The sequence below is a fragment of the Pyrus communis genome, chromosome 15 (assembly GCF_041283825.1).
Source record: "Pyrus communis isolate YQ-2024b chromosome 15, ASM4128382v1, whole genome shotgun sequence".
NCBI classification, from domain to species: domain Eukaryota; kingdom Viridiplantae; phylum Streptophyta; class Magnoliopsida; order Rosales; family Rosaceae; genus Pyrus; species Pyrus communis.
In genome coordinates this window covers 755,379-882,254 of record NC_142579.1, presented here as the reverse complement: position 1 = coordinate 882,254, position 126,876 = coordinate 755,379, and the positions used below count along the sequence as shown (strand labels likewise).

Here is a 126,876-nt window from a genome sequence, read left to right as displayed (position 1 = left end):
TTTTGTTAGTGAAGATCAATTTGGGATGTCTTATTATTGAATAGTTTTGGTTGGACTTTTAGCCCCATTTTTCCCCCAAAAAAAAAAAAAAAACTAGTATTTTCAATAAAAATTTCAGTGTGCTTTTAATAGAAGCGCTTATGAGTAGAAGTTTTTTTATTTTTGTTTTTTTGAATTTTAAAAGCACAAGTTCTGAACGAGTGTACACTAGAACTTTGTTAACAATTACAGTCCAAATAGAAATTATGTTAGTCTTCCTTAAAAGAAAGGAGTTAATTTCATCATTTAAAGTACTTGAAGCCAAGAACATGTTCCATACGGGTTGGGTCTTGGTCAGTCTCTACTCGAGTACTCTTAATTCTCATCTTCTTAAATTTAGCAAATCTTTGTATTCATACATGAACAGTGTTGCTCATGGACGCCTTCAATCAATTTCCATTGCGTCTATACATTTGTTGTCGTCTTCCTCACCACCAGGAGCTTCAGGCTCATGCCAACTTCCTCCTCGACGAATCTTTAGTTGAACCCTTGGGTGTGTCGAAGCTACCAATCTTGACGTTTGCATTGGCTCGACGAGGGAACAGTAGTGGTGTTGGTGGGTGCAACCGTAGCGCTTCTTTTGCTACACATTGTAAATAAGGCAGGCTTGAGAAATCGACTTCGGTCGTGACCCGTTCGAATTCGATGACCCGATCTAACTCCTCTCGTGTCTTTTGTTGCACCCTTGGGTACTTGATGAACTCAGCCATGGCACATCCAATTGAAAATGGATGTGGTGTCCATACCCGTTGTAATCATGTCATGCAAAAAAAAAAAAAACAATTAGGTCATTCTATACTTTTTACTCTCATTTTCTCTTTCCTCACTTCTCAGTTTGTTTTTTGTTCCTTGATTCATCGTTGATTTATTCAATCATGTGAATGGATGTGGTGTCCATACCCGTTGTAATCATGTCATGCAAAAAAAGAAACAATTAGGTCATTCTATACTTTTGACTCTCATTTTCTCCTTCCTCACTTCTCAGTTTTTTTTTTTTGTTCCTTGTTTCATCGTTGATTTATTCAATCATGTGACCAAATATAAGAGGAAGACTAGCCACAAGCGGATAAAAGAGTGTGGAAATCATTTACTGATACCAAATATTACCACTCACCCAAAGAAGTCCAATAATAGTGTCCTCACTAAGGTCATACTTGTCTTGCAATACAAGTGACGCATCCACAAAGTTTTGCTTGGCACCACTGCTCTTGTTGTGTGCTTGTGTGTGCTCTTCCATGATTGCCCTAGTGAGCCGGTCTCGTCCTGCCCTATGCTTAGCAAAGGCCTCTTCCTCTGGGGGGGAACATCCACCACAGCCATGGAATCTGTTCCGCCACCGTGGCAAGCAATGCGCCGAGCTTTAGTCTGTTGGCTACAGTGGGCTTGAATCCTAGCCCTTGCTCATTTGTTACTTCCTATGAGTTAACGTTTCCCAAATGCTAGCAGCTTGTTATGTTGTTGAAAGCCACTGTTCCCCAATACTAGCCGTGGCATGTGTAGTTTTGGTGGCTGAATCAGGAGACCAACTTGTGTGACACGAATACATTGCCATGATGGTATTTATGCCGATGGACCCGTGTTTCCACTTCGGCTTCCGGAATTGGTGAGTTTTTTAGTATGCCGGAACATCACCTACTCACAAACAAGAAAGGTGATGATCTTTAGCTTTACTTGTGCAGGTCCGTACGCCATGTCATTATATAAGTGGAAGGATACTTGAAAAAAAAACTTCTCCACTTGTATAATGACCTATGACGTATCATTCTGTGTTTCCGGCACATTAAAAAAATCTCTGCCGGACTTGCTTCATGTGCACACTCCTTGGGCCAATTGGGCTTTCATTCTTTTTAGCCAGATTCTATTCAGCCTGCCATTTGGAGAATACGATTTTTGACAAAAATACCCCTAACCATTTCATCATCTCAGTGACAGTCGTCGTCGGAGGCCATTTCGCTGGAAAAAAAAAAAGCAGAGAGAAAGCGAGGGAGATCAGATGGCGACGACGGCGTGTTTCATCATCGTCAGCAGAAACGACATCCCTATTTACGAAGCTGAAGTCGGATCCGCCGCCAAAGTATCGTTCTTTCTCTCTTTCCCTTTCAATTTCTGATTTCCATTGCTTGATTCCTCGTGACAATCAATCAAATTATTTCTCTCGAAATCTCATCAACTTAAATCGAATTTTCAATTAATTAAAGTGGGTTTCTTCATTTCTTGGCAATCTCTGCATCGACAATGCTTGCTTCAATTTCTGTTATTTTTGGTTAATGATTCAATTTCTGTTATTTTTGTTTAATGATTCAATTTCTGTTATGTTTGTTTAATGATTATTTAAGTAATCTAAACTGCGGGGAGGGGGATTCAAACTCGGGTGTACAGCGGAACACATTCGCGCTAGGCAATGTAGTTAATGATTTGTAAATTCATCAGAATATTTGTGTTTGTATGGCTAAGTACTCAGATGGGTAATGGGTGTTGGTTTGACACAGAGAGAAGATGCTGCTCAGTTGCATCAGTTCATATTACATGCTGCTCTCGATATTGTGCAGGACCTTGCCTGGACTACCAGTGCCATGTGAGCCAGCCACTTTTTTCTGTACCCTCTATGCTCCTCTCCTTGACTCGTTTACGCATATTATTGACCTTTGTGACATTTTCGGTGCAGGTACTTGAAGGCAATCGATCGCTTTAATGATCTGGTGGTTTCCGTCTATGTTACGGCTGGTCATATCCTTCATATTTTCAGTTCAAATATTTGTGTCAACTCCATCTATCTTAGAATTGTATGTTTATTGATGATGTGTTATTTTCTGTGCCGGTTCTTGGGCATCTCCTTCGTTTTTTTAAATCGAGAAAGTATCTTTAACTTATAACAGTGATAATGTCAGCAGATGTCATAACTACGATGCCAAATATATATACTTATGTTGTCTTCAATTTCCAAATTCATTGCTGTTGCCATAGTTGTCAAGGCTGAGTGAAGGGTCTCCTCGTTTTGTGCCTATTTGTACTTTGTTAGGTAGCTTACAGTTTCCAGTTTGACATTTTCTTTAACTATGCATACATACACGACTTATGCTACTTCATGACTCTCGTAACGATGATGGAATCAAGAGCTTCTTCCAAGAGGTTCATGAGCTTTATATCAAAGTAAGTCACTACATACCATCAACCCTTTATTTAAAGTTCATTTTTACAATTCCGCAGGTTCTTAATGTTTGATGTGTTCTTTGTGGAATCCCTATGTCATCTACACTCTATACTTCTGATCTTGTAGCCTTGGGATGGCATGAGATGAATAGAGGTGAACTATGTATTTTCTGCTATGCGTTTTGTAATTAGGAAAAGTAGAAGTTGGATAGCTAAATTTTAATTATTGTTGCTTAGTAAAAGGGCTAGCTCTCATTAGAAAGCACGTAGTTACAGTGCCTAGGCACCCAAATCAATTTGATTCATATAGAATGCATAGTTCAGAATCTCTGTTTTTTGAAGACTATTTATAGTTCAGTGTTTCTCTGGAACTATAAATGCATTGGGAACCAAAACAAAGCAAGGGATTGAAATATGAATAGGTGAATAGTCTTAGAAGTTAGAGAGTAGAGATTCACTGGCAATATCACTGAAAGGCAAATATATAGACAAAATATACACGTGTGTCATTCTAAATCCTGCATCATGGAGGTACACGTTTGGCAACCTTGTATTAAGTCCAAATATGAATAACTTCGTTTTCATTTGTGTATTACCATTAACAGTGTTTGCAATCTCGTTTTTCTCGTTGCGTTTTCTTGTGAATACCTATTTGTAACTGACGGGATTGACATCAGGCAGGGTTTGGATTGCCGGTCCAAAAACACTTCGCCTTTCTAAGGAATTTAATTCTGCCTGAATTGCATCTTTCCACTTAGGTCAATCTTGTTTCTGTTTGCATTCATCAATAGAGCAGGGCTCAATATCATCGTTTAATATGATTTCAGTCGCTACTGCGAATGCAAACATGTTGTCGATGGTTATTTTATTTCGATCCCACAATTCGTTAGTACATGCATAATTTATGGAGATTTCTTTGCTTTCATGTACTTCCGTCTCTTCAGGGACATGTGTCTCATCAAGGACATTTTTTTTTTCTGAAAGTTCAAAGGAAATTGAAATGCCACTTTTATTGAATTGAAATGCGAACTTTAAACTACAAGTTCATAATAATAAGAGTACATCAAACATAAATGATTCAATTGGACCGATACACTTCATTCCCTCTTTCCACAATGAAGTCTGAGACATCCAGGTGTGTTGTGTTCAATTACCCTGATAAATCAAACATTGGATCAAGTATATCTATCAGTTTAGTCTGGTCGATGAAATTGGTTTCAACAACTTTCTCCTTGAGGGAGGCTTGATATAGGTCCACCAGATATTTTGGGGTATGACAGTTACGCACTCAGTGTTCATTGCCACCGCACTTATGGCAAATTCCTTCAGGATTTCTAGGAGAGCTTTTGTGGCGCTTTGCATTCTTGAAGTTCGGGCCTGAATTATGCCTTGGAATCTGGTTGTGAAACTGGACATCATAATTCTTGCCTTTCTCATTCCACTGACCTTGCTTGTAGCCACGTCTTTGTTTGTAATTATTGCCATGAGAGGATGTGGTATTTACTTCAAGAGAAACAACATTCATTTTTGGGAATGGTGCTGATAGATCGGGACTAATGATTCTTCATTAGAAGGTCATTGTTTTCTTCAGCCACAAGAAGCACATATATCAGCTGGTTGTACTCAGTAAAGTTTCGTTCTCTATATTGCTGTTGCAGGAGCACGTTGGAGGCATGAAAGGTGCTGAAAGTCTTTTCCAACATATCTTCCTCAACGATGGTTTCCCATATAAGCTTCATTTAGGAGCTAATTCTGAACATTGCAGAACTGTACTTAGCCACCAACTTGAAATTTTAGATCTTTAGGTGAGTCCTCTCATAACGAGCCATTGGAAGAATCATCGTTTTCCGGTGATTGTATCTATTTCTTAGTGCCTTCCAAAGGGCTCATGGATCTTCAATCCTTCATCAAGGTGGCGATATATAAAGATCATGACCTTCGTCCGATCTTGAAAAGATACAATGTTCTCCTTCTTGATGGTTTATCCAATATTCTCTACCTCCAGATGAATCTTGGTATCCACTACCTAGGTAAGGTAGTTCTTTTCGATAATGTTCAAGACAACAAAATGAAGCTTTGATAAGTTCGTCATTTAAAAAAAAAAAAAATGAGATGTGTAAGAATTTGCAATAATATGTATTATAGAGGAATATAGTGTTAGAACTTCTGATTCTTACAAAATTTTTACGTTTGAAATTTTAAGCTCGAGATTTATATGATTAATGAGGATGATTGTACCGCACCTTTCATTGAAACAATATAGCATGAGATGAGCGATTGTACCGCACCACCTAAAATTACAGTAAACTTAAATCTGCTGTTCAAGATGGGCAATGATACCGCACCATCTTTGATCACAGTAAAATTAACATAAATAAACATTAGGTTAATAATCAGGAGTTACACCAACATGAAATCAAAGATATAAGTAATTGTTATATTGAGAACTAGAAGCAGGCATGATGCTAGTAGTTCTTCGTGATGATACATTCATTCAGCAGGTGAGGCAGAAGAGGAACAAGAACAGGAAAATCCTTGGAGGAAGCATTTTTCAGCGAATGGAGATGAGAACTCTTTAGGATTAGAGAGTCGTGCTGATAACGTGTTATAAATAAGTAAAAGTTAGAGAGATAACCTTTGCTAAAGACAGGGACGAAGCGAGTACAAAATATTATACTGTTTTGTTTCGTAACTATAACAGAAATGGATTGTAGATAAAAAGAGGAAATGAGGGATACTGATATTATTACTTTCAGTTTTTTTCTCTTTCGATTACTGTGTATTGATCACCCACAGAGTGCTCTATTTATAGAGTCATATCTGTGAAGATTTACATAAAATGAAAAGTCACACTCGTGACAAACCAAACAACACCCGTGACATTGCACTTTCAGAAAAAGTACCACACAACAAACTATTTCCTACTATTTCCAAGTTTACCTTACTATGTGGGCATTCATTTATCCACCGATTTTACAACATAATTCATATTATAATATGTTGGTACGAGAATTCACGTTAAACTGTGAAGTGGCAGAAAGAACATAGAGTCTCATTTTTTTGTCTCCTAAGCATTTCTGTACCAATAAAATGGAAAATTTTGCTAGTCATAGAGGGACTTGGAACACATATTAGACGAAAAACAATACTCAGGATTGTGCAAATATTGCTTAGAAAGAACATGCAAATTTGTATACATGTGTCAAAAGATTAACAGCACAAGTGTGTACATTATCAAACAAAATTATTTCCAAGGTGTAGTAAAATTGGTGGATGAATAAATGCCCACAAAGTAAGGTAGATTTGGAAATAGTAGGGAATAATTTGCTGTGTGATGCTTTTTGTAATGTCACGGGTTTGTCTTTTCATTTTATGTAAACCTTCACGGATGTGGCTCTATAAATAGAGCAATTTGTGAGTGATCAATACACATCAATTGAAAGAGAAAATAATTGAAAGTAATAATATCAGTCCCTCATTTCCTTTTTTTATCTGCAATTATTTTGTATTATAGTTACGAAACAAAAAAATGTGATATTTTGCATCTGATTCGTCCCTATCCTTAGCAAAGGTTCTCTCTAACTTTTGTCAATTTATAACACGTTATCAGCATGACTCTCTAACCCTGAAAAGTTCTCCACTTCATTCGTTGAAAAATGCTTCCTTCAAGGATTTTCCTATTCTTCTTCCTTTTCTGCCTCACTTGTTGAATGTACCCTCGCGGAAAACTACTAACACCATGCATGCTTCTGGTGCTCAATATAACAAGTGCTTATATCTTTGGTTTCTTGTTTGATGTAGCTCCTGATTACTAACTCAATGTTTATTTATGTTAATTTTACTGCGATTGAAGATGGTGCAGTATCATCATCCATCTTGAACTGCAGATTTAATTTTACTACAATTTTAGGTGGTGCAACATAATCGCTCACCTTACTCTACATATTTAAATTTTCCTGCTGCTTGAGTGGTGCGGTACAATCACCTATCTTATGCTATATTGTTTCAATGAGAGGTGCGGTACAATCGCCCTCCTCATTAATCATATAAATCTCGAGTATGAAGTTTCATTTTGACATGAAAATCAAAATGAAAAATTTATAAGAACCAGAAGTTCTAACACTATATTCCTCCAAAATACATATTATTCCAAATTCTTGCACATCTCATTTTTCTTTTAGAAAAGAAAATGGTGAACTTGGCAAAACTTGATTTTGTTGCCCTGTACATTACCGGGAAGAACTATCTTACCTGAGTAGTAGATATCAAGATCCATCTAGAGGTCGGAAATCTTGAAGAAACCATCAAGGAGAACAGTGCATCTTCTCAAGATCGGGCGAATGCCATGATCTTTATCCATCATCACCTTGATGAAAGACTGAAGAGCGAGTACCTAACGGTTGAAAATCCATTAGCCCTCTAGAAGGCACTGAGAAATAGATACAATCACCAAAAAACGATTCTTCCAAGGGCTTGTTATGAGTGGACTCACCTAAGAATCCAAGATTTCAAGTTGGTGACTGAGTATAATTCTGCAATATTCAGAATTAGCTCCATATGAAGCTTTGTGGGGAAATCATCACTGAGGAAAATATGATGGAAAAAACATTCAGCACCTTTCATGACTTCAACGTGTTTATGCAGCAACAGTATAGAGAGCGAGGTTTTACCAAGTACAACCAGCTGATATATGTGCTCCTTGTGGCTAAACAAAACAATGAGCTTCTGATGAAGAATCATCAGTCCTAACCTACTGGATCGACATCATTTCCAGAAATGAATGTTGTTTCCCTTGAAGTGAATACCACATCCTTTCGTGGCGATAATTACAAGCGAGGATGTGTCCATAAGCGAGGCCGGTGGAATGAGAAAAACAAGAATCATGGTGTTCAATTTCACAATCAGGTTCCAAGACATAATTCAGGCCTTAGCTTCAAGCATGTAAATCACCACAAAGGCAAAATTCATATGAATAAGACTTCTGAAAATCTTGAAGGAGTTTGCCATAAGTGTGGTAGCAATGGACACTGGACACACGTAACTGTCGTACTCCAAAATATTTGGTGGACCTATATCAAGCATGAGAAGGGTGTCAAAACCAATTTCCTCGACCAGGCTAAACCAATGGATATACGTGATCCAGTGTTCGATTTATCAAGGTAATTGAACACAACCTACTTGGATGTTTTAGACTTCATTGTGGAAAGAAGGAATGAAGTGTATCGGTCCGATTGAATCATTTATGTTTGATATACTTTTATTAATATGAACTTGCAGTTTAAAGCTCACATTTCAATTCAATAAAAGTGACATTTCAATTTCCTTTAAACTGTTTTTAACTGTGATTCCCTTACTCAGAAAGCATGGATAAAAACGATCGTTATTCTCAAAACAAGAGCAATGGCGGATGTGTTTGTCTTGCAGATATCGTAATCATGCATACAATACTTCGAGATTGAAAATATATCTCAAGTTTGATGCTAACAACAATATTACGTCAATCAGATGTAATTGAAGACTTAGGAAAAGCTCAGATCATGTTACCAAATGGAACAATATTATCCATACAAAATGCATTGTATGCTACTTGATCTACTCGAGATTTGTTGAGTTTTAAAGACATACATTTAAATGGATACCACACTGAAACGAAAAGTGCAGAAAATATGGAATATCTATGCATTACCTCCAATGATACCCAGAAGTGTATATTAGAGAAGTTGAATGGTTTATCGAGTGGATTGTATTATACATACATAAAGATAATTGAAGTACATACTGTTGGGGATCAGAAGTTCATTGATTCAAAAATTTATATGCTTTGACATGACTGTCTGGGTCATTTAGGATCCACTATGATTTGTAGAATCATTACCAACTCTAATGGACATCTATTATTGAGCATACACATTGCTATTTCAAATGATAACCCCTTGCAGGCTTGTTTTGAAGGGAAGTTGATAATTAGACAATCTCCTGTAATGGACGCAATTACATTCCGTTACTTAATAAGTTTGGTGGTTTCAGAAAAACTTGACATGTGACCTATGGATGTCGTCACTGTTTAACTATATGGAGAATTAGATACTGACATAGATATGAAAGTCCCACAAGGACTTAAGTTGCCTGAAACGACTAACAAACCACGAGGTGTGCTCTCAATCAAATTAAGACGATCGTTATATGAAAGTACCAAAGAGCGATCGCTTTTGCTATCTATGATCTATTTTGCAAAAGAACGGAGAATTAGGTGAAGATCTCAATCATAGAATACAAGCTAGATGGATGAAGTAGAAGAGTGAATCCGGCGTGTTGTGTGACCGTCGTATGCCACTGAAGCTCAAAGAAATTTTTTATAAGAAGGTAATAAGGCAGATGATGCTGTATGACACGAAATGTTGGACATTGAAGCATCAACACATACATAAAATGAGTGTAACGGAGATGATGATGCTCCGTTAGATGTGTAGGCACACAAGAAATGATAAGATCAGGAATGAGGATATCCGAAGTAAAGTAGGAGTAGCCGAAAGTAAAGGAAAGATGAGAGAAAATCAGTTACGGTAGTTTGGACATGTGCAAAGGAGGCCTACATACGCTCCGGTTAGAAGATGTGACTACGAGACAGAGGTCCAAGATCGAAGGGGTAGAGGAAGACCTAGGAAAATTTTGGAAGAGACTCTAAAAAAATTTAGAGTACTTGGATCTAACGGAGGACATGACACAGAACCGAGTGCAATGGCGTTTTAGGATTCATATAGCCGACCCTACTTAGTGAGAAAATGCTTTGTTACTGTTGTATGGTTTTTTCCCATTAGCTTTTTCCAAGTAAGATTTTAATAAGGCAACTGATGTTGATATGTGGGCATCCAAGGAGGAATGTTGTAAAATTGGTGGACGAATAAGGTAGACTTGGGAATAGTAGTGAATAGTAGAGAATAGTTTGTTGTGTGATGCTTTTTCTAAAAGTGTAATGTCACGGGTGTGATTTTTTATTTTTTGTAAATCTTCACAGATGTGGTTCTATAAATAGAGCATTCCATTGGTGATCAATACACAACAATTGAAAGAGAAAAAAAAACTGAAAGCAATAATATCAGTATCTATTTTTTCCTTTTTTATCTGCAATTCTTTTGTGTTATAGTTATAGTTACGAACTAAAACAGTGTGATATTTTGCACCCGCTTCGTCCTTATTCTTAGCAAAGGTTATCTATCTAACTTTTGCCTATTTATAACAAATTGAATGCAATTTGGGGTGGTATCCAGTATCCTATCTTCAAACCTAAGAGCCTTCCAGCACAAGTCTCGTCTTTTAATAAAACTTTTAAGATTTCTGTCAATGTGACTTGGTGGAGAAGCTTAAGCATGGGTTCTGTGGGTAAATAGTTTTCCCAAGCCTTAACTCTTATAGTGCATTTGGTTGTGGGAGTTTAAGAGTGCTAAAATTTCAAATCGATGACATTTAAAAACACGGGATAAGTTATAGCATTTGTAACATTTCTTGTTTGGCTCACCTACATGATGAGATTTAACTACGAAATTCAAAGTTGTGTATGGAGGTATCAATTATTTGTAAATGGACGGTGGTGACGGCGGTTGCATAAAGTTTATGTTAGTAGTGGTGATGGTGCTAGTGGTAAAGTGGTGGCATGGTGGTATAAATGGTGGGGGCAATGACGGTGGGTGGTGGTGTTAATGGTGGTTATGGTGATGGTTATGCCTTTTTTTCTCTGTCTCCCTCATCTTCAGATGTTGGGATTGAGGTAGATTTTAAAGTTAGGATTCATGAAATCTAAATACCGAGTTTTTGTCTTTCCTTTTCTGGTGAATCCAAATAAGGAAATTAGTTTGTCATTTCACAGAATCTTGAGATGTGTCTAAACACTGTTAATTATTTCATTAAACAGTTTCCATTTCCATTTCACACTATGTTCCACTAGAAATATTCTTGTTATTGCTTCGACTCATATTCCCCAAAAAGTGGATCCCGCTCTAATAGCTCCGAATAAATTAAATACATGCATTAAGATACGAAGGCTTCTCATTACACAATTTCCATTTCATAACACAAACACATGAACCGATCATTGACTCATAAGATGTTTGTGAATTTGCAGACTCTTCTGAATCCCCTGTACCTGCCTGGTTCGCGAATTGCGTCATCACATTTTGATACAAAAGTTCGTGCTCTTGCACGAAAATACCTCTAGGGGGAAATGTATCTTGTGGGTGGATAAACTCGTGATTCTTTCGGAATGAGGTGCACAGCTTCCATGACTAGATGATTTTGAAACCTTTCCTTTTTGTTTCCTTTTCTGTGATTCGAGTTCAAGATTGTGACCTATAAAACACCATATTAAGCGTATCTTCATGCATTACAAGCATTTGGTATCGCATTTATATATATGTCATCACCAACAGTTGTATCATAACACATGTTATTCATACTAACATCTTATAGTAGCCTTTGCGAGAAATTGTTATTCTTTTGCTTCCCATATTCGTTAGAGTGACGAAGGACGTAACTATTATTCCTCTGGTATTTCATTTGAGGTCAAAACTTTAGGATTTAGTCGATCAACATTTGATTTTTTAGGGAGAAGTGAACGAAAGAGAGAAGTTTGTCATAAAAGATCCAAGGTAATATGCGTGGAATTCGCGTGCACAACACACACAAAAGATAAAATTTAGCGATCCATGACGCGTCTATCTTCTGTTGTCATCCTCATCGTCGTGCCATTGGTATCTCTCTGTTGCCTCTTGTTAATTTGGTGTCTATAATGATGGTGTAAACAAGAGAAAGGGGGACTCCACTGGGAGGCCGGAGGCCATTTCCGTGGCCTTCCGTGGAAACATACTACAAAACTTCACACGCACATTCAATTCGATTTGGTTCATGCATGATCTTTGGGGGAGTGCTTGATCGGTTCGATCATTTGGCCATAAGGCCGTAAGTAGGATGTGTCACGACACTAGCGTGCGAGTATGCCGATTATCCGTTCCTATGATACCAAATGAGTGACCGAAAACCACGTCTGACCACGTAATGCTGAACGACAGTAAAACACTTGTCAATATACAATGCACGATTACATTACATGAAGAGTGATGAAAAAGGTCGTAAAAAAAAAAAACTACAAGAGGTTATATTTGTTAGGTAAGATTCAAAACTCAAGCCCAAATTCTCCAGAAATCCATAACTGCCTTGTTCCCAGCGGAAGGGGTGGACAGAGACGAGCGTGAGCGCTTCATCATTTCGAAACAACCTGCCATAGAAGAGATGAGATGAGAAGAGATGACTACATATGTTTTATCTTCCAGAAAATGGTACAAACAAGAACATGACATACCTTCTTCCGGTCGGTCTTCCTTTTCTTTGGAGCAGGTTCTTCACTACCACCCACCTGCCAAGAACCAAATACATGTACAATTTAACTACTAAATCAACCTTGAAAAATGGATGTACGAAGAAATGTTTAAGTAACATCGCTTCAATATAAAACCAAAAAAAAAAATAAAAACCAATTAAGAACAAGCTTCTAATAGTGAAAAGAATATATACAACCGTAAACAGGACCAGATTCTTACAATTTCTGGGCATTTATAATCAATACCAGCGGCCTCAATTTTCTTTTGACGCTTCAGATCTCTCTTCATAATCTTCTCCATTAACTTCTTGAGCTCTTCCACCGTTCTTTCCTGAAAAATGACCACCCAAAGAGGAAAAAGTTAAAGACTGAAAGTCCTTGCAGGTCTTTTGGGTATCGTCAAATGAGAAAACTTGCTAGAGGTTGCTTTCACGTCCGCAATGACTACCTTGTCATGCCTCTTCCGCTCAATTTGAACCCAGTTCTCGGGTCTGACTCGGTAGTTGAAACCCTTCCATCTAAAAGTAAGCAAAACACAAATGATGAGCATTTATAGCTATAAAATTGATTAGTAAGGGGAAAACCAACCCGTTTTTCCAAAGTTAGAATTGTATTTTGGTAGGAGTACCAATAATATTTAACTCTACAATATTTTAAAGAGACCAACTACCAATTGAACAACTTCTAGTACCATCACTCCATGGCTTTATCATCACCAAACACCCACTAGAAAAATTGGCATGGTTGTTGATAGATACGTTCAAATTATTGAGACCATTACAAAAGACATCCACTTTTAGTTTTGGCAATGACAAGCCAACTCGAATTTCATACATGTCACAGTCACTCTAATCCAGTAGTACTAGAGTTCGTATATGTCATATTGGATTTATTATCTATGTACTTGTTAAGTCAATCTACCAATGCAAACACCGTACAATTCAACCACTGATACCTGGCCCTACCTTTTCCCTCCTCTAGCTTGATGACTGATCTATTTTTCAATTATCGAATTTAAACCATGAGAACTTTACCTACAATAAAAGTTCCCCTTAACTCTTTCATCCTTTCCCTCCATTCCTATCTATAGTTTTCCACTGTTCTCAATTTTAAGTGACACAGAAATGAACGCGAAATTATTACCACTCGGGACTCAAAGCACACAGATGAACGAGTTGTATGATAGCAATTTTAAGCAACCATTGAACAGCTTAACCACAAAATACATATTTGGATTTACTATGAGAAAAATATCTTGGATGCCAAACTCTCATATCATAAAAGATAAACAAATAATTACTTACAATTTCGGGTGAACTTTCTGTGGAGGAATAAGATGGACTTGCAACACGTGTTCGAACAACAAATAGTTATGCATAGTGTCAGCTACAACTTTTGCCACCTGCAAACAAGGAAGGTAGTGTTAGCACCACAAAAAAGGAAACATTGTAGAGAAGAACAGGATTTTAGATAATAAATTCTAAGAAAATGAATACAACCTCAGGGTCTTCAAACTCAATGAAGCCAAAATGCTTCGATTTTCCTGTCTATTTAACATAAGATGAAAGGGAAAAACGAGTTAAAATCTGTGAAAAACATAATAATTCCTGTAACTATGATACTGCATACTAAATGAACAAGAGGATCTTTAATCTGCAAATAATCACAAGTCCGGAAGGAAAGAAGGTGTTGCGGTATAATTCCTGTAACTATGATACTGCATACTAAATGAACAAGAGGATCTTTAATCTGCAAATAATCACAAGTCCGGAAGGAAAGAAGGTGTTGCGGAGTTACGTTCAAGAGTGATAAATACTATATTTATCTTCAGTTGCAGGGAACAAAATACGTCGTCAAGTCATCAGTCAATGCATATTTTTTTCACTCCTTCCAAATGAGACGCCATCGATGAGCAAGGTATGATAATTGTAATGATTTGGAGTATAGATTAAATATATATACAGAGAGATTATTTTCTATGTAAATATAACATCTTGATACACTTTATCCTCTAGGGGATTAATTTCTTAAAACACTTGATCTTCCTAATCTTAAACTATCTTAAAGGTTTTAACCCTATGTATCTTTATTTTTTATAAGATACCGTTGGAATTTGTAAGGTGAAAAACAAATTTTTTTACAAACTCTCTTCAAACTTTATCCCTCTTGGAGCACTACCTTGATTTTCATCAAGGCTGATCACCCTAGGAGTACTACTTTCACTCCAAAATATCTAATTCTTTTTTCCATGATTATTTTTCAGCCTAGGTCCCTAATATCAAACTGAAGATTTCCACAGTGGCGAACCTCATTTGAGTTTCAACCTGCCCAATAATTAGTACACTTGCCAGATCAAGATTTGAAAGCTACATGCCCAATTTAATTCCATTTAAAAAAAACTTTATCCAGTTCATGGCTCATCAACCAAACTTTTAGAAAGACTGCAATTTCACTTGTTAGAAATAGTTGTGTAGTTGATCTGGCATGTGGTACCAGTCAAAGTTCTTGTGGCAGACTACAGATGCTAGTTAACCGCTAATCAGATAAGAAAATGCTATGAAAGACACAAATTAGAATCATCACAGAAAACATATATATAGTGATCTGGTTGTGGTACAGCCTAACCTTTTTGTTACGCGCAATTCTTAATCTCTTAATCGAACCAAATTGCCCAAAAAATCCTGTGAAAAACATCTAATCAGCGGTTTTCACAGGCGTAAAATTACAAACATAGCAATAACCTTGAGCACAAATTATAAACATTGTTCATTCAAGTACATCAAATTTGACAATCTCTATCGCACACCTTCCATTTCCTTCTCATAGAAGCCGTGAGGTATCCGACCAATGTATAAAACTGTACAAATATCCTCCTTGGGCTTTTCCTCGGGGAGCTTACGAGCTGGACCACCTTCTAATGGCTTTCGACATAAAATCACCACCAAAACAATAAATAACACAACCAGACGAGAAAGGAAAAATAAATAAATAACTAGGATTACATTAAGCATTACCAAGAAATCAGCAGCGGTAGAAGCAGTAACAGTTACAGTAGCAGTAGCAGCAGCTTCTTTATTTTTGTGAGAAGAAGCTGATAATTGAGCAGAGGCTTTGCTCAATTGCTTTTTCATCGCCTTTTTCGCCTTCGCCCCCATTTCGCTGCTGCGAATTCAATAATATGTTACTAATCACAATTGAAATGAAATTGAAGGATTTAATTTTGGGAAAAATGTATATACCAATTGCAAGAAATTGACTTTATAACAAAATTACAAGAAATTGACAACATTTACAGGAGTGCAGACTGCAGAGAACGAAAGTATTCCCAAATAAACTCACGGGTGCAAAATCCAAGTCTAATGGAGCTATAGTTTCTTTTAAATTCAGTATTTTCCCAGCAAACAAACAGAAATTTAGGGTTCACGAGAGAGCAAGCAAAAGGCATAACTTGAAGGCAGCCGACATTGTCATGCCATGATAACAATTAAAGCAGAAAAAGTAACAAAAATCACCACTAATTACAGGAGAGAGAGAGAGAGTATGGTTTACCTTTACCTGGAGAAGTGTAAAGATGCAGACTGGGAGTCTGAAAGTGGAGGAGGAGGAGGAAGAAGGAGGCGGGCTTTAGGTTAAAGGTTTTTCTGTTTTATTTTTGGGTACTTTAAGAAAAAGTTTCTAACAAAAAAAATCAAATTTTAACATTAAAAAATTTTAATACTATTTACTTTAAAATTTAAAATTTTCAAATTATTTTTATTAATTTTCGTTTTAGTTTTTTGGTTGATGTTTGTTGTTTTAAAGGCGTTGGGCTTGGGTTTACATTCTGTACAAGCAAAAGCTGAAAAAATCACTTAGAAAGAGAAAAAACAACGAATTACTTATAACCAGTTGATTAAGAATATTGGCAGCTATGAGCAATTTTTTGGTGATATTTTTTATTTTAAAATATTCACAGACACATGACAACTTTTAATTGGAAAAATGTCAATTGAACTTGTAGACATGAAAATGCATTTTTATCCTGTATTTTAGCGGACATTTTGACGAAAATGTAATTTTCATTTTGTGCTACAGTAAAACCTCTATGAATGAATGTTTTATTACATAATAACTTCGATTAAATAATAAATTTTTCCGGTCCCAACTCTTACTAGTGTAGTAAGATAATAACTTCACTAAATGCAGAAGATAATAATTTTTCTTAAAATCCTTTAAGGCCCAATTAATATATAAAATAATAATTGATGAAATACATGAAGGGAATAACACATAAAACTCATAGTAAATATAAAAAAAAAACTTGACAACTTCTATTTTCTAAAATTCAGCTTTTTTTTCTTCAGAATATACTCCCTCTTTCTTTTTATTTTTTATTTTTTCAGTTTTACTCCTTTTTAACGAATTGTCTCCGAGGAAAAGGAAGGGCTCTCCAGCCAATATACCACGGCGGTACAACCCTCCTGGCTACTTAATTTAGATTGATTTTACTTTACAACATCATCATCACTATCAATCTCACTTCTATATTATGATAATATCAAATTAAATGAATCTTAACGAGTACCCATTAATAACCCAAAGAATTGATTTGTCACCACTAGGTGATGGGCACCACCTCAACTTAAGGGTGGTAAAAAATATTTTGTGTTCTTGGAGTGATGGTGATGGTGAGATTAGTAGTGGTGATAATGGTATAAGATGAAATAAAACTAAATGAGTCTTAGACTTTTAATGAGTATCTATTAACAACCCAATATATTGATTTGCCACCTCTAAGATATCCCCTTGATTATGGTAAATGATTAAATTTCTAGACTAGGGTGGTGAGCAAAACATGAATGAAATTGGTCATATTTAACCCTAGAAACGTTGCATGTGGTCCAATATCCTAGGATAGAGTGTTGGGTTTCTACTCATGGTTTTTGCGTTTGAAACCCCCTCATTCTAGTGGCAAAGGTACATGAGGGCGAGGAGTGGCGGCCGCCCCTCCTCTCGCGGGAAATCAAGCCCAGGAGCAGTGGTTCCGTCCCTTTGATCTCATCAGAAGTGATGAAATTCCATCTGATTTTTTGGCCTTTTGGGTTTCCCTGCTCTATTGCAGCACAGGCTGATCGCGGGCTCTCTTTTTTTCCAAAAAAAAAAAAAACCTAGGCCAAAGAAAGGAGGAACGAAGATCTGCATTTTGCAGCTTCTGGAAACTGGAAATGAAGTTCTGGTTTGGTTCTAACGAAGAAGAAGAGAAAGGAAGAAGAGAGACTTTCTCTTTCCCATCCCACCCCGCGTGACCTTTCAGAGTACAATTTGTTTTTTTTTAATATTGGCCAATCAATTTGCGCCACCTAACCTACTATTGCTGATCTATATTGGAATTTGTTTTATTTTTTAATTATTGTTCAATTAATTTGACCACTCTTTTAATATTTTTTAAGCCACTTGTTTAACACTTTTATTTATCTTAAAATTCATTATAAATTTATACGAGCTTCAAAAAATAATTTGTAAAATATTACAAACTCGTAATTATTTGTTTTTTTTTCCTCTTACCATCAAATTCAACAAAATAATAAAGAAAATTTGTCAATGTTTTTATATATTTTATGTTTTATAATCAATGTTTTATGGATATTATAAGCTATATAATAAATAGACAATTATTTATAAGGTATATAATAAATTTATTCAAATTTGCCTAGATCCTCGCCTAAGTGTAAAGTCATGTCCATTGCCCGACTAGAGCTTAACATCTTTTAAAATTTTGCTAATTATATAGTTAAGTAATAGGACAATACAACAAGAAACGGTGCTAAATCATCCTTCAAATAATATTGTTGTTCAAACCCTCCTTCAACTATTTTGAGTAGTCCAAATCCTCTTTTGAATATTTCAATTAGTGCAAATTCTCCTATGAATGTTACAGGTAATTCAAATAATCTTCTTGCAAATCTTGGACTTAGACCTTGAATGAATGTTCACATTTTTTCGAGACCACAAATTTTTTAAATTTCGCCCCTCCTCCTGAAAATTTTTGGCTTTGCCACTAACTCGCTGTGGTTTGGTTGGAAAACACCTCGAAAGCCGCGGAGGTCGTCTGAAACTAGGTAAGATTCAAATGAATATAACTTCTTCAATACTTAACGAATTTGAGTGAAAAGAAAATGAAAGTTACAGTACTCAGTGAGACGAAGAGGTTGATACCTTGCACGTTGGCTAACTCATCATGGTTTGGTTGGAAATTGCCTCAAAAGGGGCCGTGCTCGCCAGAAAACTGGGGAAGTTTTCCCCCGTGAGGTTCCTACATCCAAACATCGATAAAACTTCTTAAAACCACTTCCAAACATACACTAAGACATGATCTACAACTTTTGGACAAGGTTCAAGGCTTACCATCGTCGTCGGAGGAGAAAACTGGCCGGAGAACTTCGGTGAACAGTGTAGGCCGAGAGGAAGAAAGGGATTCAAGGTGTTCTCCTTCGATTCAAAGCTCACTAGGGTGTTAATGGAGATGTTGATGCTGTTGTTGGGTTGTTTGTTGGTGAGAAAAGCCCTCGGAGAAGGCTGAGAGATAGAGAGAGTCGAGATGGAGTTTAGAGAGAGAGAGCTTTTTCAGAAAAATAGAAGGGAAGAGGAGTGAGGACTCATGGGTCCAAAAAGAGAAGAGGGAAGAGGGGCCGGGGGGAGTATTTATCAATAGTAACCAAAATTTAACATCAAATTTCATATATGTCACATTTTATAAAAACTTTCAAATATAGCAAAAAATTCATGTGAATAGACCTAAATACCCATGAAATCCAAAGCACTTGAATAGATCTACTCTACACTGTTGTACAAAGTGCGAGGTGGCGATGGGAGTTGGTAAATGTCGTGGAGCAATTGCGGGTGTTGTTCAACAATCAACTAATTGAGTACGCACTTGAAAATTTGCCGCCCATGTCTGCAACTGAATCGCTACCGTTGATACAATATCGTCTCGGTAGAATATGCTTTGTACAAACATCTTAGTAAACATGATATTATTTGAGGTTTCTAACTCATTGAAATCAAATTTCAATTATATTATGCTTACGAATTTCTCTTAAATTTGTTGGAGAATAGAGATTTAAAACAATAACAGTTTTCACAATAGGATCGTTCCAATTTAATTCTTGCTTCTATTACCCACAAATCTAAATAATCTGTAATTCCGATTAGCAAGTTCTGAATTATTCCAGACCTCCCAAACCAATCAAAACTAAACAATAGGGTGAGTGTGCGAAAATGCTGCTCTCAACAATGGGAGTGAGGGTTTTGCCCCTATATTTATTTGGTTTTTATTTTGAGGATATTTACGTCTATTTAAGTGAGTTTTTTGATATATTTGAAAGATTTTATTAAAAAATGACATTTATGAAATTAAGTGTTAAATTTTGGTAACACCCAAAAACAATTTTAAAAGAAAAAGATTTAATCCAAGGTGCAATTTCACGAAAATACTCCTTTCGTTCCGATAAAATCAGGACGGGTTGTTGCACTTATATATCCCACATTACTTTTACATGTATTTCCTTTTCAAACACAAAAATAAAAACTAAAAATAGAAAACGAAATGGTTATCAAATAGACGAGTAATGTTAAGGAGAGCACAATTGTGTGCCACATTTGAATACATAATCTGACAAGTGATTAATACAACTGGCAGTATATATGGCACATCTTCCATACGTTAGTTTCTGGAAAGTGTGAATTTTTTTTAAAAGACAGCACGGACATTCATTCATACACACATACAAATGGCAATTTTATAACGAAAGTGATAAGCTTGCCTTGCCAAAATTAGTTCATGTGTTCTGCGTCATTGGCCAAAATTACGTGCCATTCAGGAGGATCAAGTGTCCAAAGCAGTACAACCCTCTGATTAAGAAAACTTCAGAAACCGAATACGTCAGTCATTCCAACCACGCAATTGCTTCCTCCCAAAAGATAATTAGCCAAAGATTAAGCGTGCCTTGGTTGAACCATTTTACCAGTTTATGAAAAGCATTCAGTCAAAGTATGCAAAAAGAAAGAGCATTCCTAAACTTACCTCAAAGTTACTGGTAATATTTTCGGATAATATTCTCCATAGGCATGCATCAGCATAAGTTTTTCGGATCGCCTTTCTTTGAGCAGCATTTATGTGCCCCAACACGAATTATAATTACTAGAGATATTATTTCAGGTGAATTGAATTAAACAAGGAACAATGAATGTCCCTAAGCAAATTCATCCTTTTGAACGTTAACTTACGATGTACAATGGACAAGTGCATGAAAGTATATAGAGTCATAGCAAAAAAGTGCATGAAATAAATCACAGTAAGGGAAACATCTATAAACAAACTTTCTTCTAAAAAGAAGACTCGACAGAGGGCAACTTATTTATAGGAATTACCCACTCTCTGATTCTCAGCCAGTCAAAGGATCGAGAGTAAGCAATTCACTGCAGGTTATCATATGCAATGGCTTCGACAAATGCAACTTCTTCGTTGAGAGGAGTTGAGAAACTTGTTTCATTGTTGGACGAGATTGCGGACTGGGATGCAAGCAGGAAAACGCAATCCTCACAAGAGAGAGAACTTCCCCTGCTTCTTGATGCGTTGGAGGCGATATGCGTTGGTCCAGAACATCCACGATCGGCATTTGATGGGCTGGTAATGCAGATGACGATGACGACGAGGACGAAGAAAAAATTGATGAGAATGATGAGAACATATCTCTGGGATGCCTCCCCATGACTATGCGACCACTCGAAAGCTATAAACATCACATTTTTCGTTCAATTCCACTGTATATGCAAGCTCTGCTTAGAATAAGCTCATAGCAATGGGATTATTAGTATGTGGATGTTATAATGACTTGATGAAGAGAAGTGTGATGTGAAAGCTAGAAGTTTATTAGTTTAGCATGAGAGAGAGAGAGAGAGAGAGAGAGAGAGAGAGAGAGAGAGTTTGCAAGGATGCATGATGATCTAGGTTGGATAATCTAAGTTTTCTGGGGTGGTAACAAGGCTCCTAATGGCTGGGATATTCAGAGGAAAAGCTATAGAAAACACTAAGCTTGCAGGGGTGATGATTCTTGAGGTTTCAAGGATGTTTCCACTTAGGGAGTGATTTCCTTAGTTTGGTGCAGCACCTTCTAACGTTCTTTCTCTCTCTGGCATGTATTGTGTTCTTGGACCCCCTCCTCTAGCCCTTTGATCTCTCTTTTGCACTTAGGGAGCCCTTTGATCCCTCCTCGCGCCTTCTTCCCCATGCGCTGTTTTCCCGGGTCAATCTTCCACAAGTGTTACTTTTAGTAACGCATTTCCTGTCTTTGAGGCATTGATCTTATGCGCAAGTTAGGAAGGCAAAGTTAGCCTCCCTCCTCATTACATGCTTGCTCTGCTAGCCTTTTACGTGATCTTAGGTCTTAGAGTTTGGTTCCTTCCTAACTAGATTGGTTGGCTTGCTAGGGAAATAGGTAAACTAAGTATGTTCTCTTTCGAGCTTGCCCATGTGGACTTCAAAGGTTATGGGCTTGGATCTTTGGGCTCCTAAGCAGTTGAAAGTCTTCCACAATCTTGACTCTACACAGGCTCTATAAACTTCAGTAACTATCCACACCACAATTCACTTGACAAGCCCCAGACATGTGACTTGGGCTTATTTTAGCGTGAATAGTGGTTACCATGATAAAGCTTGGCATGACGAATATGCATGGGCATGGCATGATTTATATAAATGTCTAGTTTAATTACCGTAGCATGGCATGATTGTGAATATATTCCTTTCTCGATTTCGCACCTTTACATGTATTTGGGCTTGACTTGAAGCTTGTATAACAATTGGGCCTTGCGACTTGATTGGGCTTGCATGTGACATTTTTTGGGATGAGAAACCTTGAATAGGCTGAATAATCAAACTCAAGCCCAAGACATTTTTAAATGTGGCCTTCTAGATGGGACTTTTCCCATTCCCGTGTTGCAACAACTAGCGTCGTGATGATGTGCGCCCTTGTTTCCCCTTCATGTCTCATCACAAGAAGGAAACGCTGGGTATTCCCCCATTCCTTCACGGCAACTGCTTTAAACCCCTTTCCTTCCTAGGATAAGCATTTAATTTGTCTTTCCTTCTTCCTCTTTTCTCTAACTCCATTTGTTTCTCACACTCTTCTTTCTGCTTCATCCTCCATCTTCCATCGCGTGTCCTGGGTTTTCAATGCTAGTTGTGCTATTCATCGATAGCAAAACCATGTTTTGCACATGAACATGGAAAACAATGTATCTATACTACTAATTAATTTTTGTATTGACTTAGGAGCGTGCTTATGATTATTCACTGCTCTGTGATTTGGCTTTTTCACCTTTTCTGTTGTGCATTAGAGAAACTGTGCAAACACGAATCTTTACCTCCGGCCTTGATTTTGCATTTGAAGGAATCTGAATGTGAAACTATAGGGAACACTTCACTTACTATTTTTCTTTTGTTAAGAGAAACATGATTTTGAGGGAAATTGAGGCCCATTAATTCCCTGATGTGATATCTTAGAGAAAAGGATAAAACTCACACTGGTCTTCTTCTACATTTGCAAAACCGAAAAAGGGTTTATTAGTGTACTGACTAATATTTCATTTTGTTTCCTTCAGCATACTTCTCCAGATTTTTTACTTGCCTTAACTTTACATATCGCCATGTCTTCGAAATTGCAGCGCACAACTCAATCAGGCTAACTCAAATCATCCGATATTGAGATTCATTCATCATATGATGACAACATGTTCAATTAAATTGGCAATGCAATTTGGGTACTCTTTGTCAGAACATGTACAGAGTATCTAAAATTTCAAACCATGCAAACAAGTACGTGAAAGTACAAAGAGTCATAGCAAACAAGTGCATGAAATAAATTACAATAACGGAAACATCTACAAAGAAACTTTCTTCCAAAGGGAAGACTCGACGTAGGGAGAACTTATTTATAGGAACTACCCACGTTCTCTGATTCTCATGCAGTTAAAGGATCCAGTGTAAGCAACTCACCGTAGGTTATCATACGTAATGGCTTTGACAAATGTAGCTTCTGAGTTGAGAGGAGTTGAGAAACTTGTTTCATTGTTGGACGAGATTGCGGACTAGGATGCAAGCATGAAAGCGCAATCTTCACAAGAGAGAGAACTTCCCCTGCTTCTTGATGCGTTGGAGGCAAAATGCGTTGGTCCAAAACATCCACAATTGGCATTTGATGGGCTAGTAACGCAGATGATAATGATGAGAACGAATAAGGCATTGTTGAGAATGATGAGAAAAAATCTTCAGGATGCCTCCCCATAATTATTTCCAATGCGACCACTCCAAAGCTATAAACATCGCATTTATCATTCACTTCCATTGTATATGCAAGCTCTGCTCAAAATAAGCTCATAGCAGTGGGATAATTAGTATGGGTATAATAAACTATATAAGACTTCAATGTTAAGAACATTTTGTCATCATGAAGAAAAATGGACGAGAAATTTTTTTGGATCACCAATTAATCTTAATATAAAGCAAGCAAATTCTGGATCACTAGTAACAACCAAATGATCTTGTACATAATATCAGAGTTCTATTCCAAATCAAAATGTAACTCCTGCCTATTGACGAAAAGGAATAGTGTTTAGAACAAAGTTATCCCAGAATAAACTAAGAAATTTATGCAAGATGTCAGAATCATTGGTCTAAAAGAAAAAAACAAAAGAATATATAGAACAGAGAACAATTATACCTGGTGCAATATATCCATATGTGCCTGCAACAGCAGTCCAATTAGTTGAGTCTCGATTCAAAAACTTAGCAGTGCCAAAGTCTGAAACCAAGGCCTCATATTCAAAATTCAGTAAAATGTTCTTGCTTGATATATCCCGGTGAACAATTGGTGGCACAACGTCGTGGTGCATATATGCTAAGGCATAAGCTACACCATTAACAATATTCACCCTTTTTCTCCATCCCACTTCTTTAGCTTTTTCATCTTCGCTCAAAATTTTAGCCAGGCTACCTCTTTCAAGAAACTCGCACACCAAGAACGAGTGTCGGTGGTGCAAACAGAAACCATAAAGCTTCACGATGTTCCGGTGTCTTACCTCTGTCAGTGCTCTTATTTCATTCAAGAATCCCTCTTCCAAGTTCTTCTCGCCATCCCTCAACTGATGGAGTTTCTTCACAGCCACTGTGATGGTAGATGACAAGTTTGCTTTATAGACGCTTCCTTGTCCTCCCCTCCCGATGCAATATGTGGAATCAAAGTCTTCGGTCGCCCTTATGATTTCCTCATACATTGATATTCCATCAAAATTCAAAACTGAAAACGATACTTCTTCATGCATGTTTTTTTCTCCTTTATACCGATGCTTCTTCTTTCTTTCCACTACGAAGACAATTGTAAAGAAAGCACAAAGAAGGAAGACTGCTGATAGAAGGGTGAATGAGATTACAAATACCCACTTGTGGTTCTTTCTTGAGCCATGCGTACAGGGTTGCAAAGATGTAATATTGCCGCACAATCCTTTGTTCCCTTGTACAACTTCTGGGGGAGCTTCTTGAAATGCTTTGTTGTTGGGAAGAGGACCTTCCAATTCATTGTAAGATATGTCAACATACGATAAGCCGAGCATACCTTCAATACTTGATGGTACGAAACCTGAAAGATTGTTGTGGGAAAGATTAAGCGTCTCCAAACTCTCCATATTGGCGATTTCTGGTGGTATACTACCTTCAAGTGAGTTGTAACTTAAATCAAGGTCGTTCAACTGAACTAACTTCCCCAATTCAGGTGGAATTTGTTCAGAAAAGTTGTTGTTGCTTAAATTCAGATGGTGTAGTCTGAGAAAGGCACCTAGATTGCTAGGAACTAACCCGTTGAATTTGTTTGATGACAAGTCAAGATATTCAAGATCAATTAGTGATCCAAATTCCAATGATATAGGGCCTGAAAGTTGATTTCCATTCAACATCAACTTCAACAAAGAAGTCATTCTCCTGAATCCATTCGGAATCGCCCCAACTAAGCGATTTGAAGAAAGATCTAGCTCATGAAGTTTTTGTGCATTGGCAATATCAGGAGGTATGCTACCAGTAAGGTTGTTTCCCGCAATTAGTAGGGTTTCCAATTGTGGGCATTGTCCCCAAGTTTGTGAGATTTCCCCATAGAAGTTATTGTGGCTCATATCCATAAAATAAAGATTTGGATAAACCCCAAAGTCTTCAGATATGTTTCCTGTCAACTTGTTTCCTTCAAGATGGACTCTCACTAAGCTGGTGCAGATTTTCAAGCTTTTGGGGATTGGACCAGTCAAATGGTTATTGGATATTGAAAAGTTTCTGAGGAGTCCACTGCTGCAAATATTTTGGGGTACATAACCAGAAAAATGGTTATTATACAACATTAGAACAATCAAATTCTTCAAGTTCACTATCTCTTGCGGGATGGGGCCAGAGAGTTGGTTCACACTTAGGAATAAGGACTCCAAGTTTGTCAGGTTACCAATTGAAGCAGGAATTGAACCAGAAAGATTATTTTCGAAGAGACGGAGATCAGTAAGGTTTGTGAGATCTCCTATGAATGTTGGGATTGAACCAGAAAGATTATTTCTGAAGATATTGAGAATGGTAAGGCTTGTTAGATCTCTTAAGGATGTTGGGATTGAAGCATTGAGCTGATTTTCACTCAGATCAAGGTGTGCAAGAGATTTTAAGTTACCTATCTCTTTAGGAATAAAACCAGAAAAATTGTTTTTGAAGAGAAGGAGATGGGTAAGGTTTGTGAGATCACCTATGGATGTTGGGATTGAACCACTGAGCTGATTCTTATGCAAGTAGAGCCACACAACAGATTTCAAGTTACCTATCTCTTTAGGAATAGAACCAGAAAGATTATTTTCAAAGAGAGTGAGATAGATAAGGTTTGTGAGATTTCCTACGAATGTTGGGATTGAACCACTGAGCTGATTTTCACTCATATCAAGGGTTGCAAGAGATTTTAAATTACCTATCTCCTTAGGAATAGAACCAGAAAGATTATTTGCAAAGAGATGGAGAAAGGTAAGGTTTGTGAGATCTCCAACAGATGTTGGGATTGAACCATTGATCTGATTTTCACTCAGATCAAGGTTTGCAAGAGATTTTAAGTTACCTATCTCTTCAGGAATAGAACCAGAAAGATTATTTTTGGAGAGAGAGAGCTGGGTAAGGTTTGTGAGATCACCTATGGATGTTGGGATTGAACCACTAAGTTGATTCTTAGACAAATCTCGGTCCATAAGAGACTTCAAGTTCCCTATCTCTTTTGGAATACTTCCAAAAAACCGATTGTTACAGAGATTGAGATTGTTGAGTTTCGAAAGGGAACTGATATGACGTGGAATGGTATCAAAGAAATTATTGACACCGAGGTTGAGGTATTCAAGATTGGGGAAGGACATGAATGAAAAATCATGTAGCGTACCTTGTATATTGGAATTGGTAAGGTTTATCGAAATGACACTTCCTGCAACATTGCATGAAATACCCGTCCAGAAGCATGGAGGTACTTGCGATTTGGAATTTCTTGAAGAATTGGTGGTGCCATTATTACTGGGAGAGTAAGTCCAAGAGGCGAGATTTTGGAGATGGGTTTGGTTTTGAAAGGTGGCTTTCCATTTGAGAAGTGCTTCTGCTTCAGTAGTAGCAAAAGCAACGTGACTTGGCAATGAAAGAAGAGGTATGAATAAGATAAGGCAGTAAGCCAGAGAACATACTTTGTGAAAAGATAAAGATATCATGGCCTCTGTCAATTTTGTGTACATATTATAGTCTAGTTCTAGGGTTTATTTATAATGCCATTCACTAGCTATTCAAATTAATTCGACCTGCGCAAAGAAAAAAGGGTGGGAGAGAAGAACAAAAATACAGGACTTGCAGAATGTTCTGTTTTCCACAATAAATTGACATCTTCATGGTTCAGATCATGGAAAAGTCTTTCCAACTAATGTTTTGTTTCATGACTTTGGAGTACTCCATAAATTAACTTACTCCAAGTCAATGTCTCTGTCTTTTATAATACACACGTTAAATGCAATTTGGAAATTTGTCTTCAAATTTTTTTTCTTCAAAGTCTAAGAGCTTAATGACCTGCTAGCTGAATGATGCTCAATTGACACTTTCTTTTTTATTTTTAGTATTCCCCTGTATTTCATATGACTATGATCAAAGATTCTCTTTAAATCTCGACATAGACATGTATTGGCCTTGTTTGCCAACTACCTTCAGTGAAAGGGAAGGGAAGGAACTTTTTGCAAAAGTTTGCAGTTTTTTATTTACTTATTTTTACGAGTCAAAGTCTTTGTTTCTTATCTTTGAAGATGAAATTCCAACTTATGCATTTTGTTACTGTATTGGATGAACTAGATAGTAATATCCGCGCATTGCTGCGCGATTATAAATAAACTTTCTAGCAGTATATAAATTTGAGCTAATAAATACATCTTGGTATAACATTGATTAATCTAAACAAAACTACCACGGCAAAGGAAAGAAATTTATTTGCTACAGAAATTGACGTATTCATGGCTCAGACCATGGAAAGGTTTTTCCAATAAATATTTTTTTTATGACGTTTAAGTCTGCCATAAATTAACTACTCGAAGTCAAAATCTTTGTCTCTTATATATATAAGTTAAATGCAATTTGGCAATTTGTCTTCAATTTTTTTTCTTCAAAGACTAGGAGCTTACAGAACTGCTAGCTGAATGATGCTAATTAACACTTTCTTTTTCTATTTTCAGTACTCTCCTGTATTTCATGACTATGATCAAGGGTTCTCTTTAAAGTCAGTGTCTTTCTTTCATATGACCATAGAGAATGGCACTCTAAGTGCCACCTTTCAATACAACTTCCTAAGCCCTAATATACTAGTCTGCCAAAACATTTTCATCAATCTTAATACAACTTTTTAAGCCACTACTTAGTAGTACGGTCTAGTGGTATTCATCTTCACTTGTAAGTGAGAGGTCTAGGTTCGGTTTTCGCTAAAGGAGAGTTTGAACCACATTATTGGTAGCTTATTATGAGGCTAAGTCCACCCCTTCTCCTAGTGTAGATAATATTGTTTTAAAAAAAATAATAAAAATTTATAATTTATAAAATAAATACAACTTTCTAAGCCACTAAAGCATATTTAATAAAAATTACCAATACCCCACCCAGCCGGCTAATTAAAACACAACTTACAAGATGCCAAATTACTACAAAAACATTAAACCATAGCCTAATATGCATAAATTCAATTAATTATTGACGGAATGGTTAAACACCATAATATCAAAAACCTTGTTGAATAAACCCTCTTTTGCACTGCATCAATGCTGATATGACTGATGAGGCAACCATTAATTTATTTGAAACACAGTTTATATATGTACGTCTTATAATTTCGGTGGAATATAGTACGACCACATGGTCATATTCCAAGTACACTAAAAAATTGTTGGTCGATCAGTAGTTTTAGACATTCAATTTGTGTGCGAGCTTCGCAAACATGGTGGTTAATTAACTAAACGTGTCTGGAGGGACAGAAGCTATTGCAAACGCCATTTATGGTCTTAAAGCCTATGTAGGTAGGACTAGCAACTGAGGCTGATGGACAACAGTTGGCTTGCTTTTAATTTTGTGTCTTTTTTTGCGTGTTTAGTGGTTTTTCTCATGACTTGCCATTAATTTGTCAATTCACTTCGTTTACTACTCAAAGTCTCAAAGTTTGATTGGCCTTCTAATGGGCGTGTGCCCGTTGGGTTAATTGATTGAAGAATCATTTAATTCTGAAATGGACTTGTTCGTAGTATGCAAAGCGTGTTATAGGGATTGAGGGGAAACAACTTTGTAATCATTCTCATGGTTTGGGGAGGACTTTGGAGTTTTTCATACGTACGCTTGATCAAGTCGGTTTTCATGCATTTTATACGCTTGTTGAATTTAATGAAATAAAATTAAATTTATGAAACAAAATGAATTTTGATGAATTTTTTTTTTGCACTTAGGGAGCCCTTTGATTCCTCATCGCGCCTTCTTCCCCATGTGTTGTTTTCCCAGGTCAGCATTCCACAAGTGTTACTTCTAGTAACGCATCTCTTGCCTTTGAGGCGTCGATCTTATGCGCGTGTTAGGAAGGCAAAGTCAGCCTCCCTCCTCATTAAATGCTTGCTCTGCTGGCCTTTTAAATGATCTTAGGTCTTAGAGTTTGGTTCCTTCCTAACTAGATTGGTTGGCTTGTTAGGGAAAGAGGTAAACTAAGTCTGTTCTCTTTTGAGCTTGCCCATGTGGACTTTAAAGGTTATGGGCTTGGATCTTTGGGCTCGTAAGTAGTTGAAAGTCTTCCACAATCTTGACTTTACACATGCCCGATAAACTTTAGTAACTATCCACACCAATTCACTTGACAAGCCTTAGACATGTGACTTGGGCTTATTTTAGCGTGAATAGTGGTTACCATGATAAAGCTTGGCATGACGAATATGCATGGACATGGCATGATTTATATAAATGTTTGGTTTAATTACCATAGCATGACATGATTGTGAATATATTCCTTTCTCGATTTCGCACCTTTACATGTATTTGGGCTTGACTTGAAGCTTGTATAACAATTGAGCCTGGAGACTTGATTGGACTTGCATGTGACATTTTTTGGGCCTCAACAGTAGCCCTCTCGATTATCCGGGCGATGAGAAACCTTGAATAGGCTGAATAATCAAACTCAAGCCCAAGACATTTTCAAATGTGGCCTTCCAGATGGGACTTTTCCCATTCCCATGTGGCAGCAACTAGAGTCATGATGATGTGTGCCCTTGTTTCCCCTGCACGTCTCATCACCAGAAGGAAACGCTGAGTATTCCCCTATTCCTTCACGGCAACTGCTTTAAACCCCTTTCCTCCCTAGGATAAGCATTTAATTTATCTTTCCTTCTTCCTCTTTTCTCGAACTCCATTTGTTTCTCTCACTCTTCTTTCTGCTTCATCCTCCATCTTCCATCGCTTGGTATCTTTATGTGTCATGGGTTTTCAGTGCTAGTTGTGCTATTCATCGATAGCAAAACCATGTTTTGCACATGAACATAGTACTACTAATCAATTTTTGTATTGACTTAGGAGCGTGCTTGTGATAGTTCATTGTTCTGTGATTTGGCTTTTTTACCTTTTCTGTTGTGCATTAGAGAAATCGTACAAACACGAATCTTTACCTCCGGCCTTGATTTTTCATTTGAAGGAATCTGAATGTGAAACTATAGGCTACCATACTTGTGAGAACACTTCACTTACTATTTTTCTTTTGTTAAGAGAAACATGATTTTGAGGGAAATTAAGGCCCCTTAATTCCCTGATGTGATATCTCAGAGAAAAGGATAAAACTCACATCGGTCTTATTCTACATTTGCAAAACCGAAAAAGGGTTTATTAATGTACTGACTAATATTTCTCTTTGTTTCCTTCAGCATACTTCTCCAGATTTTTTACTTGCTTTAACTTTACATATCGCCATGTCTTCGAAATTGCAGCGCATAGCTCAATCAGGCTAACTCTAATCATCCGATGTTGAGATTCATTCATCATATGATGACAACAGGTTCAATTAAATTGGCAATGCAATTTGGGTACTCTTTGTCAGAACATGTACAGAGTATCTGAAATTTCAAACCATGCAAACAAGTGCATGAAATAAATTACAATAACGGAAACATCTACAAAGAAACTTTCTTCTAAAGGGAAGACTCAAGGTAGGGAGAACTTATTTATAGGAAATACCCACTTTCTCTGATTCTCATGCAGTTAAAGGATCAAGTGTAAGCAATTCACCGTAGGTTATCATATGTAATGGCTTCGACAAATGCAGCTTCTGTGTTGAGAGGAGTTGAGAAGCTTGTTTCATTGTTGGACGAGATTGCGGACTGGGATGCAAGCATGAAAACGCAATCTTCACAAGAGAGAGAACTTCCCCTGCTTCTTGATGCGTTGGAGGCAAAATGCGTTGGTCCAGAACATCCACAATTGTTATTTGATGGGCTAGTAACGCAGATGATGATGACGAGAATGAATAAGGCATTGTTGAGAGTGAAGAGAAAATATCTTCGGGATGCCTCCCCATAATTATTTCCAATGCGACCACTCCAAAGCTATAAACATCGCATTTATCATTCACTTCCATTGTATATGCAAGCTCTGCTCAGAATAATCTCATAGCAGTGGGATCATTAGTATGGGTATAATAAAATATATAAGACTTCAATGTTTAGAACATTTTGTCATCATGAAGAAAAATGGACAAGAAATTTTTTTGGATCACCAATTAATTTTAATATAAAGCAAGCAGATTCTGGATCACTAGTAACAACCAAATTATCTTGTACACAATCTCAGAGTTCAATTCCAAATCAAAATGTAACTCCTGCCTATAGACGAAAAGGAATAATATTCAGAACAAAGTTATCCTAGAATAAATTAAGAAATTTATGCAAGATGTCAGAATCATTGGTCTAAAAGAAAAAAACAAAAGAATATATAGAACAGAGAACAATTATACCTGGTGCAATATATCCACATGTGCCTGCAACAGCAGTCCAATTAGTTGAGTCTCGATTCAGAAACTTAGCAGTGCCAAAGTCTGAAACCAAGGCCTCATATTCAAAATCCAGCAAAATGTTCTTGCTTGATATATCCCGGTGAACAATTGGTGGCACAACGTCGTGGTGCATATATGCTAAGGCATTAGCTACACCGTTAACAATATTCACCCTTTTTCTCCATCCCACTTCTTTAGCTTTTTCATCTTCGCTCAAAATTTTAGCCAGGCTACCTCTTTCAAGAAACTCGCACACCAAGAAAGAGTGTCTGTGGTGCAAACAGAAACCATAAAACTTCACAATGTTCCGGTGTCTTACCTCTGTCATTGCTTTTATTTCATTCAAGAATCCTGCCTCCAAGTTCTTCTCGCCATCCCACAAGTGATGGAGTTTCTTCACAGCCACTATGATGGTTGATGACAAGTTTGCTTTGTAGACACTTCCTTGTCCTCCGCTCCCGATGCAATATATGGAATCAAAGTTTTCGGTCGCCCTTATGATTTCCTCATACATTGACATTCCATCAAAATTCAAAATTGAAAACGATACTTCTTCATGCATATTTTTTTCTCCTTTATCCCGATGTTTCTTCTTTCTTTCCACTACGAAGACAATTGTAAAGGAAGCACAAAGAAGGAAAACTGCTGATAGAAGGGTGAATGAGATTACAAATACCCACTTGTGGTTCTTTCTTGAGCCATGCGTACAGGGTTGCAAAGATGTAATATTGCCGCACAATCCTTTGTTCCCTTGTACAGCTTGTGGGGGAGCTTCTTGAAACGCTTTGTTGTTGGGAAGAGGACCTTCCAATTCATTGTAAGATATGTCAACATACAATAAGCTGAGCATGCCTTCGATACTTGATGGTATGAAACCCGAAAGATTGTTGTGGGAAAGATTGAGCATCTCCAAACTCTCCATATTGGTGATTTCTGGTGGTATACTACCTTCAAGTGAGTTGTAACTTAAATCAAGTTCGTTCAACTGAACTAACTTCCCCAATTCAGGTGGAATTCCTTGAGAAAAGTTGTTGTTGCTTAAATTCAGATGGTGCAGTCTGAGAAAGGCACCTAGATTGGTAGGAACTAACCCGTTGAATTTGTTTGATGACAAGTCAAGATATTCAAGATTAATTAGTGATCCAAATTCCGATGATATAGGGCCTGAAAGTTGATTTCCATTCAACGTCAACTTCAGCAAAGAAGTCATTCTCCTGAATCCCTTCGGAATCGCCCCAACTAAGTGATTTGAAGAAAGATCTAGCTCATGAAGTTTTTGTGCATTGACAATATCAGGAGGTATGTTACCAGTAAGGTTGTTTCCCGCAATTAGTAGGGTTTCTAATTGCGGGCATTGTCCCCAAGTTTGTAAGATTTCCCCGTAGAAGTTATTGTGGCTTATATCCATAAAATAAAGATTTGGATAGACCCCAAAGTCTTCAGACATATTTCCTGTCAACTTGTTTCCATCAAGACGAACTCTGAATAAGCTTGTGCAGATTTTCAAGCTTTTGGGGATTTGACCAGTCAAATGGTTATTGGATATTGAAAAGTTTTTGAGGAGTCCACTGCTGCAAATATTTTGGGGTACATAACCAGAAAAATGGTTATCATGCAATATTAGAGCAGTCAAATTCTTTAAGTTCTCTATCTCTTGTGGGATGGGGCCAAAGAGTTGGTTCACATTTAGGTATAAAGATTCCAAGTTGGTCATGTTACCAATTGAAGCAGGAATTGAACCAGAAAGATTATTTTTAAAGAGATTGAGAAAGGTAAGGTTTGTGAGATCTCCAACGGATGTTGGGATTGAATCATTGAGCTGATTTTCACTCAGATCAAGTTTTGCAAGAGATTTTAAGTTACCTATCTCTTTAGGAATAGAACCAGAAAGATTATTTTTGTAGAGATAGAGCAGGGTAAGGTTTGTGAGATCTCCAACGGATGTTGGGATTGAACCATTGAGCTGATTTTCACACAGACCAAGTTTTGCAAGAGATTTTAAGTTACCTATCTCTTTAGGAATAGAGCCAGAAAGATTATTTTTGTAGAGATAGAGCCGGGTAAGGTTTGCAAGATCACCTACGGATGTTGGAATTGAACCACGGAGCTGATTCTTATACAAGTAGAGACACACAAGAGATTTCAAGTTACCTATCTCTTTAGGAATAGAACCAGAAATATTATTTTTGCAAAGATGAAGGTAGGTAAGGTTTGTGAGATCACCTACAGATATTGGGATTGAACCGCTAAGTTGATTCTCAGACAAATCTAGGTCCGTAAGAGACTTCAAGTTCCCTATCTCTTGTGGAATACTCCCAAAAAACCGATTGTTAGAGAGATTGAGATTGTTGAGTTTCGAAAGGGAACTGATCTGAGGTGGAATGGTATCAAAGAAATTATTGACGCCAAGGTTGAGGTATTCAAGATTGGGGAAGGACATGAATGAAAAATCATGTAGCGTACCTTGTATATTGGAATTGGTAAGGTTTATTGCAATGACACTTCCTGCAGCATTGCATGAAATACCTGTCCAGAAGCATGGAGGTACTTGCGTTTTGGAATTGCTTGAAGAATTGGTGGTGCCATTATCATTGGGAGAGTAAGTCCAAGAGGTGAGATTTTGGAGATGGGTTTGGTTTTGAAAGGTGGCTTTCCATTTGAGAAGTGCTTTTGCTTCAGTAGTAGCAAAAGCAACGTGACTTGGCGATGAAAGAAGAGGTATGAATAAGATAAGGCAGTAAGCCAGAGAGCATACTTTGTGAAAAGATAAAGATATCATGGCCTCTGTTCAATTTTGTGTACATATTATAGTCTAGTTCTAGGGTTTATTTATAATGCCATTCACTAGCTATTCAAATTAATTCGACCTGCAGAAAGAAAAAAGGGTGGGAGAGAAGAACAAAAATACAGGACTTGCAGAATGTTCTGTTTTCCACAATAAATTGACATCTTCATGGTTCAGACCATGGAAAAGTCTTTCCAACTAATGTTTTGTTTGATGACTTTGGAGTCCTCCAGAAATTAACTTACTCCAAGTCAATGTCTCTGTCTTTTATAATACACACATTAAATGCAATTTGGAAATTTGTCTTCAAATTTTTTTCTTCAAAGTCTAAGAGCTTAATGACCTGCTAGCTGAATGATGCTCAATTGACACTTTCTTTTTTATTTTTAGTATTCCCCTGTATTTCATATGACTATGATCAAAGATTCTCTTTAAATCTCGACATAGACATGTATTGGCCTTGTTTGCCAATTGCCTTCAATGAAAGGGAAAGAACTTTTTGCAAAAGTCTGCAGTTTTTTATTTACTTATTTTTATGTGTCAAAGTCTTTGTTTCTTATCTTTGAAGATGAAATTCCAACTTATGCATTCTGTTACTGTATTGGATGAATTAGATAGTAATGTTCGCGCGTTACTGGGGGATTACAAATTAACTTTCTAGCGGTGTATAAATTTGAGCTAATAAATGCATCTTGGTATAACATTGATTAATCTAAACAAAACTACCATGGCAAAGGAAAGAAATTTATTTGCTACAGAAATTGACATATTCATAGCTCAGACCATGGAAAGGTTTTTCCAATAAATATATATATATATATTTTTTTTATGACTTTGAAGTCTTCCATAAATTAACTACTCGAAGTCAAAATCTTTGTCTCTTATATATATATATATATATATATATATAAAAGTTAATTGCAATTTGGCAATTTGTCTTCAATTTTTTTTTTTTTTTTTTTTCTGCAAAGACTAGGAGCTTGCAGAACTGCTAGCTGAATGATGCTAATTGACACTCTCTTTTTTTATTTTCAGTACTCTCCTGTATTTCATGACTATGATCAAGGGTTTTCTTTAAAGTCGGTGTCTTTCTTTCATATGACCATAGAGAACGGCACTCTTAAGTGCCACCTTTCAATACAACTTCCTAAGCCCTAATATACTAGTCTGCCAAAACATTTTCATCAATCTTAATACAACTTTCTAAGCCACTATTTAGTAGTACGGTCTAGTAGTATTCATCTTCACTTGTAATTGAGAGGTCTAGGTTCGGTTTTCGCTAAAGGAGAGTTTGAACCACATTATTGCTAGCCTATTATGAGACTAATCCATCCATTCTCTTAGTATAGATAATGTCGTTTTAAAAAATAATAATAATAATTTAAAATTTAAAAAATAAATACAACTTTCTAAGCCACTAAAGCATATTTAATAAAAATGACCAATACCCCACCCAGCCACCTAATTAAAACACAACTTACAAGATGCCAAATTACCACAAAAACATTAAACCATAGCCTAATATGCATAAATTCAATTAGTTATTGATGGAATGGTTAAACAACATAATATCAAAAACCTTGTTGAATAAACCCTCTTATGCACTGCATCAATGCTGATATGACTGATGAGGCAACCATTAATTTATTTGAAACACAGTTTATATATGTACGTCTTATAATTTCGGTGGAATATAGTACGACCATGTGGTCGTATTCCAAGTACACTAAAAAATTGTTGGTCGGTCAGTAGTTTTAGACATTCAATTTGTGTGCGAGCTTCGCAAACATGGTGGTTAATTAACTAAACGTGTCTGGAGGGACAGAAGCTATTGCAAATGCCATTTATGGTCTTAAAGCCTATGTAGGTAGGACTAGCAACTGAGGCTGATGGACAACAGTTGGCTTGCTTTTAATTTTGTGTCTTTTTTTGCGTGTTTAGTGGTTTTTTTCATGACTTGCCATTAATTTGTCAATTCACTTCGTTTACTAGTCAAAGTCTCAAAGTTTGATTGGCCTTCTAATGGGCGTGTGCCGTTTGGGTTAATTGATTGAAGAATCATTTAATTTTGAAATGGACTTGTTCATAGTATGCAAAGCGTGTTATAGGGATTGAGGGGAAACAACTTTGTAATCATTCTCATGGTTTGGGGAGGACTTTGGAGTTTTTCATACGTACGCTTGATCAAGTCGGTTTTCATGCATTTTATACGCTTGTTGAATTTAATGAAATAAAATTAAATTTATGAAACAAAATGAATTTTGATGAATTTTTTTTTTTGGTCAGGAAAAATGAACTTGATGATGAAAGTGAGTTTATTCTTAAAGCACAACAAAAACAGTTTTTATTTATTTATTTATTTATTTATTTATTTTTAATGTACAATAATCCCAAACCGGCCCTCATACAAATGACAGTAAGGCACATCTTCGACTTGTTCGTCTCTACAATGTCATACAAAATCCTAGAACATGTGGAAACCACAAGGAAAAAAAAAGGAGAAGTCTTTGAAATACATGTTACACTATAACGAATCATGTAATTGTACAAACAAACGAACAGAAACTAGATTACAATAAGCACACTTATTATAGTTTTAACCGAAACACAGCGCAAAACACAGAAAAGAAGCATATATCTCATAGTCTCAGGTGACCAAAATATCAAGAGCAAGCAATTCACCACATGTTATCATATGTAAAGGCCTTGAATCTCTTGTGATAAAGTTTTGTATCTTTTGTTTTGATGCACGATGAAGTCTATTGTAGTAATTCGGCGCTCTCCATCAAATGTTGTGTTATTGCCAGGGATTGTCCTGTTATGAAATAGAATGCAAGAAGCATCGCATGCCCGTTGGACGACAGAATAATCGATATTGTTATACGGTTAAGCTGCTGGATTCAATCGAGCACGTACTTTATGAAAAGATAAAGATCTCATGGCCTCTGTACAATTTTGTGTACATATTATAGTCTACTTCTAGGGCTTATTTACAATCCCTTCACTAGCTATTCAAAATTAATTCGACCTGCACAAATAAAAAGGGGTGGGAGAGAAGAACACAAATACAGGACTTGCAGAATGTTCTGTTTTCCACAAGAAATTGACATCTCCATGGTTCAGACCATGGAAAAGTCTTTCCAGCTGTTTCATGACTTTGGAGTCCTCAATAAATAAACTTACTCCAAGTCAATGTCTTTGTCTCTTATAAACATACTTTAAATGCAATTTGGCAATTTGTCTTCAAATTTTTTCTTCAAAGACTAAAGAGCTTATATATCTGCTAGCTGAATGATGCTTAATTGACACTTCCTTTTTTTATTTTCAGTATTCTCCTGTACTTCATGACTATGATCAAAGATTCTCTTTAAATTCAAAGTCTTTCCTTTGTTGGAACCAAACCAACCTTTCTTTTTCCCTTTTCTTTTCCTTGCCGGCCACCATTTCTCTTTTCCTTGTTTCACACCAACTTTCTTCCTTGTTTCAAGGCTTTCTCTTTTCCTTATTTCACACCAACTTTCTCTTTTCCTTGCCGGCCATCATTTCTTTTCTTTTTCTTGATTCATGTAAAGATGGTTGCCTGTAACCATTTACGTTTTTTGGTCTACATATATTGACTTGTACATTCAGAACTTCTATGAAATAGAAATACTTTGAAACTAAAAATCTACATTCTTTCATATGACCATAGAGAATGGCAGTCTAAGTGCCAGCTATAATGAAGTTACTAAATTACCCTTCCACGTCAGCATACTTGGTGGAATGGATGTAATACGACCAAAGTATTTGAGTGGCCTTAAAAATGAGCGTGTGCGTAGGGTTAATTGTTTGAAGAATTGCACATGATTGATTGAAACATCACTCAATTCTGAAATGGACTTGTTTCGTAGTATGCAATGCGTGTTGAATAATTAATAATACAATTCTGAAATGGATCGAGGGGATATGACTTTGTAATCATTATAATATACATGAATTTCAATTAATTATTGATGGAATGGCCAAATACCAAAATATTTAAAACCTTGTTGAATAAAACCCCCCTTATGCACTGCATCAATGCCTATATGACTGATGAGGCAACCGTTAATTTATCTGAAACACAGTTCATATACGAACATCTTGTAATTTGGGTGAAATATGAATGGTCACATGGTCATATTCCAAGTACATTGAAAAATTGTTAGTCGATTAGTAGTTTTAAACATTCGATTTGTGTGCGTGCTTTGCTTTGCAAACATGGTTAGAGCAGTTCCACCGTGGTGATTTGCTTGATGGACTGGCTCTCAAACAGGGCCAGAGAGCCCGAGTGGGGAGGTCCGGCGTGTGCTGCCGATGAAATCCAAGTGGACCCGAGGGAGAGGCCCGGTAGGAGTTGCCAGCCCGAGAGCCCGAGGCCACGTGACATAAGGCTGACGTCTGGGCGACGTCAGCCATTTTCTCCTCTACATTTCTGGGTACTATTCGATTCAAGGAAGGAGAGAAAGAGAGTCAAACCTCGTCTGGGTACTATTCGATTTGAGGAGGGAGAGAAAGAGAGTCAAACCTCATCCTTCAGCATGTGGAGAATGGTCGAGTCGTCTTGCCAGCATTGTCGAGGCCCAAAAACAGAATCTTGGCCTCCTTCTGCCACAACCCGAGGGAGGCGAGGATGCCGTAGAACCAGTCGAATAGAAACATAGGGGCGGTGACGTCTTGCCAGCATTGTCGAGGCCCAAAAACAGAATCTTGGCCTCCTTCTGCCACAACCCGAGGGAGGCGAGGATGCCGTAGAACCAGTCGAATAGAAACATGGGGGCGGTGACGGTTGATTCTTCTCCGGGAGCAGATCGATTGACAGGGTTATGAGGGAAGTAGGAAAAAACCCACAAGGAATCGGAGTGGGAGAGATAAATTAATAATATAATATTAATTTATACAAAGTAAATAATATAATATTAATTATAAATAAAAAAATTACTAATATTTTATTACCTATTGTCAGGGTTATTCAATGTAGGGGTGGAGATGCAAAAGACATTTACTGTTCATTAAAGGCAGTTACTGTTCATTGAGTGGATTAAATAGTGAATAGCCCTGGGGAAGAGGGGTGCCTTTGCAACGGTGGAGTTGCTCTTAATTAAGTAGACTTGTCTGGAGAGACGGAAGCTATTTCAAAAGCCATTTCTGCTGTTAAAGCCTATGTATGTAGGATCAGCAACTCAGGCTGATGGACAACGGTTGCTTGTTTTTAATTTTGAGTCTTTCTTTGCATGTTTAGTGGTTTTAATTTGAGTGGCCTTATAATGGAAAACAACTTTGTAATCATTCTCATAGACAGTTCCTGTGCTCGGACATCAATCCAAATCAACAGTAGCTACTTTAACATGGTTTGGGGAAGACTCGTACGTTTATTTTAATTTCTTTTAAAATGAACTTGATGAAAGTGAGTTTATTCTTAAAGCACGATAAAAATCAGTTTTTTTTTTTTTTTTTTTTTAAACACAACAATTCTAAACTTGTCTTAACATAAATGACATTATGGCACTTCTTCGACTTGTTCGTTTTGCAATGTCTTAAAAAAACCTAGAACATCTGGAAAACATAAGGAAAAAGAAAAAAGAAAAAAGAGAAGCCTTTGTAATACATGCTTCACTACAACATTAACACACTTTATACAATGCTGAACCATGTTTTTGTATAAACAAATGGACAGAAAATGGATAACAAAAGCACCCTTAATATAGTTTTAGCCGAAACACAGCGTGAAACGAAAAGAAGCATATATCTCGTAGTCTTAGGTGACCAAAGTATCAAGAGCAAGCAATTCAACACATGTTATGTATCAAATGTAAAGGCTTTGAATCTTTGTGATGAAGTTTGTATCTCTTGTTTTCATGTACTATGATGTCTATTGTGGTAATTCGGCGCCCTCCATCAAATGTCGTGTTATTGCCAAGCATGTATTGTATTAAATGTGGACCGACCGACCACGAGGAAATAAAATGCAAGCATCCCATGCCCGTTGGACGACAGAATAATCGATATTATTATAGGGTTATACCGCTGGATTCAATCGAGCACGTACTTATTTAGGTTTGAGACTTGTATAATGTTCAATGGATATTATTATGTAATAATAACTGAAAATATGACTTTATCCCTTAAAAATGATTTTTCTTTACTTCAAACTTGACATAGTTTTTTCTTTGAATAAAATCCACTGACTGGGCTCCACATAAGCAAAATCATTAATTTATTTTGACTTCCCACATTTTAAAATTGTGTTGGTGTCATGAGTATATTGAAGTCCATAATCAGTGGTGTCACATACTTAATAACCCTCTTGACTGCTAGTAAATGAGACTTCTTATGACAACTTTGAAAGCGAGCACACACCCGAACTGCAAGGGCAATATCCGGTCTACTTGCAGTCAAATAGAGTAGGCTTCTAATCATGCTTGTATACAAGGTTTGGTCAACATCCTTGTCACTCAAGTCCTTGTGAATTTTGGCACACATACTCATTGGTGATCTTGCAACCCTTGATCCTTCAAGACCAAATTTCTTCACCAGATTCTTGGCATACTTGGCTTGAGAGACGAAAATGTCATCATTTTCTTGTTCAAGAAAGTAGTATAGTTCACCAACAAGGCTCATTTCAAACTCACTGGTCATCATATCAATGAACTGCTTCACAAGAGAATCAAAGGTGGATCTTACAACAATATCATCCACATATACTTGAGCAATCACAACATGAGATTTCACATGCTTCACAAAAAGTGTATTGTCAACTGAGCCACGTGTGTAACCATGACCAAGAAGATGATAAGATAATCTGTCATACCATGCATGTGGGGCTTGTTTAAGACCATAAGGCCTTCCTCAATTTGTACACCTCATTTGGCCTATGAGAATCTTTAAAGCCCTTTGGTTATTCCACATAGACCTCTTCATTAAGATATCCATTAAGGAATACGATTTTGACATCCATTTGAAATAGTTTGAACTTTAAATGGCATGCAATAGCACAAAAAAGTTTGACATATTCAAGATGAGCAACAGAAGCGAATGTTTCATCAAAATCAACACCTTCAGTTGAGAGTATCCTTAAGCAATAAGTCTGCCCTTATTTTTTTATCACATTTCCTGACTCATTAGACTTGTTCTTGTAAATCCATTTGGTGTCAATGACATTAGTACTCAATGAACGATCAACAAGTAACCAGACTTTATTCCTTTCAAATTGATTCTGCTCTTCTTGCATGGCCAAAATTCATTCCTCATCAGCTAAAACATCTTTAATATATTTAGGCTCAATTTGTGACACATAGCATATTGGCAACTTCATCAGCAATTTGCCTTCGAGTTCTAACAACCTTGTCAACAGGACCCACTATTTCATCATCTCGATGACTTCTAGCCCACTTTGGCTTGTCCTTGAACATGATATGGGAATCTTGCTCAGAACTAGATTCACTCTCTATGTCACTTTCTGATAACTCATCTGACTCAACAGAAACATCACCGTTATCCTTCAAGAGAGGAGAAAACAAATCATCATTTTCAACATCAAGAGCAGGATGAACAATGGAGTTATCAACTTTGACATTTATGGATTCCATGATGGTATTTGTTCGAAGATTGTAAACTCTATAAGCTCGGCTTGTGTTGGAGTATCCCAGAAAGATTCTTTCATCACTCTTTGTGGTAAAATTGACTAGATGTTTCTGATCTCTCAGAATGTAGCAAATACTACCAAAAACTCTAAAGTGCTTCTTTATTGGCTTTTTACCTCTCCAAAATTCATCAAGAGTCACATCAATTCATGGCCTAAGAAACACACGATTTGAGATGTAACATGTAATGCCCATAGCTTCAGGCTTTAGCCCAAAAGTGCTTTGCTAGATTCTTGTTATTCAACATAACCCTAGTCATCTCAATTAGAACACGATTTTTCCTTTCAACAATTTTGTTGAGGAGTGATAAGAGCAGAAAATTCATGTTTGATGCTATGAGTAGAACAAAATTCATCAAATGGAGTATTCTCAAATTCAGTATCATGATCAGTTCTAATTCTAACAAGAGAGGGACGACTGGATAGAGATTCATTCATCATTACTTAATACACGGTGAAGAACTTTGAAAAGTATCTAATTTTTCCTCAAGAAACACACCCAAGTATACCTAGAGAAGTCATCCACGATTACAAGACTATACTTTTTCCCTCCAATAGATAGTGTCTAGATTAGGTCAACAAAGTCCATATGCACCAATTATAGAGTCTTGGAGGTTGCAATATCATTTAACCTTTTGTGAGCTACTTTGGTCTGCTTTCTCAACTAACAAGGTCCACAAACATAGGAATTAGACACTGACACTGAAAGATGAGGTAAACCCCTTACAACTTCACGAATAGACAACTTATGAAAATCTTTGAAGTTAACATGCCCAAGTCTTCTATGCCACAACACAATAGCATCATCAATTGCATTGTTGCACTTTGAGGAATCACCAACCATTGAAGCATCAAGAATGTAACAACTGACACCAAATCTTAGAATAACCATAATATTCTTTCCATGATTCATCCATAATTCAACAGCCTTTCTTGGAGAAGCAAACTTCATCTGCCACTTCATCACATAGTTGGCTAATGCTAAAAGAGACTTGATTTCAAACCTTCCACACAACTAACATTCTTAAGCTGAGGTAGACCAGAAATATTGGTAGACCAGAAATATTTACAAACCCCTTTGTAGTGATTTGGGACTTATCTCCACTACCAAAAACAACACCAATACCTCCACCATTGAAAGGTGAAATAGATAGGAAGGCATCCTTGTCCCCCAAACATGTGACGAGAACACCCACTATCGAGATACCACACATTTGGTTTGGTGGTAGATAGTGCGTTGAGGACAACCAAACATCGATTGGAGACTTTCTGAGTCCATTTGGACCAAGGCTTCATACTTCCCAAACTGGATGACTGCACAAGTTGTGCAATTCTGTTCACTTCAGTGACTAGTTGGTCTACTTGATTCTTCAATGTATCATTCTTCACAGAGTAGAGTTTATTGCACTTCAATCGAATGTGGTCCAATTCACCACAGTGATGACATGTGGCAATAAATCTAGTTTTTGAACTTGAATTGACTTTAGATATTATAGGAATAGATTCTTTCACAAACTTTGATTTTGTGGTCATTGAGCTTAAGCACCTTCTACATATCCAAGACCACGTTTGTCACCATGTGGTTTCTCAACACTGAGCATCTTGTCAATTTTTTCAGCCCTAATGGTAAGACGAATAACTTTATCATTTGCCTCATTCAATTCAATTAGTTGGTCTGGTTAGCCTCATGATACAACACATTATTTGTCTTCAACACATGAATTTGATTCATCAAGTTTTCATGAGCTACCATCAAGCTTTGAACTTGAACTTCAAGACCAGAAATTATCATCATCTTTCTCATCTTTATCATTGAAATTAGACTCCTTCCTATTTAGTTCCCTGACACGGATCTTAAGATAACCAATTTTTTCATCCAATTCAAATCTGACTAGACGAAGAGACTTGTTTTCCTTTTGCAACTTAACAATCTTCTTAGTCAGCTCCATCTTCTCCACTTTTGTAGTATAGATCTCATCAAAGAGAGTATCTTACTTAATGCATAATTCATCATAAGTCATCTCCTCACTGTCATTTAGTACAATATCATCATCACTTGGAGACACTTCTTGTATTGGAGCAACAAAAGCAACAATATTTTCTTCATCTTTTGATGACTTGTAAGACAAGACAGACTCTTGATCATCATTATCACTCCAGATAGCCATCATTGCTTTTTCACGCTTTTGTCTAAGGAATTTGGTGCTAGCACATTTAGCAGCATGGTGCCCACTTCCCTCACATGCAAAACAGGGACTAGGTACCTTCGACAAACCTTTGTCAACTTTTCTAGCGACCTTTGTGCTTCACTCCAGCATATTGTTTCTCCCAACTGTTGGATGACTCACCAACCCATTTAGAATCTTTTCCTTTGTTTTTTAGAATTCTTCTAAATTGTTTGTCGAATAAGGCAAGCTCATCTTCTAAGGCTTGTCTACACACATCACCAACAACCTCACAGCTCTTAACACCTTGAAGGGCCACTTCTTTTCTCTTCTTGGAGTCACTTTCATCTATGTCAAGCTCCATTTCGTAGGTGATGAGTTTCCCCACCAATTTTCCAAGCTTGATCTCATTTAAGTCCTGAAACTCTTCAATGGTAGCCTTCTTTACTTGAAATCTCTTGGGCAAGCATCTCAAGATCTTTTGAACAACTGTTGTTTCATCAATAGGCTTCCCTAACCCCAAGGCTTCATTTGTTAACATTTCAACTTTCTCATAGAAATCCGAGAAAGTCTCATACTCGAGCAATGTCAAATCCTCAAATTTTGAAAGGGTCATCTGGAACTTTAGAACTCTTACTTGTTTGTCACCTTCATGAAGTATTATGAGCATGTCTCAAGCTTGTTTGGAAGTTAAACAATAATGAACATGAGCAAACTGATTAGACGAAATGGCAGAAACAATAGCATTTCTTGCTTTCCTATTTGCCATGGCAGAAGAAATTTCTCCTTGAACCCATTCATCCTTGGGCTTAATCACTGATTCACCATTAACATTTCTTGACGATGCCCTCCATTCTAAGGTAAGATAGTTAACTGCAACTAAGTCTTGAGCTTCCAAAAAGATTTGAAATTTTTCACTCCATGCAGCATAATTAGTTCCATCAAAGTATGGAGGAAAATTGCAAAAGGCAGCAACATGTTCACGATCCATGGTGAGATTCCACCCAATATCAGTCACTCCCAAAAATTACTATATGTATATCTAAAACAACGCCCTGATATCAATTGAAATTGGTACCATTCGGAATATCTTGCAATTTAAAATTTATGCTTAACTGACTAGTCAGCATCACCAATCAACTAAGATCAAATTTTTTAGTTTACCAAAATAGAGAATAAACAACTATACCTGTTTTACCAACTTAACTCTAGTTAACAAAGGTCTAGTTCAGTGTACAACTAAACTTAGTTAACAGCACATATCTCTTTGCAAACCTAAAGTCAATGTGTAACATGCAAAATAACAAGATATGTTAGCAAGAATAACAATAAACAACACAAGGAGTTTTTGGCTGGAAAAATCCACCTCTAGGTTAAAAAACCAAGGACTCACTAGTGAGTCCAATCCACTAGTGTAAACAAAGATTCATATAAAGATCCACACAAAGCTCAATTCCTAGAACCCTATCTATGGAGCAGCTTTACCTTTATGCAACCTTACCTTACACGAGATGGACTCCCACGATCTTCACGAACTGGCAGCTCCTCCTAAGCTTATCACCTTGTGGCATTGAGAACCAACACAACTAATGCAAATGATATGAAAATGATGGTTCTGTAAAATCTGAATTCAATGACCAGTTAGTTTCTCCAGTCAAATATTTGAAACAGGTCTATATTTGAAGGAGGAAACTGATGTGAATCCTAAAACAGGTCTATATAAGGATTTGAAACTTAATGTAAGACCATGAAAACAATGCAAACCTACTTCCTAATGATTGGTGTTTAATGCATGAAGAAGGTTTGGCAGTTAGGGTTTCATAAATAGAGAAGAGGCAAGCTTAAAGCCTTTAAGGCAACTCTCTCACTTTAAAATAAATTCTAAACCCTTAAAAAACAAACTGAAACCCTAGGGAATAAATCTACCCAAGGAAATTTGATTTTCCATCAGCCAATTTGTCCCAAGGACAATTATCAGCTGCAAAAGAAATCTAAGCAGATCAATGGCCTGAAATTGACCACCAGCAGAAAGGTGTCAGTCGGCCCATGTAGCCTGTCTTAATTTGTGTGCCTAGAGAGCTGGAAGTGAGCGCACAAAACTGACTAGACAATCAAACTAGACAAAATGCAACACAAATATAGATATGAAATGCACATGCATGAACAAACCTTTTAAGGTGAAATTTGCCACATGTTGAACATTTACTCCAACAACAGAAGCCCATAAACAGAGTATATCCTAAAGCTATATTGAGCATGTATGAGTTTCAATTACAATATTTGACAAGGAAAGCCAAACCTAAAAGTCTTGACTTCACACACATGAACAAACATGTGAAATTGAAGAATGGAAGTCAAAGAAAGTTTTGTTATTTACTATTTTGGTGTATAGAATTTCAACATTCAACATTTGGGATTGTGGACTTTTACATGGTAAGTGTTCTATATAAAGAGCATATGCAATGTATGAAAACAATATAAGAGAGAAAGATACGGAGGAAAGGAAAGAAAAGAAGAAAGGAAGAGAGAAAAGAAAAAAAAGCTATGCATGAGAAAATACCAGTGAGCTAGGTTAGAGAGAATAGAGAAAATAAGGAGAGTTATTTTGTACTCCTTTTATTTCAGATAATGAAAGAAAGTACTACTATTGTCCTGAGAACGTAGGCACACTTACCAAACCTCATAAATATTGTGTCTTATTTACTTTATGTTCCACTGTACACATATCCTCAATTTTACAACAATGGTATTATAGCTTAATGATATTTTTTTCACTCAAGATTTCTAAGGTTTGATTCTTGTATATAATAAGTATGATACCACATTATTATGTCTAACTCATAGTGTGACTTAGCCACTTAGTACTACAGTTTGGTGTTATTCTTCTTCACTTGTAAGTGAGAGGTCTTAGGGTTGAATCTCGTGGATGGCAAATTTGATACCAAATTAAGTTGTCCATTGTGTGGCTTAGCCGAACTCCCCCTCCCCTTAGTGTAATATATCATTGTATTAAAAAAAAATAAAAAATAAAAACTATCATAGTGTGACTTAACTCAAATCCTTCTAGCTCGTTAAAATATCATTTGCATATCCCAAACCTAACGGATCATTCCTTTTTCAGATATACGAAGTATGGAATTTCACTAAGTTGATTCTTTAGGAAATCTTGAATCAGACCATTTGCACGTACTTCAATAAAGGAAGAGGAGAAGAATTTTTTTTATCTTGGTAGTAAATAGGTCCGAACTAATTGAATACTTGTGCCAGAAATTCCCATAATTGGTTTACCATTTTCATAAAGTATATAATTTATAACCCTAAGTTCTAGATTATCCCTTTCTCGCAATGGATCATGGGGGAAAACAGTTGCTAAATTTATACCATCCATTATTTCATATATGATTACGGGTCGAACCAAAATAAATACTTTTTCTTGGTGGGATGCTATTTCATATATGATTACAGGTCGAACCAAAACAAATAATTTTTCTTGGTGGGTGTAAGCCAAACAAGCACCAAAAAGTGTTGTTGACATGTTATTCAACACCAACATGGTTTGAATTATTGGCGTGAGTCAATATTTAGGAGAAAATGAATGAAATATTGTGTAAATATTAGGGTCATGTTTTAGGAAGGATATATTTCTGTCCTTTATTGTTTCCTTATGGAACAAGGATTGTATGTACTTATGTTCAAAATTATGAAATACATGAAAATTAAGTCGTATATTTCTATTTGGCGTCCTAGCTGAGTAGTAACCCTAGAAGAAAATCCCACCATGCTGCTGCTGTCGTGCTAAAAAAAAAAAAAATCTACATTTTTTTTGTTCTTCGATGCATCCATGCAGGGAGCCGAGATTGATGTGGTATTTATTGCTGCTTATGTGTGTTGTCGCAATGGCTAGTGTCGAAGAAAACTCATGGCTGAAGTTGGAGGGTGGTTCAACCACCAACAATTCCTTTATGAGCCATGTAGTTATACATAATGATGCTTCAAACGTACCAAATACCATAAAACTCAATGGATCAAATTATCCTCTTTGGTCCAAAGTATTGGAGATGCATATTACTGAACATGGTAAGAAAAGGTTCGTGACAGCGAGTATCAAGGAACTCAAGGAAGAAAGAGCTGAATATGAAACATGAGAAACTGGGACTGCAATTGTGAAATGATGGTTGATTAATTCCATGGATCCTACCATCATGGGGTTTTTCCTCCATCTTTGTACCGCTAAAGAAGTATGGTAAGAAGTTGCTTGGACATATTATGATGGTTATGATATTTCTCAGATTTATGAGTTAAAGGTAAAGTCATTTCGACTTCGTTAGGAAGAGCATCCTATTGGTGTGTACTATGTCGATCTTAAGGCGGTATGGCAAGAAAAAGTTACGTGCAAATAAGGGAGCTGATAAAAGAGCAAGTGGGAGCCATGCATCCATTGCCTCAGCCGCACCTAGTACCAAGGAAGCCAAGCCTACCCCTGGAGATCTGAGTCAAAGCTTGTTGACTAAGACTAATCCCGGTGAATCATCATCTAATACAAGTATTATAGGGTGTGTTTTTTTAACCTCCGACACTGAACATTATACAGGTTGGCTTCTGGACTCTGGTGTAACGACCATATGACCTTTGATAAAAATTTGTTTACTTGTATGACAACGACTCATTGGAAGTGTGTAGCAACGATAAATGGCACCACTGCACCGGTTTTGGGGCTGATATCGTGGATCTCACACCGGCCCTCTCCCTTCATCATTGCTTACTTGTTCTATCGTTGTCTCATAATTTGTTATTTATTCCTCAAGTTATTGAGCAACTAGATTGTGTTGTACTCATGTATCCACTCTTTTATTTTCTTTAGGATATTCAGACCAAGGAGATAATTAGGCATGGTAGTAAGAGAGAGGGTTTGTATTATGTGGATGACGTCATTCCTGGCAGAGCTAATGCATTTCGAGCATCCCGTACCAATAATTTGCAAGAAGTTTGGTTACTGCATCGTCAGTTAGGACATGCTTCATTTGGTTATTTAAGGCGTATGTTACCTAATTTATTTCATGAAATAAAACGATCAAACTTACATTGTGAAGTATGTATTCTCGTGAAGAGCCATCATGCTTCATTTTCTCCTAGTATGAATAAAAGATTGTTTCCGTTTGATTTTTTGCACTATGATGTTTGGGGACCTTCTCCCATTAGTACTCTTTCCGAAATTAAATGGTTTGTTACCTTTGTTGATGACTACACCCGTATGACTTAGATATATGTGATGAAAAATAAAATCGATGTTAGTATGGTGTTTTGGTCATTCTCTCAAAAGATTACAACACAATATTCCTCTATTATTAAAGTTCTCCGATTTGATAATGGAGGGGAATATATTAGTTCTGAATTGGCTGGCTTTCTTCGGGATCAAGGAATTCTCCATGAAACTACTTGTCCTCGTACTCCACAATAAAATGGGGTTGCTGAAAGAAAAAATCATCATATCTTGAAAACTGCTTGTGCCTTGCTCATTGGTGCGTCCATGCCTAAACGGTTTTGGCCTGAAGCCATTACCTATGTTGTGTGTGTGATTAATCGTATGCCATCTTGGGTTGTGGAATTTCATACATCTCTTCAAGTGTTGACGGAACATGTTCCCGTAGTATCCACCAATAATCTTACTCCTTGTGTTTTTGGATGTGTAGCAAATGTTCATATTCATAAGATTCATCGTAGCAAATTGGATCCATGTGCCCTTCATTGTGTCTTTGTTGGTTTTGCCTCCCAACAGAAAAGGTATAAGTGCTACCATCTTGAAACTCGACAAATGTATGTGATAATGGATGTTACTTTTTTTTAATCTGAGTATTTTTATTCTCTGATCTCATCACCTTCAAATCATCACGGTGAGAACGCCAGTGGTGATTAAGGTGACTTTGGGTGGTTATAGGTACCAGAAAATGTGATATGTACTTTAGGGGGAGCCTGTGTTGAAGAAAATAATAAAAATGGGGCAATAGTGTCTCGGCAAGAAAATGCCGAGAATGATATTAGCCTTTAGCTGCTCCCTGCCGAGACTGATGCAGACCGTCGACAAGTTTTTACGTAGGAAACTATAACAGTATTGTAAACACGAAAAGTTCTTGAAACAAGAAACAAGAATAACGCGTACAAAATATATTTTTGTGTTTAATGATTTTGGGGTTACAATCTCTTTGTAATTTGATCCTCTGATTCTATCTTCGTAGGGTGTAGGTTTGTGGATGAGCTGTTGATCCAAAGGGCCGTCGGGGCTTGATCTAGGGATGAACAGTTGATGAACGGATCTTCAAGGGCTTTTGGGCTTGATCTTGAAGGTTGATGGATGAGCGGATCTTCAAGGGCTTTTGGGCCTAATCTTGAAGACTGATTGGATGTGTGGATTTGTTGAGGTTGTTGATCCAAAGGGCCGTTGGGGCTTGATCTTAGGATGAACGGATGATGAACGATGAACACTTCTCTTCAAGGGCCGTCGGGGCTTGATCTTGAAGACTGAACAGATGTCTTGAGGTTGTTGATGGATGAGCGGATCTTCAAGGGCTTTTGGGCCTAATCTTGAAGACTGAGTGTATGTGTGGATTTGTTGAGGTTGTTGATCCAAAGGGCCGTTGGGGCTTGATCTTAGGATGAATGGATGATGAACGATGAACACTTTCCTCAAGGGCCGTTGGGGCTTGATCTTGAGTTGGTGGAAGTTCTTCAAGGGCCGTTGGGGCTTGATCTTGAAGGAGGATTTGACGAAGAACGAAGAGTGTTTTCTTGATCCTTCGGGATTTTGCTTGAGAGCTTTAGAGTTTCAAGGCTTCAAGGTTTTGGTGTGATGTAAACTCCTTTCTTTCTTTCTTTCTTCCTTTCTTTCTCCCTTCAAATGAATGCCTTGGCTTCCTATTTATAGAATTCCAAAACTTGATTTTTGGATTTAAATAATCAGATGAAATAAATCATTTCTGCCAGATATTGACACGTGTCCTATTTGATGACCTTTCCAATTTATTTTGATTTTTCGTTGAGTCACATGCTACATGTAAAATTTATGTGACACGTGAGCGTTGAAATTTTAATTATTGGTTAACATTCATTTCACCGAAATTTCGATGTCTACAAATGCCCCCACTTCAAGGCGCGTCGTTGACATGTGCTTGTCACGTGTAGAAGATGCGTTTTGAAGTCCCTTAATGTAGATGTCAACCCAAGGGCCGTCGAGGCTTGATCTTGAATTGAGCTGGAAATTTCTTCAAGGGCCATCGATGCTTGATCTTGAGTTCGACTGGAAGATTTTCTGGTTTCCTCCAATCGTTGATTTTCCTTTGTGCTACTCTTGAACTGGGCTGGAGGATTCTTTTGGTCTCCTCCGAAGGTCTGAACTTGCTCCTTTTATATGAAGTTGAATTTGATTCAAGGGTGGTGAACACTTGATTTTGAATCGGACTTGTGATTTCTTCAAGGGCCATTGAGGCTTGATCTTGAACTGGGCTGGAGGATTCTTCTGGTCTCCTCCACATGTCTGAACTTGCTCCTTTTATATGGAGTTGAATTTGATTCAAGGGTGGTGAACACTTGATTTTGAATCGGACTTGTGATTTCTTCAAGGGCCATTGAGGCTTGATCTTGAACTGGGCTGGAGGATTCTTCTGGTCTCCTCCACATGTCTGAACTTGCTCCTTTTATATGGAGTTGAATTTGATTCAAGGGTGGTGAACACTTGATTTTGAATCGGACTTGTGATTTCTTCAAGGGCCATTGAGGCTTGATCTTGAACTGGGCTGGAGGATTCTTCTGGTCTCCTCCGCTCGTTGATTTTCCTTTGTGCTACTCTTGAACTGGGCAGCAGGATTCTTTTGGTCTCCCCCCGAAGGTCTACGAGCGGTTTCAGGATATGGCAGGCAAGTACAAGGTGGAGGTGCTGACCTGTTTCTTTGTTCAATCTTTCCAATTCGTATTGAAGAGGGTTGGAAAGATTGAAGTTTCCTTGTCCCTTCTCTGGCAGTGTATCAACCGTTGAAGATGACTACTCGAGAGCAATACTAGGTAAGCAATCAGGAATAGATTCCAGGTAGTCGGTTCCAGATCGGAAGACTGACTCCAAGTGCCGCTGACTGCTCTCTTTCACTTTGCCATGCGAGTAATAACAAAGACAAAGGAAAAGACAGGGAAAAAGCATGATATGAGATACCTTTGCTTTCGAAGAAGCAGCAAATGAATCAGCACATATATTTGTTATGCTTGTCTCCACATGCTTCGATGTATCATTTTCACTTGCCTTACTTGCTCCCCTTTGCAGAAGTGGTATTTCCTTATGCAGGTTTAGCATCTTTTCTTGTAGTATTTGTCCTCCGATGCAGGAGTTAAATGCAACCTTTGCATTTAAATGGTGCTTCACTCCTTGGTGACAACTGGTTTGAGTGGAGGTTCCGACATATTGCTTCCTCTGTCCTTGTCTTGGCAGGTGAGAACAAGGGCAAAAGAAAAGATAGGGAAAAAGCATGATATGAGATACCTTTGCTTTCGCCCTTGATGATATGAGATACCTTTGCTTTTGAAGAAGCGGTGAATGAATCAGCACATGCTTCAATCTATCGTTTCCTCCTGGGTCATCTGTACTCCAGGCATCTGGTATCTTCAAAGGTTGAATAGGTTTTCTCAAAGGAAGAAGAAGAGTTGTGTATTTCGAGAGGGTTTGCTGGGAGTGCGCCCTCAGAGGTGAGGAAGAGTTGGGCATTTTCTTCAGGTCTGCCTTGCCATAAGAGACGAAGGTCGACACATATAGGGATTTTTTAATAGCAAGTGGTGGTCTTGTTCTTTTACCCTTGTCGACAGACGTCTCTTCGATATCTGAACGACGCCTCTTCGATTTCTGAACGACGCCTCTTCGATTTCTGAACGAGCGCCACTTTTGACAAAGTTGCACGCGTTTTCTGAAAAGCAGAGAAAGCATTGTCGAACTTTGCGCCTGTCGGCTAAAGACGTGTAGTTGCGATGATGGCCTCCACGTGTTCTCGACTTTGTCAGATATCTTTTGACAAAGTTGAACGCGTTTTCTGAAAAGCCGCGAACGCGTCGCCGAACTTCACGCTGGAAAATCCGGATTTTTGAATCGGTGGTCGTGTCGCTTGGCTTTTTATAGAGCGGTATTGATCACCCCAACATTCACACTCTGAAGATTGCCCATTCTTGAAAAATTGTCTCCGACCCTTTGAAATTTTTTATCCCTTCTCTTTGAACACCTTTGAAAAATGACTAACTCATCGAACCTTTGCTTAGATTTGAGTCTCAGCAGCGATCCGGTTGTGCCCCGTCAAGGTAATGTATGGTGCCCTTCTTTTTTTATCTTCTAACGGTCCTCTTACAGGTGAAGACTCTGTGATGAAGGACGCAACAACAGCTACGATAGTAGCTAGGAACCTCCTCACTCCTGAAGATAGTCGGCTGCTTTCAAGACGGTCCGATGAGTTGGCCGTTCAAGAGTCCCTCGCTCTCAGTGTTCAGTGCGCAGGCTCTGTGTCCAACATGGGCCAACGCCTACTTGCTCGCTCCCGCCAAGTTGAATCCTTGATGGCGGAGGTGGAAAGTCTCAAGCAAGAGATCAAGCAGCTGAAGTATGAGAATAGAAGTTTGCACGTGCTTGCAAACAACTATTCGACGGGCATGAAGAGAAAGCTTGATGAGCTGCAAGAGTCTGAAGGTCGGATTCAAAGTGACCGTCAAAGGTTTTCGTCTTTCCTCCAGAGGCACATTTTTCCTGGGTCTTCCAGCGTTTGGCCAAGTATTGAGGCCTCGAATGCTCTATCTTCGATGCCTCCCGCTCCGATGCCTTCCGCTCCGAGAGTTTTGCCAAATAATGGGGCTTCACGTGAACATCCTTTGTGAAAGCTCCAATCTTGTTTTTTTTTTTTTTTTTTTTTTTTTTTTTCATGTGTAAGCACATATCTGTAATTTATCAGAGATATCAATAAATAAACCTTATTTTATTTAGCGTAATGTGCTAAATAGAGTGCATATATATATATTATTTTTTTCCACATGGTGCCGGTGCACCAAGATCCTCTTTTTTTTTATTGTTATTTTTTTTCTTATTGCTTTCGGTGGTACTGATCCACCAAGATAGATCTTTTTTTTTTATTATATTTTTTTCTTTGCTTTCGGTGGTACTGATCCACCAAGATAGATTTTTTTTTTTTATAATATTTTATATATATATATATATTTTGGACATTTGCTTTCCCCACGACACCATCATTTCTACCACTTTTCCTTTTTGTTTTGGCTTGCTAATAGTAGCATGCATCATCTTTTTTTATTTTATTTATTATTATTATTATTTTTTTTTTTAATTTATATATATGGTGCTCTGCAAGGCTAGGTTTGTGGGTGAAAACCCAGGCCGAGTTCGAGAGAAGACGGAGGAGATCTTTGGGTGTGAGTTGACAAACTTTGATTTTGTCAATCACATTCAAAGGCAGCAGCAGAGGCAAGCAGACGGATGAGATCTTTGGGTGTGAGTTGACAAACTTTGATTTTGTTGATCACATTCAAAGGCAGCAGCCATGGCAGAGGTGCAGAAACAGCCAGATCTTGAGGCAGAGTGTAAGGCGTCGAGTTTGAAGACCGGCTAGTCGTTTGACAGCGGTCAATGAAGCTCTTCGTTGATTTTGATCATGGTGGCCGGAGTGAGCTTTGCGATCTTCTTCTCCAAGGCGGCCTTGCAGGCATCGGAGGCGTTGAGTATGTTGGCGGTTCGCAAAAGCCCGAAGAGGAATCGGGTCACGGTCGAAGGTCTGGAGCTCTTCTCCAATGGAAGATTGGAGATGATGATCTCCAAAAGTTCTCTCTGCTGACTCTCGAAGCTAAACCCGACGATGCGGCGGCGGTAGTGGCGATGGCGACGCCTGAGGAAGAAGACGAAGGCTTTCGATTCGTTCTCGAAATTCCAGGAATGTACTTCTTAGCATAATGCATCAAACACGTCTCCACCATCTCCAAGCTCAGATCTCCAGATTTCATGGCGGAAGTCAACCGCTTGAAGAGAGGCAAGCTCAGAACCTGTGCAGAGGTGAGTGAATTTTGTTGGGCCAATTGTTGCCTAAGTTGGCCCTGCCCCTGATTCACTCTCTTGATGAAATTGGGAACCTTGGACCAGACCGCCTTTTTGTCTCGGCGAGCCCAACAACTGCGACTGCAGATTGAATTGCGCATCTGCAACAGCAGCAGTGCCTGACAACATGGGCAGGTGAATTTACTAGCTCTTTCCCAAAAATTATTCCAGAAGTAACATCTTCAGCATACTTGAGCTTTTTCTCTACTTCAGGTCCAGTTCTGAGACCCAGAACGTCAACAGATTTTAGAACTGATTTCTTTGACTCTGATTTGTACCTATTATCTTTATATATCCCCAGCACAGTTCCAGAAGCTATTGCAGAAGCAGTATTATATATATATAAATTTTTTTTTTTTTTTTTGCAGAAATCCCCTCTGAATAGGCAAGCACGATAGCAATGTCACCGGCTTGAACAGCCTTTGCTGCTGCTGCTGCTGTCTTACCAAGACCTCGGAAAGCCTCTGTAGACGAAGCAGATTGGCCAAACCCAAACAAGCCGACCCTCTTCGAGCCAAGACCCGGAAGCCTAACAATTGTTGACTGGCCAGACTTTCCGGTGAAGTCTTCCTCAGAAGATGCTTCAGCCAATAGACCACCCAAATGGGAATCTAGCTTCTTCAATACTGAATTTTGAAACTTGGAGTTCTCATCTTTCGCCAAATCTTTCTCTGAGACACCCACTGCAAGTAAGTCTCCTTTCCATTCTGCTGCATGGAGCTCTTTCGCGGCAAAAGAGATCTTAGGGGCGTCGATGCCAGAAGGGTGAGCATGGACGAAGAGCTTGCCGATTTCGAAGCGACCCAGAAGCAGAGCAGGACAGTTTTTGGTTTTACTGGTGTCCCTGTGGCTGCTGTTGTTATCCTCAGCGGCAGCGATTTGGGAATGCCCCGAGTACAATTTCCCGTTGGCGCTGTAAGAGCTCCTCTTGCTCTCCTCGTGCTGATTGTGCTGAAATTTCTTGGTGGCCTGCTCCAACTCATTCAAAACCTCCATTTCGCTGTACAAATTGGAAGTAGCATTGACATACCTCTCCATTTTTTCTCACCATACCCTCCATGTCTTTTACCAAAAAACCCCAACTCCTTCATATCAATGACCCCATTAACGAGGTCGGCATAGACATGCTCGAACCCCTGCAGAGCCGGCTCGACGCACCGCTTCCCGAGCCTCCCCACGACGGCGGCGACCCGGTTCAGCTCCTCCAGCTTCTCCGCCATGGCGAGCTCGAGAAGATAGGCCTTGTTGGCGGAGACCAGGTTGAGCACTCCCTCGGACTTCAAGATCTCGTTTTTGAGCTTCGAGATCTCGGAGTCGGTGAGAGACTTGTGGAGATGGACGGTCTTGGACATGACATTGGCGACCTCGAAGGAGAGAATGCCAACGGTCTGCTTCTGGGTTTTGGCGCCGGCGGCGGGTTGAGATTTGGGAACTGCTGATTTTTTCGAAGGTTGAAAAGGAAGAGCGTGCTTCAGATTGGAGCTTACCTGGTTACCCATCTTCAAAATCCAAGGCTCTGCAACCATTGCTGCGAAGATCCGGATCTTGAAACCCGATTTCATGCGCGAAATCTCGGTACCCTTTTGAGCTGGCCTGCTATGGTGGTGAATGGAAGGTGAGATTTTGCCGGCGAAAGCAAGAACAGAAGAAGGAAAGCAGAGAGGGGTTGGAGTGTTCTGGGCTTCCTCATTTGATGCTTATCTGGAGGTCTTATTTTCTGTGCAGCGTTGACGAGGAATGTGGGCTGGAAGAATGGGCCGTGACCTATGTTATGGAGAACTGCAAGTCGAAGGGATGGATGAAGGAGCACACGCAGATCGGGCTTTGAGAGCCGGGCCCGGGTCTGGCATTTGTAGCTGGGCTCACTGGCTTGGGCTTGGATTTGGGCTCCTCTTTTTGTGGACTTCAACTTCTGTTTCTTTGAGTTGGCATGGGTGCAAACCCACTTTAACATGTATTTTTTATTTTTTTTATTTTTTTATTATTTTTTTTATTTTTATTTTATTTTATTTTATTTTATTTTATTTTATTTTTTTTTGATAGAGAATATATATATTTTTTCTAATACATTGTAACATATGTATTTTTTTTTTCTTTTCTTTTGTAATAAAATTGACTTTCTTTAATGAAACATTTATTTATTTATTTTGATGTGACTGTACTTGAAGTTTTGAAGTTTCAAGTTGCCTACGTACTCTTCCAACGAAGAGATCAAGTCATAACGTAGTTCACATGGGTGATGGTTTTGATGATGATTTTGCCGTACACAGTTTATGCTCTTGCGGGCCAGGAGCGTTTGATTGTCACCTTTTAGGCTCGTGCGAACGAGGAGCCTTTGATTGTCGCCTTTTAGGCTCGTGCGAACGAGGAGCTTTTGATTGTTGCTGTCAAGCGATCTTAGAGAGGCATTCCTTGCAATCTTCATAGCAAGGAGTCTTGACTGAGTGATTGAAGAAGTCTTTTGGGAAGAAATCGCGCATCGTGATGGCAACGGACGATCTTTGTGTCATAACTTCATCATCCTCAACACTTTCATGTAGCTTTGAAGGTTGACGGTAGCTGCTTTGCCCCCTTTCCGATTGGTGAACTTGTGGAGGAGACCTATGTTTCTTGTACATTTTCTTTGGAGTGACATGAATCCATCCTTCATCTTCACTTGACTTGACTGACATGGTTTTGGAGCATGCCCCCAACGGTTGAGGTGAAGATTTTGAGTTCAAAGAGCCAGAAGTGACGGTGGTATAGTTTGACTTCACCACATCATTAAGATCTAGCTCGATGATCCCTTTCTGAGCCAACTTCATGATGAGATCTTTTAGCACAAAGCACTTTTCTGTCGGATGACTAATGAAGCGGTGGAATTTACAGTACCTTGGACTGTCAGTACGGTTCATATCTTCTGGCCTTTTACACTCAGGTAGGTCGATCACCTTTTTTTCCAGCAAGTCATCTAACATGGCAACCACGTCAGAGTCGGGGAATGGATAAGTCTTCTCCTCAAGCTCCTTCAAAGTGCGTCTACGTATCTCTTGATCACGAAAAGCTTCGGTTTGAATCGCCTTGCCTCGTGTATGGGTTTTGACTGGAGTTGTGTTGAGCGTCATTGCTTCCTTGGTGGGTTTCCACGCAGCCTTATCCACCTTTGGCCCCAAAACTTTGTCATTCTTGTAGTCGGCGATCTGTTCTTTCTTCCCATGACGGGTGATGCTTAACTCCATATCATGGGCGCGGGTGGCTAACTCCTCAAATGTTCGTGGTTTGATGCCTTGAAGGATGTAGTGTAGTCCCCACTGCATGCCTTGAACGCACATCTCAATGGCAGAGGTTTCGAAAAGCCGATCTTTACAATCCAGACTTAAGGAGCGCCATCTATTTATGTAGTCGATGACAGGTTCATCTTTCCACTGTTTCGTACTGGTCAGCTCTAGCATGCTTACAGTACGACGAGTGCTGTAGAAACGGTTGAGGAATTCCCTTTCTAGCTGGTCCCAACTGTTGATAGACTCAGGTTCGAGGTCAGTGTACCAGTCAAAAGCGTTACTTTTCAGCGAACACACGAACTGTTTGACGAGGTAGTCTCCTTCTGTCCCAGCATTGTTGCAAGTTTCAATGAAATGGGCGACATGTTGCTTCGGGTTGCCTTTTCCATCGAACTGCATGAATTTTGGGGGTTGATAACCCCTTGGCATCTTCAAAGCATCAATCTTCTTGGAGTAAGGCTTTGAGTACAGTACGGAGTCATGCGAGCTTCCTTCGTACTGTGTCTTGACAGTGCTTGCGATCATCTCCTGTAGCTGCTGGATAGAGAGAGATTCCATGAATGCCGTTGCTTGGTCTAGCTTCGGCTTCTCTTCAACTTTCTCCACTGGTGGCTCCTCTTCTTCGTCGTCTTCTTTCTTTAATAGGCCAATATTTAGGTCGACTTTCACGTCGGGCAGCGCATCTAGTTGGTTGACAAGTGCGGCAATCTGCAAGTCTTTTTCTTCCACAGTCCGTGTGAGCTTTGCGATTGCTTCATTCATCTGAGCTAGCTGCTCCTCGATTGAAGTTGCTCCAGTGGTCATGACTTGCATGGTTGTACTGCCGCTTGGATCAGGGTCGGAGAGTAGGGACTCTGAGTATTTCCTCGGGCTTTCGTCTTCTTTACCTTCTTGAACCGTGATGTAGAAAACATCTTGGATCTCCTCTTCAGTGCCATTCTCTTGGGTTTGTTGGCATGAAGATTTACCAGTGTGGACGATGATGCGCCTCCTTACCTTCAGTGGTCCTTTTGTGTCGACCTCTAGGATTGCTTGGCGCTCCATCCTTGAAGGAATCAAGCTTCGAGCGTCGTCTTTTTCTCCTAACCCATCGAGCTTTTCTCCCTTTGGGGTTGTCTTCCTCTTTCCAAAAGGCTTCCCATTATCTTCAAACCTTTCTGAAGCTGATCGTCGCAGAGGAGAGATAACTGTGTTGCTTTGTTTCTTAGGTTTTAACAACCTTTCAAAAACAGAGCTTCGGGATGTCGGCGCGTTAAGCCTATTGAAGACAGAGGTTCGGTCTTGAGCACCAATGCGATTAAGCACTGAAGTTCTGGAGCTTGAATGGCTCATCCTATTGAAGACCGACGTCCGAGGGGAGGGTTTAGGCTCTTCTTGGTCTTGTTCAATGCTCACGCTGATGTGTTGAGCGCTAGCTTTCTTCACTTTGCTTGAAATCTTCACGGGTGCATTTGATGTGAAGCCAAGTCCAGCTTTGTTGTTGTCAACTCCATAATCATGCTCCTTCAACTTCTTTCGAGTCTCGGTGAGGTCGCGATCTTTGTCGTTGACGGTGTTTGAAACCTTCTTTCCAAGATTTGAAGAGGAAGCAAAGTCATGCCTAGCCTTTGACATGAGTTCGTAGGCATTTGGGTTGAAGCCTTCTTCGGTCCTCTTAGTTGGAAGAGAGCTTGGTTTCACTAAGACACCATGTTGCGCCTCCAGACGGTTGATGAGTCCGGCGGTTTGCAAGTTTTTCTCCTCTGCAGTCTTTATCAGCCTTGCAATTGTTTCCTTCATCTTAACCAGCTGTTTTTCAATGGAGGTAGTGCCGATAGTCATGACTTGTTCTTTGTTTGAAGCCATGGACTGTGCTTGAATATCTTGAACGGGGACAGAGATGAGAGGTAGAGAAAGTCCCACCGGGCGTGCCAAATTTGTAAACACGAAAAGTTCTTGAAACAAGAAACAAGAATAACGCGTACAAAATATATTTTAAGTTTAATGATTTTGGGGTTACAATCTCTTTGTAATTTGATCCTCTGATTCTATCTTCGTAGGGTGTAGGTTTGTGGATGAGCTGTTGATCCAAAGGGCCGTCGGGGCTTGATCTAGGGATGAACAGTTGATGAACGGATCTTCAAGGGCTTTTGGGCTTGATCTTGAAGGTTGATGGATGAGCGGATCTTCAAGGGCTTTTGGGCCTAATCTTGAAGACTGATTGGATGTGTGGATTTGTTGAGGTTGTTGATCCAAAGGGCCGTTGGGGCTTGATCTTAGGATGAACGGATGATGAACGATGAACACTTCTCTTCAAGGGCCGTCGGGGCTTGATCTTGAAGACTGAACAGATGTCTTGAGGTTGTTGATGGATGAGCGGATCTTCAAGGGCTTTTGGGCCTAATCTTGAAGACTGAGTGTATGTGTGGATTTGTTGAGGTTGTTGATCCAAAGGGCCGTTGGGGCTTGATCTTAGGATGAATGGATGATGAACGATGAACACTTTCCTCAAGGGCCGTCGGGGCTTGATCTTGAGTTGGTGGAAGTTCTTCAAGGGCCGTTGGGGCTTGATCTTGAAGGAGGATTTGACGAAGAACGAAGAGTGTTTTCTTGATCCTTCGGGATTTTGCTTGAGAGCTTTAGAGTTTCAAGGCTTCAAGGTTTTGGTGTGATGTAAACTCCTTTCTTTCTTTCTTTCTTCCTTTCTTTCTCCCTTCAAATGAATGCCTTGGCTTCCTATTTATAGAATTCCAAAACTTGATTTTTGGATTTAAATAATCAGATGAAATAAATCATTTCTGCCAGATATTGACACGTGTCCTATTTGATGACCTTTCCAATTTATTTTGATTTTTCGTTGAGTCACACGCTACATGTAAAATTTATGTGACACGTGAGCGTTGAAATTTTAATTATTGGTTAACATTCATTTCACCGAAATTTCGATGTCTACAAGTATAGCAGCAGGTTGTTGCCAAATCAAGTACACCAGGGGATGAATTGACTCTTGCCAAGCCCACATCACCTTCTCTATCTAGCTAGATAGTGCCATCCAATGTGTCTTTTCTGAATATCCCTAAGGTCAGTATTATAGATGCTCATGTAACTAATCCAAATGATGTTGTAAGTACATATAAGTTGCTGCCAAGGTAAAATTTTGGTGTTTCTCCTGACAGGTTTTCTGCCAAAGGAAAAGTGAAGTATCCAATAGCAAATTATGTGTCATGCAAGAACCTTGCACCTAAACGCTGAGCATGGAAATAATGTGGAAATGATCCAAGTACCAACCCGAGTTGAGGAGGCCTTGAGGGATCCTAAATGGGTGGCTACAATGGATGAAGAGATGAAGGCAAAACATAAGAATGATATATGGAAAGTAATGGAACTACCGAAAGGAAAAAAACCCAAATGGATCTAGATGGGTCTTTACAATTAAATACAAGGTCGATGGATCGATAGACAGGTATAAAGTAAGGTTAGTAGCAAAAAGATATACTCAAACATGGTGTTGATTACCAGGAAACTTTTTCTCCAGTATTCAAGATAAATACGGTACGTATTCTTATCTCATTAGCTGCAAATTTGGATTGGCCACTGAAACAATTTGACGTATAGAATGATTTTCTTCATGGGCATTTGGAAGAAGGTATATATGGATTTTCCTCTAGGGTATAATGTCGGAGGGAGAACCGGAGTGTGTCGATTATGAAAGTCACTTTATAGACTTAACCAATCACCTCGTGCATGGTTTGGTATATTTACTCAAGTCATGAGAAGGAATGGATATTACCAGAGTCACTCGCTTGGATGTAAACCTGTGGACACTCCTATTGTAGAGAAGCATTATTTAGGTATTTATCCAGGTCAGAAACCGGTTAACAAAGGCAGGTATCAGAGACTGGTAGGTAGACTAATTTATTTGGCCCACACCCGTCTAGGTATTGCATGTGCAGTAAGTGTGGTGAGTCAGTTTATGTACTCAGCAACTGTGGATCATATGGCTGGAGTTATGTGGATTTTGGCGTATTGAAAGTTTACTCCGGGGAAAGGGTAATCATATGAACGTCATGGTCATATAAGGATCGAGGGATTTACTGATGCTGATTAGGCAAGTAATGTGACTGATAGGCATTCTACGTCTGGGTATTTACATTTGTTGGAGGAAATTTGGTTACTTGGCAAAGTAAGAAACAGAAGGTGGTGTCAAGGTCTTCCACGGAAGCCGAGTACAGAGGCATGGCGTATGGAGTATGTGAGATCATTTGGTTACGAAAGTTGCTTTGCGGTCTCGGGTTCAAGCAAAAAGAGGCGATGAAATTGTATTGTGACAATAAGTCGGCAAGAGAAATAGCAGAGAATCCAGTACAGCATGATAGGACGAAGCATGTTGAGGTTGATCGACACTTTATTAAAGATAAGCTTGAGAAAAAAATTGTGTCAATACCGTTCGTGAACTCGAAAGAGCAACTGGCAAATGTTCTTACTCATGCCATGTGTGGTAGGAGCTTTGATGACTCACTTATCAAGTTAGGCATATGTGATATCTATGCACCAACTTGACGGGAAGTATTGGTGTGAGTCAATATTTAGGAGAAAATGAATGTAAATATTGTGTAAATATTAGAGTCATATTTTAGGAATGATATATTTACGTCCTTTATTGTTTCCTTATGGAACAAGGATTGTATGTACTTATATTCAGAATTATAGAAACCATTAAAACCTGTTTATCATTAAGCCAAACAAGCACCAAAAATTGTTGTTGACATGTTATTCAACACCAACATGGTCTGAATAAAAAAAAAATAACAAAAAAAAAAACTCAATCTCCATGCGTAATTTCCGTACAAGAACATGCAACCACCAGTCAAACAACCTATCAAAGTAACGGCCAAACTAGCAATCCGGAACATTAATCTATAAACATATACAAATTTGTGCTACGTAATGAGAAGCGTGCAAAGATATGCTCGAAACCATATGGTGTTCATAAACCACATAACTCGTGCAAGTAGACAAGAAAAAGAACAGCGGCTGAAAAAGCAATGGAGATGAACAATCCAAACCAATACATTGAAACTGGAAACAAACATGTGGATTTTCTAGCTTTAAGTTTCAATGTATTTTTTTATATCTGTGTAATGTACAAGAGACAAGGTATATATGAGAGAGGGAGGAAAGAAGAGGACCGGGAAGTTAGCTGCAGCAAGTAGCTGACTAACAGGAAGAAAGAGAGGGTTGTCTATCACAGCCAACTAGAGCTAACCTACTTCACCCAATCAGTCACCTTCCTTAGATTAAGGAAAGGCTTCCTTAGATTAAGGAAAGGCTTTATCTACTTTACACTAATCAGCCACTTCCCTTAAATTAAGGAAAAACTGATTTACAACAAGTATGGGCTTAAGGTTACCATAGAGATAGAGATACACCCATAGTAGCTTACCCTAAACCCATCGGGACACACTTCATTCCTTCAACACTGCCCCTCAAGCTGGATTGAGGAGGTTAATTGAGCCAAGCTTGCCCAAAAAACGAAAAAACGGAGCTGATGTCAATGCCTTGGTAAAGAGATATGCCAGTTGATCATGGCTTCGTGTGAAGATGGTCCGTATGACTTGAGTTTGAACTTGAGCTCTAATGAAATGGCAGTCTACTTTGATATGTTTGGTTCTTTCATGAAACACAGGGTTAACAGCGATGTGCATGGCTGCTTGATTTTCGCATATAAGGGACATAAAGGACGGAGTAGGAAACCCTAAATTTGAAAGAAGCCCTTTAAGCCAAATAAGTTCACAAGCAGTGGCTATCATGGCTTGATATTCAACCTCTGTGCTAGAACGAGCAATTACTTATTGCTTCTTGCTCTTCCAAGTAACAAGATTGCCCCCCAAAAACGTACAATAGCATGTGGTAGATTTTCTATCAAGAGCATTCCCAGCCCAATCTACATCCGTGAAACCACTAATTGCAGTGGACTTATTCTTATGCATGATGATTCCTTGCCCTATTGAACCCTTGAGATAGCACAAAATTCTCTTAACAATGTGAAGATGATCAACAATGGGAGATTGCATGAATTGGCTTGCCAAGCTCACAACATATGTGATATATGGACGTGTGATGGTGAGATATATAAGCTTCCCTATTAACTGTTGGTAATAACTCACATTTATGGTCCTGAATGTCATACACCTGCAATTTGAATAGAAACTCTGAATTCTCTCTTTTTTAGTACAAATGTTTAACCTCCTCTCACAAATTGTTTCTGAGGAAGAGGAAGGGCTCTCCAGCCAATATCACGGCGGTAGAACCCTCCCGGCCAATTAATTTGTTCAACCCCTTGATATGCCCGATCGCATGCCTCTTTGAGATCTATTCCCTTGGCGGTCACCCCAAGAACACGTCCCCCAGCAGCAATGAAATTGCCATCTAAATCCAGTGCAGTTCCAGCATGAAATACCTTAACAGATGGGGCAACAGCTTCTGCTTCATCAAGGTTACGGATCACACTTCCCTTCTCATATGAACCTGGGTACCCCTTTCTTGCCATTACCACCACCATGGCTGACCCAGTCGACCAGTTCAACGACACCTCACTTAACTGTCCTCTACAAGCTGCAAGTAGAACTTGTGCCAGATCAGACTCCAAGCGAACCATTAAAACCTGTTTATCATTAAGCCAAAGAAGCACCGAAAATTGTTGTTAACATGTTATTCAACAGCAACACGATCTGAATAAGATGGAAAAAATACCCAATTTCCATGCCTAAGTTCCAAACTTCCATACTATCATTCCCACACCAACCTAATAGGTAGACTAAGATAAATTCAAATTTTCATCAACTCATTCCGCAACCCATTCCTTCAATTAAAAGAAAAGGATTTGGAAAGAACGAGAGACAGACATAAACCACCCTTCAACTACTGAACCTAAATTGTTGGCTGTAAAATTAGCAAAAAATTGTTGATAAAGACTTCCCAAATGGTAAAAGCAACATGACATGCATTAAACAACGATTGTGTGAGATTTCAAGTAAATCCTAATCCTCCGCATTTAAAATGAACAAATGAATCATTTATATAGGTATCTACTAGTGATCTGTTTACTGACCTGACACTCTGGATCGCCAAAACGTACATTGTACTCTATCAGTTTAGGTAAGCCAGACTTTTTTTCTATCATGAGTCCAGCATATAAAACCCCAACAAACTTGCAGCCCTCGGCTGACATGCCTTTCACTGTGGGGTAAATGATGGATTTCATGACTAAATCTTCAAGTTCTTTAGTTAGGATGGGGGCTGGTGAGTATGCACCCATTCCACCAGTATTAGGCCCCGTATCGCCATCCCCAACACGTTTATGGTCCTGAGCAGATTCCAGAGGAATAGCATTCTCTCCATCCACCAGTGCAAAGAAAGACGCTTCTTCTCCTTCCAGATATTCCTCAACAATGACACGACAACCAGCAGACCCAAAAGAACCTTTTACTAACATTGATTCAACAGCATCAAAAGCCTCGTTCAAAGTCATAGCAACAATAACTCCTTTCCCAGCAGCCAATCCATCAGCTTTAACGACAATAGGCACCCCTTGGTCTTGTATATATTGTTTTGCAGCAGATGGGTCTGTAAACGTTTGATACTGCATCAATTAATCAATTCATTAGTTAACTCTTGTTTTTATGAAAATAACGACACAAGAACTGAAAAGGCAATGCCAATCGTTTTTCATTATCATTTGCGAGTTCTAATGATCATAAGCAAGCAATATTTGAAGTTAACAACACCCTTTTATAACATAATATCAAACGTAATACAAACCTTAGCAGTAGGTATTCCATACTTGTCGCACAAACTTTTCATAAAGTTCTTGGACCCTTCCAAAGCAGCAGCCTCGGATGAAGGGCCGAAAGCATGGATTCCAACCTCAAGCAGATCATTTACGAGACCAGCAACAAGAGGGGCCTCCGGTCCAACAACGACAAGCCCCACACCCCATTTGCGGCAGAATGAAATGACAGCTGAGCTATCAGAGATGTCGAGGTCTGAAATACAATTGGCATCCCCAGAGGTGGAAATTCCGGGATTGCCAGGGGCACAAAAGACAGTATCACAAGAAGGGGATCGCGTCAATGCGTAGCAAAGAGCGTGTTCCCTTCCCCCGCCCCCAATCACCAAAACCACCACCCGCTCTACTGTAGCATCAACAAGCAACGCTAAATCATTATACACATACATTCCTACCTATATAGTTATCTACACCAAATATATATATACACAAACATAATTAAACTTTCATGCATTGCATACACATATATGTATGGCGTGGGTCCGTGGCACCACTTCTTTACACAAACTTTTGACGCAAGTTTTTTTCTTGCCCACTCTGTAATATATTTCAACGATTCGAACTATCAATCTTTTAGAACAAGATTCATCAATCATTCATAGATCCGTCCCCTATATAGATATTTCCATATTCCACTAAAGTAATGATAGTTGCAATTTTAAATTTTTTTTCAATAAAAAATAAAACTGAGAAATACATATGAATTAATTTCTAAAAAAATAAAACACCAAAAATCAGATATGATTAACCAGAAAGCATGAAAATTTGAATGAAAGTAAAAATCAAACGAAGTAAAATATGAGAGGGGTGTTTTTATTTTTTGCCGGAAGTACCAGGAGCAACAGTGGCGGATTGGGCGCGAAGGGAAAGGGACGGCGGTGATTTGTGAACACGAAAAGTGAGAAGGGTGGATGGGGAGCCGTTGGGATGGCGGCGAGAGCGGATGGACCCCACAGAGGCGAGGAAGGGCTTCGGAGAGCAGCGGAGGAAGTGGGTGTTGTTGTTGAGTTTGAGAGAAACAGCTCCGGCGAGGTCCAACGTCGTACAACCCATTGTTTCCTAGGAATCAGAGAATCTATGTGTCCTGTCTGTTTTCTCCCCTTTTGTGTTCCGCAAATCAGAGAATCTATCCTGCGCGCAAATTTAAATTGGAAGGAAGAATAAAGATGACGATGGGTTTGGGGGGTTTTGGGTGTTTGTGTCATTTTCCAAGGACTGAGGGTTTAAGGCGCTCGAACTAATTAAAGAAACAAGAAATTTAAAAAGTAAATTAAATGAGATTTTTTTTTAGTACATCAATATTTTTACACTAAAGGGAGAGAGAGTTCGGTAAAGTCACATAATAGGCAGCTTAATTTGGTATCGAATTCGCCATTCACAATATTTGAACCTAAAATCACTAGACTTAATTTTATGACTAGGGCAGAAAAAATTAAAATAATCGATTTGGATTTTAAAGGATTGAGAGAAGTGTTAAAATTTGCTACCCAAACTTAATAAGTTCAACACTAAATGTATGGGTTTGTCTCTAACGCACCAAAAATGTAGTTAAGGCGATTTCCTCATTTCTTTCGCCCGATTCAAATATACGTAACTTTCATCTGTAACCTAGGGGCTCCAGTCTTGTGTGTGATTTTTTGGTGTTTTGTATAAAGACGTTGTATATGCATGTATCTCTCTCGTCACCTTACAAGTCAAAAGAGAAATATACACGTACATAATTTGTACAAGTAAAGAAAATCATCGCGTTCCTTTGCAATTGCCATGCTTCCTTCCCCCATTACTATCTCTCCTAAATGCTCCTCAAAATCCAAACGGCCTTCTCATGGAAGCAGATAAAGAAGCCAAAAGCACATCCACGTTTTCTCTCTCGAGCTGCTTTTAGCACTTCAAAAAAGTATCCCTTCTCCAGACGAGAGGAGGGCGCAATGTTGTGTAAATAGCTGAGTTTCCGGTATCAAAGCTCATTGTGAAGAGTACATGATCAAATTCGAACAGTCCAAGGCTGTACTCATTGTGAAGAGTACATGCTCCGTTCTGTCCATCTCGTAAGCACTTCATTCGTATTAAAAATCAAGAACGAAGATCACGTGTAGAAACTAATTATCGTTTTGGTTTGAGGAAACACAGCATCAACGTAACTCAGGAAACGCGAGATTCACATTGTTCAGATTGAAAGCACAAAGATTGAGTCAAAAAATTAAACAAATTATAGTAGACAAAAAGGGCGTTCAACCATACACCAAGGGAAGGAAGAAAGAAAAAAGAAACTCTTGGCGTATACATATTACCGGTCTTTATCTCATATTCCTCGCAGTGGGAGTCGCAGTAACATAGATATTATCTATATTTGGTCTTCAAATAAGCATACAAAACTACCTCTATCCGCATGCAAACTTAAATCTTCGGATTTTCCTAACTTGTTTCGCAAACAGTTGCAACACTCGTACTACTCGCAATCACAGGACACACGATGACAAGTGAAAAGGTAAGAGAGATTTTACATATGTTGATACAGGAACATACTGGAGTTGTGATGGTATGCAGAAGCAACAGACGCTCGTGGAAGTTGCTAGGTATGCAAAGCCATGAATAAGTTCTGCTTACGGGCATGCTCTGGAATAAGTCGGTTGACTATGTCTGTTGGAATTCCTTGAAGCTCTATCAAAGAGAATATAATGAAGCATAAAAGGAGCATTAGAAACATGGAAACCAAATGTAAAAAATTCTGGTGAATGCAAAACTGCACGTTTGTAGAATAAGAATAAAAAAGGACATAATCGAGCCTTTTTATTCACATTAGATTAAAGAACTTGCAATTATCATAATCACCATGAAGCCAATGGCAGCAATCTCCACAAAAATTTCTAGAAAAGTGAAATGGTACTATGTTTTTAAGGAAAACTAATGAAAAGGGCTTGAAAACTTTGAGTTTTAACAATAAGGACAAAATAAAGGGTAAATTGAACAGTACCAGGATTGACTTTTTAGTGTAAAAATGTGGTTTTTCGTTAAAGTGAACAGTACCGCAGGCATTTTGTTAAAACTCCCATGTTTTTATGTAAAGGATTCAAATCAAACTCACCCTGGGGGTTAAAGTTGAATAGAGGAGGAAGAGGGCGACCATTAGGAAGACGAGTATTTGGGTCTCTCAATTCATCAAAGAAAGGGTGAATGCAAGCTTCCAACTGCAAAACCAAAGCAATAAAGTAATTAGCGCTGAATTGTTTTCTTTCTTTTTTACTGAAGGAAACTAAAATTGAAAGTCATACTTACAGCAGTACATCGCAGGTTCGGGGAATACTGGAAAAACCTACAAACAAGATCTACTGCCTCTGGGGGTAAGCGTTTTTGGAATACCTGCAACATGACAAGAATATCATGGTTAATCTCCATGATCAATAAATTCCTATTTAGAGCAACAGCTTATCACAACCGAAATGAACAACAGCAATAATGATGAAAGCTACATATGAGATGGATATAAATACCACATCAACAGGAACAGGCATACTGCGTTCTGCATGGGATAATATAATGTGGCGGAATACGTGTTAAGGCAGTCAAAGATTCATGATTAAGCAGTTACTTTTCACGAGTTTATTTGACCATCCGAATGACACTCAAGAAAGTTATAAATGTCGACTTCTGGATAAAAAACGTAGGGTTCCCAAGCTATAAATAAATTATTAATGCAAGCCTTGGCCCCATACAGAATTTTCAACCTTCAACACCTATATGTCATGACCTCATGATTTCTTAATTAAAAATCTATGAATAATAGTCTCCATCTCCATGCAAATTGCCAACCCCACTTTGCCAGCTCCACATATACATTATTTTTGCACGCCCACTCACCTTAAATATATTAGAAACTAAACGATACAAAGGTTCATATCAGTTCACACCATCATGCCCCTAATCACCACCCAATTATACCTTAAAAAGTCTCATCCAAACACATCACAAATAGACAGTGCATTAATCTCTGAAGCAGATTCCACTGGACAAGGCACTAGTCACATACCAAGAGTTCATACATCCAACCTGAAACAACTTTATAATTTCTATTGATGTACTTTCATCGGATTTTATATGCCTTGTTAGATACATGAGAAATGCAACATACAGTGACAAGTCATCCCTAACTTGACCAAAGAAGCCAGGAAAACTCAAACTCATCAAAGCCCAGCTTACAATACTTAAAGTTACTCAATTTTCAGTCACCAATCAGTTCCACGTAGACTATATCCTTAGAGCATCTCCAATGGGTTCCCTAAATGAGCTCCTCGCTAAAAATTAGGGAGACTTTGGAAAAAATTCATCTCCAAGACACTCCCTACCCTGCTCCCAGCATAGCAAATCCTCTAAGAACTCCTAAATTTGGGGAGGGAGAAAGGATCTCCTAGCATTGATTACTTTTCAAATATAAACTCTGTTTGTATTGGTTCATAGTTACTATGACTTCCCAAATTAGACAATATGTTTGGAGTAGAAATTTTCTAGGTACCTCCTAAGATAACTTTCTAGTCTTTTCAGTTAAATTTGACTTGAAAATATAGAGCATGATTGGAGATGCTCTTACATGATAGGATTAGGACATCACCTTAAAATATTTTCTTTTTCTTTCTTCGCATGTTTACATGGTGCAAATCATCCCTAGCTCAACCAAAGAAGCCAACGAAACTCAAAATGAAAAACGCCATGCTTTACTAGTTAGAGCCTACAAATCTTCATTCATCAATCAGCTCTCTCAGGCTATATCCCATTACGGCAGGTCATCAATTTAATGACATTTTTTTTCCTGTCCTTTAACATGTTCTTGGAAAACACTATACTTAAGTGTAAAAAATTCTATTTACTTTAGCAATCAGTGTAATCACTTATCAAAACCATTGTGAAGATTCTTCATAACTAAACAGCAACATTTCTCTTAGCAATCTACTGAGTACAGTCCTAATTTAACAAAACTTGGGAGTGGCCTGCTAAGGACACCAACCAAATAAAAAAATTTACCCTAGTCTCAGTACAAAGGATTAATCAAATTACTACTAGTATTTCACTCATAATGACTACTTTCTGAATTAGCAACAGCAGGAGCATTTTTCATGCTAGGTTTGACGATGACATTGTACACATATCAGTGCAATAATACAATTTAAGGTCTAGCAATACATCATGGCTTGATCTATAAAATAAAATTTGAAGTCACAAGCATACATCTAAGAATAATATAAGAGTACGCGCAAAGACACACCTTGTGCCACGGATGAGGCTTTATCTGTGGGAATTTAAATTCAGTATAGTTTGGATTCATGCACTTTATCTCTTCCCTGGTTGGAGTCCCCAAAACCTGCACAAAAATGTATAATTAACCGTATGTCTATTCATTCCTCTTTTCATAATTGTGGAAATTTGAAAACATGAAAACAACAGCTTCTTAAAGACTAGAGAACTGTAGACTTTTAAATCATAGAAGATTTCACCACCAAAAAAAATGATGACATTCTAAGGAGTAACAGTTTATAATAGTTGATTGAACCTAGGATGACCAAAATCAACCCAAAAAGAGTCAAAGCGAACTCATATACTCAACCCCGATGGTTTTGTTTTACAGTTTTAATTCGATATTCAAAGTTCGCTAAATAAATACAAAATGGCAATCTACACAGAACTAGATTGACATCCTCACCTTAATTATCTCAACTAGTTGGTCCACTCCACTTTCGCCAGGAAACAAGGGCTGCAAGAGAATTTGGCTAGACAATATTAAGTATTTTTAAGGACAAGAGTAACAAAAACAGCAAGTATTCGCATATTTGAGTACCAAATCACCTGGCCAAGAAGTAATTCAGCCATCACACAACCTGTAGACCATATATCAATAGCTGTTGTGTACTCAGTGGCACCAAATATCAATTCTGGAGCACGATAATATCTTGAGCAGATGTAAGAAACATTTGGTTCTCCTTTCACCTGATAAACACAAATGGAACAGCCATGTAAGCAATGAAATTAGATAACAAGACCATAAGACACCTTCATCAGTAAAAAGGATGGAGTGCAAAACTCACCAACACTTTTGCACTCCCAAAATCACAAAGTTTCAGCTGATGCGTGTGTGGATTCACCTGAATGACATGAAGCATTAGAACATGAACAACAAAAGGTGAATGGCAGAGTATAGACAGACACATATAGATGTAGAAAAATTATTCAAAGAGGAGGCCGGCATTTTAAGAAAAGCGTAGACATCCTTGTAGAGGCCATCCTGCAATGTAGTCCAATGAATCGAATCCTCTACTTTCTCAGACCCTTCCGAGGATACTCCTTGAACATTAGACAAATTGAATACAATTTAGGCATTGTGATCAGATAAATTCTTAGAGTGGGGCCTAAAAAGTGGATGGCTCAAATTATTGAAAGACAATGCGGAACGTGCCCAACAAGAATGTTCAAACTTCCACAAAATGTGCCCCAAGTTATTCAATACTATCTATCTTGTTTCTTTATTAATTTCTTGGTTATGGTATTTGACCAACTTTCTTTTAAGCTTGCTAGGCTGACAATGATAATACAGCCTTACAAACTGATAAGGAAGGGTAGTAACTTCCTATTTACGCCCTTTAAGAAATAAAAATCAAGTCCTTTCCATAGACACCAAAATGCTCAATATAATATAGGCTCTAAGAGAACTAATATCTAATCCTCAAAGGAAGAAGAGAAACTGCAATCACTAAAATCACCCCAAATCCATGAATTCTAAAAGTTACGCATCAAACTACTTTCTTATTGAAATTGAAGGATATCATATGAGATAGCTTGATGAGAATGTTATCTATAACACTGCAGGGAATTTCTGAAATTGGAGGACTCGAGGTACATAAAATAGAGGCGCAGAAGCAGCACGGTGTGGAAACTTAGACACACACAAAACACAAATAGAGATATACATGGAAGGTTCAAAGTCTACCAGCTACTAAGTATTGATCCTGTAATCATTAGAGCAGCATGTTGTCACAAGAACTACATTGTGCATGTGCAGCATTACCCTAACTCCCTAAGCACTGCTTGATTTAAATAAAGTCTAACTTAATTACAATATTTATGGGAAAACACGGAAAGCTTATGGTAGTTCAAAAAGCAACAAAACGCCTCATATTATGCCTTCGACTCTGAAAACACTATTACCATCTAAATAACAAAGGTATTGCACCAATTTGACACATACATGAGAGTTGACTAGTAAAAGCAATCAATGGCTCTGCTTAGTAGACCAGGTTATTGGTCAGACAGATAACTTGCAATGGTGTCAATCACATATTTTGTCATACAGGAGCTCCCAGTTCCTTAGGAAGAAAAAAAAAATCTTACAAGTAAGTTCTGAGGCTTGATATCACGGTGACAGATTCCAATACAATTATGTATATAAGCAAGTGCCCTGCATATCTGCACCACAACAAAGTTGAAAAAGAGAAGCCTTAGATTGTGTTCATTACAATTAAACCAAAAGACGGAGAAAGTAAAAATGAAGCCAAATTCATACCTGATAGGTATAAAGTTTAACATATGTTATGGGCATTCGCTGGCTGATCCTACTATAGTTCCTCGCAATGCGGTTCACCGTTTCAGGAACAAATTCAAGTACAAGGTTCAAGTAAACCTCTTCTTTGTCTGTGGTTGAGAAGAAGCAATGCTTTAGGGCAACAATGTTTGGATGATCCAACATCTGCATAATCTGTAACTCCCTGTTCTTGTAGCGCTTGTCTTGGAGCACCTTCTTGATAGCAACAATCTCTCCAGTTTCTCTACATTTCGCCTGCGCAAAGAAGTTAAAGTTTTATCAACAATGTAATTCATTGGAAAATCAGGTAGATTCTATTGAGCAAAGTATATAGTTCTACCTACCTGGAAAACAACCCCAAAAGAACCAGTTCCAACCACATGTTCTGAAATATAGCTTACTGTCTGTAGAAACGAGACAAAGAAACAAAATGTAAGTCACCGAGTTATAGGAAATCACTGCTTCTGATTTGCAATACCATTACTAGATTAAATTTGAAGAAAAATAGAATCTTGTCCAACCTGCCTAGATTGACCACTTCGACCACCAACAGTCGTTCGTATTACACGACCTGTTTCAGCACCCGCTCCATCAATTACATCCGGTTCGCTATCCTACAACAAAAGAAATAGTAAGGACTGTCAAAAAACACCAAATTCTAGTCAAAACAAGTCGCATTCAACTAGAGCGGGGCCTTAATCTAGACCAAAATGCTTGAGAACCATTTTGCTCATCAGTTGCTTGTGGCAATGTAAAGGGCCACCATTTCGTTATGTGATAGTCGCAACAAATGACAGTTAACGCAAAAATTTCACATTATATTCGAACAGTTTAGAACGAACACGGCATACTCTATCGTCATCACGATCTGGCTTGTCCCGCAAGCTCATCTCGAGCATCTCCCTCCCCAGCCAATCAACCGAACTAGACGAACTCTTGAAGCCATTCACAGACCTTGAACTGCCAACTCCACCATTCCCTAGGCTAGCAGATGCCATACCGACGTCTGATCACTTCACTACTGCAGCACAGCAAACGATGCTACTCCTTCCCCTCCTCGCACCCTGCTCCTGCGTCCACTCCCATCCAAGCACCTATCTTTCTATTAAACAACATAAAAATAATAAAAAATTCAAATTTCTTTCCACAAAAGCATTAATTAAAATTAAAATTCATAAAACATAGAAATTGAGCTGAAATTGCTGAAACAAAATTCAAATGAAAAATTAAAAAAATTGCAGAGTCAATCAATTACTTAATTTAGCTCAGATCCACACCAAACTCACTCCAATTTTTTAAATTAAGCACCAAATACAAATACAAATTTAAAAACCACCGCCGATCCTCCGAAATCAATCGGACTCCAACAAAACAATAAATTCTCGGCATTTTCAAACGCAATACATCCGAAATCCAGAAAAACGGATCGGTTCGGACGACTGACCTGCAAGCGTTTCGGGGAGGCCTGGAAGCAGAGCTCGCGCATTTTAAACTCCGCTCCGCTCCTGGAATTTTTGAGATTTGAGCAGAAAATTTGGGAAGGAGAAGAATTCGATCGGAGAGAGTGATCGGATTACTGTTATTACTGCGAGAAAATTCAATCTACTTTTTGATGAGGCTTTATTCTCTTTTTTTTTTTAAATTACTTTTGCAGTGAGTTTGTTTGAGTAGTGAGTGAGTCAGGAGTACGAACAAGTAGTTGACGACAGCTTTGGGTTCTTGTTTAAAGACAAAGAAAGAATAATAAGGGGTTAAGGACAAGTGGAGGTTCATTTTTGCTTTCCATTGCTCTTCTTTATCTAAAAACATGAGGAGGGGAATATAATATGATTCTAATACTTTTAATTTTGTTTGTCTTCTGTCGGTTATTATTACGGTCTATTAATATTTAATTTCACTTGTAAATTACAAGTACTGAGTCTTAAACCTTTATAAGAAGGTAGTAGTAGGGAATTTTTCGCAATGGACGAAAGTATGACGGAGCAATGCTGCGCAGAGATAAAAAGCTTACGTGTCGTAAATTTTTTTTCCTAAAGAAGAAGCAATGACTATATCTTGGGAAGAAGCATCGGCTGACTTTGTGCCAACAACTATGTTTGAATCTTTTGTGTTATATGTTTTCTGTTTAATGTATTCCACAATGAAAATGTGTCTTGATAAATTTGAAAATTCTTGTTTGCAAGAGCGCACTATTAGCCCGAAGCAATTGAGCTTGGTATTGATTTTTATTTTTTAAGTTCTCTTGAGTTAGGCTCGTTTGAGTTCGAAAAAAAATTGAACAATTCAAGTTTGAGCAAAGTGATATTCAGTTTTACTTGACTTATTAACAACCCAAGTCTTATATTACAAATTTAATTTGTCTAATATATTTTTAAATGGAAAAAAGAAAAACTGCTTTTGCCCTTCATATTTGTAATTTTTTTTTTCCTGTACGTTGTAGCAGGCATGTTAAGAGGAAATGGTCTTTAGAAAAAATCTTATCGGAGTAAAATCACATGAAATAAATACCGGTGAAGAAAAAAGAGGCCATACATGTTGATAAAAACATCATTACTCAATAGTTACATAATCATCGTAGATACAATTCTTCAATCATAAAGGTCCCACGCTTAAATCAAATGTTTGAAAAAATCTCGAATTCAAATATTCCGGCAACTTAAAATTACTTCAAGACTAACTGAATGAACCAAAAATGACATTTCAAGGACTAAATCTCAAACAATTAGGATAAGTCCCAAGAAGAGGCCCACAAGGCAAACTACTTGAAAAAGCATGCCCTAAAAGTCAATCATCTAAAGTACTTTTATGGACAGCATGCAAACGTAACTCTCCGCGTCCCCTTATTTTCATCCAAGGCAAACGAACGTAGAAGAAGACAGACATGTACTTTGACTTCACACTCCGCGTCTTATCATGTTGAAATTATAATTTTTCGATTATTTCGATCCATTTCATTTCCAGCAGGCATCCCAATATCAAAATCGATCCAAAAAATAGTTTCCGAAACAGTCATTTTAAGCAGCCTCAAATTTTCATTTCAAATTCCAATGGCATCAAGAAGTTCGGAGTTGAGACACAGAAACTAGTGAGTTGGCTACAATCGCACCACTAGCAGCAACCGCAGGGACTCCGATGCCGGGAAATATAGAATCTCCACAACAATATATAGCTGAGGGATGGAAGTTGAAGGCCCCGGGAAAGAGTCTTTACCGGCGGGCTTGTATTGCTGGTCAATCCGTTCCTCGGTTCCTTCGAAGAAACCTCTGGTGTCAATGGAGATCAGACTAACTTCACCTCGCATTTCTCTCGATCGGCTAAAGCCAGCACCATGCCGCACGCTCCACGGTTCTCCACATAACATAAATTACAAGTGATTAATCATAAGCAACGCAGTAAATTAATACATGTTTGGAAGGAACCGTGGAACATGTCCTAGTGTTTGTTTATTTTCTTGTAATTCAGATCATGATATGGTACTGAGAAACATAATGACATGTTACTTATGCTACGTTTCACTAGTCTCGGCAGATCAATAAAGTTTTGAGAAACCATAACGGAAACGAATTTGATATGTTAATTTATACACTATCAGCATGCTTGTTGGGTTTGTTAATTTCTGCAGCTTCATACCCTCTCATGTTTGGTCGCAAGATTGAATGCATCAACGATCAATCAAGGAACATAGACAAGCAAGGAGTGTAAGTGAAGAAAATGGGAGTGTGAAAATCATTTTCCTTCGAGCTTACGCGTCCTTGGGAGAATGTAAATAGTATGAACCTTGTAGGCTTATACTTCCAGCTGTGATTTAAATAAACCTGATACTATAAGCATCTTTTAGCAATAAAGCCAGTAATTATTTCAAGCGAAGAAACTGAAGGCATTGAAGCTACCAAACAATCACAGCTGCATGCAGTCCTTAATTTGACACGGCACAAGAAGAGTGTTGATATTACACAGTTTAGTCCCAGCTTTTTCTGTATGTGCGGCTGAGGCCTGTGCTTCACTGACTGCGGTCCACCTCCTCCTCCTCCTACCATGGTGGCTGCGCTTGGTGCAGATGTTTTATTCTGTTGTGCCGCGGTAATTGGCAGCTGCTGCTGGTGAGACAAGACACTTCCATTGTCAACAGTTGTCGTAATAATATCATGGATGATTGCCCTTGATCTGCTCATCCTTTCTCTGAGCATGCGCTTCCGAGCGAAGTATTTCTGTGCGTGGCTTGCAACTTGGGCTGGAGCGAGTCTTGGAAATCACAGAGTTTCTTGATATGCTTTCCCAATCCCCCTCTCCAAACTTTTTAAGTGAAGGACATGGTACAAAATTTTATTTGAAAATAGAACTGAAGAGACACTAAAAAAACCAAACCGACGACAATTAAGACTTTCTCCGAAATGATTCATTTGTGAATGTCAAAGTGCACAATCTTCAAAAAAAAAAAAAAAAAAAAAAAAACTAAAAACTATGTTGCATGCAGAAAGATTCATATTGCCACATTGTCACGTGTTTTCTGAATCCGACTTGATCTAATTCTGCATTTTTATCAATTTTCTCTCGTGAAAGGAAAACTTACCTACATCCGGAATGTCGGTTTTGTTGAGGAAGCAATAAATAATAAAAAGCTTACTAGGGTAGGAATATTTTTCACTCTGTTTTTGTCGAACTCGACATGTTTAGGCTAGGGTTTCTTGGTGACGCTAGAGAACGTGAAAAATGATGAGGAGTCACTTTTATTCCCTTGTAAGGCTGCGACGTAGGGTTTGTTAATTTCTGCAGCTTCACAGTCCCAATTGGCTTTGATCGTTATAGAGACGTATTATTAACAAATCCGTGTATGCATTTAGTCGTACAAAATGTACGTAGTTCGGTTTGTATACTTCTCTAAGCCTGAATGATATGAGTGTTTGAAAGTGAAGTCCTCGCCAAAAATGCTTATGATAAATGACTTCAATATTTAATAGAAGCGTTTTACTGTATCTACAAGGCTTCTGAGCATAAGTGCTTTTTGAAAAAGCAAACCTGAACATAAATGTTTCTACTTTCTAGTGTTTTTGAAATATACAATTCGAAAACCCTATAGCTACAGCATGCATACATAGGATTTGAAATATATAATTCCAATCATCAACGTTGCATTCCAACTCTGTGCCATCACGCATGCCCTAAAGCTCCCTCGGCCCGGTGGTCGGTCTTCACCGGGCACTTGCCTTGGCAAGAATGGACCACTGGAGGCCATTTTTTGAGTTTTTTCCCCAACGGTACAACGAGAGATGGCGACACAAACTACATTCCAGTAATTAAAGCACAAACTACAGAAACCTGTATTCAATATAACAGCAGATATATATATATATATATATATATATATATATATACATAGAGAGAGAGAGAGAGAGAGAGAGAAAGAGAGAGAGAGAGAGAGAGAGAGAACACAAACTATGTTCTGGCAATTAAACACTACCACGACCTGTATACAATCTCACTCAGAGCGATGTCTCATCCGTTAAAACAAGGTGACACACCGACAAAACAGACTCAATCAATCAGTCACTCGCCCGGCCATCAACTGCAAAAGGGTATCGGCGAAAACCCCGGGGCCTTTACACAATATACCTGGTTCCAGATGCTAGACTGCTCGCAACAAGGCAATAGCATACAAGAAATAATGAAACCATGAATCTGTATATAGTGCTCCGCTTCTATATTTACAGTTTTACTAATGGATGACAACCATCTATAACATAGATATCCCGATAACCAGTGAAGGGCGACAATGACTGTCTGTAACTCTTCTGAGAGGAACCCATTGGTGGGGCACCGAGATGAAAACTGTGTTATATACTCTGATGACTTTTATTATTCTTCCTTTCCCCTCCTATTTCCATATCGTCACCACCAAACTTGGCAGTTTCTTCAAAACACATTATCTTTATATACCGGTTTCTTTATGGCTTTCCCAAAAGGAACATCTTTGCTGCCGAAGCTTTTTGTTTACACCTGGTAATCTGTCCGGCAAAAACAGACAGCTTCAGGGCGCTGCTATAGCCTCACTATGAAGGTTCTCTTTTTCTCGTTTTTTTTGGTAATTCGCTCTCAAGGTTCAAGTAGCCACACATCAAACTACAAAGTCACAAACAGAAACCAATTTAAGTCGTTTATAAGAAGACAAATCCCCATTTAAGCCTCTTATCAGAAGCGTCGATTTCCTCTTTTCTCTATTTCTTGCAATATATACTAATCATGCATACGTGGATTTCTTAATTACCCATCATACATGTAACACAATATCTATATGTTATTTTCAATGCTGGTAGATCATGCATGGATTCAACAATACTGCAGGAGGGAGAAGCGTCTGGAAAGAGAGAACTTCAAAATGAAATGCTAGGCTTTGATGGCAAACTAATGCAGTTGTGCACGCAGTAGTTCTAGAAAATGGTAGCATAGCTAGCAGTTTCCATAGTCAATATAAAAATAGCATCTTCGGCAGTGCTGGCAATAGTGATTGTCACAACATACCAATGCAAGTGAAAGACTCCGGGAATCTCAAATGAAAGCCATAAGAACAAAACAAGAAACTTCATATAGTGCATTAGGGTACCCCAATTCATAATAGATGACAATTGATCTCATTTAATTTTTAACTGTCCTATATTGGTGTCCAAAAGAGTCATTATAACACACAAGAAATTTAATTTCTCAAAAATAGTTCATTAAACAGTTAATTCCCTACTTGCCGGTCACTAAACAATTAGAAGACTCAGAGCAATACCTAATTATTATTATTTTTTTTATCAAAAGCAATAACTAATTAATTAAAAAGAATAAAAAAAGAGCCATCCGTATTGCAAATGAATCACATGTTAGTTTTGATCTGTCTCGTGGTGTTTTACCTTTTACCTTCTACTTTCACTGCTCTACCTTTTAGAGGTCTATAATGCATATATTCCTACCACCTAAGTTAGTTTCTCTCTTATCATTAACAGGTATCACTCTTTTTCAATCGACTTGTATGGCCTTTTAGTGACTAATATCAATTATACATAGCATAGAAAATAATGAAAGCAGGATAATTTAGTTGATGATCAGAATAATTCAGATGATGTGGATATAAAACTGATCCAAAATAAGTGCTTACCAGTTTAAGAAAAAATAAATCCTTAGGAACCAGAACTCGACTTCTGAATCCACACTTGTTTCTGCAGACACATCAAAGTAAAAGTTTAAAAGCCTATTACAGAATGAGCAAAAGACAAGATAGTGAAAACAAGTAAAGCAGCATGCTAAAAACAGACTTCATGCACCTCGTGGGAGCCATAGCCTCTCTTCGAATGTTTTCCTTCACCTGCAACTGGTGAGCCATCAAGTTCCTTAACATGTTTTGCTCCACGGCGACCATGATGTTTATGAGAGCCTGCATTAAGTATTAGTATTTGTTATTACTACATTAAGAAAAATGCACCAAGCTCCTGCCTAGCTAAAGATGCATAAATAGATCGCGCAAATGCGGAGGTGCTTTAATGTGCAAAACATTTGCTAGTCATATAGAAACATCATTTAAAGTCATAAGAACCCAAATTTTGATCCCGGAATAATAATGGCATAAAACTGCCATTGCCTGTGTTTGGTCAAAATTTCAATAGCACCACAAAAATTTAGGCTTGAGAATATCACCTACATACAAAAGCTAATGTAAGATACATATCACATGCATTGTACCCTATTACCTAAACCTCCCCCACATTATCCTGTGTTGGAAGTATTACAAGTGGAAATTTGACACAATCCAATCAGTCACTAGTCACTACAACAATTTATGAGTAAGCATGTAAGCTGCACAGCCTGCACTATATTTAGAAAGTGGGGCGCCCTTATGAACCTATATTTAACTAGTTTTTTTATAGTCAAAATAGTAGATAATCGATCAAATAAACAGCATTTGAAGTTTCACAAAAAATTGTTCCTCTTCAATTTTACCAACATAGAGATGTTAGAATTTTTGTCCATAATTGTGTTTTTGGAACTTACGCAGATATCTAATAGCTGGGTTTTAAATTCCCACTTGTAGTATTTAATATAAGAACCCTACACAGGAATTTTTTTTATCATGAAAAATTATGCCTGATAAGCTCTTCAACGTTTCAACAATAGTATTTTCTTACCTATGTCCATATTATTTTCAATTATTCATGGAAAGGAACATAAACATTGATGCACTATAACCCGAAAACAAAGTTTTCTTTGAATAGGAGTCGCACCTTCTGAAGAATCTAAAAGTGAGTGATCCGGTTGAAAAGCAGATGAGAAAGACTCATCACTTGCAGATGATCCATCTAAACGATTAAGAGGCGTCCATACACCACGATCAGGTCTGTCCTTATTTCTTGTCCGTTTCTCCTGCTTCTCACTATAAATATCATGCAAGTCATTCCCAACTATCTTATGATCTGGAGCCCCATTTGTATCCTTTAAAATCAATTGCACATGTTGCGATCGAGGAAATTGTTTGTCCCTATCTGAACTCGAACTCTGGATTTGCTGCCCTGAGTGAATCCCAGAAGACTGACTTTGACGTGCCTCCTTGTTCAGAAGTATGCCTTTTATAATCCTTCCATTATCATGACGACGCGGGTTCTGATTCAGTGCAATTGAACCACCTATGTTTTTAGAATATGAACTCTGCTGCTGTGACATGTTTGGCGGCACCTGCACAAGGAGTGATAGACATGAACAGAAGTCAAAGAGACCACATCTCTCAGTGTGCATCTTCAACCAGTCTTAATACGCAAACAAAAAGTTGCACTTCGTGATTTATTTGATGACCATTTTTCAGAAGCTAAATGTTTATTTTACATAACATAATGCTTAAAATATGCAAATTAATACATAGTTGCATCTAGATCTTTTCCACAGAAACATGCGCTCAATAAACAATATAATAGTATGTACATGCATGTCTTTACCACTACAGTATATGCACCTATAGCCACTATCACAACTGAATATAGCGTTAAATTATATCATGCTGTACAAAAAGTGCAACAAGTTAACTAGTATGTAAGTTTTAACTGGCATCTTTTGGCATATTGATAGAACCACATAATAAAACATAAATAAGCCCTCCCGGCCCACCATTGAAAATTAATATATGTAGAGAAAAAGATAACCAATAGTAAATGAGATCAGGATCAAGCAGGAAGGAGGAGGTGTACATGAGATATCTCCTTCTCTTTCCCTTTCACAAGCAAGACTTTCTTTTTCCCAGCATCAGCACCAGAAACTCCTGAAATAGTGGTAAGTACTTAAAGATCAAAACTGAAACCAACTCACTGTCAGAAGAAAAAGGCATACCAGAATTCAGGAAACAACCGCAAAAGAAGGTTTTGGGGGTGGGGACATCAATAAAAGAAAATACCATACAACAATAACAATCCAGTACCAGAAAATGGAATACGGACAATACTAAAAAAAGGGAACGATAGGAGGGAGGAAAAAACCTACAAACTCAAATGTGAAAGGATGCAAAGAAGAAGCTTGCAAATGCAGAACTGTGTCGATATTCTCCAACTAAAACTTAAAACAATATCAAGCTAACATGAAAATTAACTGAAACAATGAAAATTACCAAAAAAAATTCTTAGCTATGAAAGCATTTTCTGCAACCAAATCAAGATTATAGCCGAACTAAGACCAAAGTTTAAAACTCGACGAAATTTAAAACCTTAAATTCTGTAAATGACCAAAGGCACAAAGTCCATTCCTAAAACTATAGTTCTGCAACATAATCACAAAATCACAAGAGGCATAAGAATGAAAGGGAAAAGAACTTTGACGTCAAAGTACATTTAAAAGAGCCATCAAAAGTGATAACTCCACTTCGCAGACGAAGAAAACCAGTGAGTCATTACATGTGAGTGAAGGTACTAGGGGCAAACAATGCATAGTCGTCAGCAAATACTCTCAAACAATCAAACGACATACCACTATCTTCCAACAATTCGGTTCCAACTGCAGATGCCAAAGTGGCAGACTTCTTGGAAGGTTGCTGATCCTCGCGCTTGGGTACCAATATATGTGTTGACTTGTTTTTGTCACCGGTGTTCTTTCTAGCATCCCTCACAACATACTGCAAATCAGACAGACCCTATTAACAACCATAAACAAAATATTTGACATGCAATCAATTATAAATTACGAGACAAATACGGAACTAGGAACTGCAAAAATTGAAAAACTAAGAAAACACCATAGGCTGGCCAACTACAAGAAAACAGAATAATGCAAAACCCAATGAATAAGATGAAAATGGTCCAGCTGGAAGAGGATAAGCCATGGATTCTACATTTAGTACGATACCTTTTAATACCAGAAGTAATGCAGAGAACCAACAAAATTATTCAAATTTTGGATATACAACCCATACCCAAAAGTTAAAAAAGCAATTACCCTTACAAGTTTCATATCTTCTATTTTTTGAACAATGACATATGATAACAATAACATTGATCAAATATAATAACTACAATGTTGCATATATGAGTACTAGCACTATTGAATTCATGGTATTATAGCTTTCAAAAAACATAAATAAAAAAGGGGGTTACCATTGCTGAAAGTATTTGTTCAATTCCTGGGGAACTCCAAAGGTTAAAAGTTGAGACATATCAACCCCTCAATTCGATTATATGGAAAAGTCTGGCCAATGCAAATGTCGAACTCCTAGTGAACCATTGTTAAACATAAATATCTACCAGCCTTCGTCATATTTGAACATGAAGGTAGAGTTTCACACAAGCACTGAGAAGAGAGATGATCTATAATTTGAAACTTATGCCCATGTTAACCAGGATTTCCAAGATGATGTGGGGAATGAAAAGGATTCCAAAGAAGGTGGAGGTCGTGAATCACTGGGTGTTCTAGATCAACAGTTCTCAATTCCGATCAATCACTGGGTGTTCTAGATCAATAGTTCTCAATTCTGATCAATGGGAGGCTAAGAGTGAGATTTACCACTCAAACAGTTATTCAGGAAAAATATAACAGAATATATAGTGATTTCATAAACTGGCGTTGCCCTATGTGAACTTCATATGCATAAAAAAATAAGTACCATTGAGGCAGAATTCTTTTTCCTCTCAGAACCTCGTTTGGTCATAGGTAAAGTAGGACTTCGAGCAGATGATACACCAGCTCTTGTGCTTGCTTTACCATTAGACAGTAACCTCTGTCAACAAACAAGAAGTATGCTTAGAAAGTCATCAATCATTATCTAAAATTCAATTTTAACAGCTCCCAACAGCACTAAAATGCAATAATTGAAAATCATATTGAAAATATGAATTTCCACTAATCAATTGTCTCCTAGTTTTCAGTAATATAATCCATAAAATACCCGAGATCCAGCCTTGGCAGCCCTTTTTTGACGAACAAAGTCCATTAATGGTGTAACTATAGGAGCATCCTTTCCAGCACCTTTAAAAAATAAGAAAAGTGAACCATTTAAAAGAATGCACTATGAGAATTTTGAGTTTTCGGAATTTTCTTTGTTGTCTATAATTACAAGCTCCAAGCTTATATTATATTAAGAGATCTGTCTGACTAACCAGATCGTTCTGCTTCTCTTCTCTCCAATTGTAACTCTGCACTTGGAAGATTCTCAGCAGGCTTTGCAATAAATTCAAGAAACTCCAGATACTCGGGATCTAGATGTTCATCAAGTAAATACTTGTACTTACTAACAGGAAAATGATTGTATATATAAGTCCACATGCAACAAAACAAGCTGTCGAATTTTTATTTAAATGAATGTTAAATGTTAAATTATTACCTCTGAATATGGTTCCTTCACGACCATCCTTCTTAGACCAATGTTCTGGAACACGTTGTGATGGAGCATACTCAACAATAACTTTAAATTGACCACCTGAAAATGGAAAATAAATACGTTTAAATTCCATGTCTCATATAAAAATTGTGAAAGGTTCCTGAGACAAATAGAATATAAACAAAGACAAAAACATGAGAACGGCATGTTAAGTCTTCTAAAAAAATAAAAAATTCAGCGTTTATATTTCTTGAGCTGCAAGTAAAGCACAAGAAAAAACTTGCTCACCACCCTGAGTTTGGAGTGCGTCTTAGCAACAGAAAGAATAAATGTAATTTAAAAAACAAACATGCGTATAAGCTGAATAAAGATATATTTCAACAAGACTTCCAGCAAGAGAATTGATGTGTATGATAAATCTGCAAATGCATGCTCAAACAGTACCCTTCTCATTAACAAACAGATGACCGTCAAAGAATTCAGCAAACTCGAATACATCCTCTGGCCTCTTCAAATCAATGTAGGCTCTAGAATACGACTGATTCTTTTGGCTGAAAAATTAATTCAAGAAAAGAAAATTAGCTAATCTTCTATCCAGCCGAACATTCAAAGTTTCAAACACTTAATTCAAATGTGGCTAGTCATTATGCTATTACAATTACAATTTAAGCCATGAAAGGAAGTTTCAACATTAGAACAAGGAGCCCAGAATTATCAAACAAAAGTAGGAAACAAAGCCACAGAAACAAGCAACAGCCGGAATAAAGGATTCTTGAGATACCACCAATACTGGAAACATTTCCTTGGACTAAAATATAAATGCAAGAACCTGGAGATGACCCAGTAGCTATGAAAAACTATGCAATCCGAACCATGCAAACTGAAATGTGAAAAATCTTAAACAGATAATGGCAACAATAAAATTTCTGACTTTGCAATAAATTACATTCATCAATGACCTTCAAGAGCACAAAATAGAAGATCAAAAGACATATTTCAATTGCAAATCCATGTTAATGACGATCACAGGAGCGATCAGAAGAACCCACCCAACATTCCCATCCGATACAAAGTCCACATTCCAAGTAGCATGAACCTATGGTACTCAATTTCTACGGAATAATTATGCTAACCCATCAACAAAATGACGAAAACAAAGCCAAACCGACACGTAAAACAGCAAAAGAAGTTGTATTTCAAGTAGAACCAATAAAAAAATTGACAGAAACCCCTAACCTCTTCTTGCCCGGACGAAAAGCGACCCAACTGTAGCGGCCAGCAAAGAAACCGTCGATTTGTTCCACAAGCGCAGCTTGCGAAATCGAAGGCGGCAAGTGTCGCAGCACCACCTTTGTACGATCCAACTGGCCCTTCATCATCTCCCCTTCCAAAAACTAAAAACCCTAGAAAAAAGCTTCGCAGCAGACTCGAGCGATTTTCGCAAATTGCTTCGAAAATACACGAAAAATTGTCCGTTAAACTACATCTTATTGGCTTCTGAAGAACCCTAATTCTTAATTGAAAGCCCAAATTCACCAATCGCCATGCACGGAAAAGCTACAGACGCAAGAGTGAGTTGGAAACGGTTGCGTTTTGCGCTTTCAGGTCTCCTCCCCCTCTCCTCTGTCCTTCTCTCTGGGTTTTGTGCGAAGAAGTCATATATGTATGCATACGTGGGCGTGTTGGCGCGTGACATATGGAAGTAATAACGTAGGACGCACCGTTTAGACTCCTAATTTTACGGGGAGGTTTCGGTTTTTTTTATTTTTTTATTTTTATTTTAAAACAAAACGATATTTTTTACATTAAAAAGATGAGAAAATTGTTTCGGTTTTATTCAGTTTTTAACAAAACCGAAAACCAAACCATCTTCTACACTTCAACACTTCAACACTTCAACTTAAAAACCTCCAACTTCTAGTAATTTGCTTATGCTCGGAGGGAATAGCCTTCTATAGTTAAGGGTACGTTTTGCCTATTTTGGTTCAGTTTAATTTTTAAACAACTAAATTGAAACCGAACTAATAAATTTCAGTTTGGTTCAATTCTTCAATTTCGGTTTGGTTTTATTTCAATTTGGTAAAGATTATCATTACTATACTCACTTCTACTCATTTCTCTTTATCATTTTTTGTTTAGTTTTGTAACAATAATGCGTTAAAATAAGATACAAATATGCAATTGATTTGGAAAAAATTGAGAGTATTAAATATTTGGAAAATTTGAGAGAAATTACGATATAATTATGTATTTAACAAGTATTGGAGCTTGAATTTGAAACTAAGTAAAATATTAATGTGTCACTTAGTACTATGATCTAATGGTATTCATTTTCACCTGTAAGTAAATATATCCATATTATTGCTAACTCATTCTGAGGCAAAACTCATCCATTTTAGTATAAATAATATTGTTTATTCTAAAAAAAAAATAAAAGTGATTAGTTGTATAAAGAATAAGTTCAGTAAGTAAGACATTTAATATTAGTTCTTGTTAATATCAAATTAAATTAAATATGCTCTAAGTGATTACCAAAAAAAAATGTGTTCTAAGTGTGCGGGAAAAAACAGTTCAAGTATTATAATACAAGTGCTCAGGTTTACTTTCAACACTCCATATTTTTTTCAAGTGCTATTACAATTATATTATGACACTAATATATCGAGCCGTCTTTCCATCAGATTAAAAAAATCTCTCCTAAGTCCGAGGTTTTTAAACCATGCTAACAGCTAACCCCAACGTGCGGCAGCGGATCAGGCGGGCGGCACAACAAAAATAATACAGCAGTGGCCCAAAAAAAAAAAAAAAAAAGAAAAAAAAAAGGGAAAACTAAAACGAGTGAGATTTGATTGAATATAAATACAAGGAAGGGATCATTGAGACTGGTGGTGTAGTAGGGATTGCCTCTTTGTTCTCTCTCTCTCGCACCAATCCCCACCTCCAATAAGGGGCAGAAAAGATTTGAATCTCTCTGCCCCCACCTCCCTCGTCTCTCCTTCCCGTCCGGTAAGCCTCTCTATCTGTAAGTACATGGTATTTTTTTTCTTGCTGGGTTGTGTGTTGTTCTATTGGGTGCTGCGTGTTTTCTTCAAAGTGGGTTCAATTTTCTTGTGAAGGTATTGCTTTATCGGTGTTTTTCTCAACTGGGTTTGCTCATTTGACCTTTATATAGTGATATGCCATTTTTTCTGCGTTTTCTGAAGTGGTTTTGTTCATTTCTGTTGTGGGTTCTTTGACATGGACAGTAGTCCCTGTGGTATGGGGGAGAGAATCCCTCCTGGAAGTTACTTCCAGTACCCACCTCCTGGAGTCCATGCTTCTCCACGCAGGTCTTCTCTCCCTGCAGACCGAGAGAGGTCAGTAATTTGCTTAATATTTAATGTTTTACCTGTTAATTCGATCTCATTTCGGTTCCTTGTTGATAGTTTATCAGTGATATGTACTTGACATTTTCTGTCGGTGTGAGTGGTGGTTTTATCATAAATACATTATACATCGATGGCTGTTCTATTAATTTTGTCTTTCATAGAAAATACTTTAGTTTTCAAGGGATTATGTGTTTTATCCCATATATGTGGCTGTCCTATGCTTTTCTGATGTATTTGGGTTTCAGTCCTTATATTTCCTCTAGTATCTTTAGTAGGATTAAGATAGTACTGCTCTATGAACTTTCGAGTCCTCGAGCATGCCCCATGAGTTTTTGGGAGTTAATTACATAAACCCCATTTGATTTTCAGTTTCAGATGGAAAAATATCTAAAGGGAGCTAGTAAATGATTTCATATTTGGGAGATTGTTCTTGCAGACATTTCACTTTACCTTGTAATTTAACTACTTTTTTATCTTCCTGAAATGTGATAAATTATATCTAGATTGCTGGTTTCTTTTACTGTTCAAGATTAAATGTTTATGTTTTTATTGATATGTCTTGCGAAGGAATTTCGGACTTTATTTGAAGTAGAAATATTGTTTAAATGCCATAAATAGTCAATTTGTTATACCAATCAAGAAAAAAATTGATTGCTACTTTCGTACGTGCGTTTGGGAAGTTGATTTTGCATACATTTCAGACAAAAGTGACTTCTTTTATTTATTTATTTTTTATTTTATATTTTAAATGCCATTAATTGATCTCTATAGCCAGCGAACCCCATTGAATATCGAACAAAGTAATTCTCAGGAACTTGTTAACATGGATAAGCTTCAAAGGGTAATTTGAGTGCTTGCAAATTGGGCTTTAACCAGACAAATTCTTATTTCACTTCCCATCCGCTGCTTTCATATCATACATAGTGCTATATATTTCTAAATATTGAATCAAAGCATAAAAGGAAAAAGACAAACCCACTCATTCTTTTGATGCGATCATGCTCTTCAGTGGAAAAGTGTTGTTAGCATGGCAGGTGAAAGTTGTGAGACATAGTTTTAAACCTACTTTCATGCTCACCTGCTTTTTCTCTCATCTTTTAAGTGGAACCCAAATCACTGCTGTTGTTATACATATTGCTGTTATTGTGTCAGATAGTCCCCAGACCCCACTTGTCCATTTGTAATGGTTAGATGAAACATGTGTGACATGGTTGAAAGCTAGACACCTAGTATCTGTCTCTCCTGACTGGTGTATAATGTTTGAGTGAAACATATGGATCACTATAAGGTGAAACACTTGTGACATGGTTGAATGCTGTAAACCTAATGTCTCTGCTCACTGGTGTATGATGCGCAAGTGTGTGGCAAAAAGTATTGAACCTATTTTTTGTCATTACCCAGTTGCGTTTGGTTGTGGCGGAGATGTTGAGTGAAAGTTGGGTTATACCAGAAAGTTGTTTTGCAATTTTTAATGAGGAAGTTCAAGGGTTGACGGTTCACATAAGAAGTTTTATGGAGTTGTGGTGTGATTGTAGTGCTTTGGGAGGAAGGGTAAGAAAGATATAGAAAGATTTTTTACTGTTGGGAGGGAGTGGAGTTTGGGGACAAATTTCAATCACAGTCGTCTTTGTGGATTTTAGACTGTTCAAAGTTCAGAGAAACTCTTCTTTTTGTTTTGCTGTTCTTTTACTGGCTGGAGGGGCTGCTTTTATCCTTTTAGTCATATTAATGTTCTTTATTATGTTGGCTTCCAGTCATCTTGTCCATTGTAATGATGTTCGTACTTTTCTGAATCATTGATGCACATCTCACTTCCTGCATACAAGTGAAGATGAAGTGACGATGTTTGAGCATGTTGCTCATTCCCTTTGAAATCATGACCATTTTCCAGTAATACTTCAATTGAGTTCGTAAAAACAATCATTCAAACAACGTTGTGATAATATTCTTTCTCAAATTACATTAATACACTTCACTTTTGGAATGTCAACTAGTAGGGGGCACTACATAATACTGCTTTTTGAAGTATGCTAGGAGTTGACACATGATTTGGCTGGTGTAATGGCAGATATTTGGCTGAACTACTGGCAGAGAAGCAAAAGTTGGGACCATTCCTGCAAATATTTCCCCAATGTAGCAGACTTCTAAATCATGGTTAGATGAAATTTCTATCTAATGTTTTTCCCCTATGTAGCCCACTTCTAAATTTTACGTCACATTAAATTTTGTTCTCTCTTGTGAACTAACTTTTTTTGTTGTTGAAAATAAGTTTTGACCACCTTTTTATCTTTTAACCCATAAACAATATACTTTTTTGATGCCATGACAGAGATCAGACGAGTATCAGGCTTCAATCAAACTCTTGCAGATCATGAGAGATTTGAGCATGACAGTCCATTTAGGTCATTAAGTCAAAACGCGAATGGTAGACCAATGGATTTGGAGGGATGGCCAGGAACACACATGGAGGTAATGCTAGATATAGATGTAGGCTATGCGTATTTTGTAATTTGTTTGACATTTTTACCATACTTGTTGTGGCTTGGATTCAATATCATTGTTTAATTTTTTTTTTTTTCCAGAGTATTAGAAGCATACAAGGGCGTAGTATTTTCTTGCATGTGTGACAGTATAACCTTCATTTCTTGAAATGTAAGATGAGATTTTGGATTTTTATGCATGTTTGAGAAGCCTGTGAGACACTATGCCGGAGCTGTGGTCCAGTTTGTAATGTTTTGGTGGCCATCCAAGCCAAATTCCAATATGTTACTGTTGAAACAACTCCCCCATTTGTAGTTCAATCATCTACCCGTAGCTGAATAAAACTCTTTGATGGTGTATGATTTAGTGGGAGGAGAGTTTAGGTTTTGCTCATGTCTTATGTTGTTTGTATGTGTGAATCTTCATTCATGATGATTTCTCCCATAGGACAATGGACATATCCAGAGAATGGCCCCGTTCCAATCTCCTTCTATGGGCTGGCCTGGGGCGCAAGGAATTCCAGCCACCCCTATTGTAAAGAGAGTTATTAGACTTGATGTTCCGGTTGACAAATATCCACATGTAAGAAAGGAAGCGGTTATGATTTGTATAGGGTTGATTTTCAACCTTTTTGTTTTAATTAACAATTTTTCACTCCAAACTTGGCAGTACAATTTTGTTGGCCGAATTTTGGGACCACGTGGGAACTCCTTAAAAAGAGTTGAAGCCATGACAGAGTGTAGGGTGTACATCCGAGGCCGGGGCTCTGTGAAGGATTCTGTAAAGGTAGTGTTAATATTTTTTGGAGTAGTTAGTTGGCAATGGCATGGTTGCATGAAAAATTAATTCCTAATTTGCTCATCCATATTCGTTTTAGAGGAATCAATCCATGCATTCTACAAAAGATTTTTTTTTTCCGATTTACGGTGGAGTTTGGCTCGTTAAAACTAAGTTCGTAGATATCTTATGTTTTTGTGTGCCACCTGCAAACTTCTAAACAAGGACATATCAAATTGTGGGTGATGGCATAGATAGCTCTTATCCATGTTCATCTAGTGGCAATGTGTGTTTCCTTTTTTGTTTTTACGTATTTCAATGCTACAATGCTCATGAAGTTTTCAAATATGGGAATCCTAGCGAATCAATTAGAAACTTAGAAATAATTTCTTGTTCTGATTACAGTTGTCCTTAGATATTTTGCATTGTTGTTTTGGTAGGTTAGATGTATATATTTATTGTTGTTGGTTGAAGTAAAAAGATAGTACAGTGAAACCTCGTCATAGTGATACTCTATATAGTAATAATCTCCATTTAGTCATGAAAAAAGTTCGTACTGCAACTCACTGCAAACAACTTGATCTATCGAAAATGACGTAGATGGAGGTAGCTAGGAAATTACTGATTTTCTTATCATCCTCAACTGGGATTGTACCTGATTATTCTTTATTCTTTTGTTATCCTTTTATCTTCGGCTGGGGTTTTACCTGATTACTCTTGTATATCTTATCTTGAATTCGCTTGCCTAACCTTTTATCCTTATATTTTTGTGGTCTCAACATTTGAATGACAAATAAGTTGGACATTTTTCTGAATGGCATTGTATACTAAAAATGGAAGGCGGAGTATCGACTTTCAAACTTCATTGAAGAGTTATTTGTCTGAAAAATACTCATGTATCCTTGTCAAATTTTAGGTTTCAGTGATATCATTTGGCTCCTTACATATTTGTACTGACTCTGATTTTCATGATGCGCCGTGTACATTGTTTTTATTCAGGAAGAGAAATTAAAAGATAAGCCTGGATATGAACATCTTAATGAGCCGTTGCATGTGTTGGTGGAGGCTGAATTTCCGGAGGATAAAATCAATGCTCGGTTGGATCATGCAGTGGCAATACTAGATAACCTTCTGAAGCCTGTGGTATGAATAGTATAGATCATGTAGTTTTGACTCTTAATTCATTTTCTTGGACAAGTTTTAACCCGTCTCTTGCAGGACGAGTCCTTCGATCACTATAAGAAGCAACAACTTAGAGAATTGGCTATGCTAAACGGTACACTGAGGGAAGAGAGCCCTAGTATGAGCCCAAGTCTAAGCCCGAGCCTGTCGCCCTTCAACAGTACAGGGATGAAACGAGCCAAGACAGGAAAATAATAAAATCCTCAAAATATGCTGATCGCGAGTGGTTTAATCACAGAAACATTCACATCTGACTTGTCGAAGTTTTGACTTCCAACACATTGGGAGGCATTATTGACAAACTGATGAACTGATTTCGAGCCCTTCTTCCGGCCTCTCAGACGGGTCAACAGCTTCACTAGTTCCGTGCGACATGCCTTCAACGTCCACGGTAATATATTCTTTCGTGTGTTATCCCATTGATAGCGAACACATTACTATTCTTTAGTTATATTGTAGCTTATAGCCTCTAGCTTGTAGGCCGTCGTTTGAATCTTTCTGTGATCATATTCCAGCATCTTGTACTAGGCAAAATGCTACCCATTGACTAGTTTTAGTTTTGTTTTTGTATGCATATGTTGTGCAATTGTTTGCAATAAAAATAAAAAGTTCAGTTGAGTTTCTAATTAGTGTCACTCTGTTTTGGCTTCACTGTATTCACTTTTCCCCGTTAGCATTGTTATTTGTCAACGTTACGTTGCAAGTGGTGGATTATTTTGATAGATATAACCTCTATTTTTTTCAACCCACTATGTCTCGAGTTCAAACTCTTCTTTTTTCTTAGTGTAGCTTATGTTAGTGATATCATTTGTGATAAAAGTATGTTTCGTTTATGTTAATTGTTAAGGAATAGAATGAAATTTATACAATAAATGACGCTTTACTACAGTTGCCAAGCAAGTGCACTATGATGCAGGTTCGATCCCTAGGGAATCCTCTCTCCCCTGACAACCAACTACATAACTCACTAACGGTATTGTTTGTAAAAAAAAAAAAAAAAAAAAAGGAATGAAATTCGTACATATTTACTTGAAATGGGAAGAGAGAACGAGAATTGAATAAAGTATTTCACCTAATCAGTCCAATTCATGGGTTTTCTAAGTATTTAAATTATGGTTTGTAATGTCGAATCCATTTGTCCTTTTCGCAGCTAATAAGGTAGGACCCACCAACACATTTAAGTCTCATCTCAACAACCACAACGCTAATTGCAAACCAAACCTTCCATTATGTGCTACTGTGACGCCCATCTACAACACACGAAACAACGGACTCTACATTTCTTTCGGGTGCTCATCAAGCATCGTTGGAAGCAGTGTTCAGTCACAGAAACAGGGTTTTGAATTAACGGTTCCGGCACCTTCTTCGATCTTTACTTTAAAGACAAGGCAATATAAGTTTAGAGATACCTTAAAGATCATAAGACATAGAAAGGGAGAGACTGGAGTGAGCGGGAGGAAACATCAAGACAATCATATATGAGTTCTAAAACAGAAATTACGGGTTCGAAGGTCCTACATGGACATTCACAGCTCACACTCCCAAACTAAAATAGCAAAATTCTACAAACCGTTCAAAAAGTTCAAGAACGAACCACAACTGAATTACTTTTCCTAAAGTAAAGGCAGCATAAGCCCCGAATTTTGGGTGAAGAACAGATACAACACACAGAATGCATTGCTAAAACATGGACAACTGCGCCGGTTATAATTCAAAAATAATAAAAAGATATCTCTACGTTATAAATACTTGGCTCCAACCTGCCTAGTATCTGATTTCCCCTACAAGTAAACGGGATCATCATGGAACTCATGAAATGATCGCACGTAAAGCTTACCACTGTGCTGGTAAGTGGCAAATCACCTGTAAGATAAACAGATTTGCCCGAAATCTTGTAATATCAAATTTTTCTAAAAGCAGATCAACATGAAAATCAAACAATGACAAAAAGAAAACAAGTATCTTTGAAACATTAGAAACGATACCACTATCTAGATCCAGATGACTAAGTTCTCAATATTTTTTGTATTGAGAAAGACAGCCTGACCCCGCAAATTGTATTGCCGTCATTTTCATATAACCTCGACAATGAACCCTTCAAAAGGTAACTAATTGAATGCAGATGGCACTAATGGCTTACTAGACTTACCGTTGGCTTAAATTATATCAAGATTCAGACAACTTACTAAGACTTTGATGTCAATCAAGCAGGTGAATTCAAAATCAAGGTCATTTATACACACTGACTGTGAACCTCAGCGTTCCATATGAAATAGTATCCTTTCTTTAGCTCAAATATGGTATGATATCATACCCAAAAACAAAACGAAATATAAAAGGATAAGATTACATTTGAAGATATGATTACAAATGTCACAATTGACAGAAATTATCTAACCTCAACCCCAGACACCAAACTTCCATTTTGGTTAGGAGAGAGTTTTTCAAATACAAAATCCATTCAACCCTGCAAAAACAAAGAAGAAAATTCCCTCATTAGGAAATAATTCATCAACCAATAATCATATAGATAGAACTAACCATATGGAGAAATACCATAAACCGACTGACTTTCCAAACTGAACCAGGATACAGTAAGCGATGGATATCTCAAGGATTTGATAAATACTCGCAATTTTTTTCTTTGGTCAAAATGCTCGCAAAAATTTTGGTAGATCATCTACATAAATTAGAGTATGATCAAGATTCAAAACACAAGTAAAAAGGAAAATGATACTCAAAAAACCATCAGAGTCTAGATTTCTAAATGAAAACAACGGAAGATTAGAAACTGATATTATCTCACTTTATATTGATCCATATAGGCTTCTGTACACAAAGTGGTCTTTCCCTTTTACAATACACTATTAATAACTCTTACTCTTCCCTAAACACATCTTTAGAATTCCCACCATACCGTTGGTGTTCCTATAAAAGATTGATGTCAATTTTGATATCTTTAAGAGCATCTCCAATGGAAGATGCAAAATGTTTTGGGGGGTGTGCATTTTACAGTTCTTGTTGGCCAGAAAGCCCTCCAATTGGTGAATTTTAAGGGGTTGTAAAATAATACCCATCTTGCTGGAAATTGTAAGTACAAATGTAAATTTGCATCTCTCAATTAAAATGCTCTAAGTAGTTTCTTAGTATTCTGACACCCTACTAATTAAAGAGTAGAAAATCTAAAACAATTTTCAAAAGAAGGAAATAATAGTTTGCACGTTGAAAAGAAGAAGAAAAAAAGGCTTGGAGGCACACCTTGAATGTAAACGAACAGTACATCAATCCCGAAGACCGAGTTCGAGCTCAAGCTCATCGTCCTCTTCAAACAACTTCAAAAGGCGAGCATACTGTTCGTCTCGTTTCTTCTTTTGCCATAGCTTGAAAAGGAAAAAGGAGAACAACGCAACTACTACAAGTCCAAGGAATATGATGACCAATGTAGACCCAGTGTGGCTGGAAGTAGAACGACTCTCAGATTTTTTACCATCTTTGGAACTAGATGAATCATCAGAAAAGCCTGAACGAAAAGGACCAAAAGTTAATAGATCTTATCGTGGTAACATGAGAAAAAAATTAATCATATACATATCACATTATCAAGAAGCATCACATCTCATTCCTTCATCTGTTCATCTAATCCCCTCATGGCACATAAAGGCGCGTTCTATGAGAAGCAAGGATCTAGTCTATCGTAAGGTCTAATTTCAAGACTTAAAGTACTAGAACTTCAATTAAATCATGCGATGCTTAAGGGATGCTTCACCGCCAAGAATCTTAAAACATAATTAATTTGCAGCTACCAAAGCAAGTACTCAAACTTGAGAGTGAGATGTTGCAAAATATGTACATTTTCTCTTTTGTTCATTTTCCAAAGGTTCTAACCCACACTACACTCAACCACAGATTTCCGCTACGATTACATTCGAAAATCCAGCTACGATACTTGGATTCCATAAAAACAGATAACCCAGATACACAATCCACTTCAAAGTTGGCAACAAGAAAGTATACATAACAAGACAATGTTGCAAAAAGAAAACCAAAATTCGGATTTTTTTTTCTTAATCTCAAATTTCAAATTTAAACATAAGCATTTCCTTTTGCGGGGAAACAAAATCAGGACAAGATTAAACAAACAATGACTAACTTGGGTTTGGTTAAGGTAGGTTTTTAGCTAATTAACAACAGAAAAAACACAAACTTGGAACTTTCTTTTTCTCAGAAACCAAACAAGTGATTTGAAACGGACCCAGAAAGCAACAAACAGAGATAATTCAATTACCAAATATACTAGCAAAATAATCCAATAAAATAAAGTAAAATTCGTTTGCTTTGTGATATACAAAACAAATATATATATATATATATATATATATATATATATATATATATATCAACATAATTGATGCATAATGATTTTGAAATTGAACCTGGAAAGAATTGCAGAGAAATTGAAGCGAATAATAGAAACAAAGTCGGCGATCTGCAACCAGAAAATTCACTCATCTCTCCAAAACTCTGCGTCTCTGAAACTTTCGCTCTCTCAAAGTTTGGAGAGATCGCTCCCCTTTGACCAACCACGCTTTTTGTGTTTTTTCCTTCTTTTTTTTTTTTATTTTATTTTTTTAAATTTGAATAACAACAAAAATGTTGTTTTCTTTCCGTATGATCCACGTATTTTCCATATTACTAGTTGCACAATGTTCGATTCTTTTTTATCTTGACTTGAAGTCTATCTCTAGTTGTGAAATGATTCGAACTGGTTATTTTAGGTCATATTTTGAAAATAATTTACGCGAAAATTTATTTTAATTCATAATTATATAACGGTTATTCAAGAGGATAAAGAACAATTTTTGATTTGGTTGATTATTTTATATAGTTGATCTTTTACAAATTAGACTGTTGCAGTGTAAAAATTAAAGTAAAAAACTATAAATGATGGTCATTGTGAGAAGGTTGTTTGTATTCTCCTCTAGTTTGTTTACATGGTAGAAATGGAGTTTTGATTCCAATTGTACAAAAAGATCTTGTAAGACAAATACTCAACACGGTCTATAGATCATAGATATGCTATTAAATCACGAAGCACAAGAACAAATTTGCAGTGCAAGGACAAGAAGAAAACATACCAGCAGAATTCGATGTAGAAGAAGAAGCCAATGCAGCTTTGGAACTATTAACCTTCTCCTCTTTAGCAAAACACAATTGCTTTCTAAATAATAGGTCTCTGGAACGAGATAAACAAAGATATTGTAAGAGCAGTGACTAATGTTCATATATATACACACACCTATATGTATCGAATGTCCCCAACTGATTCTCCTATTATAATTAGTATAGGAGACAATCTACCAAACGATATTAGCACAAGAAAGAACTTACAAAATCTGGATTACCCTATAATAATCCTACAAGGAATACAAGACCAAATCCTTATACGAGTTCTATTCTTAAACTTATTAACACAGAGTTTCAATCCAAACAAAAGTTGAATTAACTCTCATAAACATATTAAGACTTCTTTATGGCAATTTGAGACAACAAGGATTATTACCAAACTGTATGAATCACACTCATACTCCAACAAATCCTACATAGAACGAGGACATGTTGAAAACTTAGAAGGTGAGGATCACTCAATTGATGTAGTAATACATATAACGACACAATAATTTATTTTAGATGATCAGTAAGAGTGAGGCTGCAATGTTTATGAGTTAGATCTCTCATTTAACGGTTGTTCAATCAAGGCCTATAAGTGGTGGGTTATTTAATACTCTAAAATATCGTTTATTTTTCATATCAACAATGTGTTAAGTTTTGTATTCAAATAATATTATTATTCCAACCCAAAAGAGGTACAGACCACAACTCTTCTGCAAAAAACATGTCCAAAGCTTTTTTAGGGCAGGTTCACACTTCCCCTCTCCTTTGTTTTCATCCTTCTCCCGTCTCCAATTTTACTCTCTGAAGTAGATATGTATCCATGGCTCTCGGACGTGTGCTGGGAAGTAGCAGTAAATACATTCATATGGAAGACTTATCGGAAGCCATGGAAGATGCGTTTCCACACCCATAAATTCTAAGAAATAGGTAGTAATGAGAAATGGAATCTCTCAGTGAGATTATTTATGGACTCTAACTCTCTATGGACTCACAGTTTAACGTTAATTTTGGGACAACATTTAGAATTTATATGATATTTATAATATATAAACCACCAATATTAATGATTCAGAATAAGGTATTTTGTTTTTTAGTCTTTTGTCCCACATTTCTTTTTTCTCTTTCCCTCCTAACCGCTATATAATGAGGCTTTGGAGAAAGGAGAAAACACACCAAGAAGAACAATTTGTCTTTAGCTCTAGAGAGGAAAGAAAGCTCTCATTCTCTCCCTTCTCAGTAATCTTTTTTCTTTTATAGTGTAGCATCTAGGGTATCATCTTGCCCTAGAATTAGGAGGCTACTAATTTACGATGGTTTGATCCTTGTGTTTATAGGCAGTCTAGTTGGGTTAGATGCAACTAAATCCTCTTTTTGGCAACGTTCGATGTTCATGCAACGGTTCGTAGGAATGAGATTGCGATCTGGAATTCATTAATTTCACAAGAAATGATCCTAACTGAATTCCTTTATATTATTTGCATATATTTCCAATAAATATTGTGTAAAAACATAGGTAGCAGATTCCCACTTTTGAGAAAGATGTCATTTTTTTTAACAAACAATAGTATTTTCACTTAGGGGGTGGGGGAGTAGGTTAAGCCTCACAATGGACTAGTAATAATGTGGTACAAATTCGTCTTTGATGAGAATTGAACCTAAGAACTCTGAATGAAAAGAAATACTAATATACTGAGTATTCAGTGGCGAGAGAGGATATTTTGGTTAAAAGTACTCTAAAGTAGCTAAGGTAACAAGTGGATTTTCACTTTCTTTTATTATCAGAATTGCTAGCTAATCGGTAATCTTTTTTTGGATTTAATCTCTTTTTTTGCATTTAATCTAATTTTAGACATGAGGATGGCAAACAAGAGTTCGTCAACTTTATTGAGCATATGCGTCCAGTTGTTCGACACCAAAAATCCAGTAACATAATTATTAGTGTAATTTAAAAACTAATTAGTAATTCATAATATCTTTTTAACATAAAATTAATCATTATTAATCATGATGCCAATTTAGGTGATTGTTGGTCAGTAACATCACCCAGTGCTTCCAAGTTGTGTATCATTTGAACACCAGAATTTGGATTTTAATCCCCACAACATCATGTGGGTTGTGTCCCAAAGGTTCTTGCGCGCCCAATGAAGAGGATCTTAACCTACGACTATATGCACTTACTGTACATGAAGAATCATGACGTTGTATTGGAAAGCAACGGGCCTTACGTGGACAACCCAATCAACGTAAGAACTAGCTAAACACCTTTAAATTCAAATATTTATTAATATGCTAATTAAATTTTTTAAACATTTTTCATTTCTCCTTTCATAGACATGTCTTAAAAATTCGGATTGTAATTACAGGATACTAAGGGCCCAACACAAAATTATTCAAAAACTCAGTACATCCACTCCAATAATTAGAGGACTTGCCATACAGCCTAACCTGCATACCTAAAATCGAATTAGTGCATAGCAAGTCCTCAAATTATTGAGGTCAGTGTACTGAGTTTTTAAATTATTTCGTGTTGGGCCCTTAGTATCCCGTAATCTCCAAATCGGATTTTTAAGCCATGTCTTTGAAAGTAGAATTGAAAAAGGTTCAATAATTTAATTAGCATATTTGTAAATATTTGAATTTGAAGGTGTTTGATTACTTCTTACGTTGATTGGGTTGTCCATATAAGGCCAATCGCTTTCCAATACAACGTCATGATTATTCATGTACAGTAGTGCGTCCAATATATGGTTGGACGGTAGGTCAAGGTCCTCTTCTTTAGGCGCGGATCATGATTAATAAATAAATAATTTTATGTTAAAATAATATTATGATTACTGATTAGTTTCTAAATTGCACTAATAATTATATTACTTACTGGCTTCTTGGTGTCAAACAAATGGATGCATATGCTCAATGCGGTTGATGAACTCTGGCTGAGTTTGGGTGTCATTCCATGATATAGAATGAGTGATTGCTCTAGTACTAGTAAATTTTGTATCCAAGTAGTTTATGTGCCATTAGCTAGCTCTTAGCTCTATGTATTATTTTGGTCACTCTAGCTGGAGTTGGAGCAAAAACTGAATTGCTTCCCGTTTCAATGTTTTTTTTGAATACGAGTGAAGTGAACTTCTTGTGGAGTAGGGAAGGGTCTGATGTTGTAGTCATTGGGAGTGGTATCGGCGGATTGACTTGGGCGGGGCTTTTAGCCAGGTTACTTGTTCCGGGGATTGATGTCTTTGAAGTGAATTATATGTATTTAATGTCTTAACATTCGAACGAACATTTATGCTGCAGTTTATACGTGCGAAAAAATCTGTTGCAGCAATGCATCTATGTGGGACAATCTATTACCTAAGGAAGCTGTTCCAAAGTCATTTCAGGACAGGACGAAGACCGACCCCCCAAAGTGAATCGTTCCTACATCTTCATTGGGGATTTGATGCAAAGGTGAGTGATCCGATCGAAATTCTATCCATATAAAGATCTCAAAGTACGTACAAATCTATATATTCTGCGTATAAAGAGCTCAAAGTAATTGCATACATATGCTTTACCTACGTTTCTTACCATTCGATCCATATATTCTTCAGCTGTTGAGTACAAATCTGCATCTAAAGAGAATAAATTTACTAACAGAAGTACAATCCAATAGCAAACTCACGGCTGCGTTCTTATTCGTCGAATTCAAAGAAGACAGAAGAAAAGATAGTAGATAGTGCAGCCCTATTGAAATTCTTATTCAATGTTTATGTTTCATAACTTGTACTCCAGGTAATGCGGAGAGCCATGGAGCGTGCGGTTGGTCCTGGCTTTGGCCATGAGAAATGCGAGGTGAAGTTATTCGGATCTCCATTGACGCACCAGAGGTTTCTTCAAAGGAACCGAGGACCGTCTGGACCAGCAATAGAAGCCTGTAAAGACTCATTCCCGGGGCATTCAACTTCCACCCCTTAATTTTATTGTTGTGGAGATTCTACATTTCCTGGCGTCGGAGTCCCTGCAGTTGCTGTTGAATTATGGCCAAATTATGGGGCATTTTTTTTATCCGGCCCATGTGAAAGCCATTTGTTGTGGCTAGGGTATATTGCAAGAAGCTGCTGCCCTTTTGGTTTTGAAGCAGAAAGAGAGGGAGAGATTAGAAGCTGCCGACAACCTCTATTTGCAAGAAGAGAAGAGAGCTGAGCTGCTGCCCCCATTTTGTTAGCAACCACCCATCAAAGTTGTAGTTGTTGCAATTGTTTTGAGCTTTGTATAGAGAGAAAATTAATCACTATAATTCTTTCTATATTTGTTTCTTTTGTTGTGCGAGTGCTATTGGGTGAAGCTCTGCTCCAAAATTATAATCACTTCAAAATTTCATCATTTCGTCACTTTTCGAGCAAAGCAGATTTCGCTTGACCTATAATCTAAACATAAAGAAAGTATCAACATTCTCCCCAAAAACATATATAAAATCCAATTAAGAATAGGGTGAAATATACTATAGTTTAAGAATGACTCATCAGCAGTGGTTTAGTCTTCTAACTTCTATCTAATTTGTTAACAGATGTCATACAAATAAAGAGTTAACCAAAAGAGAGAACTCACTCTTTCCATACAAGATACTGATGGAGGGAAAACAAAATCGAGACCTTAAATAAGTGAGAACTCTTAACCAACTAACTTGCAAGTCTTTTACAAATTCTCATACTTCAATATATAGAAAAACATGAAAACTGACCTTATCGAATCAATTTGGCGTCCATGTTAGTAAAAATCCTCCACCAAGTGCCCCAAAAACAGTAGCTAACTTGATAGTTTGACGGACAAAGGGACGGACGGTGTAACAATTCTAATGGTTATTTTATCAAAATTTGCTCCCCACCCCACACCATGAGCGGGATTTTAACTTTTCTGACAAAGAGATTTGGTATCATACTCGGCATATTATCGCGGTCCTCAATAGTTTGTGGCCTTTGAGCAAACCGATCCAATGACTAGATCCCATGATCCCGTCGTTTAGATTAAAATTGAATGGTAGGTAACGAAATCAAATCACAATAAAAATGAGCATTAGATGTCGCTATCACAAGGAATTTTATGTCTAAACCATTCTCCAAAATTAAATTGCAACAACATGGATTATAAGTTATACTTGGTCACTCACAGAAAGAAACCCTAACAAAAAAAGATCAGACCGACCAAAAACACACCCCTTTCCGGTGAAGGAATTTAGACATTTTCACTTGAAGCACTTGGCGTCCAAAAGAGCCTCTCCCTCGAACGGCTCCTGGTCTTCGATCATCTGGTTGACACGCTCCTTTTGGTTTTCATCTGAAATGTCAACCTTTGTCCAGCTGTAGAGCTCCATGTCGTAGCACTCATCCATCACGAATTTGGGAATTTCTTGCCCACGGAAGAGCCACAGCCCCTTCACCTTGAATGGTGCCTCTGAGCCAATCACAAGCATCTTCCCAAAGGCATACTTGCGGGCCAGATCCATCCGCTGAAGGAATCCACCCACCTTGTTCAGTGTCACAAAGGAAACTGTATTCTCATCATTGTACTTGTACTCACAGAACCAAAGAGAGTATCCTTCAGGGTCGTACATGTCCCAGAATCCTGCAATAAACAAAGGCGTATGCATCAATTTACAGTTATCAAACTCAACTGGTATTTTTGACTTCCTACATTCCAGAAAGACCAAGCATTGGGATAATTACCTTTAATAGCAACCTCTCGGAAGTTGCTCTTTGTGTTAGAGTACAGTCTCTTCCAGTCATCCAAAACCATCTTACTTGGGGGAAGCAGATCAAGAGGATTCTTGGGTTTTGGCTTTGGAGCCTCTTCCACTTCCTCAGCAGCTTCTGCTTTGGGTTTTGCCGGCTCTTTTTTGGCTTCTTTCTTGGGCTCCTCCTTCACCTTGCCTTTAGCAGGCTGGGCAGGCTTCTTTGCAGATACAACTGGTTGAACTGAAACAGCCTGCTCGACATCACCCAGTACCTTTTTGAAGTTCGGTTGATTGACCAGGGTCCAGAAGTATCTTTCAACATGCGGAAACTCTGAAGTGAAGCTCTTAGTCATGACCTTAGTGAACCCCACGTACAAATTGCATACGACAACAATGTCAGCAAGGGTTACAGAATGCCCAACTAGGTATGTGTTCGAAGCAATATGGGTGTTCAAGGCACCTAGTGCTCTCTTCAATGCAGAAATTGCAGCTTCCTCAGCCTAATTAGAATATACAGAAAATGTTATAAAGACTCCAATGAACCATCGAGGTAGCTGGAAGGAACGAGGGAATCATAAACAACATAGATTGTGCACTGTAAACCAGGGAAAGAATAATATATTTCACTTTAGTCAAGTGTCACAACCAAATTCGTGTTGACCATTTCAACCAATGTATTTGACATGATTGTATATCTGACCATAACAACTAACAGGATCCGTTGTAACTAGCCTTAAAAAGAGTGCAACTGGTATTAAAAAAATTTATCATATTCCATTAATCTTCACAATGTGACGCTACTAACTAAACAAAATATATATCTAATCTTGTCTCTATGATAAATGATCGATTTCCATGGTTCCTAAAAGAATAAACAAAATAAGCACACTTTAAGCAATCAAATCGTAAAAAAAATGCTACCTAAATTGGGAATATAAAAAGACAAAGAATCAAGATTATGCAACTCACTGGAGGAAGGTACACGCCATATCCCAGTCTTGGATAGTACCACTTGCTTATGTTAGCATCAATCTCCATGCTTCCAAAATCAATCCATTGCTCGATATGGGCCTGAAGAATAACATACAATGGTAAGCATAACAAAAATCTTATTTCACCAGGACCAGGAAAAATGATGAAACAGAAAAGGGGAGGTGCACTTAAGCCTTTAGGTTTACACATGGAAAAATAACAGACGGATAAGAGTTTCTTACATAATCAATCAGAGAAGAACCATACAGAGGATTATCAGCTTTCAAGCGTGCAACTGAAGCAACACAAAAACATAGTTAACTTCCAATACAACAATAAAAATGCATAAATATAATTTGATAGTCTTACCATAGCGAGCAATAGCGTTACTCTCAAAAATGGGACCATCCGGTGTTACCAACAGCGGAACCTGAAATTATACATAGATTCTTTAATACATAAAATCAAATCAAAATTTCCTTAAGCATGTATATAATGAGAAAACAAAAGTCTACCTTCCCAATAGGGTTTAACTTCAAATATTCAGGAGTTTTGTTTGAGACACCCATCTCAAAGTTAGGTGCAAGTTCAACTTTCACACCAGTATACTCTGCAGCAATGAGCACCTTGTAACCATTTTTGTTTGTCTTCCCTGCGTGCAAAACCTGAAAAGTAAACAATACCAACCTTATTAGTAAACAAAGATACCAAAATTGATGCCAATAACATAATAGTCGAAACCAAATCACACCCACGAATCATATAAAAAAAACTTAAAACAGGTTTGAACATTCACTATGTTTGGATGACGAAAATAAACTTGGAATTTGGGTAAAAGTCAAAATTTATAAATTGACATGCACCAATTCCTTTGTTTGGATTCATAAACATCGAAATTTAGAATTTCTGCGTGGAAAAAAAACTTGGAATTTGCGACCTCCAATTCCCAAGTTTAAATTCCATATAAATAGGTGTCATTTCCCAATTTCTATGATTGAGAATCTAAGAGGCTAAAAATAACAAATTCTGTATTCAATTCCATTGTTTTTTTTAGGTTAACCAAATAAGAAAATTCACAAATTCTAGAAAATAAAATCCCGTCATTTCAATTACCATCATTTTAAAATTCCTTAGTAATCTTAAATTTCTTTATCCGAACATGATGTCAGTGAACTAAAGCAGAACAAATCCCTAAAAATTGCTGAAGTTCAAATGGGTTTTCTGGTATTTTATCAATAATATCAGGTCAACCCGAAAATCAAATCTAATTTCGAAAACAGATCAGTATAAGAACATCTAAAATTGAACTGTATCATCATCAACCAAATCTACACCCGCCATTGGTCAAACCAAACGCATACGATCACTGAATTACGAACTTTTGAGATGCAATTGAAACACAAATCGACAACTGTGAACGATGAGAAGAATTGGACTACAGTGCAATCGGAGACGAGAACTGAGATTGGAAGATCAGAAGAAACAAACTAAAACTCACCAGAGCCATGGCTGTTCCAGAAAAACGTTTCGCTCAGACTTTAGATCTGAAATATGCAAAGCCAATAAAAAACCCAAACTTTGTTATCAGCATTACAGTGGAAAAAAATTGGTAGATGCGAAGAGAAGAATTTTGACCTCAATTTTCTCGAGAAACAAACAGAAAGTGAGAGAGACCTGTGAGGCGGAGCGTTCTTCCGAGAGAGAAGTAAGGGAGCAAGAGACGATATACTGATATAGCTAGGGTTTTTGTTGCGACTGAAAAATGACTAAAGCGATTACGGGTCGGGTCATTTTTCACTTTAGGCTACATCCGGCCCATTTTCAGCCCTCCGTCTGGTTATTTTTAATCCATTTTATGCTCGGCCCAATCCCCACAGGAGTTGAATTGAAATTTTCGATTCCGCCATTAAACATTCCAATCCGACTCCAATTTTTTTTATTTTTAATTTATTATTATTAAGAGCAGGGGGAGTTTTGTATTTGGGATGCAAGGGCATTATCCACGGATATTGGACTACATACCAAATATTATTGAATACGAATATTTCCAAGTTTATAATCTGAATCTTATGTATTGATTCCAAAAATTCTAAGTTTATAACTCAACTTTTGTATTGTATGGTTTCGTAATTAAATACCCGTATCATAATATCCGCAACCCATATGAATAGGAACCCACATAATTTTCGCGAGTAGCCATAAATGGTTGCCAAGTGAAAGCTCATTCTAAACCCACATGGTGGGTAAGAAAATAGTCTCACATACTTATCACAATTTTCCTATCGTCTTTTCAAAGTTCACACTATGCATTAATTTCATTTTATCATCTTTAATTTCATTTTGTAGATCATTACTTGTCACTCAGCAGTTCTTATTCAAATTCTCCATATAGGTCTTGAGCTGGGGGTGGGCAAACGGGTCTAGGAACTGTGGGTCGGGACGAGTACGGGCCAGGTCTAATTTTTCTAAAGAAGAAACGGGGTGGGGCGAGTTCAAGTCTATAGAAGCACAGAGCCCCGGGCCGACCCGTTTTCTAAAATGGAATGAATGGAATTTGGATTCTAGATGGGATTTGTTTCTCTTCTTCGAGTGACCCAGCCCAAACAGCCACGATACACAAGGCAATGGCCCATGTGGGCTTACTACCATCGTCACCCATCTCTCCTCGCCGACATCACCGAATGCAGACCACCATGACACCACCGATTCACCACCATTGTCACCCATCACTGCTGTCACGACCATCACCACCCCACCACAACACCACCGATTCTCTTCTCTGTCTATCACTCGAGTCCTCGATCGATTCTCTCTCACGTGCGTCATCCCCTCCACAGTTCTTCCACCCACACTCCGCCACTTTCCATCAGTCATCTCCTCCACCACCCCGACATCACCGCTGTCGCGAGTCTGGGCCCTGATGACCACCACGATGGGCCAGCAACCTTGATTGTCCTCCTCAAGTCCTCGATGACATCTTAGATTTAGAGAACTTTAGGGTTTTCTTTCTCCCTGCCACCCCTCGAATCGATTGCATCAACATCACAGCAGCCACCACACGAGTCACGAGGCTCCAAACTTGGCTGGTGACTGCCTAATCTGGTGCGACTCGATCGATTATAAGCGCTCTTGACTCGGTCGACGAAGAAGAAGAAAAAAAAAAGGACCCGTGGACCCATTTCAAACGGGCCGGGTTAGGTTTGGTTTCTGTTTCAAAATTGGTTGTACCCGCTCCGGCTCGACCCGTTTCTTTTAAACCCAAATCCGGTCTGGTCCCTTCAAAATTGGGCTTGGCCCAGCCCTACCTTGAGCTCTTGATAGTGCCCAACTTCGACCTAAAGTTTCACAAAAATTATTGGGCAAAACCAAATTTTCTAACAAATAATGTTTGAGAAAGCATCTTAATAAAAAAAATTCCATAATCCATAAAGAAATCTTTACATATTTACATTGTAATGAAGGACACATTCCAAGAAAAAACTGCAAAAAGTCAACCAGCAGGCATATCAAATTTTCTACCGTTTAGTTCTGAAAAAGCGACGCCAGGATCCTTGCCCTCTTTCATGTCCCTCCTAATTTTCTCTACCTTGTCAAGCATTCCTTTAACCGCTATGTCAAATGCATCTTCAACTGTCTCCAATCTAGGTGCCATTGGATTTGCATATATTACTCTCGGAATCAATCTTATAACCTCCTTTCTCATTGCTATCACTTGATGCTTCGGAATTCGAAGCAACGTCTCGTTGATGATCGCCTTTTGATCCTTGATATCGTTTTCGGATATGAACACGGAGTATTTAGATGGGGTGTTGGGGAAATGCCACAAGTATTGCACGTAGGCGGAACCCGGATGGAAGAAAACTGGAATGCAGCCTGCCAAGATGGAATCAAACGTTGATCGACGCGTGTATGAGTCTCCCGAAGGCTGCAGGCAAAAAACTGATGCTTCAAACACCTTCATTACGTTTAGAGGGTCGTCGCACTTTTTTGCACCATTGTAGCAGCTTACAAGTTTGCATGTGGCTGAAGACCGGCATTGGTTTATAATCGTATCTCGAATATTGTCTTTCGAATCGGACCTTGGTGCACCAGCGAAAGAGAAGAGGTACCGCCTTTTTCGGTTTCTCATTCTTCTCTGCCACTCGAACACCTCACTGTCCTTTGAGGGATGGAAGTATGTTGGGTATGGTATTGCCTGCTCATTGTTCCAGGAGCCCGATTCGATAGACAACAATGTCATATTCTTGGATTCGGGCAAAAACATGAGCTTGGAACCCCAATCGGAGTTGTTGTCTGTCAGCCTCCTGAAATCCCAAGCAATCCTCCCTCCAACTAAGAAATGGTCTCTCCCCCACATTGCTTTCCATTCGGGCCTACGCGAAAGCCACTTCACCAATTCAAGAGGAGAGGCATCTCTCACCGACGTGCTGTAGTCCCAGAGGTATCGTCCCACATCAAGGCCGGCATAAAAGGGTACAAATATCGCAGAGGCCAACGACGAATCATTGGTTAAACACCTGTACTGCTTCATCCTGTTATGAAAAATAACTTCCAATGAAAACTGGTTTGTAGCAAACCAACCATTTCCCACTAGTTTTCCTTTAGAATTGTGAATTCTTGGACCAAGTCCCATGTTTGACAAGTGGGAGCACATGTCAATCCATCTCACGAGTGAATGGCAATTCTTGAGCAAGTCCTGGTTGAACCTCCTAGGAAGATCATAAACATAAATATATTGCCCGGAGCACGAATCAACATCAGAGTTATTCTTCCCAATCTCATTAGATATCGGTTGTACTGGTGGTGGAGATATCGGTTGTACTGGTGGTGGAGATATCGGTTGTACTGGTGGTGGATTACTAATGACAACAGACTCGACGCTATGATTTTCCTCTCTGCCATGGCCAAAAAACTGTGCAGGAATAGCTTTACTAGTACTCGAATTCGTGACATTAAGCGTGAGCCAAATCTCGGTTTGAGTGGATGATATTGGAGTAGAATGATCATGATATGGAAGAGAGGTGGAATTATCTTGGTTGACTATTACGTTTGCAAAGTTGGTGATAAAATAGGTGACCTGTTGAGTATTTCTTCCGGCGCTTAGAGCTGAATAGTCGGATAAAAGCAACACGAAGACTAAAAGAAATGAAGCAATTAGGAGGACAAACCAGGGTTGATTATGGCACCTTCCGGCAACCCGCGATTTCTCCATCAAAACCAGCAGCCTCTTCTTCCTATGAACACTTGATGAGAGAGAGAGAGAGAGAGAGAGAGAGAGAGATTAGAACATCACTTGTTTTGTAAGAAACAATTAATAAAGAGAAATGAAAAAAAAGGTTGGGAGAAATGAATTGTTGAGGAAGAAAAGGAAGTGTTGAATTATCAATATGTTGGCGTTCCCATTAATTAAGGAAAGTTTGTAATTATATACGAAACAATTCATTCCCAGGAGAAGCTTCATTGGAAATTCATGGAAAAAATAATTTTCCTCCTTTTAGTTTTTCCATGGCTAAGTTGACAAAACATGGTAAGAATCATGGAGTTTCAATTTCAGACCGTATGATTGGACTTTTTATTTTTTTTTAATTTTTGTTTACAGACGATAGCGTTAGTGGTAAATTGTCACATGTAGGAGGAGGGGACTAGTGAAGATCGAAGCCGCACCAAAATGCATACACATTATTACTTTCTGCCACTAGAATAAAGCCTCGTCATTTGCTTATGGTTTATTTTTCGGTTGAGAGAAATTGGATGGATTTTTTTGGAGGATTTCTTTTGGATTTGTGAGAAAATAAGAATAATTATTGTTTGTTTTAAATTTGTGAGAGAAAATACAAATTCATATGTGCATTCTGGTCAGGGCGGTTTGTTTTACTCTACATCCTTTCCTGATGGAGCACTATATAACTTTCCATATATAAAAAGATTTGAATTTAAAAGATTACATTTGGATTCGGTGTTTGATCTCATTTCTTGACAGTTAAACTGCTAACTGCAAAATTGAAAGTCAAAAGTTAAAGGGTAACTTCGTTTTGAACCGAAGGTCAACTGTGGAATGTGCATATATACGAGAGGGAGAACTAATATCTAAGGAACTAGCACATAACCACATGAACAAGTCTCCACTAGGTTAGAGGAGGTCATATAATTGACTCACATGAATACGAGAACGATATGTTATGGTGAGGTTGTACTAATGTGTTCCGTTTTGATTTGTTGTAACTGAGTAAGGGGGCATTGTATAAGCCTCTTTGTAAATATGTTGAACTTTAAATTGTGGCTTGTTATAGGTAGGTTAATGGCTCGTTGCAAAAGTATTCTTGTAAATTTGACTTGTATTACATATACACATTTTTTTTTGTGGGAGTGAATTATGCACACTTGCTCTTAATTATGGTCATTGATTCTTCTTTGATTTGTTTTATCCAACAATTAGAAGAAGAATAAAAAAGTTGCAGCATGTCAAAAAAAGTGGGCATTAATAATTCATCTTTTTCTTCGACTTGGGGGCATTATTTGAGATCACCTCTTTAACAATTGGATTAGATTTTCGATCTGATGATAAAAAATGATATAGACTGTCAAAACTCTCGTTGATAAAGTTGTTAAAAACATTTACTTTTTGCATTGGGACATCTTATGTTTCATTTTGCATCTCCTGCAATGTTTATAAATAAAGGTGATCAGCTGGTGGCCTAATCATGCTAGTCTATCATTTCGGAAATTAAGAAGACTCACAAAAACATTTCAATCTCTCCCTGACAACCATCGTAAGTCATGGTCTAGTTTGCAATATATGCCTTGTTTGCTATATTGTTTTACATACGTGTACAGATTTAGAATAGTCAAACCATAATAGAGGTACATTTTGAGAGCGTTGAGTTTATTAATGAATTAATTACATATCAACAAAGTTGCTTTCCAAATTAAGATATTTCTAAATTACGTTATTAAAAATTGAAATTCATTTTTTTTTTAAAAGAAAAAAAATAAAACAAACTTTGTGCTAATGTCATTGAACATCGGAAGCAAAGAGAAGTTCTGGAAGCCGCCATGGTTGAAATAATAACCGTTGGACTGATTCTGATGGTTGAGGAATCGACTTTGCTGAAATTTCAAAGCCAATCGAAATTGAAGTCACATATATGTACATAATTAAGCAAAAAAACAATCATATCAACCATAATTTTGATTGTTACGTGCCTTGTTCGATCATCATTCTTCACTCTTTATTCAAATTTTTTCTCTCTAGATGTTTAGAAATTCTTCTTAGCTATGTTGAATTGCATATATAAAATATGATAATATTGAAATATTTGTTTTGTGTGGCAACTCCATACGCAACAGGCTTAAACGTCATTGCACCATCAATTTTGTTGCTTCCGCTTCACACCATCCCACCTTTGAAATGAAGAGATTTTTCTGTTTATCTGGAATTTAAGTCGATACACTACATGTCATATGATTAGAGAGAAATATACTTTTTTAGTATTCTTCTAATTGTATTATGACATGAGATATACCTACTCGTGTTTTATCAAGTTTATGGTGTTCAATTTGGTTAGATTCTTTTTGGCTTAGAATCTTGTTTCGTTTGTGTATGTAGCATCTCATATCAACAACCAAAAATGCTAAAGTATCATGCTAAATATTTTTTTTGTTTTTGTTTTAATAGTATACTATTATCGTATATGAGTTTGGATCAAAGCTACAAAAGTCGATCATCGAGTCGAACTCATCTTTTCCAAACAGCCCATCAGTTTTGAAAATTATCCACTTCAGTCTAATACTTACAACAAGTTCCATGGCTTTTGAATGAGCGCTAGTAATTGTTCAACAAGTACCGAATTTTAAGATCGGAAAATTGAGATTTTGAGTTGATGAGAGAAGATGGGGGGAAGGGGATGCAGTGTTTGGAAATTTTATTACTCAAGCATCCATGGATGTCAAGTTATTTGTCTCTATAAAATCTTGTTCTTTGTTTTATTAATTTTATATAATTTACAGTTGCCAACATAAATTTTCTTTCCTATAAAAAAACATAAATTTGTTGTGATCTAAAATTTAGAGAGAAAGAAGAAGGGAGAGAGACGGTAAAGAAAATAAAAGGGCGCGAGGATTTGTGTTGATATTTTTCATGCTTAATTCTTTATTTATAATAATAAGAGGGACAAAATAATTTGCTTCCAACATTTAACATTTAACTTATTAACGCTATCACTCGAATAAAAAAAAAAAGAAGGTAAATTACACAAAACTACTTCAACCATGGATCGAACCACAATTTCATACCTCATGTTTTAAATATTGCAATGTCATACCTCAACTTATGAATTCGTTGTAATGTTAGACATCCGTTAAATTTTCTATCAATTTTGACTGTTAAATGATGACATGGCATGAGTAGAGCCCACTCCTTTGACAATTGGAATAAAAAATTAATTAATTATTAATTTTTTTTATTTATAATTAAAATCAATTAAAAAAACAACTCTCTCAGCCGCAACCCTTCCTCCCCCTTCATCCCCAATACTCCGTTACCCCCCTATCACATTTTCCGAGCAACCAAATAAACCAAAGCATATAATTTTTTTCTAGAAAAAAATAAAAATAAAACCCAAGTCAAAAAATCACAAGAAAGTGCAGACCCCATTTTTTATCCCAAAACTGTGCATTGAATTTGGATTCGGCAATTACAAGCAAGCCGCGATTCCCAAATCTCACAAATAAAAATTTACAAACCCTTAAAATCCCAATAGACACTAGTGCGAAAATCAATTTGTGCGATGGAGCAAATTTTATCGCACAAAGTGTGTTTGCGCGACGCTGAACACAAAACGTCGCACAAATGGCTTTTGCGCAACGGACTTTGTGCGACGAAGGTGGCGTCATGCAAAATAGTTTTGCACGACGCCATCCTTTGTCAAGCAAAATTCCGTTGGGCAAAAGCCATTTACGCGACGCTTCTGTGCCTTGCGAAAGATTTTGGCCCTAAATCAAGGATCTTTACCGTCTTTTTCCCAACTTTGCGCAACGCAGGTGGGCCTTCGTCACGCAAAACAGCTTTGCGCGACACAAGTGGGTCTTCGTCGTGCAAAATTGCTTTGCGCGACGAAGGCTGGCGTCACACAAAGTTGTTTTGCACGACGAAGGCTCACCTGCGTCGAGCAAAGTGAAACCATAAATTATTGTCCTTCTATCATTTATTCTAACACAAGTCAAAAGCCAGAACAGAACAGGGAAAAATACAGACATCCCAACCCTCTCCCTCACCTACAGACCTCCATAGCCGCCCTGATCACACTTATCACTCCAATTCCAACACTTCACTCAAAACTGAGAAAACCCAATTGCCAGAAGAACCATTTAAACCCAATTTTGCTACTTTTCAAAATTTCATTTATTTTTTGATGACTTCTTTTTCTTTTGATTTAGTGCATCTGTTTGTTTTTTTTAGACAAGACTCAAGGAACATGTAGAGATTGAAAGCTTTGAATTTTATTTTCCGTTGTAAAAATGAATCTTTCCTTGTTGATGGCTTTTAGAATGAAATGGAATTGTAAATCAGATGAAATGCGAAGAGAAATTGATTTTTTTTCACTGAGAGAGTTGTAAATTTTTCGTATTGGTGATTGCAGATGTGGTGACTGAGTTCATCGAAGGGCTTGTCGAAACGTATCCTGGGCTGCAGTACTTGGATGGTTTCCGTCAGGTCCTTTTTGTTTCCTTCTGCTCTGTTCGTCTGTGTTAATTTGTCAATGCCGTAGCTTTATGTGTAAAATTAATTTATTTGATTTTCGGAATTTCGCAAATGGGGATTGCAGGTTAAGGTTGTGTTGCGTGCTGATGTTTCCGGTGGGACGTATGACAAAGTTGCGATTATATCAGGTTCGATACCTGGCAATTACTTTTTTATTCATTGCTACAAAAGCCTGCATTGCATTTGTATATTGTATTAGAGTTCAGAAGAGTGTTTTCAGTTGAAAATAAAAAAATTTTATATTGGCGTTGGACTTTGTTTACTGGATTAGAATTAGAAGAGTGTTTTCACTTCAAAATAGAAATTTTTTATGTTAGCGTCGGACTTTGTTTGATGTATTAGAATTTAGAAGTGTTTTCACTTAAAAATAGAAAAGAATTATATTTGCGTCGGACTGTGTGGCATCGTGGAGTTTATATGCGGAGAAGGGCTAAAAAAAAAAAAAAAAAAACAAAAAAAAACTTTACGCGTCGCGCAAAGTTTATTTTTATTTTTTTTGCTTTTCTTTTGGGATTCTTGCATTGCCTTTTTTTGTGTGTATCCACTTATGTAAATGTTTTAAATTGACGATCGAATTAGTTCATTGTCTTCATATAGGTTTAAAGAGTGTAGCTGTAAAAAATCATCAAAATCGGAGTTTAAACTACTGTTAAATCGTGATTTTTCGTTTATAGCCTTTGAAAAGATTTGTCTAGGTGATTTTTCACCCAAATATAATGTTCAATTTCGATTTCGCATTTATAATTTGCTTTAATCTATACCCAAATGTGTAGCTGTTGAACTGTGCCAACCCAACGCAGTAACTGTGTGCTTAGTTTCAATGTTGTAATGGCTTGCTTGCTAGTTTTTCGTGATTTCGCATCAAGTTCTTGATATTTGCTTACATTGCTTCATAGGCCTCCATGTCAATCTGTTGTGGGATTCCTATCTATGTTTTGGAGTTGCAACATGGTTGAACAACGGACCGGATTCGAACTTCTGCAGAAAGCGCTTTCTGTATTTAACTTTTCCGAAGCCGGCAACAATTGAACTAAACTTCTGCTGCCTTTCAAATTTCTTTAATTCTAAAGGAGGTACTTTTCTATGATATGCTTTGAAAATTTTGCCTCTGCACCCAATTTGTCTGTTGGAAAGAACAAGCTGCGGTTGTTTAGAGAAATCTGGATATCATTTTGCTTTCTTGATTTGGATATGATTTGTGGTCTGTTGAATTTGTTCTATGAATGTTTAAATTTTCTCTAACACTATGGTTGGATGAGGAAAATAAACTTGGAATTTGGATTAAAGTCATAATTTGTAAATTGACATGCATCAATTCCCTTGTTTAGATTCATAAATATAGAAATTTAGAATTTCTGCGTAGAAAAAACCTTGGAATTTGGAACCTCCAATTCCTAAGTTTAAATTCCATATAAATAGATGTCATTTCCCAATTTCTATGATTGAGAGTTTAAAAATAACAAATTCCGTATTCAATTTCATTGTTTTTTTGGTTAACCAAACAAGAAAATTCACAAATTCTAGAACATAAAATCCCGTCATTTTAAAATTCCTTAGTAATATTAAATTTCTTCATCCAAACATAGTGTAACATCATCAAATTCTCATTTTAATTGCAAAACAAATAAGCTTTTGGCACAATTAAGCTTTTGGCACTAACAAAGATACGAACAGAAAAAACTAATAAGCATTTGGCACAATTTTTTATGTTCTACACTCTTTTAATTGCAATCAACTAGCTCTATATATTTCTAATTCAGGCTGAAGCTATATGAGTAAATATCATTTAGTTAACTGCCACATAATTAGTGAGTGTTTGAGTTGTAAACTTAGTTAAGAACTAGATAATAATGCTCGCGCGTTGTTGCGGGATTACAAATTGCAGGAATAATTATGTTTGAACGACTACCAAAGTTTAATCTAATATAATCAGCTGATTTTTTATTTTCAGCTATATGAACACATGTTGGAAAAAAATAATAATTAGAGTATGTATAAACATAATTACTTGGTGAACTACTAAATCATGGGAAATTGAAGGGTTTGCAATTAGATGCAACCAAACCCATTAGGCCAAAATGCTAAAACAATACTAAAAAATACAAACCAGAGTTTTTAAATTTGATAAAAAAAAAACGATTAACATCAGAAACAACGAACAACACATTCGAGTATATAAGACAGCATTTTCAACTGCAAACAAACTCAATCAATGAATACCAAAGGATAGAAAAAACCTTGCAATCCTTGTCTGCAACTTTGGAGGTGATGTAGTTGTGTCAGCTACAAAGACTGGAAATGCATCAAACAAAATAAATAGCAAACTTAGTTATAAGCCTTGAGCTTTATCCAAGCTAAACAACAGTCAAAATTTAGGCACTCCAAAAAATGACAGAAAAATTAATGAGAGTAACATAATTTACACCAATAAACTACCATTGAATTTTAAGTTTGGAATGACTTTTCTCCATATTCTCCAAATCATTAAAACAATCTTATTTACATCATGTGAAAATCTATTTACAACCCTAAAAAGTGTTTTAACTACAGCATAACAAAAGCGTTTTGCAAGAATCTTAGTAGGAATTAACTAATTGAACTAATAAATGTATCTCTAAGTTTCCAAAAGTGTTTAAATTGAAACTAACAGATCGATGACTTAGGTTTCAAAGTGCACTATAAAATTGATTAATTTAAACAGAACAATCTCAGCAAAGCAAACATTTTTATATCCTCTAGAAATTTATCTGTTCTGTTACCTACCAAAGCTAAATTGTTCCAAAAGATTGAAAGCAAATGGTTTTCAACTTTGAAATCCCACAACATAAGTAGATTAAAGAAAGAGTTTCTCCAAAATCACAATAACAAAATTTGAACAGAAAATTTATTTATAAATCCAAATTACACTTTTAAAAACTTCGCCAGTTGCTGTTGTTTGTTTCATTTTGGTTTTGGTTTCGGTTTCGCTTTCGATCCACATCGAATATTTCATTCATTTAATTGGAGGTTCGCACATAATTAGGTCACTTAATTTCATCTCATGAAGTCACTTTTGGGATTATGAATGTGAAGGTATTTTGATTAAATTTTAATTGCACTCTCGCAGTGGTTGCAAAGAGAAACAAAAGAGCTCTCTATGAAACTCTTGACAAACTGATCATATTTCTAAGACCCTGTCAAGAATCACTTAGTTGAGAACTCCATTGCTCAAATAAGAATATAAATTACGTACTTATCGGTTTCAAACAATATAGTCATATAAATTCTTTTTCTTGGTCAATGTAGTTTTTTTTTTTTTTTTTTTTTTTTTTTTTTAACTTCAAAAAACTTGAAAATGAAGGGCAATCATATTGCCTGTAAAGCAACTATCTGAATGTTCATATGATTTTCTATCTTTATGCAATGGGATTTCCACGTATTATCATGAGTGTCTTGGGTGAACCACCATTCTAGACCAACCAAAGCATCAATTTATTATATTAACGTTTCATAACCATCAATTATCGTGATATTATCAAATTGACTTAACCTCTATTTGGATAAATATTATCATGATTCAACAACAGCCCTAAACTTTCAAAAATCCAAATAGAAACAAAAGCATTGGTGTAAATTAACTATCAAACTGAAGAAATCAAAACAAAAGCATATACCTCAAAATGTCAAGCAGCCAAATTCTTCCTCCAACGACCCAAAATTCTGAAAATTCCATGAAAAAGGTAAACCCATTAGCAATTCATAGACTTTATAATAGCTAAAAAATGGGACAATGGTAAAGACGTGGTGAGAACCATCACTCTTTTTGCTTATGTATTTGAAAAGATATTTTATAAGCAGTTTATAGAGTCATTTTGATCATGTTGCATGTAAATTCCTTTCCACAGAGTTTAAAAATTATGGCAATTTATGGTATCAATTGAATAACATGATTGAAAGATTTAAAACGGATACATTCAATTTTTATGTCAAACTATAACATATAGCTAAAGATGTTGGGTCTATATACCCATATCAATCATGTGCTAATTAAAAGTTTATCGATGTACATAGATGATTTCAATCAAGTGATAACATAGTTTGCTTCAACCTAAATGCATGTGCATGCAGATGTTTGTTAATGCATCTCTAAGTAGATGGTTAATCAATTCAAAAGACTATTCTGTCAATTTGCTACTGAACTTTTTGATCACTGTCACTTAAATTATTTTAATTAGCCAATTTACTCACTCTCCATTAAATTTCTATACCCTCCATCCATGTCAGTGTTAAAATTTTGCAGCAGCTCCAATTACTTGTGCAAAATGCCCAAAAATTTTCTGCAAACAAAAGATTCAAGTGTTAGACAATCGTTATGAGATAACCATGATGAAGTGTAAAGAAGAAAGTCAATTGGCAGATCCGTAAAATAGCATGGTCAAAATCAGCAAGATTGTTAAAGTTATTGGCTGAGTTGAGTGTAATTGTACATGTAAAGTGAATGATTTCATGTGCAACTGCTTTTCAGCGAGGTTAATCAGGCTTTAGAAAAATATTATTCCAAAAATTTCAACAAACATAATTAATTTGGTGATTAGAAATAGCCTGCATTGATAGAAACAGAAACTTGAATTCCAATGTCATGATGATTCAGTTCCCATATGCAATTTGATCAAAATAAGATGATGATTAATCCAACCGGTTTCTTCACTCCTATAACGGAAGATCAAAATACCCACATCAGCACTACATAAGTCCTCTAATTCGTATGGAAAACTTGTATTTAACCAACCTACTCTTTTCAAATGGAATTTTCTGTATAAAAAAAATGAGAAAATCAAAAACTTTGCAGCAGAAATATAAAAAATAAAAAAAAATAAAAAAAAACTTACCATGTATTAAGACTTTAATTCCAATTGCCAATTCAAGATCCCTAGCTTTTGATCCATCATGGTCATACTCATAAAACCTTGACCATGAAACCAAAATCATTACTTTGACAAATAAATATAACCAACAACAAAAACAACTAAATTTTCAAATGCCAAAACTTACCAGCTGAGTTACTGAACACCACGATATCGGGTCTAACTCATCTCTCTTCCTCTTATGCTCCAACGCAGTTGAAATCCTGACCATTTCCACCCATCAAAACATAGAAATAATTAGATTTCATTTTTGGGTTTACGGAATCAATCAGATATCAATCAAACTAAAAAGGATACAACAAAGCAAAGATTCTTTGGTTCTCACACATTGTCCCTGTTGAATCTTCCCATGAAAAGCTGGCTTTTGTGGCGATGGTGCTCTTTTCTTCCACACTATTGGAATACCATCTCATACTTGGCTTGCAAATTATTCTTCTCCATCTCCTTTGCATGTATCTTTTCCTCCAATTTAGTATAGAACCGCCCAAAGTAATTGTAAATGTTACTTCGCTAACAGAGTTAGCACACAACAAAGGAAAAAATCAGAAAGATGAAAATGCAGAAACAACCACCCAAAAATTCAATATCCATTTTCCCTTCTGTTGCTATTTTTAAGAAAACTATCATCTCCCTCAACAGATTTATTCATGAGATAATTTAAAAAATAAAATAACTTTCACCATTAACTGTGAATATCCTCATAGGGTAACGATTCTCAAAATTAATCCCTACCTACCTCCCATCCAGGATTAAACTTAGTTTTCCAAAAACAAATTATACTGATTGATTAATATTTAGGAGCAATATGGACATATGCAATAACACACTCATAATTTGTGAGTTTTATGTAAATGATCCATTAATTTTCTATCTTAACAGTTAAAACATAAGAAAAACTAAAATATATTTACTCAGATTGATCAAATTGCTTAGTCTAATTCCCAAACTATGTAATGTCAAGATCATCTTTATACAATTATCATGGAACAAACCACAACCAAATTGGTGGATTTTAATTTAAAAACAAAGGTCAAACATATGGTAAAAATTACACTATGTATGGACATTGGATTAAAAACAAAAAACAAAAAGAATGGATCACTTACCGTCTAGTTGATATTGGACTCTCTCATTACACTAATAAGGCCTTCTTCGTACTGCAGAGATAATAAACAAAGCTTAAGTCAACTAAACTAGAGGCAAAATAAGAAATAAATCATAATTATAAAAATAAAAGACAAAAAAAAAGTCGATAAAAATTTGATCAAAGTGAACAGAAGATGATCTTACAATGCCATACCCTATGATCAATGATAATTTGATACAGTGCTGCATGTGGAAATTCCTCAGCCATCTACTGAAGACTGAATCTATGAAAAAATAAGCTGCAGAAGAATAGTAAACTGAGCATAAGTTGAAAAAGAAAACTTGGTTGCAAATTACCAGATAGTTAAAAGTAAACTCATAACCAGGCAGTCTGCAAATGAACTGACTTTTCTCAATTGATTGAAGGCATAGTCTAGTATCTGATTGATAGTAGACAGTCTGCATTGACATCATAATCAGACTACAAATTCAAATTCAAAACACAAAAGGCAAATTAAACACAGAATTCAGAATTCACAACGCAAAATGATGCTTTCCAAAACCGATGTGTTATAACCCCACAATATTGACATATAATCTGTATTTGCATGTAATCACAACATACCAAAAGGAGTAAATACTAAAGACAATCTCCACAAACATATCCAAGAAAAGCTGTTTTTTTTTCTTTCTCAATTTCCTTCCCCAGTTATTTTTATTAGTAATTCAATAGAAAACAAATCTTCTCAAAAGAAAAGAAGGTCGACAGTGCAGTGGATAAGATATCAACTCAGCTAAGAAAACTATAATTGAATTCACTTACGGAGTCCATCAACTGATATCGCGAAACTACTTATCCATGAGTTCTAAAGAAATTGACACCCGTAATGATGCCCAGAAGTGTACCTGATGCAGAATAAACCAGGCTTGGAAAATCAGAAACCCGATCAGTTTCTTATTTTTTCAGATGTAAAAGAATTCACATGTTTATAACTATTGTTGTATGAAAAATAAACATGTTCAAAATATAATTAATGGGATTAAAAACTAATGAATGATACTAATATGGCAGACTCAGATATCAAAGCTTGTGATTTTAATGAAAAATTAAGCTGGTTCACTATCTGTTTAGGGAGCAGTCCAACTCATAGAGTTTGCTAACAAACAGCGATTAACATTTTTCTAAATTATAATGCTTTTGTATTGTATAAAATTACGATTGAAGGGAGCATGACTGAGACCTGAATTGGTTCCTCTGCTTAGCCCAAATTTTTTTCAAGATTTACGGACAAAACCACAAATTCTAGCAAACCAAATAACAAACAGAGACAGAATCAGGAAGCAGCAGAGGCAGGAAACCATACCCAAAACAACTCATAATTTCCAGTGCCTAAAATCCAACCGAAACAGAAGATAGCAAACTAAACATATAAAGATGCTTCCAAATTCGTTGATTAAAAATAAAGCTAAGATCTCATTACAGCTTTGCAATCCACCACCTCACCAGCTAAATCTTACCCTCAAGTGCCGAGAAATGGTGCAGTGGCCAAGTTGTCCTTGTCTCTGTATAAATGAAACTTGCAAAACAAACGAATCAACCAAAAAAACCAAATCATAAATCTCAAAAAGGCCAATGAACAAAACCCATAACACGATCTGGGTTAAAAAATTCACACAAACAAAGATTTAACTTTTGATATTTTTATATGTAACAAAATCAAACCCGCAGTTTTGAACCAAAGAAAACTGAAAAGTTGAACAACCTTACACTGATTCGGTGCTCTCTGAGCAAACCAAGAGCCGAGAACGACAAAAAGCGGGATTTGAGAGCGACAGAACACAAATTCGCGACCAACGGAAGCAAGGGTTTGAAAGGGAAAGAAAGTGAGGTCTAAAAGTGATAGAAAAACAGAGACTAATATTGGAAGCAAACGTAAGTGGGAAGAATATAGGGGAAACGCAACAACCTACGATGATCAACACGTGGGCTGGGCAAATGAATTGGAGTCACGCGTGGCCTAGAAGGGCAATGCCGTCATTTAACTGTGCAACAAAGAGAAAAGCTTGCTGGAAAACCAAACGGAGGGCATTTTCGACACTCCACTGTCCGTGAACAGTACACTGACTTTTGGGTTTTAGTATAGAAAAATAATGTGCACAATTATACTTGTGAGTATCATGGATGCAGCTGTGACTTGACTGATGGAGTCTGGGAGATGTGATATTTAACCAATATTTACAATTGTTGTTGGAGTGGCCTTATTGCTTACAAAAACCATTTTCTCGGACTCGATTATTGTACTGCTATTTGTCGGTGATGCTCGATATGTATATAGAGCTCTATATATTTACGTAATAACTGAACATTTCCTTTTTTATCTCTGCATGTGTCTCCTTATTAGTTCAAGAAAATGCATTTAAAATAGTGCATGTAATATATGTTACAATTACAATTTGACTCTTTTTAATCAATCGTGTTGCCTTGGTTCAAAGCCCTTTTCGTATAGGCTTGAGGCACGACGTGAGGTAAAAGTATATTAATTTTGAAATTTTATATGGGCATCTAGAATCCTCACCAATTTCTGTTTTACACTTTCATCTCTAATGTTATATTTTATGGTTCAAAAAGTGTATAGATGTCGCAGTTGATCACTTGTTGTCGGAGTGTGTCCAATGCGGCTCCTGCTTTATCAGCATCTACTGCTCCAGGAGTGAGTGCTCCATTGATTGGGGAGCCTACTCCCCTTACTGAGGCTACTCCTACAGCATCACAGGTGCTTGTATCATCAACATCATCAGTGTCGGTTCAGCCCCTCAGTGCACGGCGGCCTCACCAATGCCGCCGCGAGCTGGAATCTTCTAATCATGCTTCCTTGTCCTCCAAAGTCGAGGGTGGGGCCTCCCAACCAGGTAGTTTTTTCTAATTCTCACCATGTTGTATTTTTTTTTTCATTTTAAAATTATTATTTTTATGATTGTGAAAATTTGCTGGATTGTGAAAATGTGTTACGGGTTGTGAATTACTGTTTTAAGGTTTTGGGAAATGATATACTGTTAGGGGAGGTTTTGCCAAATTTTCTGTACAAATTTAAGCTTAGGCTTAGGGTTTTTACCATTTAAGTTTTTTTGCGCAGCCAAAAAAAATACTAGGGGGCCTAATCGAATGCTAAAGGAGGCACATGCCGTACGTATGTCCGCCTTCTTGATCAAGATTGCGTATGACTTGCGACATCATGGAGCGGCTACCTCACAGCCGCATAGCAGGATCGTTACTAGCTATGGTTATGTTATTCTAAATTGTTATCCCATGTAGTGGGAGTGTTGGGCACAAATTCCCGAGGAGATGAAGAAACTGGTGCGAGACAAGTTGTCAGTTAGTATATTAATTTTTAACCTTTATCATTTTTTTTTAAATTTCGTTTACAAATGTTATAAACCAAAGTATATTATATCTTAATATTATTTTATTGTTTTTCATATTTGTAGGTCAATTTTAATCTTCAACACATATCCCCTCAGGTCAATGCCTACTTAGAGGAGACCTTAGCAAACCGGTACAAAGATTGGAAGAGCGCTTTTCACAAGTATTTTCAGTTATGAGATGATCCGGAGCTTGCTCGCCTAGAGGGTTGCCCAATTGAGTTGAAGGACCAGCCTGAGGATTGGGAGTGGCTCTGCAAACATTTTACGGACCCAAAATTTGTGGTATGTACATAATACTTTAATAATAATTTACTGTTTTTGTTATTTTTTTAAGCTTTTTTTAATAATTTCTTTCAAATAGTCGCACTAACATGTATATTGTATGTTTAATAGAAGAAATCTATTGCTGGCAAGAAAGCTCGGGACTCAAAGACATTTCTCCACTATTCTGGTTCGAAGCCCTTTTCGTATAGGCTTGAGGCACGACATGAGGTAAAAGTATATTAATTTTTAAATTTTATACAATTAATTTTTTTATTATTGATTAATAAAATTTTCTTAATTTTTTTTTTCTTCAGAAGGGTTCTAAGTTCCCACTGATTGACGTGTTCAAGGACGTTTACGTTCGACCCGGCAATGAGAACACTGAGCAACTTCATGTAAGTATATGTAATTGTTATTATTCTTATTTTTATGAATCGTTCAAATATTATTTATATTTTGTTATTAAACATTATATGTTTTTTCTTTATTATTACAGGGTGCTATGGTGGAAAAGAGCACTACTGTTCTCCAAGAAGCAACATCGCAGCTTCCCCCGAAGACCCCGATCAAGGATGTCATTGTACCCGAGGATGCAGGTCTTCAAATCGTGACTGAGGTCCTGAATCAAAAGTTAGGTTGTCGTCATGGCAAGGTTGTTCGATGTATGGGGAAGGCGGAGGTTCGTGAGACGGGTGCCTCATCTTCCAGATCGTCTATAGGAGATGTCAATTCCTTGAAGGAGGAAGTGACAACCCTAAAAGGTTAGCTTGAGGCCTAGGGCGAGCACATTAGGGCCCAGGACGAGATGATGAATATGATTGTTTAGGCCTTAGCGATGTCCGACCTCCAAATCCCGATGCCAGCACCTGATCTTGCTCCACCTTCGGCTTCCCAGCCACTTCACCCAGCCGATACTCAGTAGCATGATGTATTAAACCTAGAAGACTAATAGTTTTTTCCTTTTTGTTCGGACATCTTGTATGTACATTTTCATATATTTTATAGTTAAATACTTTTTCTTGGTTTATTAATTATTGTTTAGAATTTAATTACAATATTTATTAAAAATTAAATAAATTTTTTTTTGAAAAAAAAAGGAAGGGTTTGCGCGACGAAGAAGTGACCTACATCGCGCAAAGTGGTTTTGCGCAACGTAGGTATTACGTCGCACAAAGTGGTTTCGCGCGACACAGGTCACTTCTTTGTCACGCAAACCCTGCTTTCATTGCCTTGGCGCGACGGTGGATGCGCGACGAAGGTTTGTTGGGCTAATTTTTGAGCGACGTTTTTTTGACTTTGCGTGACGAAGGTCCTGCGTCGCACAAAGTCTTTTTTGTACTAGTGAGATTTACGAGTTACCGGAGTGGGATTCAAATCCCACAAAACTTTCATAGCCA

General features: G+C 37.3%; 11 protein-coding genes, 2 long non-coding RNA genes and 1 pseudogene across 52 annotated transcripts; 4 read left to right on the top strand and 10 right to left on the bottom strand.

Moving 5' to 3' along the window:
- The first annotated feature begins 470 nt into the window (after positions 1–470).
- LOC137713218 (uncharacterized) lies at positions 471–11,668 on the top strand. Its single transcript, XM_088685556.1, has 5 exons — positions 471–2,113; positions 2,529–2,614; positions 2,705–2,769; positions 3,107–3,189; positions 11,309–11,668. The coding sequence occupies exons 1-5, from the start codon at positions 2,033–2,035 to the stop codon at positions 11,399–11,401; spliced, it is 408 nt and encodes a 135-aa protein (XP_088541682.1). The 5' UTR covers positions 471–2,032; the 3' UTR covers positions 11,402–11,668.
- A 542-nt stretch (positions 11,669–12,210) lies between these two features.
- On the bottom strand, positions 12,211–16,239 carry LOC137713203 (uncharacterized). 3 transcript variants are annotated; one of them, XM_068452480.2, is made up of 10 exons: positions 16,109–16,239; positions 15,574–15,721; positions 15,366–15,480; positions 15,185–15,240; positions 14,059–14,106; positions 13,864–13,961; positions 13,008–13,077; positions 12,780–12,890; positions 12,542–12,595; positions 12,211–12,457 (listed from the first exon to the last, which is right to left on the bottom strand). In XM_068452480.2, the coding sequence occupies exons 2-10, from the start codon at positions 15,712–15,714 to the stop codon at positions 12,443–12,445; spliced, it is 708 nt and encodes a 235-aa protein (XP_068308581.1). In that variant the 5' UTR covers positions 15,715–15,721; positions 16,109–16,239; the 3' UTR covers positions 12,211–12,442. The 3 variants fall into 3 exon arrangements, with proteins under 3 accessions (XP_068308581.1, XP_068308589.1, XP_088541681.1); XM_068452488.2 differs by having other exon boundaries at positions 16,115–16,234; XM_088685555.1 differs by having other exon boundaries at positions 15,574–15,718; positions 16,109–16,214.
- Positions 16,240–23,332: 7,093 nt separating this feature from the next.
- LOC137709031 (uncharacterized) lies at positions 23,333–27,422 on the bottom strand. The gene is made up of 2 exons (XM_068448179.2): positions 24,319–27,422; positions 23,333–23,957 (listed from the first exon to the last, which is right to left on the bottom strand). The coding sequence occupies exons 1-2, from the start codon at positions 27,374–27,376 to the stop codon at positions 23,560–23,562; spliced, it is 3,456 nt and encodes a 1,151-aa protein (XP_068304280.2). The 5' UTR covers positions 27,377–27,422; the 3' UTR covers positions 23,333–23,559.
- Positions 27,423–31,189: 3,767 nt separating this feature from the next.
- LOC137726737 (uncharacterized) lies at positions 31,190–35,062 on the bottom strand. 2 transcript variants are annotated; one of them, XM_088686937.1, is made up of 2 exons: positions 32,143–35,057; positions 31,190–31,781 (listed from the first exon to the last, which is right to left on the bottom strand). In XM_088686937.1, exons 1-2 carry the CDS (start codon positions 34,958–34,960, stop codon positions 31,384–31,386), a joined length of 3,216 nt encoding a protein of 1,071 aa, XP_088543063.1. In that variant the 5' UTR covers positions 34,961–35,057; the 3' UTR covers positions 31,190–31,383. The 2 variants fall into 2 exon arrangements, with proteins under 2 accessions (XP_088543063.1, XP_088543064.1); XM_088686938.1 differs by lacking the exon at positions 31,190–31,781 and adding an exon at positions 31,892–32,011 and having other exon boundaries at positions 32,143–35,062.
- A 30,222-nt stretch (positions 35,063–65,284) lies between these two features.
- LOC137716231 (phosphoribosylamine--glycine ligase-like) lies at positions 65,285–68,211 on the bottom strand. Of its 2 annotated transcripts, none has more exons than XM_068455658.2 (4): positions 67,829–68,211; positions 66,968–67,341; positions 66,258–66,788; positions 65,285–65,810 (listed from the first exon to the last, which is right to left on the bottom strand). In XM_068455658.2, the coding sequence occupies exons 1-4, from the start codon at positions 68,046–68,048 to the stop codon at positions 65,388–65,390; spliced, it is 1,548 nt and encodes a 515-aa protein (XP_068311759.2). In that variant the 5' UTR covers positions 68,049–68,211; the 3' UTR covers positions 65,285–65,387. The 2 variants fall into 2 exon arrangements, with proteins under 2 accessions (XP_068311759.2, XP_088542646.1); XM_088686520.1 differs by having other exon boundaries at positions 66,968–67,338; positions 67,829–68,205.
- Positions 68,212–69,182: 971 nt separating this feature from the next.
- On the bottom strand, positions 69,183–76,398 carry LOC137713261 (shaggy-related protein kinase kappa). 4 transcript variants are annotated; one of them, XM_068452563.2, is made up of 13 exons: positions 76,004–76,398; positions 75,411–75,661; positions 75,081–75,173; positions 74,904–74,963; positions 74,542–74,814; positions 74,370–74,444; positions 73,070–73,126; positions 72,831–72,971; positions 72,688–72,738; positions 72,253–72,348; positions 70,272–70,355; positions 70,081–70,183; positions 69,183–69,656 (listed from the first exon to the last, which is right to left on the bottom strand). In XM_068452563.2, the coding sequence occupies exons 2-13, from the start codon at positions 75,555–75,557 to the stop codon at positions 69,568–69,570; spliced, it is 1,269 nt and encodes a 422-aa protein (XP_068308664.2). In that variant the 5' UTR covers positions 75,558–75,661; positions 76,004–76,398; the 3' UTR covers positions 69,183–69,567. The 4 variants fall into 4 exon arrangements, with proteins under 4 accessions (XP_068308664.2, XP_088542645.1, XP_068308655.2 ...); XM_088686519.1 differs by having other exon boundaries at positions 75,411–75,657; positions 76,004–76,360; XM_068452554.2 differs by having other exon boundaries at positions 75,402–75,661; positions 76,004–76,346.
- A 3,585-nt stretch (positions 76,399–79,983) lies between these two features.
- LOC137713298 (regulator of nonsense transcripts UPF3) lies at positions 79,984–88,055 on the bottom strand. Of its 2 annotated transcripts, none has more exons than XM_068452592.2 (12): positions 87,617–88,055; positions 86,825–86,931; positions 86,384–86,479; positions 86,160–86,258; positions 85,949–86,028; positions 85,667–85,780; positions 84,538–84,682; positions 83,769–83,839; positions 82,815–83,262; positions 81,861–81,970; positions 81,695–81,755; positions 79,984–80,676 (listed from the first exon to the last, which is right to left on the bottom strand). In XM_068452592.2, the coding sequence occupies exons 1-11, from the start codon at positions 87,757–87,759 to the stop codon at positions 81,717–81,719; spliced, it is 1,452 nt and encodes a 483-aa protein (XP_068308693.2). In that variant the 5' UTR covers positions 87,760–88,055; the 3' UTR covers positions 79,984–80,676; positions 81,695–81,716. The 2 variants fall into 2 exon arrangements, with proteins under 2 accessions (XP_068308693.2, XP_068308686.2); XM_068452585.2 differs by having other exon boundaries at positions 84,538–84,700; positions 87,617–88,016.
- Positions 88,056–89,120: 1,065 nt separating this feature from the next.
- Positions 89,121–95,298, top strand: LOC137713315 (KH domain-containing protein At1g09660/At1g09670). Of its 3 annotated transcripts, XR_015956829.1 has the most exons (9): positions 89,121–89,386; positions 89,626–89,736; positions 91,817–91,902; positions 92,078–92,217; positions 92,677–92,811; positions 92,899–93,015; positions 94,006–94,149; positions 94,225–94,579; positions 95,078–95,298. XR_015956829.1 is itself a non-coding variant. In XM_068452600.2 (8 exons), the coding sequence occupies exons 2-8, from the start codon at positions 89,639–89,641 to the stop codon at positions 94,381–94,383; spliced, it is 879 nt and encodes a 292-aa protein (XP_068308701.2). In that variant the 5' UTR covers positions 89,121–89,386; positions 89,626–89,638; the 3' UTR covers positions 94,384–94,814. The 3 variants fall into 3 exon arrangements, 2 of the variants coding, with proteins under 2 accessions (XP_068308701.2, XP_088542123.1); XM_068452600.2 differs by lacking the exon at positions 95,078–95,298 and having other exon boundaries at positions 94,225–94,814; XM_088685997.1 differs by lacking the exon at positions 95,078–95,298 and having other exon boundaries at positions 89,376–89,496; positions 94,225–94,814.
- A 1,082-nt stretch (positions 95,299–96,380) lies between these two features.
- Positions 96,381–98,797, bottom strand: LOC137713320 (uncharacterized). The gene is made up of 3 exons (XM_088685998.1): positions 98,622–98,797; positions 97,447–97,708; positions 96,381–96,655 (listed from the first exon to the last, which is right to left on the bottom strand). Exons 1-2 carry the CDS (start codon positions 98,695–98,697, stop codon positions 97,470–97,472), a joined length of 315 nt encoding a protein of 104 aa, XP_088542124.1. The 5' UTR covers positions 98,698–98,797; the 3' UTR covers positions 96,381–96,655; positions 97,447–97,469.
- Positions 98,798–102,233: 3,436 nt separating this feature from the next.
- LOC148690325 (uncharacterized) lies at positions 102,234–103,725 on the top strand. Its single transcript, XR_015957094.1, has 2 exons — positions 102,234–102,807; positions 103,132–103,725. It is a non-coding gene; the product is annotated as an uncharacterized LOC148690325 (long non-coding RNA).
- Positions 103,726–104,381: 656 nt separating this feature from the next.
- LOC137713327 (elongation factor 1-gamma) lies at positions 104,382–107,811 on the bottom strand. 2 transcript variants are annotated; one of them, XM_068452612.2, is made up of 8 exons: positions 107,717–107,811; positions 107,541–107,586; positions 106,558–106,707; positions 106,412–106,472; positions 106,285–106,337; positions 106,040–106,141; positions 105,063–105,570; positions 104,382–104,961 (listed from the first exon to the last, which is right to left on the bottom strand). In XM_068452612.2, the coding sequence occupies exons 2-8, from the start codon at positions 107,547–107,549 to the stop codon at positions 104,582–104,584; spliced, it is 1,263 nt and encodes a 420-aa protein (XP_068308713.2). In that variant the 5' UTR covers positions 107,550–107,586; positions 107,717–107,811; the 3' UTR covers positions 104,382–104,581. The 2 variants fall into 2 exon arrangements, with proteins under 2 accessions (XP_068308713.2, XP_068308718.2); XM_068452617.2 differs by having other exon boundaries at positions 107,678–107,772.
- Positions 107,812–109,409: 1,598 nt separating this feature from the next.
- On the bottom strand, positions 109,410–111,480 carry LOC137717702 (putative xyloglucan galactosyltransferase GT14). The gene has a single exon (XM_068457154.2). The coding sequence runs from the start codon at positions 111,252–111,254 to the stop codon at positions 109,533–109,535; it is 1,722 nt and encodes a 573-aa protein (XP_068313255.2). The 5' UTR covers positions 111,255–111,480; the 3' UTR covers positions 109,410–109,532.
- A 3,774-nt stretch (positions 111,481–115,254) lies between these two features.
- Positions 115,255–126,506, top strand: LOC148690323 (uncharacterized; annotated as a pseudogene). Its single transcript, XR_015957166.1, has 9 exons — positions 115,255–115,754; positions 115,867–115,930; positions 116,699–116,875; positions 124,422–124,702; positions 124,927–125,165; positions 125,279–125,497; positions 125,609–125,707; positions 125,794–125,874; positions 125,976–126,506. The product of XR_015957166.1 is annotated as an uncharacterized LOC148690323 (transcript).
- Positions 117,769–123,714, bottom strand: LOC148690324 (uncharacterized). Of its 28 annotated transcripts, XR_015957175.1 has the most exons (13): positions 123,556–123,696; positions 123,311–123,355; positions 123,034–123,095; positions 122,616–122,698; positions 122,176–122,251; positions 121,997–122,091; positions 121,813–121,863; positions 121,032–121,216; positions 120,834–120,909; positions 120,671–120,747; positions 120,030–120,118; positions 119,456–119,501; positions 117,769–118,094 (listed from the first exon to the last, which is right to left on the bottom strand). It is a non-coding gene; the product is annotated as an uncharacterized LOC148690324 (long non-coding RNA). The 28 variants fall into 28 exon arrangements; XR_015957172.1 differs by lacking the exon at positions 123,034–123,095 and having other exon boundaries at positions 123,297–123,369; positions 123,556–123,714; XR_015957167.1 differs by lacking the exon at positions 123,034–123,095 and having other exon boundaries at positions 123,311–123,369; positions 123,556–123,714.
- Positions 126,507–126,876: the final 370 nt, after the last annotated feature.

Excerpts from the sequence above, each read along its gene's own strand:
- LOC137713218 (XM_088685556.1), top strand. The coding sequence starts at position 2,033 with ATGGCGACGACGGCGTGTTTCATCATCGTCAGCAGAAACGACATCCCT. Across the intron at positions 2,114-2,528 it reads AAGTCGGATCCGCCGCCAAA|AGAGAAGATGCTGCTCAGTT; the intron begins GTATCGTTCTTT and ends GGTTTGACACAG. Across the intron at positions 3,190-11,308 it reads TTCATGAGCTTTATATCAAA|ACTCTTCTGAATCCCCTGTA; the intron begins GTAAGTCACTAC and ends GTGAATTTGCAG.
- LOC137713315 (XM_068452600.2), top strand. The coding sequence starts at position 89,639 with ATGGGGGAGAGAATCCCTCCTGGAAGTTACTTCCAGTACCCACCTCCT. Across the intron at positions 89,737-91,816 it reads CTCCCTGCAGACCGAGAGAG|ATATTTGGCTGAACTACTGG; the intron begins GTCAGTAATTTG and ends GTGTAATGGCAG. Across the intron at positions 92,218-92,676 it reads GGCCAGGAACACACATGGAG|GACAATGGACATATCCAGAG; the intron begins GTAATGCTAGAT and ends TTTCTCCCATAG.
- LOC137713320 (XM_088685998.1), bottom strand. The coding sequence starts at position 98,697 with ATGAGTGAATTTTCTGGTTGCAGATCGCCGACTTTGTTTCTATTATTC. Across the intron at positions 97,709-98,621 it reads TTCTCTGCAATTCTTTCCAG|GCTTTTCTGATGATTCATCT; the intron begins GTTCAATTTCAA and ends CTTTTCGTTCAG.
- LOC137716231 (XM_068455658.2), bottom strand. The coding sequence starts at position 68,048 with ATGGGTTGTACGACGTTGGACCTCGCCGGAGCTGTTTCTCTCAAACTC. Across the intron at positions 67,342-67,828 it reads ATCCGCCACTGTTGCTCCTG|TAGAGCGGGTGGTGGTTTTG; the intron begins GTACTTCCGGCA and ends TTGATGCTACAG. Across the intron at positions 66,789-66,967 it reads ATGGAATACCTACTGCTAAG|TATCAAACGTTTACAGACCC; the intron begins GTTTGTATTACG and ends TAATTGATGCAG.
- LOC137713327 (XM_068452612.2), bottom strand. Across the intron at positions 106,473-106,557 it reads AGTTAAACCCTATTGGGAAG|GTTCCGCTGTTGGTAACACC; the intron begins GTAGACTTTTGT and ends GTATAATTTCAG. Across the intron at positions 104,962-105,062 it reads CCGAGAGGTTGCTATTAAAG|GATTCTGGGACATGTACGAC; the intron begins GTAATTATCCCA and ends TGTTTATTGCAG.
- LOC137713298 (XM_068452585.2), bottom strand. The coding sequence starts at position 87,759 with ATGATGAAGGGCCAGTTGGATCGTACAAAGGTGGTGCTGCGACACTTG. Across the intron at positions 86,480-86,824 it reads TCTGTTTGTTAATGAGAAGG|GTGGTCAATTTAAAGTTATT; the intron begins GTACTGTTTGAG and ends TTCCATTTTCAG. Across the intron at positions 85,781-85,948 it reads CTGCCAAGGCTGGATCTCGG|AGGTTACTGTCTAATGGTAA; the intron begins GTATTTTATGGA and ends GTTTGTTGACAG.
- LOC137717702 (XM_068457154.2), bottom strand. The coding sequence starts at position 111,254 with ATGGAGAAATCGCGGGTTGCCGGAAGGTGCCATAATCAACCCTGGTTT.
- LOC137709031 (XM_068448179.2), bottom strand. The coding sequence starts at position 27,376 with ATGTACACAAAATTGACAGAGGCCATGATATCTTTATCTTTTCACAAA. Across the intron at positions 23,958-24,318 it reads ATATGGATATATTGCACCAG|AGCTTGCATATACAATGGAA; the intron begins GTATAATTGTTC and ends TATTTTGAGCAG.
- LOC137713261 (XM_068452554.2), bottom strand. The coding sequence starts at position 75,557 with ATGGCATCTGCTAGCCTAGGGAATGGTGGAGTTGGCAGTTCAAGGTCT. Across the intron at positions 72,739-72,830 it reads CTGAATTACTTCTTGGCCAG|CCCTTGTTTCCTGGCGAAAG; the intron begins GTGATTTGGTAC and ends ATTCTCTTGCAG. Across the intron at positions 72,349-72,687 it reads AACTAGTTGAGATAATTAAG|GTTTTGGGGACTCCAACCAG; the intron begins GTGAGGATGTCA and ends ATTTTTGTGCAG.
- LOC137713203 (XM_068452480.2), bottom strand. The coding sequence starts at position 15,714 with ATGGGGGCGAAGGCGAAAAAGGCGATGAAAAAGCAATTGAGCAAAGCC. Across the intron at positions 15,481-15,573 it reads CTACCGCTGCTGATTTCTTG|CCATTAGAAGGTGGTCCAGC; the intron begins GTAATGCTTAAT and ends TTATGTCGAAAG. Across the intron at positions 13,078-13,863 it reads CAGAAAGTTCACCCGAAATT|ATGGAAGGGTTTCAACTACC; the intron begins GTAAGTAATTAT and ends GCTTACTTTTAG.
- LOC137726737 (XM_088686937.1), bottom strand. The coding sequence starts at position 34,960 with ATGATATCTTTATCTTTTCACAAAGTATGCTCTCTGGCTTACTGCCTT. Across the intron at positions 31,782-32,142 it reads ATGTGGATATATTGCACCAG|AGCTTGCATATACAATGGAA; the intron begins GTATAATTGTTC and ends TATTCTGAGCAG.